The 144179-nt window shown below is 45.2% G+C and overlaps 6 protein-coding genes, 1 long non-coding RNA gene and 2 other non-coding genes across 11 annotated transcripts; 6 read left to right on the forward strand and 3 right to left on the reverse strand.

Annotated features, from left to right (window-relative positions):
* Positions 1–12884: 12884 nt before the first annotated feature.
* LOC135391355 (WD repeat domain phosphoinositide-interacting protein 2-like) lies at positions 12885–40578 on the forward strand. 2 transcript variants are annotated; one of them, XM_064621603.1, is made up of 13 exons: positions 12885–13120; positions 15037–15119; positions 15900–16123; positions 19095–19232; positions 20522–20614; positions 25024–25094; positions 25156–25263; positions 27045–27212; positions 27273–27380; positions 30292–30365; positions 33861–33914; positions 34888–35024; positions 39694–40578. In XM_064621603.1, exons 1-12 carry the CDS (start codon positions 12987–12989, stop codon positions 34998–35000), a joined length of 1368 nt encoding a protein of 455 aa, XP_064477673.1. In that variant the 5' UTR covers positions 12885–12986; the 3' UTR covers positions 35001–35024; positions 39694–40578. The 2 variants fall into 2 exon arrangements, with proteins under 2 accessions (XP_064477673.1, XP_064477674.1); XM_064621604.1 differs by lacking the exon at positions 33861–33914 and having other exon boundaries at positions 12886–13120.
* Positions 40579–46762: 6184 nt separating this feature from the next.
* Positions 46763–49294, reverse strand: LOC135392845 (uncharacterized). The gene is made up of 2 exons (XM_064623536.1): positions 48042–49294; positions 46763–47259 (listed from the first exon to the last, which is right to left on the reverse strand). The coding sequence occupies exons 1-2, from the start codon at positions 49080–49082 to the stop codon at positions 46801–46803; spliced, it is 1500 nt and encodes a 499-aa protein (XP_064479606.1). The 5' UTR covers positions 49083–49294; the 3' UTR covers positions 46763–46800.
* A 255-nt stretch (positions 49295–49549) lies between these two features.
* On the forward strand, positions 49550–95837 carry LOC135391356 (E3 ubiquitin-protein ligase MGRN1-like). Of its 2 annotated transcripts, none has more exons than XM_064621605.1 (15): positions 49550–49925; positions 50016–50134; positions 52113–52201; positions 52267–52428; positions 54417–54534; positions 56254–56323; positions 56387–56544; positions 57830–57961; positions 58023–58148; positions 59969–60047; positions 62305–62377; positions 66737–66971; positions 74054–74207; positions 79754–80013; positions 91774–95837. In XM_064621605.1, exons 1-15 carry the CDS (start codon positions 49838–49840, stop codon positions 91981–91983), a joined length of 2073 nt encoding a protein of 690 aa, XP_064477675.1. In that variant the 5' UTR covers positions 49550–49837; the 3' UTR covers positions 91984–95837. The 2 variants fall into 2 exon arrangements, with proteins under 2 accessions (XP_064477675.1, XP_064477676.1); XM_064621606.1 differs by having other exon boundaries at positions 79754–80079; positions 91774–91875.
* Positions 95838–96173: 336 nt separating this feature from the next.
* LOC135392225 (COMM domain-containing protein 3-like) lies at positions 96174–96740 on the reverse strand. The gene has a single exon (XM_064622947.1). The coding sequence runs from the start codon at positions 96738–96740 to the stop codon at positions 96174–96176; it is 567 nt and encodes a 188-aa protein (XP_064479017.1).
* Positions 96741–102283: 5543 nt separating this feature from the next.
* LOC135391359 (uncharacterized) lies at positions 102284–103624 on the reverse strand. The gene is made up of 3 exons (XR_010421909.1): positions 103560–103624; positions 102932–102992; positions 102284–102547 (listed from the first exon to the last, which is right to left on the reverse strand). It is a non-coding gene; the product is annotated as an uncharacterized LOC135391359 (long non-coding RNA).
* Positions 103625–103993: 369 nt separating this feature from the next.
* LOC135391357 (2-oxoglutarate and iron-dependent oxygenase domain-containing protein 3-like) lies at positions 103994–128178 on the forward strand. The gene is made up of 8 exons (XM_064621608.1): positions 103994–104423; positions 104488–104702; positions 104780–104855; positions 106334–106441; positions 106552–106611; positions 109579–109732; positions 124892–125015; positions 127523–128178. Exons 1-8 carry the CDS (start codon positions 104374–104376, stop codon positions 127660–127662), a joined length of 927 nt encoding a protein of 308 aa, XP_064477678.1. The 5' UTR covers positions 103994–104373; the 3' UTR covers positions 127663–128178.
* On the forward strand, positions 121919–124290 carry LOC135391358 (uncharacterized). The gene is made up of 2 exons (XM_064621609.1): positions 121919–122786; positions 123259–124290. Exons 1-2 carry the CDS (start codon positions 122512–122514, stop codon positions 123824–123826), a joined length of 843 nt encoding a protein of 280 aa, XP_064477679.1. The 5' UTR covers positions 121919–122511; the 3' UTR covers positions 123827–124290.
* Positions 128179–140226: 12048 nt separating the features above from the next.
* On the forward strand, positions 140227–140299 carry Trnaa-agc (transfer RNA alanine (anticodon AGC)). Its single transcript has one exon. It is a non-coding gene; the product is annotated as a tRNA-Ala (tRNA).
* Positions 140300–140558: 259 nt separating this feature from the next.
* Trnaa-agc (transfer RNA alanine (anticodon AGC)) lies at positions 140559–140631 on the forward strand. The gene has a single exon. It is a non-coding gene; the product is annotated as a tRNA-Ala (tRNA).
* The last annotated feature ends 3548 nt before the right edge of the window (positions 140632–144179 follow it).

A 144179-nucleotide genomic window follows, 5' to 3' on the forward strand; every position in this document is an offset into this window, starting at 1 on the left:
TACGCAAAGGCGATAGCGTACGGTGCACTAAAACTCTCTATTGAATTGCAGTCAGCCGTATTCGCCATACCTCTGCCTCAGCTTCCGCTCTTTCCTCAGCTATCCAAGCCAGAAATGCGCCTCTACGAGGTAACATAATAAAATTTCAGGTAAAATTTTCAGTACCCGTCGTTACTTACAACATCATATTTGAACTTTTGCACTGCCTTTTGTTGTTGCAAGTTGCATTATCAAAGTCCGACGCTGCGGTGTGATGCAGAAGGGATATCATGAATGTTGCAGTTGCATATTATAATGCCTATACTTGCTTATAATGAGCTTAAACTTCTGCTACCTCACCATTTGACCCTTTTCGGGTTGGGAACCCTTTAGTGTTTTTACAGAGGGCAATTTTAACAATCTACTTGGAGCTTTAAATTTCTTTAGAAGCGGCAGCTGCTATCCCCTCATTTGGATTCTGTAGTGTTTACAGGGAATAGCTATAACCCCGTACAAGTGTTTATATTTGTTGGAACTGTAATATTTTATTAGCTTCATAGCATGGTCAACGTGCTGGATGATGACAGATGAAACTCAAAGGAACAATAAAATGTTGTCATGTTTACTCAAGGTGTGTGCAAGTTGTTTGCAGTGCTCATACATTATATAGCTTATAAAGTGGAAAGGACAGCACTAAAACGGGGACGGCACGATGGGGAGGGGCTTCTCAGAGATATCCCATTCATGTCTCATGCACATCCCTCGAGGACATCCACAGGATCTCCCTGAAACATTTCTCGGTGTCTCATTTTTTCATTTTTGGGACAAGTTTAGGCTGTGTTTGGAACATCCCCGGGATGTCCGCAACATCCACAATGTGACATCCCAGTAACATCTATCGGACCATTTCGTGTTGTCTGGGACGCCGGTTCCTTGAAGGAGGTGACCGATCTTTTCATTCGGGGTTTCTCACCACGCCAACGCGTCGATCTTCTTACTCGTTCAAAACATCTTTTTCGACAGTAGCCATTTTATAACTATATCCTACAACGCCAGTTACGTCATCCTGTGGCGCACCGTGCACCAGATGGAACATTTCGGGCAACAGCTATTTGGCAGAAAAAGATTGGAGTATCTTCTGGACGCATATAAGCAAGCGATGTCGTCACCCCATGCTTATTTACTCGTGGATCTTCACAACTATACGCACGAGGATCACAGGTTGCATACCAATATCTTTCTGGGTGAACGTCGATATATCTATGCCCCGAAATGAATCTCCGCCCTCACCTCACTTTACTCAAAGTACTCTCCACTCTGCCCCCTCCGCGCCGTCGCGACGTCTTGAGACGTTCTTCCTCGTCCGACATGAAACACCTCTCCGAAATTTGCCTCAATGTATTGAACAGAAAGGTGGCTCTAGCTCCAGACACGTTCGCGCGTTTGAAGAAGCACAAACGCTTCTTACGACGGCTCGCCTACAAAAAGATTCACAAGAATCCGCAACGTTTTAAGTGCTATCTGTCTCAGCAGTGAGGACAGGGCATTCTTTCGACGGTGGTTCCTCTCCTACTTTCCGCCGTGTTGAACCTCTTCGCCAATGGCCAAGAGAATTGAAGTGACCACCTCTTCCATCGGGAACATTCTTTCCTCGAAGGAGAGTGACGACGTCAAAGTGAAACTCATACTGCATGCACTGTATCGCATACTCAAGCAGTACGGATTTGACCTCTACGACAATAAAAACAAGGCGCCCGACGCTAAAAATGACTTTGGCTCTTCGCTCCTCTCTGCAGAGGTGGACGAAGAGGAAGCGGAAAGGGTCGTCTCGGAAATAAAGAAGGTTCTTTCCTAGGATCGCGAGGGTTGTGTCTCCGTGTCGGGCAAGCCCATCAGGCACTCCTCCATTTACGAACTCGTCAATTATTTGTTGCAACGTAAGACGGGAAAGAAACCTTCCTGGTTCCCCAAAGTCTCAAAACTATTGCGCCTGATTTCTCTGCCCAAATCTCGCGAGCCTCAACAGCAGCAGCAGCTGGCCTCCATTGCGTGGACGACTTATGGAGGGATATGAGAAACCAGAGGGTGGTTTGGGGGTGTGGACCGCTATAGAAAAGCGCGTCACATGAGCAAAAAGAAGGCTCTAGCCATTCTCAGAAAGCTGGACGCCTACACGCTACACCATCCGGTGAGAAGAAAGTTTAATAGGAGACACATTATCGCGCTCAAGATCAACGACGTGTGGCAAATGGACCCCGCAGACTTTTCAAAATACAGTCGACCCCCGTTTATCCGGACGGTGCCGTTCCCGGCGAAATCGTCCAGATACCGGGGCATCCGGATAAATGAAACGACCGAATAGAAACGTCCTACAGAGCAAGGTTTAATTAAAACACAGAAATCTCGTCAATGACAGCTGTTACATAGTAGTGTAGGCACTCTATTCCTGCAAACTTTTGCTAATTGCATAGAGTTGAGCCACACTGTTGCGCTGCTCGAAGAATGTCAGTGCGGTCGCAAAGTTTCTCACGTTTCTCAAGTTTCTCACTGGCGTCATCGGCACCGTCTTGCTGCACATCATCGGAGGCAACAGCAGCAATCACACCGTCATCAGTCATAGCTGCACACGCGTCATCATCCTTATCAACGTCAACGTAGTCAGAAACCGCAGCATCATCTACTGCAGTCGCAGTGAGCCTCTGCATCAGGGATCGCAGCTCAGCTATAGGGAAATGTCTTCATCGGCCAATGGGCCGTAAGCAGCAGGCCCTCGGGTTGGAGTTTTCCCCTCTAGAACCGGACAGTTGCTCGAGATATTTCCAAATGACTCGACTGGTCAACATGACCCAACGCACACAAATAGAAAAGGGGGTCATCGTGCACGGTTGTCTCCCCTACGGAGGAATGCAGGTCCCTGACGTGTGACGGGAATAACCCCAAAACAGCGAAAAGGGTGACGAAGCGGGGTCAGCGTCTCCTCTTACTCACGGTAGTCCGGATAACTGAAGCTGGATTACAAGAATTTTCGACTTTCGTTCCCTGGAATTCTTGTCCGAGTCCGGAAGCTGAAGTCCGGATAAACGAGAACAAAATACATGGAGGAAAATCCGTTCCCGTGCCTTTTGTCCGGATACCGCGGGATCCGGATAAATGAAGTCCGGATAAACGGGGGTCGACTGTACAAGAGGTTCAACGGTGGCTACCGCTACATTCTCGTGGCGATCGATTCCCTCTCCCGCTTTCTGCGCGCCCTCCCGCTAAAGACAAAGCGCCCCGCCAAAATGAAAAGGGCCATGATAAGACTTTTTCGGGGAGATAACGCACCTACACGCATCTTTTGCGACAGAGGAGGGGAATTCTACAACAAGACCGTCAAGGAGTACCTATCACGAAAGAAGGTCCACATGTATTCCACCTTCTCTCCCGTAATCAAGGCATCGCAGGCAGAACGGGTCATACGCACTTTACGCGACAGAATATTCCGCTATTTTAGAGTGACCGGAAAATACCACTTCGTTCCCGTGCTTCCCAAGGTAGTGCGCGACTACAACAACACCAAACACAGGACTTTGGGCATCAGCCCGTCCGAAGTCATGCCCGAAAACGAATTGGAGCTGTTCAATAAGATAAATGGGAAGCCTGTCGTACCCTCTGTGAAAAAGAAGCTCAAAGTGGGGGATAAAGTGAGGGTCCTACTACACAGAAAAGGTTTTCATAAGAGCTCAGAAGGGAGTTGGTCGCCTCAGATTTTCACCGTCTCCCGCCTGAAAGACACCTCCCCTCCCGTCGTGCACCCGGATGATTACCGGGGTAAGGAAGTGGACGGATCTTTCTACCCGGAGAAGGTACTCGTCGTAGCCCGAGGCGGCAATCAGCCTTGGCCAGTAACAAAAGTGCTGAGAAGGAAGAAAGTGAACGGTCAGAGCTTCTCCTTGGTTCGCTGGTTCGGTTACCACAAAGAACACGACAGTTGGGTTCTGAGCAGCGATGTGGTCAAGATTGGGAAATGACGTCAGACATCTACGTCCACCTGCTCTCGAACGCCAGCATGGATAAGTTTCCCTCGAATAAACTCAACGCCTTCACGGTAGCTTTCGATTGTCCGCTTAAGCTCTCGAATCGCTATAAAGTCGGTCTGATGGATCTCAGCATAAGCAACGATTTTTTAAATATCGGGTGCGAAAGGCAAGATGCAAAAATCGAAGTTTCTTTCGAGGACACGGTCGAAGCCGGGAAAACTTTTCGTGTCACCTCGGATCTCGAGAGGGATTTGGGAAAGGCCCTCTCGGAATTTAACGTTTCTTTCGCGTACTATACATTGCGATGCGACTTCGTCTTACCCGTGGATGTGAAAGAAACCTCGATTTTCGCGTCTTGCCTTGCCTTGAGCAGAGAGCCGAAACCACCCGTGGTCGGACGGACGGCGCAGAGGGCGCTAGGAGCGCGAGCGCGCGTATGCGTAGCTGCCGCGGCGTCCCAGTCAGTTGCTCGCTGGCTGTCGCGGAGAGCAGACGTGCGCTCGGTTGCTCCGTAGTCCCCGCTCCCGCTCAGTTTCTGTCTGGCTCTCAGATGAAGCAGTCGCAGCGGAAAAAGGTGAGTGATTTGCCGATGTTTGCACGTTGTTTTACCGTGCTCGTGTTAAGCCTTTTCTCGCCATACGCGCATGTTTAGACTTGTTTAGCGGTGTCCTGCACCAAGCCTGTTGACGCAACGTTTACCGTCGTGTGGCTACTGGTTCCCGTCTTGTGTTAACCGCATAGTGTTGTGACGCTGTGGTTAGGCCTTTTCTCCAGCATGCCTAGACTTGTTGAGCAGTGCTGCCATTTTTACGTGTCGCTAGTACGTTGTTCTGTCTTTCTCGCATAGAGCTACGATGCTGGCGCCATCTGGTGTGATGCCTTGGAACTAGGTGGCCAGCTGCCTCTGCAACCGTCGTGCCCCAGTCGCCCGCACCGGCGTGATTTCCTCAAGATGGCGTCGTTGAGTTTCAAATAAATTATTTCCCACTGTCTGCTTCCTTTCTATCTAGTTTTCTTTTTTTTTTCTACAACCCGAGGTTTACGTAGAAAATCCACGTCAAGTATTGCACTGAGTTAGATTTTGCACAATTTAAAAATTTTAAAATTTTAAATTTTTAAAAAATTTAAAAGTAATTTTAAAATAATTTAAAGTAAACGTAAAAAGTGCAATACTTGCCGTGGATTTTCTGTGTAAATCTTGGGTTGTATGATTACTGCTCGCAAGTTCTGTAAGTGTTGCAAGAAATGACCCGAAGGCGTTTGCTCACCTTTGTTCATTACCAGGATTCTTCAGATTTACGCGGCGCCGCGATTGGACGTGCTCCGATATGCGCGCCGCACCTCTACCACAGCCCACATTAACTGTCACGCGACAATGCTTGCATACGACAACATCTTCCTTGCCTGAGAGTTCGAAATCTTGATTTTCGCAAACGCAGTCCCCGAGGCCCTCTTCCTTTTTCTTCCCATCTCGGGTGCCGCGGAAAGACAGGACCACCGTACGTGGAAAGTGGAGTTGTATGTACTGTCGTAACCTCTCCACTAAACAACTAAAGACCGGTGACCGAGATTCTACTTGACGTCACGTCTCTAAAAGGTTCACAAGCGCGGTGGGGCACCTACAATGTCAGAAGAATGAGATTCCGACCAGCGCACCCGATCCGGGACAAAGGGATTGACCCTGGAACACTCAATGTAGCCGCAGGTAATCCATCCATAGCAGATACCAAGAAAAGAAGAGTAATAAAGGAAAGCTTGCTTGGCATGTTGAAGTCTTAAGCTGGACAGCCATTTATCTGTCATGGCTCCTGGAATGTTCCTCTGTATTCGATGTTTTTCGATTAAAACCGAATGAGGGAAAATTTAACCGGCGTTTGTTTTTCGGTGTTTTTCGATTAAAACCGAAAACACGGAACCCTACAAGTTATAATGTGCTCAAGAAATTTACAGGACTGGCTCGTTAACGATATGGGCCTATAATTTTTATATCCTCATTATTGCCAGATTTATAGGTAGGTATCACCTTAGCCTGCTTCCAGTCATGTGGCAGTTCACAATTCGCACAGCGATTTTTCATACATTACAAGAGGAAAGTATGCATGGAATAATATTAGCATACCTCCGCACATTTCTGTGTGTAAGTGTATTGGAGTAGCCAGTTCGACTTCGTCGAAACTCACATCTTCATTTTTCTCTTTATTATGTCACATCACATCACCTCCGCAAAAACTCGTTTGTTATTGAGTCAGGCCCCGAAGATTTTTTTAGTGTTCCCATATATTTGAAAGCAGATTTAAGATAGCTTGTCTCGTAAGATCTATTGCGCTACTCATATTACACGTAACTGGCACAACCAGCTCTTCACAGCGCGGTGTATAAACCGTTTGTAGGAGTTCATTAAAAGTATTCTGCTTCCGTGGGTTCTGAGATGAGCTTACCGTCGTAACATATTTTGTCAACTGACCACTTATACTTCCTTGGGGTTAGACTTCATGACACAAACCAAATTTATTTCGCAGAAATTATGTTCCGCCTCTTACACACACACACACACACATAAATATACGATGATGCAACAACAACAATAAATGAAGGAGAAGTGATGATGCAACAACAGCAACAATAAATTAAATTAAGGAGAAGTGATGACAACATGGGATGTTTCCCCGTGGTAGCCACAGGACCGTACCCCACTTCACAGAGGTTAATGTGAGAGGATGAATTATGGTGAACGCGAAGCGAGGACAGGTCTGAGTTCTGTTTAGAGCCCGTCGAGGAGTCCAGTGGCTTGCATGAAAGCAAAAAGGGAGCGAAGAGCGGGTGTACCTCGAAATAAAGTAATCGAAACTCCGCCGCAAAACAAACTACAGGAATTTAATGTTATTTGACCATAAAATGCACAATCGCGCGCGGGAAACTGCCAACAGCAAACTTCGACTGACCTGGACATAAAAGTACAAACACCGAACTTGACTAACCTAATAACAAACTAACCAACGTGGTGTTCCGTGGTGTCTACCCTGCTAAGCCTAACGGCCCCTAAAATTTGGTTTTCGTTCGCTTACACGAGTTTAGAAGCGATCTCTAGGTCAGCGTCGGAGGGAAAGCTGCTCTGAGTTGCACGGTAAAACTTGTGCTTTTATCTTCTCCCCCATAGTTTTTATTTTTATAATATACATATATATTATTGTTAGTGCCGCGAAGCAACTGTGGCTATGAGCGGCGTACATTTGCGGATAGATGGAGAGAGTACAGCAGGAAGGAGTGGGGGACAGGGGGTTAGTATGGGTCCTGGGCCGACTTCAAGGGGTACTGTGCCGACATTGTTCTGGAAAGTCTTCGGGAAACCCAGGGAAAATCTCAGACAGCACCAGCCGGTGGTAGGATTCGAACACACCACCTCCCAGTCTTCAGCACGACCTTAGCTACCACCAACGAGCGGGCTAGTATAGTCTTCCGATAGCCGGCTATCGAGAGTTTTCTTACTATCGACAGTCGACTATAGTTTTCTTACTATCGATAGTTCGATTCTCATAAGACTATCGATAGTTTTGCATCACTACGTCGTAGTCCAGGGGTCGGGAACCTTTGCAATCGTAAGGGCCACATTTCATCCCCCCTTCCTCGATTTTTCCAGGGGTCGCAGAGCATATTTGAAACCATTTCACCAGCTCCCGTGGCATAGTGCTTAGGATGATCGGTTTCCACGCCGAGACTGGGAGGTGACACGGGTTCGAATCCTGTCACCGGCTGTGGTTGTCTGAGGTTTTCCCTGGGTTTTCCGAATACTTTCCAGACAAATGTAGGCACTGTTCCCCCTGAAGTCGGCCCAGGACGCATACTAACCTCCTGTCCCCCACTCCTTCCTGCTGTCCTCTCTCCATCTGTCCACGTCCGTACGCCGCTCATAGCCACAGTTGCTTCGAGGCGCTAACGCGAAATTAAAAACAAACATTTCGAAGGAAGTCTAAGTTGGCCTGGCGCAATTATTAAGTGGCCGAACAAGCTGACAATTGCTGTAACTATTACATTTTAAGCGTAATGTACTGAAGCTCGCACTTCCATGGCTTGTTGCATTCACAAAGTTATGGTCAACACAGAGCACGCACTTTTGCCTCAGGAATTCGCTTGCCGTGCCGTGCCTTCTGCCAAGTCTTGGATAACCTCTCCTCAGGCCGATAACCAACAACTCCTCGTGAGCACCGGAATTTTTGTCGCGCGCGTGGTTTGCGCTGTGTCGCAACAGCAGCGCAACTGGTCCGCATGCGGCCCGCGGGCTCCCTACCCCTGTCGTGGTCCATTGATTCAATACGCAATCCCAGATTCCTCATTTGGGCGGTGTTTTAAACGACGACGGAAACGAAAATAAGCTGCAAAGCTGTTTACCTCATGCTGCGGTGTGTACCAAAAAAAATGCGGAATTCGATTGAGATATATTCGTTGAAATGCCGCTATAATCGCAATATAAAATTTGGCTGCAGAGCGCTCATAGCCCCTGGTGAGCGCCGCCGCGCCGCCGTAGCAGATGGAAGTGACTCATATTAATTGTTCCTTCTGTTGGAGTTCCTGACGTTCATTTCACGGTTGTTTTACGATCGGACGTTGATTTTCGCGGCAAAAAAAAAAAAAGACAAAATGTACATGCTAGTGAAGTGTTTCCTGACTGTGCTACAGCGTGTTGCCGACCTCCTTTCGGCAACGCAAGGACAGAGTGTTTCTTGGACGAACGACACACTGACAGACAGCACAAACACATCAACTGATGTTAATACAAACACAACCCTACCGAAGCTGGCCCCCAAAATCCTTCCGAAGGAAGACAACCTGATTCCCTCTAGGGGTGAGAGACTTGCTGCTCACATTGCTAGCTGTCTCGCCTTGCGTTCGGAAAGAATATGCTTCACAACCAAAACGCTTTACTCGTTGTTTCCGTGATCATTGGTGCTCGACTTGGTGATATCGAGATGCGTAATTCAGACCCCGTCGATCTCTGGCTTTTTCGATGAGTGTCATATTTCAATTGTTTACGAAAGACGAAAACTTAAATTTCCGCCTAGGCCTACTTGGAGACAGCTGAAACAAGACAAGTGGTGTGCGGAACAGTTTGTTGACGAATACTTCAAAACAAATCCAAAGGTGCTCATTAGCGTTTTATTGTCAGCGAAGTACATCAGACTGAATGAAAAGGAGCGGTCCCTTCAGTATTTTCACGGATATGGAGGACACAAATCATCACCTCCACTTGGCGTTTCGGCGTACGTCTGACTCCCGCTGCGGATTTAAAAAAGAAGAAGAAATAAACGAAGAAGAACAACGGGTACGAACCAACCTCTCAAAGGAGATGTCGCCGATTCGAACATTTTGAGGAGTTGTTAGGAATTCGCCGTGTTTATTCCGTTCACTTAGCAGCCGCCCATGCAGCTGGAGGAACCTGACGTCAAGCGCTCCTCAGTTTCTCTCGCTATCCCAGTAAACCATTTACATCCAGGCAATATCTATGTGATATCTAATTCCGGATATTTGGATATCTGCTGGAGGTTCGTGAGGATTCAACTTACATCTACAGGACGTCCGTGAGATATACATTTTAACCCTCTTTTGTCATTCAGGATATGTCTCCGCAAGGTATTTTAGTGGATATCTGGACACAAATTGGACGTCACAAATACTTCTGACTTAAAATTGCGCTTACTTACTTTTAGTTTAATACATATCTGAGATGACGACGCCTCGCTGATATAAACGGAAAGTACATATTTATTACCAAACATATTACATAAGTTAATTATCACATGTTTGTCATTATGTGCGTGTTTGTTGAAATAAACGCCTCGAACATCAACAACAGCGAAAAAAAATCCAGGAACTGTAGTGTGCCCGCCAGCGTTCGGCCACACTCCGACACACGGTCCACTCAGAGTCACTAGGTCCACTAAGGTCCACCTTTTTGTCCCCTCCACCACGTACGCATTTTTGAAGGGAGGCCAGAGCACAACAGTCTTTGTTGACAAAATGGCCCTAGAGCATATACTGAAATACAAGTTGCTGGGGCACATTCATTGAGTGTGTAGAGGAGGTGGTGCTCCCCTACATGAGTCCTGACCGGTGATGATGGAATGTCCCAGCGGGCAGATGGACATGGCCTCACACTAGGACGGTGCCGGTAGAACTGGCTAGCAGGCGCAGTGGCGCGCGCCAGCAGAGGCACGTCGTTGTCATCGTCGTCCACGAGCCGCCACATCACTCACCCCCTCAGACGCGGGGCGGTGCATGCGGTTGAGGTTCGCGTCGATACCATGAAGAGGAGAATGATGACGGCTCGTAGATGGTGGACGACTGGACACACGGCTTTTGCTTGCGGCTGTTGATGCAGCAGCAGCGGGATGGCGGGAACAAGAGTGCTGCGATTCGGGCGGGTTCCAGTGATGGGATGTGAATGCCGATTGGTTGAATGGTTGGGTGCTTGAGTGTGCGCAGTGGCGCGCGCTAGCAGAGGCACGTATCGTTGTCATCGTCGTCCACGGGCCGCCACAAGTGTATTGGGCCGTGATACATTTGTAACGGTGAGGAGGTGCTTCTTTCCAATTAACCCGTGTCTCTGCATAGTCAAGGCATAACCAATAACGTGTCTCACATTCCTTCCTGTCAAATACTGCGTTTTTATTTTAACCTATTGTCTATAATGCGATTAGCTGTTTAGTGGAGCTGTAAAACTGATCGAATTCCACTGTTGCTTGACGAGCGTTACGCATAGATAAATACTTTCACGGCTAGCAGCGCGCGAACGATAAAAATATATAACGATTTTCCTTGTTCCCCCATATCCAGTTAGCGGTTACGGAAGTTTTTGCTTGCTTTCAGCACAACAAAAATGTGGCTGTCTCTCTCAAACAATGTCTCGTAGTAGTCAAAAATATGCCCATACGTACACCGCACTCACAAAATACTGGTGGCACCAGAATTCTACGTAAAATTTACACTTTCTTCCACCCTTTTCTTGCAATACACGACCTGAGAAAATTCCAGTGCTCTTTGCGCACGCATTGCATTCTGGGCGCTTGCTGAGCGGGGCAACGAAGAATAACGGCCAGTTCTCACTTGGCGATGCCCGACGCGGCGTCGTGAGCGGGCGGCGGAAATAGACGCGCATTTCCGGAGTCGGGAGAGGAGAGACGTCGAGCCAAAAAAACTGCCATGCCGAACTTCTTTCACGACGTCGGCGAGAGCTGCCGAGAACGACAGCTGGCGACCAATTAGGTGACACAGAAAGGTCACGCCCCCTGATTTTTCGTCTGCTTTGGACGACGGAAGGCCACTGTGGTGGGAACATGAAAATTGTGCGCGCTGATGAGGCGGCGGAAATGCGCCTCTACTTCCGTCGCACGCTCACGACGCCGCGTCGGGCGTCGCCAAGTGAGAACTGGCCATAATCCTTCACATTTCGCTTTCGCTGACCTTGACATGGCGTGGACAATGGACCGATAGGGGAGAAATTGGAACAGTTTGGAGGCCATCCGTTTCTTTCGTATTAGTAAACTCCCATAGTTCAAAGCGACGCCAGAACTCTGGGATTTTCTGAACTCGTCTATTGACAAATTTCGCTTCCAGTGTCCTTTAACTGTTGAGCAAACTGTGATTTTTTTAAGCCACCGCTGACGGTGGCGCCGAACAGCGCTGAGAGGCGTCGGCAGACATACGAGAAGTGACATTTTAGGCACACGTGCCCAAACCATACTCAAGCTCCCGCAGGTCACCATAACGAAGGTCGTTCTCCGGTGGCCGGCTCCCTTATAACCGCCTGCGTCATCATGGAAAGGGGAAAAAGTATGCACTTCCTTTCCCCACTATGAAACGTCACTCAAAAAGCGGGACAGCAGGTGAATAGTTGAGAGCGACGGAGGAGCTCGCCCAGCCAACACACCCAGCGCGTGGCCTTCGGAGTGCAACAATTTCGTATCGTATGCGGGATCGCAGAGACGAACGTTTTGATGTGCATGGGTAGCGGACATAAATCAATGTTGACAACGTTATTTCAAAAGTTTAGAAATATGGTTTCACAACCCTTTCAACACCCCTCAAAATGTTTGACGAGCTCCCCCCCCCCCCCCCACTGCCTTTGTGAACGGTGCACACTACAAAGGTGGGGAGGCATTGGTTTTTTAGCTTCAGGCACATGCCGGCAATGATGCGTATAAAGCTCTTACAACGTGCCCGCCCTCACTTTTCTCTCCCTCCCCCCCACCGTTAACTGAAGCGGTTCGCAGTAAATCAAAATTTCGAATGCGATAATGGCCTCGGATGCTCGCATGGGTCTTCCAAGGACGCTACCAAACAAACTGTCGACACAGTTCTCTACGGACTGCACGCTTCCCTGAGCGCCATGCCAGCGCTCAAATTCAATATGTATACCCCTCACCTAATTTTCACTATTTGTAATAATGTGAAATTTTCATGTGATTAACTAAGCGTCTCATGCATTCACTGACGTAGCTGCAGCATATGTACATGCGGTATATTTACACGCGCAAACTAATAGAAAAAAAAATAAAAATGTTAGGGCGCACAGCGCTCTTTACTTTTAGCAGACATTTCGCTGTCGACTAGCAAAGCACATAGAGGGGACCAATGCATATTATCTTTCTTCATGACTTTCGGAGGTCCTTATGCGAACTTGTAATTTATTTATTTCGGAAATTCACGAAATGAAAGTGAGCCAAGTGAAAACTCGTAACGTTTGCTTTGCTATCTCACGGAAAAACGCTGTAACGCAAGATAGCGAAAGGAGGCACTTGCCAACATCACACCACCGGAAGTGACGCATTACGTTCCGTAGCCAATCGACAAGCAACAATGTATGCTCGCGCACAGAAACAGAGACCGAGGATTTCCTGCGTAGCGTAGCCTCAGCCCCTCAGCTCACTTCACTCAGCTGACCGACAAAGGGTCGGGAACGGTGTTGTTTGTTATCGGGAAGATGTATTGCAACTAATGCGGAGTTTGGCAACAAATTTGAACAGCATCAGCAAGGGCGTCAAGTGTGGTGTCAGTGAACTGATGAGTCTCGCCAACGAGGCGGGAGACTCCGCTAGTGGAGTATTTGTAAATTTTAACCAGGATTGCAGGTAAGTGTATCCTTCCTTTTGTTTATACTGTGGACACCTAAACCAGGATCATGAGCAATCTTGATAGATTAATCTCAGTCATCTGCACAAAACATGTAAGAGCGGAGACTGGCGTGAACTATTGGTGTTTATTTTCTTATCTGTCACAACCTTATCGACTGCCTATGCATGTAAAGGGCGCGTCAGCTGAATCGATTACGTGTTATTGCGTAATCTATGTTTGTATCTCCGCTTACAGCGTTTGTTTAATTGGCTTTTTCTTGCTATTATGTCGTGTGGTGACAACGCACAGCTCCAAGGGCGCGCGAATTTCGCTGCCTGGCATAGTTACTGTGTGTCCCGTCTCATCATTGCCTCTTGTGGCCTATGTGTCATCGCCTTCGCTGTCTGACATCAACATAATCATCCATATGGTCGACTTTTTTTTTTTACTAATACCAAGTATTGCGCTCGACCTCTTTCATTGCAGTTATCCTTGGCGAACGCGCAGGGCTAGCAAATAAGGAATGCATCCTTGCGTAATACCATATTGCAGGTGCAATCATAGTTCTGGGCCTGGGGCGGTTTGCTACTTTTCCGAAATGCTTTGCATTAAGCAAGTTAACCGCGAGCAAGTGCGATATGATTATACGTAGAAACGCGAGCATACAACCCGCAACTTTACAGTACGGGCTAGACGCTACATCGCAATTTGAGTGATTTTATAGCTTTTCTTTTTAGATACTATTGTGTCGAGAATTCTGCGTACGAAAGTTCAACGCCCATATTTTCACATATGTTGCAGCGCACTGCGTGTGCTATATGCTAGCGACGCGGTTGAATTTCGCAGAGTTATTTTGATCCGTGGCGAGAAATTATGCCAACCAAAATGAGGCTGAATGAAAGGACTCGCGCGATGAGGGTGCAGTGCAGTGTCGAGCGCGCATCACTCTCTGATCGTCTATGTTGTGAGCTCGAAACATCCATAGAAGACAGTCCCACTGTTGTCCTTAACTTTGTTTGTAATGTTTGGCAACTTTATAAAACTCATTGATACATCCTTCTACCTACTGCCTACATAAATCAATCATCAGTCATTGTTCTAATATACGCAAACTGTGTGTTGTTTACATTTGAAATGATTGCAACACACAGAACATGGAAGTGTACCGTAACCTACACCATGCAAGCATAAAGAAGACACCATCATGACCTTGCAGACTTCATATGTCTGCATGAGATATTTTTAGGCAACTTACGAGGTTAGAAGTGTGCTCTTGACTGACAGTGTAGTTGAAAACATTAGTCCTTTTGAGTTGCATTTGTTTGTCTGATACTACGTGATGTATGTGTGGTATTATCAAAATGGAAACTGCAAATTGTTGCATTGCCTGTCCTTAAAAAAGCCAGAGTTCTAATGATTCATTTGAGCATGCAAGTTTTGTCCCATGTGCTTCAGCAGATTTTTATAGTGAACGTATACCCTTCCTCAGCACCCATTATCCTTTGTGGGAGATTTTCTTTGTAAATGTGTTTTCCTGTCAAATGTTATGTCAGTTACATTGCTACTTGAAACTGAAAGGAATCGTAGTCATGGTAATGAGTCCAGAAAATGAGCAGTTTTGAACTTTTGGTAAGTTTTTTGTGAGACATATAGTGATTGTATTTCTATGTGCATAGCCTGTGAGAGGTGATATCATAAGCACAGATTAAGCAGAGGTTTCTGTTATTATGCTGTTAGACTAGTTGAGAAACCTGCTTCTTTTCAACGAAGAGGTGATAAGCAGTATTCCAGAGTGAACGAACTAGTAATAGCAGTGTGTTGCATAACTATTGGATGATGTAGTAACACAATATTTTGTATGTGTCTTATCGTATTGTCCCTGTGCATGATGCAGACTGTTTTCCAAAATCTGTAATGTGACTTCTGTGCGTAGTTCTTTGGCAGTTGGAACTCGGAATGGATACAAGCTCTTCTCCTTGGCCAACATTGACAAACTTGAGCAGATCTACGAAAATGGTATTGATCTATTGGTCTATTGATTATTAGTATATTACCTATTGGTCTATTGATATTGATCCATTGGTTCACTGTTAGGCACATTCAAGTAGAAAGCCTCATGCAAATAATGAAACTGATATTAAAACATTTCATCAGATGTCAAACACTTGTTCAGCTGCGATGAACATTCAAACAGTGAATCAGGCATAGCAGAATACACATTCTAGTCTTCTCGATCCTTTCATGTGAAGTACTACAGATACATTGCTATGTAATTTGAAATGTTGATGCACAGTGTGCTCAGTGCAAAAGTTCAAGGGTGGAGCTGGTACATTGCAAATAAAGAAAGTAAATTCCTTCTGCTCTCTATCTCAGGTTTCTCTTCATTTCGTCATTGGCATTTGTAATAAGCAAAGGTATTAGCTGAGAATTGAGTGTTTGACGTCTGCACAAATTTTGCAGAGTAACATTTGCAGAAGCTTTTGTCTCTGCATTGATTTCGCTAATTTCTTTGTGGTTGTCTGAGGACAAGGGGAGTAAAAAATAACGTGTTGGACTAACTGGAGGTGCGCCCGTTAATTCCTTCTGACATGTGCCGGCATTTAACTGCTGTAACAGGCAGTAAATGGTATGTGGGCAGCACTGGTGTGTCCTGCATCACTAACGTGTTGGACGCACTACATTACCCTTTGTTACCACACGAGGCACGATATCTTTCTTTCTTTCTCGGTAGCTGTGCGTACAAATATAGAAATAATAGCGGGGCAAGCGATTGTTGACAAATGGCTTCTGTTCCAGAAACTGAAGACATATGTCTGGTGGAACGGCTGTTCTCCTCCAGTCTGGTAGCAGTGGTGAGCTTGTCATCTGCACGCAAGCTCAAGGTGTGCCATTTCAAGAAAGGATCAGAGATATGCAACTACTCATACTCGAACAGCATCCTGGCAGTACGGCTCAATCGGTGCAGGCTTGTCGTCTGCCTCGAGGAGAGCCTCTACATACACAACATCAGGGACATGAAGGTATGAACTTGGAAATAACAATGATGTATTGGCACTGACTGCATATGCACCCTAACTTCATGTGTTCATGATTTATAGTAGACCCCGTAAGAGTTACTGATAATTCAGATACATTTGCTAATTTGTTGTGTGGCATCACAGCATAAGCATGCATTCACGAGATCAGGTAAGTTGCATGGGCTCACAAATGTATAGATAATAATGTGCACCAAAATAATATTCATAATGGAAATAACGTGCTGTGAGACATGCTTTGAGCATGTTGAGTAAGAATTTCCAAAACTGAAGGAGGGGCAAAAGGACAGCACAGCAGCTAGTGCCAACTAAGATTTACCGTGAAAACGTGCAATTATAGAAATCTTTATGGCACATTTCGAAGGTAAAGTTTTCAGTTGTGAATAGCTGCTGTGTCGTCTTCTTCCTCATCTGTGTGTTTTGGTAATCATTGTTCAGCATACTGCAATATTTGGGGACGCGAAAGGCGGGGACATAAGTTACACAGTGGGATAGCATACTGCAATATTTGGGGACACGAAACACGTGTACACTGTGGTACATTGTGTACCTTATGTCCCGGTCTTTTGCGTCCCCCAAATATTGCAGTATGCTATCCCTCCAACTAACCCAACTTTCTGCACTTGTTCAATCATTGTTCAAGATGAACTGTTATCCATTACCTCATTTGCGCACATATAAGTGAAGCGCATTGTGCATTATAGCTAAGCGTTGCAGACAGCAGGTCAGAAGCATGACACCGTGAAAGTTCATTCTAAGCAAGCCCACTTTGCTCAACATGAAGTTCAAAATCTGCCAAGCTTAGACCAGAGTTATACAAGCATGTCTGTCCTATATGTGATCTTATCATCACTGTCACTTTGGCACTTCCCGTGGACTGCCACAACAACCCTCACAGGAACCTCTGTCAAACGACAACTTATCAACTGACAAGCAATCGTCAAAGGGCATGACCTAGGAACAATACTTATCTCCAAGTGTATCCAGGGCTCTTTGATGCAACGCCTTGCTTTGGCCCCCTGCGTGCATCATTTTGCATAGTCAAATGAAAAAGGAAAACTTGATAGACATCAAAAGTAATTTGTTAGAGCATTCCTATCTCCTCTGTAATACTGTTAAAGTACTGTTCTCAGCACGATTCCACCTCGTCATGACGTTGACCACATCTGTGAGGCCGACAACGGCAAGCCCTTTCACCATCACCACCACCACGATTCCACCTTTCAGATGCTTTACCAACTTGGGTGCACAAATGCTTGGGTGCAAATGGTGTACTTTTGGTCCTTTGCTTTTGGTATTTAGTGAACCCGTCCGATAGAAGCACAGCCGGCCCGTGTTGCATAGTAAGAGCCACCAGATGTGCCTTGCACAGGAGGACACGCTGACCAAACAGTGAAGTGAAAACGTTGAATAAGGGGAGAAAAGAAAGTGGTCAACAATACAGTTGCAGTATGTCTGTGCATTTGCAGCTTTCACACATACATACACCTGTTTTTTTTTTTTGTTTGTTGTTTTTTTTGTTCCCGGTGGCTTCCCAGTGGTCGGTGGAAAGTTCTGTCATGCTAGTTCGAGAGATGTTCCCGGAGCTCCATACGTACACGGTGTCGATAGAAAGAGGAGTTATGTCGGCGAATGACGGAATTGATGGATGTTTCTGGTGCAGAACACAATCTCGTGAAACCTGGGGAGTGACACTGCTTCCACTACAGGCCGTTTACAGCTGGTCGTTCAGGGGTCGAGCTTTATTTTTGAAAAAGTATTACAACATTTGGAATTTTTGTAGTACTTGACACAACAGATGGAGCAACATGCTAAGTACAGCTTACATGATTTCTGCTGATAACTTAAACGTATGAGAACTGTTTCTGCACAGGTCTGTTGCATATTTGCTAGAGAGCATTTGCGAAAGAATATCTAAATTTTGACCACTCTGTGACTTGTTCCTTTGAGCTCATGCTGCCCTTGAATTGGTGTGAGCTGTTGATCAATGCTGAGGCTTATAATTTGGTCCTATATTACACAGTAATATACAGGGTGTTCAAAATTAAGCTTTCACTAGCGCTTTATAAATAGGCGAGCAAAAGAAAACTGGTGCTACTTTTTCTGTTCCTTGAGTAAGAAACAGGTGCTACATAATTAGCAGCACCTGTTTCTTACACAAGTAGCGTAAAGTTATCATCCGGTTTCCTGTCATCGCTGTGTTCGCGTAGCGCTCGTGAAAGCTTAATTTTGAACACCCTGTACGTATACAATGTTTCTCTTATAGTTTTTGAGGAACTTTGTAGCCTAGAGATTCCAGATCAGTGCAAAGAAAAGTTTGTGTGTTTCGATGGCTCAGTCTGAGAGTATGCGCATGTGCAACAAAATGTCCAAAATTGCTACTACGAATACTACCGTATTTTCCGGTGTGTAATGCACGCCTTATACAGTAAAAAAGTGCTCTGAAGAGGTCCTGCTCGTTATCTAACGGTGCGCGTTATACATGGAAATATTTTCCTACATAGTTCCTTTTGTGGTCAGTGTCGTACAAATTCTAGCCTCTTCCAGGGTGTGCTGTGAGTTTCTCCCATATCTCTTAGGATCAGTTGACAATGCCGGAAAAAGGGCTCTGGACTTCCTAAAACTTAATGATGCTGCTTAAGGATGCTATTGAGCAGTCAATAATCCTGAATTCATTTCAGAAGGCTGGAGTGATTGAGAAGGGACACGAAACTAAATATGTTTCAAATAAAGCATGTGCATATATTATACACAGTCTTGGTTTATTGTGTATAGTGGTGGCAGTACAGAAGCCTGTATAGCAACATTGGGGTGCGTGTTATACATGGAACTTTTTCAAATGTAGCCCGTTTTTAGGGGTGCGCGTTATACACCAAAATGCGGTATATTCCTCTATTACTTGCCACTCCAGCAGTTCAAGAATCTCAAAAGTTAGATGACAAATTATTTTTTTCAGGTGCTGCACACCATAAGGGACACTCCTCCCAATCCTAGGGGCCTCTGTGCCCTGTCTGTTTCCAATGACAACTGCTACCTCGCTTACCCTGGTTCAAGCACAATAGGGGAAGTGCAAATTTTTGACGCTGCAAACTTGGTGAGCAATCATACTTACTGATATTGTAACTGGACAGCAAAGAAGACCGTACAGGTCTCGCCAAAAGTTTACGGAACATGCGAGCAATGTGTTTTCTCCTTGGTGCGGAAGCGGGCTTGTTCACTCGATCAGGTGGAGGGTAGAGGAGTGCGCCGGCAGCGACACCAATTCATACCACGTTTCGAGCACATTCAAGCGATACTGAAATTACCGTGGTGTGTCGCTTCCAGTGCTCTCGCTCACCCCTCTGAATGAGTAAATGTGCCCATTTCTGCTCCTCGGTAGGGTGTCACACCGAGGAGAAAATACACTGCTCGCATGTTCCGTAAATTTTTAATCCCATTAGTGGCTCATGACGGGCTCAGCTTGTAATGAGTCATCTACCATTTTGTAGTTTGTGACACATACACATATGTATCATGTACATTTCTGTGCCATTTGTGTGGTTTATGATGTGCATTCCTACAGACGTCTCTGTGACGGCAATTTGACGCATCAAAATCGGGTTCCACCCTAAAGAGGCAACCTTAAATTACGGTTGCAAATTCGGATAAGAATTGGGTTAAACCCTAGAACTTCATGCTGTATTAATAAGGCATGATTATTGTCATATTCATAGTTTGAAAATAGAAAATCTGTTTTTGTTTGGTGGCTAGATCCAGCTTATTTTTGCTCTGCCAAGAAGACGTATTATATTTAGGGCCTGACTTTTTCGGGTTTTATTTTTGGCCAAATTCGGGGGGTAAATATCGGGTGATATTTTTCATTTGAAAATTCGGGTGTATTCGGGTTAAATCCCGTTACGGCATATTCTGTCGTCAGGAATTCGGGTGTATTCGGGTGATTTTTTTTTGTTTAATAAAAATTTGTCTTAACATGGAACTAATGTTTAGCAATGTTATCAAACTTTATTTTAATGCACGCTTATGAGTGTGCCACGCGACCTGGATGTTTTCGGGTAGATTCGGGTTAAACCCGAATTTTACAGATTTCGTTCGGGGGGTAAATATCGGGCGGATACGGGTTTAACCCTAAAAAGTCAGGCTGCATTGTCGATAGTAAACGACAGCATTACAGTGGCATGGACAGGCTGTTGTCACGTTTTCCATTTTTGATGGTGCCATAGTGAAGCTGAAGTTCATCTTCTAGGAAGTTCTGTCTTTCCTGTTTGAATTTTCAGAGTCAGAAAAATTGGTTGACGACTGCCCTATTTTCTTTTGGCAATATTTCTTGTAATTGGTTTGTGTACTTTTTACAGAAAGTAACAGTGTGTGATGCTTGCGTTTCAGCAAGCCAAGATGATGATACCTGCACATAACAGCCCTCTGGCAGCACTAGCATTCAACACAAATGGAACACTGATCGCTACTGCATCAGAAAAGGTGAAACTTTCTAAAGTTTGGGTCTGTCCTGCTGCTGTCCCTGTCTGCTTTCAAGCAAGTTGCCAGCTGACCTGTAAGGCCCAATATTAAGGCCCCTGGTTTTCTGCTGCGGCAAATTCAAAGTTCCCTGGCACTGACTTGTGACTTCCGCGATTTTCCACGGCAAGGAATCAACGGCTGCTTCGAATGGGAGACACATTATTTTCTTGGTATAATTTGGGAACAAAAAATATTTTATAAACTTACAGATTCAAAGCACCGTTGTGGCTCTGTATTACATGATATCTTGTGTTCTCCTCTGACAGTGAATGCCGTCTGTCACCTGCAATCACTTTATACCTGCTGAAATGTCTTTCGGCATCTACAGAGTTTATAGGAGTTGACAAATACTTGATCGTAGTAGACACTAAATTCGGTGCAGGCACCCTCGTTCCATTCCAAAACCCAGTCACCGTATTTACTCGCATAATTTGCGCAGTTTTTTTCCCCAGAAAAGTCTGAAATGTTGGTGGTGTGCAAATCGTGCAGGAACATTCGTTATGATATTCAAATGATATTCAAATGTTACGATATTCAAAATTTCAAAATTTTGGTATGCCGGTGATACAGTCAAACTCCTTTACAACGAAACTCAGGGGACAGCAGAAAAAATTCGCAGTAAAGGTATTTTCGTTAAAAAGGATGGCCATTATTGGACCTATAGGGCTCCAGCGGGACCGCAAAAAAATTTGCTGTAGTGGTATTTTCGTTAAAAAGGTGCTCGCTATAAAGGAGTTTGACTGTACTGGCTATTGGTAGAGTCAATTTTGACGTAATCACTGCCGTGTGCGGGCGCGAAAGAAGTACCCAAATACAGCGCGACCACCGACGGTCGAGGGGCAAAAATGCTGGCCCATTACTGCTCACACATATGTCTGTGAAATACATCGAGACTCTGCTGGAAGACGCCGCCAGTCGTACTTGACAACCGAAAGCACGCTATATTTCCCAACTTTGTCGTGGTGTGCTGTAAGGTCTGTCATAGCGTGTTTGTCCAGCATTTCTTTCCGATTTTCGTAGTTCGGGTGACAGTATCCTCCATCGCGTCACTGGGCCATCACCCGAAAGTGTGCACAAATCATAGAAAAGCACCGCAATAACTTCAATAGCACTGATGCCGTTCCGAAAAACAATCGCCACGGTTGCTGAGACGTGCGTGCCAGATATCTGCGCGCGAAAACGCGGGTTCACCAATTAATGGATTTTTTGTCTTCTTGTCATTTTGAGTGCTAAACTAGGGGTGTAGAAATTATGCGAGAAGATGCGTCGAAGGGTCACGTGTACCTTGGAGCAGTTGGGAGCGTGCACAGTACGCGCTTTTATGACGCTTTTTTGTGACGCTTTTTATGACGCGCGCGAGACTATCCGGCCGTGCTACTGAAGTGTGGGGTACGTTTAATGTGCGGGGAACAATAATGTACGAGCATTTCCGTGCTCAAGTTGGGGCACATTCAATACGCGAGTGTGTCCAATATGCGAGTAAATACTGTAGCTTCGCGCTCGCCTCATTTGCCTTATTAAATGCGAAGTAATCATTACAGTGTGACCCCACTAATGTGGACTCTCTTAATTCAAACTTTTGAGTATTTTGAAGTGACACTTAGGTCACATCAGAGTGATGTGTATTTGAATGGGAAAATGCCTAGTACAGTCGAACCTCGTTAATTCGAACTCCACGGGAACCGTACTTTTGTTAGAATAAAGCGGAGTTCGAACTAGCGGGAGGCCCACTGAATAACGGCAGTAAGTGCGGGGTGAGCACAAATCACGACAGACACGTTGCAGCCTGTGAGGCTAAGCCTTGCGAGTGTGCTCTTCGCTTACGTTCCTTGATATTCTATCATGCAGCACAGTTCACATTAAATCCCCAAAGCCATAAAATCGGCATTTATTAACAGAAGAGATAACATACCTTTACATCACGAAGTAATCTGTTATCTGCGTCTGCACGCGCTTCCTGAAACGCGATTCAGTTAACATGGTTTGCAGCTTCTGTAAAACTTCGAGAGCGGCGTCCGCGTTGTCCGCGTTGTCCTCGCTGGAAAAGTAGCGCTGTGTCACGTCTAGTGCCGATGCACTCGGTATCGGCACCCGCTCACTGGTTTGTTCACCCAATTCATCATCACTGTGCGTAGCAGGGTCTTCAGGCTCAGTCCGGTCGGAACGCACAGACTCGATGATTTCAGCGTCAGTCAACGGTCCACACGTGTCCTCGCCTTCGTCCGTGTTGACATAACTTTCTAAGGTAACTCCCTCCGGCACGTTGGAACAAGCTTCACCAAGCAGGCGGTTGTCGTAATCGGAAGAAATCTGTTCCACGCTCGCAGTGTCCTCCAAGGGTACGCCGAAACCGCCCTTTCGAAAGCAATTTGCGATAGTTTCGGGTTCCACGGTCTTCTATGAGCTTGCCAGAATATGGACCGCTCCCAGGAGATCCACGTCATATGGCTTGGCATTATCCAAACACAGAATGATTCTTTCCAGCAGGTGTCTCCTGTGCAGAGTCTTCAAGTTCTGAATAATTCCTAAGTCCATTGGCTGCAAGACGGCTGTTGTGTTTTTTGGAAGGAATGCCAAGCGGATCGCCTTGAGTCCCTTCACGTCACAATGTGCAGAGCAGTTGTCCACGAAAAGAAGAATCTGCCTGGCTTGGGAAGCAAATTTTCTGTCCAACTTGTGTACCCACTCGGTAAAGATTTCGGCCATCATCCATGCACTTTTATTTGCTTCGTAGTCCACAGGATAGGTTCTGACTCCTTTAAAACACCGGGGTTTGCTTGCTCTGCCGATAACAAGCAGCCGACATCGTTCTGTACCCGTTGCGTTTGCACACACCAGAACAGTAACTCTCTCTTTGCTTTTTTTCCCTCCGGCGCAGGCGTCACCTTTGAACGTGATTCTCTTGTTTGGAAGCAATTTGAAATAGAGTGCCGCCTTATCGGCGTTGAATACGTCGTCAAGCGAATTGTTTTCGAGGTGCTTCTTTAGAGGGCCGGACAGCCATTCTTCACACGTGGCTTCGTCGATGTCTGCTCTTTCGCCAGAAAAGCTCTTGAAGGTCAGTCGGTGACGCACCTTAAAACGAGACAGCCAACCTTCTGAAGCACTAAAGTCTTCAATGTCCAACTGCATGGCGAAGTCCCTTGCTTTTGCAGCGATGATGGGCCCGCTGAGCGGAAGGTTTCGGCTTCGGACATTCTTAATCCAAGGAATGACGGCGCTCTCGAGGTCTGGATGGGCCGAAGTTCGCTGGCGCTTTCTGGATGGCTCCATGTTTTCCTTTTCATATGCAGCGAAGATAGTGTCTTTGTTCTTGATATACGTGGACAACATACTTTTCTTGATGCCGAACTTCTTCGCGATTTCGGTCTTAGATATCACGCCGCGTTCCACATCTCGCAGAATTTGTACCTTGGTCTCCAGGTCTTTTGCCGATGAGTAGTTCCCCGTTTTCACCATGGTGCCAGTGACGGTGGCGGAAAGATGCGATGGCAAAGAAATATTCACGTCCACAAAGTCATACAGGAAAGGAAGCGGCTGGCGCGCACTGTGGGCAGAATCCACGGGGTCGACGGTGGTGGCAAGGGGAGGAGGGGAGAACAAAGAAAGAGGGAAGGAGGGAGCCCAAGGAGATTATGCTGATTGCGCGTCCCCTGCCTTTCAGTTCGGCTGCCGTAAGGAGGTCAATGCCTCTGGAACACGTAGAAAAGGGTTGATGCGTCATGGGCAGCGCTTGCGGGTCAGGGTCAGCATTTAGGAGGTAGTGGGAGTTGGAGATGGGGCCGGCCATGTGGGAAAATATCGGTTCGAATTAGCCGTTGTGTCCGTTCACCAGTTCGAATTGTCGGGAGTTTTTTGCCATTGAAATACATAGGTGTTGGACGGGACCTATGTATAAGTTCGAATTATCCGGAATTTCGAATTAAGCGATTTCGAATTAACGAGGTTCGACTGTAATTTGAATGCATGCATTTGCACAATGGTCAATTGAAAGGGGCCAGACTATACTCTGGCCAGGGGCGTGTTGACTAGTTCAGTGTTAAGCGTTAATCTTAGACTATTTGTTATAAAGGCAATACTTGCAGAATGGTTGAACAGCTATTGATTTGCTTGACCAGGTTTAAATCCTACCATGTTTGCTCCCAACGATTAAGGTATTACAGTTGTATATGCTATGTTTAGTGCTATCTCCATAGGTTTTCTGGCTCCATGATGAAGCCAGACTGACTGGGATCACAAGATTATGATGAGAATACACACCTTGTATTCACCCCAAAAAAGTAGTGCAAACAATCGAAAGTATTTTGAGGCATTTGCGTCGTACCTGTAATAATTAATGTCACATGTTCTCTGTACCTTCTTCTCTTTAGGGCACTGTGATCCGTGTGTTCAATGTTTCCGATGGACAGAAGCTCTATGAGTTCCGAAGAGGCATGAAGAGGTTAGTGCACGTAACAGTGGTAGATAGTCGGATATTCACCTCTCACTGGGACTGCTTACAGGTGTGTGAGCATCTGTTCGCTATCATTCAGCTCGGACTCCATGTTCCTCTGTGCTTCAAGCAATACTGAGACTGTGCATATCTTCAAACTGGAGGATCCGAAGGAAATGTGAGCTCTAAAAATTTATGTGCTTGGTCTAGCCTGCTTCCATACCATTTGGTTAGCTAAGCAGCGAAACACTTGCCATCCTCATAGGTTGATGGGAAACATGTTGTGTAAGCCACACTGAGTAAAAATGACTCATTTACTTTACTAATTACCCACTTACTTTTTGTTCTATGTGAGCAACACTGGCAACCAGTACTTCAGTCAAAGGCTAGAGTAGGCACTGTGGTCGTCTGCTCTCCACTTTTTCTTTCAAGGAAATTGTGCCAGGACAATGCACCTGGTAGCTTTTATTTCCATGTTTTGGTGCACACAGTGTATTTATTGTCATCTGGCCTTCCCAGATACCTTCCTTGATATTTCTTTCCATAGTGCAGTGTAAAATCAGTTTTCTTATCAGAGTCGAGGACGATACTATTGATATGACTTTTTAGATTTTTTTAAAAGTAGCTAGATTGTGAGCCTTGTCTTGTGTACTTCATGACCCCTATCCTGCCTCGCAGCTTTTAACAACGTCACTATATAGCAGAGCCTCGTTATATTAAAGTCGACGGGACTGTAAAAAAAGTCTATATAGGCTATTTTTCGATAAAAGTGGAGATGCTTGAAAAACAGTAAATTCAGACCCAGGAAAACATAATGATTCTACTGACGTACAAAAAAACGCAGTCACCTGTAGCCCCGCTGTCGGCGAGGAGCTGCTCTTCAAGTTTCTGAGGGCACGTCATCAGTTCATTTTCACCGCCGCTACACTCCACCTTGTTGCGAATCAAACTCAAATACTCTGTGTGTGTCTGCCGCCATAGGGATTCTGCGAGGTTCCTCTGACTTATCGTGTGAAGTTCCTTAGTCGACGTCCCAACGACTGACGACAGTCTCTACAATTTCAGCGTCCATCGTACGACCGACAACAGGAACGTTTGCATCCACCCGTGCAAAGGTGTCAAAGTCATCTTCCATTTCCTGTCCTACAAACCCTCAGGCGCAAAACAAAACCATCCCCTTACCATCCATCCATCAACAAAAAAGGGAACCACTCACGTGTTAAGGCCACATGACCGATCCCTCTCTCTCGTCCATGTCAATGGACGAGAGATAACCTCGTTTATGTCTCCCGTCTCTCCCATGTCAGTGAACCATCCTCGTACGCCCTACTTTCCCAATCCTCGCTGTACGGACGGAAAATAATGTGCAAGAGTGGTTGCAGCATTCTATCGTCAGGCACATGCAGAGCCATAGCGAGGCGAGTTTTCTCCCGGGGCAGGGTAAACTTGAAGTGCTTCCCCCCCAACTCTCACTGCCGTCAGAAGCTCTGTAAACAAAGAAAAGAAAATGCTCATTCGCATTGCTGAGATCGTAAATTCAAATTCTCTTCATTCTCGCATTATACTGTATAGGCAACCTGCCAGGGCCTGCCATTCGGCACCCGAGGCGACTGGTGTTTAGAGTGTTGACGAGTTGCAAGAACTAGAGTGAGCAGGGATCATGGATGCGCATTCTTTTGAAAGAATCTGAGCTCTCTCCATGTGACGTCCAGCGGTGCCAGGGCTTCTTTGTTCTTGTAGCACGCTGCTGCAAGAGGTTAGCTAGCATGGTGTAACGGGTAGCATCTCTGCCTGGGAATTAGAACTTGTGGGTTCCAATCCCACTGCTGGTTCCTATTCTTCAGCTGCCATTCTTTGAAAGCAAATATGATTGTCGTGCATAGACACCAACCTCAACTCTCTTGAACCTGACGTGCCCGTGCCCCACGTAACTGTCCTGCTTGATGTGCTCTCACATAGGAAGGTGTCGGAAGAGTCTGGGACGTGGATGGGCTATTTTGGCAAGGCCTTAATGCAGAGCGCCTCCTATCTGCCCAGTCAAGTGACTGAAATGTGGAACCAGGGACGTTCCTTCGCGACAGTGCACCTGCCTTTCTCGGGAGTGCGCACCATTTGTGCCCTGGCACAGTAAGGGATCCTACCACTGTCAGAGAAGAATGTGTATCAATGATGGCAACTTTGTTTCAGGATTCAGAAAGTGATGCGAGTACTAGTTGCAACCGTGGACGGCTATCTGTACGTGTATAACTTGGACCCTGTGGAAGGGGCTGACTGTACACTTGTCAAGCAGCACCGGTATGCTGTTTGTCAAAATGATAGAATCTATGTATTCACAGGAGTGACATCCACACGGAATGTTCTAGTGGAAGAAAAAGCAAAAGATCTCCTCAAAGGACTGAAGTTCTGCTGCGTGTCATGCTGAGCGTTTGTACAGCATTGGAATATTGAAACTATTGAATATTGAGCTATTGTGCACATAGCAGACAACACCATCGGGCCTGTCGTCTGCTACGGAATATCCTGTGGCTGTGCCGCCGGATATTCCCCTTGGTTAGAAGAGCATGAAGACATGATGTCGAGAGCTCGTGCTCACGTGCCAGCAGAAAGTGATGATGTTTTGTGCATCTCCCTCTGGAGTATTCTGTGAAATTTCACTCATGTGAATACACAGAATGAGACAATAGGATGGTATACGCGGCACACTATGAGCACTTCTTTGCAGATGTCTCCACTGCTTTTATCGGTGATGTTAATTTCATGCACATAAAAGAAAAAGAGGAAATATCTGTGGACTGTTAGTGTGTGTGAAGTTTCAATTAGTGATGTCATGAACCTGTTAAGGTTCAAAGTTACAAAATTCTAGCTTTGATTTGGAAAATTTGAACAAGTTTGCCTAGTTTCAACTTTGTTGCATGTGCTTGCCTATCTTCTTCCCAGAAACGGAACCACATGTTTCACAACTCGAAAAACTACCACATATTTTGTGTTATGTCTGGATTATGATGGTGTATGTCTTGCTGTATGCCATATGCTTATTTGATCTTGTGCTAGCTAGATGGATTGGAAACCGTCGAAAAACAAACCTGTGATGTGAGCCACCTAGCGAGCTCTGCACTGGCGCAAAGGAAAGGCCCTGCTGCACAAGCAACATTTGTCTGTTACTAAACTGTTCAAGAACAGACACAGATAAATGTTTTAAATTTTCAGAGCTATATCAGTAACATCATTTTTAGCTTTTCACCGGAAAGGCCAGTACTGTGATCCTTTACGAATCTCTGCGAACCTGACGGGAAATTTGAAAGTCTGTTGAACATTGCGAACCAGTGTGGTTCAACTGCTATCCTGAGGTTGTGTAATGTTTGTGATGTCACTAGTTGGAACAAAGATGACACTTGTGATCAGGGTAATGAACTCAACTAGAAACGGAATGAAAAAGGCAAAATATATATATATATTTTTTTCGTTAACAGATTTTAAAAGGGCACTAAATCGTCAAAAAGATTTCTCTTGATGAATTGAAAGATGTCTTTACCTTGAGAGAAATGCAAAAGGAACAGGAATCACCGGTTGTGTCATTTGCAATTTATGAGCAAAAGAAACCGCAATTTATGCTTTCTTTGTCGATTCACACGATGTGCGCAACCAGGTTGCACCATTTGAAATGCCATGCTCTGGTTGCACAACCCGAACTGCAGGAGTTGCACGGCCGATCGAGCAATTGCACGAGCAATTTTTCCTGCAACTCTATGTGCAATCTGTCAATCACATGACTCTTCCCTCCAATCGTGTCCAATCAGATTGACGGGCTGCCATGCGCGATTTCCGTGACGAAACTTCAATGTGTCAGTTGTTTCAGCGGCACTACGTGTGACGATGAAATTATCACTGATCAGTAGAAATTATGGAAGTCGCATCAAATTGAAGTCACAACGGGTGAAAGTCTCAGTGTGATTGGACGAAAATGATGACAATTATGTTTTTTCACGCCATCTGGTGACTACGGTGGTCGCCACAACATTCGGAGTTGCTCGCCGTGGGAAAGAGGCCTATTTGGTGCAACAAGTGCAACCGAGTTGGAGCTAAAAAGTTGCATTGTGTGAATCGACCCTCATTGAGTGTGACAATGTGGAGAGACCCCAGATTTGTCTCCTGAAACCTTCTCACCTCAACCCTCAAACTATGTCCCACAATGATCGTACAAATTGTTTCAGGGAACCAATGAGAGCCCGCTCCACATTGTCAGCCTTCTTGAGATGGAGTGGAAGAGGGAAAGTGTAAATTGTGCTCTGTTTTGGTCATAAATCACGAACAACATAACGGATGGATCCCATTCCTTTTGTGTTTGTGTAAAGGTTACAGCATCTTTAATTCTGTGTGGAGAAGCTTTTGCTCTTGAGTGCCATTTTACTGTGGACCAATATTACTGCTGCCATCTTAAAAATATGCCATAAAATCAATCAATCAATCAATCTTCGAACTGAACGAGACCTGAAAAAAGAAAGAAAATATGGGTACCTGTTCAAATCACAGTTAGGAAACGGTGACAAAATATTAATCAGAATTAACTTTTTATGGCTCATTTGTGAATACATTAGCTGGCTTTCGTGGCTTTGATCTCCCAGTTTTATTAACCCTCCCCAACAATAAGTGCACGAAAGTTTACTATTCTGAAAGACACAGTTGAAAGCAAAAAGAAGTGATATCACAGGTTACAACTTTATTTTCCTGTCATTTGATATTTGGTTACACGCTTATGGTTTAAAAAATTATGCTGGTACTGCTTTCAACTAGCTTTTTTTTTCCCCTGTTACATACCTTTCATCACGCTGATTTCCCACAACATAGAGCCTACATATCCTCTGAAACCATGAATAAACAGTAAAAAAAAGTGATGCTGCCCTTACTTAAAACTGAACTAAACCCATAAAAATTTGGGCTCACTTCTGTGCACTGTGCAACGTGCAAGAGTGGCAGTTCTACTCAGTCTCCAACTGCTTTGCTTTGTACAGGAAAATCTCTATTGGTGCAAGCCCAGTAAGAAATTGTTTACAGTATGTGGCCTACGATCCTTGAGGTTTCTTCTTGTCATAAGATTTCTGTACGACATGCATATCTATGTAGACATGCATTTCAGGGGATGAGTGTAGGCCCAACTTTGCCTTCCACCATTACGGATATGTATTCACCTCTAATGCTTGTCTCCCAGACTAGACGGTCGAGAAGTGGTGCCGGAGACTACAGAGAGCCCACCGCGCAAACAAAGTACAGTGCAGCCTCAAGGTGAGCTCATTTGTTATGACAGAATTTTGTAGTTATACCGTAGGCATGTTTCTTAACTGTCGGTCGGCTGTTGCACAGAATGTTGTGTTTACGTTATGTTTACGTTGTGTTTATGTTTACATGCGAGAAGGTCATTCTTTCTTTTCTGGGATTTTATACCTTTGGAAACTAAAATTATGCGTGGAGCCTGTCCTCAACCTGGATGTTCCTACATGGTGGCTGCTCTTCCTCCCCACCTTGCTTTAGTAGAAGTGCAGCGAGCAGAGATAAATTTGCTACTTATGGTATCATATTGTATGAAAACTCGAACCAGCACTGCAGTAGCATTATTTTCACTTCACTGTGTCATGTCGTGTGTCACTACTAGACTTGTATTAGTCAGTTTTGAAATGTTATAAGGGAACTACAAGCATGGGTGAACTAAGAAAGCTAAGTATATACATATTACCCGAGCAGTTTGTTGCAGTTTGTTGCAGTTTGGAATTTGAAAATGCGATTTTCAACGCCTGGAAAACCCTGGAATTTTTCACAGTCCTTGAAAACCCTTAGCTTTGCATCGTTTTCTTGTTCTCATGGAGCTGCCAGCGTAAATTCCACCTCCCAGAGTCAGAACTATATAGATTCAAAACCACAGGAGCTAGCACTCTTTGCAATTGGGATCAGCATCAAGAAATTAATGGTACCTTCCATTATAATCAGTTTTCCTTTCTGTCCTATGATCTCTAACATTCAGGAGGAGTTAGTCACATTTGTAAACGGATCATTATTCTATGCAGTCCCTGTGTATTCTCTGACGTGATACCTGTAGCCTATAAATATTTCTATGAAATATTGAATAATAGTATTTTACATCCTAGACAAAAATGGCAACTGAACAGTTCTTGAAAAAGACCCTCGAATTTTTGTTCAAAAATTCAGCGGGAGCCATGTGCAAGGTTGCTGTTATCTATCACACATGCAAGGCCTAAAGGGCAAAGATTACTCGAATGGAATGTTGAATTCAACAGTGCACAGGTGCCTGCACATATGGTGTGTTGTGGTCATACTGTCATTGCCGCGGGAGGCTGCTCCTGCTGAAAATGTGTGGAGGGAAATATGTGGGTCCACTTTCAACATGGGGAGTTGCAGTCAACCAGGTTGGGGTGTGCTCAGCTCTTAGTACATGTGCCTCATGCATGCAGTCTCTTCTTCGTGAGCATTTTGGTGAAAGGTTATTCTGTGTACGTTCCTATTATGCTTGAGCTATGGTGGTTGGTGAATGTCACAGAGTGGCACTTGCTTCAACAGATAAGTGCTGACTTTGTTGGCATATATACATATATATATATATACCTTAAAGGGCCCCTCTGGATTTGGAAATATATTTTGATTGCCAGTGCTCCAAAATTGCAATGGTTTGTAACATGGCAGTATCGTTGCATGAAAAAAGGTAGGGCTCCTGGACAGAAATTGTAACGTCAAATCTATAAAAAAACTGTATTGCGTTAGCTTGAGACAATTTCTTTGCTGCTGCTGCTCTATATGTGTCGAGAAGAATCTTCCTTTGTCTGCCAGAACTAAAATTGTCTAGTCCATTAAAGGAACTGTGACACTTTGGTAGTTTATCCTCTCATGTATGCCCTGTACCCCACACCACAATAACGAGCCAGATGGAACAATTCATCTATCCTTGTATCCACACGAGCCACATCCCTGCGGAATATTCTAGTGGAAGGAGAAAACAAAAACTAAAGTTGCTCCTGGGGTGGAAGCTCCGCCACATCTTATGTCGACCATTCCCACTGCGCTAGAATATGAGGAGCGGTGTACTGTGCACATGGCAGGCAACACTACCGGCCCTGTGTCTGCTATGGAATATTTTCTGACTCAGTCACAGGATATTCCGCATGATTGGAACAGGGCGGCAAGACATTGGGCTGAGAGCTCACGCTCACGTGGCTGCAGAAAGCTATAACGTTTCTACCCATCTTCTGCTGGAGTATTCTGAGGAACATCACTCGTATGAATACATGTGGTATGTGGTTCGATGATGAGATGCAAGATGCTGAGCAGCTGCTATGAGCAGTGACTTCAGCAGAGCTAGAGTGTTGATCATTCTCCAAAGCTGTGCTGGCTGCTTAAACACTTTACTGTGATTTCACATCCATGTTAGTATTTGGTATAAACTTGACTGAATACAGGTTTGTGAAAATGCAAACAAGTGTTATATCTACCCAACATATTTTGGGGTGAAAGGTCACAGCACATTAATCGTACTGTTGCTTACAATGCGCAAATTTGTTGAAAATACTTCAGTGGCTACTTATGTGTTGTGGCTACTTGAGAAAAATGTCAGTGATACCCTCAGGCACATTGGAAGATGTTTCTATTTGCATGGAAGTGCGAAAGTAGTCATTAGCGAAAGTAGTTATTGCAGGTGGTTGCATGCAAACGACTGTCGTGAGGCATGCGCGTTTATACTATAATGCAGTGGTTCTCAAACTTTTTTGGCCCGGGGAACCCTTTGGACCTAGCCAGAAGGACGAAGGAACCCCTGTTCCTAAACATCGCAGTACATCAGATATCACGTACATCAGGCCTCCACGAAGAGGTCACGGAGCTTCTCGCTGGCACATTCCAGGCCTACTTCTTTGCCTAGTAAGGGGTCTGTCAACAGGTCAAAGCGCCCATAAACAATGGAAAAGGGGACGTGAACAAACGCCGCAGCTGTGGTGCACGCGCTTCTGGCCTGCCAAGTGAGCTTGGGTGGGGGAATTCAAGTTCTGTGAATGGATAGGGGCCGAGGCAGCAGCCTTCTCGCGGAACCCAGGAAGGCAGCTCGCGGAACCCCTGTGTTCCGTGGAACCCAGTTTGAGAACCACTGCTATAATGCAAAGTTGTGCCTTTAAAGCATATTCATGCTTGAAGCATGTGGGTCTTGATTTCTTCTTCTGATCGTGATGAAATAATGGTCTGGTCAAATACCTTGATAAAGACAACAGCAGGAAACCACAAGACATCAATTAACGGGTTACGGACCTATTCAAAACATATTAGAAAGGGAGCAGCAGCTAGTAGCTAGTGAAACTGCCTAATAGGGTACTGACCATGTGTGGTACAAAAATACAAGTGCACACTACAATACAGTACAGGTGTATCTGTACCTAAGAAAAAAAGAACGTGCCTGCTACTCTGAGGTGTATCACTGCATTTTGAAAAGCACTGTCTCAACACAGAGTAAATATAGTCAAGAGGGCTGTTTGGAAGTCAGCATTATTATTTCCTCACTTTCCAGTCATCACATTTTGTTCTTTTTGTGACCTAAAACTCCTTTTTTTATTTCCTCAACGAAAATGCCATGCTCGTGACCATATTTGAAATTATTCCAACTGTCTAAATTGGAGTGAGATTCTCCAGAGGGGCTCTTGAAAGTTTCCTTCAGTTGGGAAAGAGGAAGCCTGCAATTGTGGGCAAGGGTCATCCTAACCTGTGGTTTGTGTCCTTGGCCTTGCGTAGGAATGTCGACGTACGCGGCGGTAGTGCGAGGTTATGAGGACTCTTCTCCGGCAGGTCTGTAAAGCCCACGGATGGCATTTTACTTCTGTTCTACCCCACTGTGCAGCACAGAGCTCCTACTAACATCAGTCTTGCTGCCGTGAATCACTACCGTAGAGCCCTCCAGAAATGTTGCTCGTGCATTTGCTGCATGGGGAGAAAAGCGTCTGCGTAGGTTTGCAAAACAGGTTTAGGGAACATTGTGGCAATTTTGGGTGGTCAAAACCAAGCAACGACCCTATCCTTTCTGTTCAAAATCCTGCCACTCAGAGGTAGCTGTGAGTCATCTAGCCTGATTGCGCAGGGGTATTAATGCCTTCCAAAATCTTTCCTTTTTCCATGGCTTTGCCTGTACTTCACATTAATGCTTCGAATTTGCTGCGTTGACTTTGACGGCGTTGTGGAGCACCATATTGAGGTGGTGCACAGCTGATTCGGTTCAATTCGATTCATTCTATTCACGGTGTACATAGTGGGACATCAAATTTAGAAGTTACCAAGTAGCAACTTGGGTGCTGGTACAAGCATTTTGTGGTGATTAGGAAGGAGCTGTGGCTCCCTATGCTCTGTTGCTTAGGGTGTGTTTCCACCTTCGAATGTGCACAGGTCACTTGCTTCATATTTTTGTGCTAATGTGGCTGCTGAAACTACTATTGTGTCCCTTATTAATGTCTCTTACTGGCACTACCTACACTTCCATTATCCACCAGCGCTGCCCAGTTACCGAGTGTCTTGAAAGCGGGACCAAAAAAAAAAGGTATCTGACCACCCAAAATCTGCCAATACAGTAGTTTTGTAGAAGCCAGTGTTTAGGTACTTAGAGTGACACAAAGCCGGCTCAGTAATTGCCCTACGGGTACAGCAGTGTTCTCGGTGGTAGAGTGAGAACGTTCTGCTGCCCGAAAGTAGGCAACAGCTTTGTAAGAATTGCTATGGAATGTGGACGTTATAATGTGTAAACGGTTATTTTGAATGTGGGAAAGAGCAGATGCAGCTGGAGTAGCAGTACCTGCTAGCGGGTCTGGCAAGGGAGGAACAGCTACGCAACTTCGTTTGACAGACAATTCGGAGTTTCCACCCATGAGCCACAACCATGACTGAATGCCCTCCCCCATCCCTCGTCAGGTGAGTTGGCTTTCAAACACATTGGGTGCAATGGATTGGCAATATACCATGAAGCCTCACTTTGAAATATGATGCACAGAACGGAAGCTTGTTGGTAGTGTTGCTAAAAACAAGTACAGTGTGCTAGAGCACTGCACAGGCTCTGTCTTACTCGAAAGCCTGAGCCCAGCCTCTTCTGTATTCTTTAAATGTTCTGTCCCGCATTTCGTCGGTTATGGCAAGCACAGCCTCTTGAATCCTCTCCTTAAGGGCCCCGACGGTCTGAACGGGCGTGCGGTACACAATGTGCTCAACATATCACCACAAAAAGAAGTCTCAGACCGTCGAGTCTGGGGACCTTGCGGGCCACGGCATGTTGACGGATCCCCGGCCCATCCAGCGTTGCGGAAAGTTTTCATTCAGCCAGTCTCGCACTTGATGCGAAAAATGTGGTGGTGCACCATCGTGCATAAATACGCATACCTCCTTTTGCATATGGAGTCTTTCCAGTTCGGGTAAGAACTCTTCTTTCAGCATACTGAAGTACGCGTCTCCTGTGACATTCCCCTCAAAAAAGAATGGCCCCGCAATGCCTTCCATCCACATTCCACACCATATAGTCACCTTACCGGACTGCACCGTCCTCTCTCTTGTCCAGTGTAGGTTCTATTTGGACCAATAGCGGCAATTCTGGGAATTCACGATCCCGTTTAGGTGGAACGTCGCTTCACCAGTCATAACGAGGAACTGCAGGTGGGTGGGGTCCGAGCGGATCCGAGCCAGCTCATCATGCAAAACTATATCCGTCTAGTGTGGTCACCGTCCTCAAGACCGTGGACTATTTGGACCTTGTGTGGGTGCTGCTGTGCGTCCTTCAGTATTTGTCGTATGGTACGGCACGGCACGCTGAAAAGTTCAGCAGCAGCTCTTGTTGATATGTGGGGGTTGGACTCGAAGGCGCCTATCACAGCGTTGTCAAGTTCTTCATTACGTTTTGTTTTGTCGTAGTTGTGTCTCATTTTGTTCACGTGTCCTTGTCCTTGAAATCTATCAACCCATCGTAGTATGGTACCCCTCGATGGCGGACGTTTACCGAAGGTCCTTCTGAACTTTCGTTTTACTTTGGTCACGCTGTTCAGGCGTGTGTGCCACAGCACGACCTGGGTACGCTCCTCGGTGGTTAGGCGCGGCATGAGATTTGCCGGCAGTGAGAAATAACAAAAAGGTGTACACGCATGTAAATAATGGATAAATATGAACAATTAAACAAGCAAATAACACTGTGGATATTGAACAATACAAGAGTAATAATATGATAAACAAAAAGAACAGCAGGTCGGAAGCATAAACTATCACAGCAGATGAAGCGAGCCTATGAAGCAGACGACAGTGTCGTCTGCAACGAGGAGCGAACGATATCCAAGATTTTCGACAGTCTGTTTCATTGCGCTTCGGCCGTGATGCAGTGTGCTGGATTTTTTTTTTTTCTTCTTTTTGGTCGTAACAGCTAACAGACAGTGTCTTTGATGTCACCTCATGACATCCGCAACTTCAGTTTCATTTTCGGGCGCAGCGCCACAGCTCACGGTACAGCACGGAACGGAGAGAACTGCTTCTGCGCTAAGCCTAGCGACAGCGGTATACAGCATTCAAAATGCACGGGCTCCGACATTCTTCGAGTCGGATCTCGGAACATGCTCTCTGTATAAATTAAAGCTTGTGCTTTTTGAAAACCTCTGACAGAACTACGATACTGTTATTAGACATGCATTTGATTATTTAACGCTTTTTCGAAATGTGTCCGAAGATCTTTCCGCACCCTGTACATGAACAATGTGCAAGCTAGTCGTGTTTTGGCCTCTCATTGCCCTTCTGCCGTGAAACTCCAAAAGACTATGCACGGTTGAAAGAGACACTGAACCACTCCTCCAAGTTTCTCCTTCCTCTCTTGCACCTCCTCTCACTTGACATGTAGTCAAGGGAGACTCCTTACACTAGGCTTGTACATACACGGCTGACAAAAGGGAGCCTCATGCCAAAAGAGTGAGGACGAAGCTTCTCTCTGTTGCCGGTTGTGTTGAGACAGATGTGCCATGCAGGGAACACTGACATCATGGGTAACGCAACCAGGAATACTAAATTTCTTTTGTATCTTACTTCTGTCGCCTCTCGCCATGGCGCTGTGCCAGGTGTATTACCTTCACTATTTTGTCTGAATTCTATCATGAGATAAGTGTTAGCTCACCGAAGGTAAAAACAGGTAGAAACATCTACTGTGCCAAATAAAGGGACTATTGAAACAATTTTTTTTCTTCTTATTTTACCTACTCTGTGAAATAGAAATGAGAGACCCAGACCAAAGCTAAAAAAGCACCGTCACACTGTTTCTTACAATGCTCAGAGCCACTCTGCAAAATATTTCAATTAAATTTGTAGCAAACTATTCATAATGGAATTTTATAGCCACTGCTATGACATCTCCATTTGGTTTTGTTCTATCAAGCAATCAAGTCACCAATTTGAGATGAAACTTGTTGGTTACTTTATCATATTCATATCTTAAAACAGTCCTCAGTGACTTTTATCTTAGTGTGTTATCAATGTGTGGAAGCTCATAGTTACTTCCCTTCAAACTGAAGCTGGATGTGAACATGATGTTTCTTTTGCTTGTTCAACTCAATGCTAGGGTTTTTTTTATTACATTTGTTTGGATTCCCGGTCAGTGGTATTCGTGAGGTGTATTTGCTGACTCTGCTGCTACAGCGTCCCTAAGAGGAGAAGCTTTAGTATCTCCAAGACCATTACAATATTTCAAGTTTGCCCTTGGCACAACAATTTCACGAGAATGGCAGATGCTACATGACCGTAAGATGACAAAAAAATTACACTCCTTTAAATGATGAGTACAACAAATAAATATGAAACACAATGGCAATGCTCATCTAACATGCAGTTTTATATTATGTGGAGAGAACCCTCTAGTGTGCCATCACTGTCAAACAGAGTGTTCTTTATTCTATACAAATATGCTCAGTATTAAAACTTGTACTACTACATCCAGCTCTCATTTTAGGAAATGCCGTTGAATCATTTTGAACGACTTTAATTTAAAGCAATATATAAGAAACTAGTATTACCAAATGCTTTGTCCGTGTTAACACTGGAAGAAAAGATGTGTCACTGTGGCTTCCAAAATCAGAGATTTTTTTTTTTTATGCTGCCCACTGTAGAACATTTCATGAACAGCAGAGGTCATCTTATCTACTGCCACGCATTGAATAACTGTTCTCTCAATCCATTCTCTGCACCAGGAAGATCTATCCACAGTCTGCATTTAGTTGTAACTGTTGTCATAGAAGCTGTGAACTCGTCAAGCCTCCACAGTGGCTTTTTCTTTTTTTTTTCGTGGCTCTCGCCACAAGCTCCTGTAGGAGGGTCTGCATTCATGCAATCCGAATCTGTTATATGATCCGCTACGGATGCCAGTCGTCTCACCTGGTTTCAATGTCACCCCACAGTCATTATGCAGAGGATTTGGCTTGCAGGGGTAGGCTCATCAGGGGTTACCTCTTTAACAGCCTCATGGATATGGGAGGGCTCAACAGTTTCCTGCTGAGTGGTTAGCAAGGTGACCCCATCACCTGGGGCTTTGTCTTCCTTGAGGCTGACACATTATCAGGACACTAAATACGGGGTGGCACATGCCAAAGAACCCTCAGATGGGCGCAAACTTACTACTGTGCTCAAGACTGTAGTTGTCAGATGACGTAAAACTGCAAATTGCTGCTACACCCATTGTGGCCCACAAACATGCCACTGGCAATTTGAGCTTGGCTTTGTTTTTGGCTTGAGACTATGCAACGTTGCCCAGTGCCATCGGCCGACTTTACACACGTTGTTTTCAACTCCAGTCTGGAACAGTATGGCTGGAGCTCCTAGCTTTCTGCAAATTCGCAAAATTTTGCGGAACCTGCTGTTTCCCTCAGAATCATTAGTTTTTTGCTGAATATTCGACGTCTTACAGAATTATGTGAGGATTTTAATTGATCTGCAGCGTTTTTGTGAGTTAAACCCAATCAGTCGCGACTTCAATGCCCGACATCACTGATAATACTGGCACTTAAATGGCTGAATCTGCCCTGACAAAAGGAAATCTAATGACAGCAACGCCAGCAGGGAGATTGACAGAGTTTAGTCTAGTGCGCAATTGAAAGTTTTGAAAAGGTGGAAAAGAGCGCAGGGTCAGTAGTGATCGTGGGAGAATACTGCACTTTCCTTTTCTTTCTTTTTTTTTTTCTTGTTTTCTTTTGCCCGCGGAATCCCACGGGTTTGTATATCCAGCTTCGCGGAAATGCACCATTTCCACTGCAGAAAGCAAGGGGCTTTAAATGTAGCCATGTGCCACGTGGCTCGTGTGCCAAAAAAAAAAACGATATTATCACTGTGTCTAGCATTTTTAATGAAGTGTATATTTTAAGCCAACATTTGCAGTTTGATAATGCAGGTTCAAAGTTTCTAAGTCGTCGAACATTGCATATTGTTAGCAGGTCACGTTGAGTCCAGAGCAGCAGTAAAGTTTTATTGGTGGCACTGTCCCAGTGCAGTTTACGCAGTGATTTACGAGAATTACTGTTCTGTCATGACCTGAGTGGTCTAAAATCTGTTGCGATTTGATCTACTGTCATTCCAGATGCTGGCTCATGGACACTTCAAACAGTTGCACCCCTTGAGGACTACCTGTGGGTCTGTGCGTCAAGGACCAGAGTGCCGACTACTCGATGTACATAGAAAGTACCATCCGCAAGGACTCTGTTCTTTGTCTGGCACTGCTTCCAGCTTTTATATATTATGTTCTATGACGAGAACCTACGAAAACAAAATCAACATTCTACTGTACTCAAAGTAGAGGTTGAATTAAGACGTTATTTATTTATAGCATCCAAGAAAACTGAAGAAAAAAAAGTTGACATATTTATCCTCCTTTCTTGTTCCGGCATTTATGTTAAGCCATAAATTAAATTATCCGGACTTCAAGTTACAAACTGTTTTCACAGAGCTTTTTCCTTTCGTTGACATCGTTACGAAAGAGCCCTCGGTACTACCGTACAGATAATCGAAGAAATACTGCTGCCCCTCGAATTGTTAAAGTAGACGCTACAATGTGACAGGGACAGTTGCACAGAATAAGGAAGGAAGGGGAAAAAGAAAGATGGCTCTGCAAGCCAATTAGCTGCTGACTTGTATTCGAATTGAAATACCTCTCACACCGCACAGTAATATGCATCTGTTCAGCGAGCTCAACATACGCACGAGCCCAGCTCTGTCCACATTCGCGGTGATGAGCCCCCCCCCCCCCCCCTTAGTGGCACACGTCCTCGTGGCAGTACAGTATGTGTTATAATGTGTATGCGACACGACGGGCTTGATTTTGAGTGACTATATTTTAAAGCACACTTTAAGAGAGATTCATATTGTAAAAAGGAAAAAAAAATGATAAAAACTGAATGAAGAAAGAAATAAAAAGTTTTTTATGTGACACGCTAATTCTCAAGAATAAAATAAAAAAGAAAATGTATGCGGTCTATGAGGTTCGCTTTGTCCCAGAGGTGTCTAGTTTCCTCTCATTGTTGCTGATATAGGGTGTTGTGTGTCACAAAATTCTGTCAAACAATCTAGTTGTCATGGCATTATGGGATCAGTGGCATTAATCTTTAGCAAACTTTTGCTATGGCTTATGCACACTTTGTTCAGTTTTCAGTCACTGAAAATAAAATTTCTGTGAAGTGAATCCTAAAATTTGCCAAGTCGATGTAATATTTCTTACCAGAAACAATGTGTATGTCAGATTTCCCGGATTCCATTATGTACAGCCTATATTCCCTACTGCAATGGCAATAGCTAAAGAAATCCCAATATGCTGTTACTGAAAAGAGGAAAACAACAAAGATTCATTACGTTGACTTGGCAAATTCAGAAGCTCGATCCGCAAAATCCAATTTGTTGGGACTGAAAATTGATCAGAGTGCTTGTAACTTGTGGCAAAATTTTGCTGAATATAAATTCATTCCATTTATTTTACTATTGGGGCTTAAAAATGTTCACTTTAAGCTTAAATTCAGTTCAACCCTTAAAGGAGCACGGAAGGCACTTGGAACATAGATTCTCTTACCGCAGGATACAAACGTATTACCTTCAGGAACCACAATATTTCCTTCGGGAACCACGAATTCCTTTAGTTACAATTAGTTTACAGATTTTTTTGTTTTTAAAATTATGTGTTAGTGCCACTACAGCACTACATGAAGCAACTACAGATATGAACTGATGGAGAGAGGACAGCAGGAAGGAGTGGGGATTAGTACCCATCCCTTGCAGACTTTACGGGGAACTGCCGACATAGTCTGTAAGGTCTGCCGGCACATTCGAACCCGTGTCACCTCCCAGTCTCCGCTTTCCACGCCAAGACTGGGAGGTGACGCGGGTTCGAAAGCACACACTGGCTGTGGTGTCTGAGGTTTTCTCTAGGTTTTCCAGACGAATATGACACAGTTCCCCAAAGTCCGTCTGAGAATGCATACTAACCCCTCTATCCCCCACTTTCTACTGTCCTCTCTCCACCTGTCCACGTCTGTATGCCATTTATAGCCGCAGTTGTTTTGAGGTGCTGACACAGAATTTAAAAAAGAAAAGTTTACACACAGCGGCGGCGATCTCGCCCATGCTGCTCCTGGTGTGTGACGGCATCTACTTCGTGTGCACTTTTTATGGGCTGCCGAGAATCGTCCGCTAGTTAAAGCGACCAGGCCAGACGCGGGTGAGGTGGCGCGAAATGCAACTGCAAAAAGAGCCAGAAGGTGCGCGCCTCGCTATTGGGTGACTCACCTGACGCGGTCACTGGCAGCCAAGAGGGAAGTACCATTCCTGACCCACGTCACTGTAAGTCGTCTTAGTGCTCCAAGATGGCGCGCTGCTGTGCAAATATACATCCCAGGGCTTCTAGTGTGAATTTCTACTCCTCCTAACATATTTGTTTTCGAGTCCTCCTCCTTCGTGCTCCTTTCATTTTCAGATAAACAGGTGTAACAGGTGCGAATATACCCTTCATACACGTTGTCTGGCAAGAAAGTGTTATGTAATACTTAAAAATAGACAGCATGACCTAAAAATTTGCAACCCCCTTCGGTGACACTCATAAGGGTTTTTGCCACAACACTATACGAACAATACTGCAGTTGTGTCATATTTAAGCTAATTTTGTTCATTGAACTTGGAAATTAGCCAACCAATGGCAGGGATTTGAGGTGTGAACCGCCTTGGTTCTTCGTACCTTCCCCCTCCCCCCATCAAATTTCTGAGATTGCCAGTTTCAGCTTGGATGTATTTTTTCTTCATGAATTCAGAAGCCTATTGCTGCAATACGGTATGCTAATTGAAATTGCAGGGCTTTTCGTAAGATTTACTCAGGAATTTGACACCACAAAATCTGTTGCTTGTGAAGCACTCTTGCTAGAACTGTTTACAAAACTGTTGGATCAATCTCAACCACTGCGAAGTGGAAAAGGCAACGCCAACTGAGGACCTCATCACGCAACCTATCATTTTTAGTGACTGGTAGTTGACATCAGGCATGTTGACAGTGGCTTCACTGTAGGGGGTGTGGTCAGCATCAGGTGACACACCGCACTAATACCACCACTTCCTCTCTTTCACTGCGACGTGACACCACCAAGAACAACATGAGCTCTCTGCGAGCGCATGATTTTATTTTTGTCTGGGTGTGGTATGATTGTATTTGTCGAAATCAAATCCAAAATAGTGGAAAGGAATCCATTATTGGGGGTGTGACACAAAAAGATCCCACGTCTGTTGACACGTACCCTAGTGATGCCACTGCATGTTGACAACAAGAGGCGTAGTTGTGGTTTATTTTCTTCTTGCAGAGGAGTCGGGACCTTTGGGAGGAACCAGCAGCTACACAAATGCAAAAACTTCCACCAAACGACCAATTTTAGGATTTTGGGGTGTCAAAATTTGTAGAAACCTTCTGAAAAACCTTGTGATTTGGACTTGATAGTGTTGTAACTGTAGACCTTGTAAATCATGAAGAAAAATGATTACCCTTGCTTGGCCAGTTTTCAAGTTCAATTAACAGAATCAGCTTAATAGACAACTTGCAATACTTGTAGCGCTATCTCTTGTACAGACCACAAGGCATCAAGAAATTTGTCCTTTCGTTCCTTTCACACGATGTTCTGGACAAAGCCATATCTATATATGAGGATTACTCTTTTGCTTAATTTGATTTTGTGTTACATGTGAACTATAACCTTCGGCTTGGCTTTACAACAAATATTTTGTTATTTCTTCAACACAACATGATTGTCGGCGATCATCACTGCCACACGGCATCGCATTCCTCATTTGCATGGGACAACATTATTGCACGGTAATTAATGCAAGTATGTATATATTATGTATGCAAGGTTATGCTGTTCGGCACCTTTTTTTTTCTAGACTTCTCAGAGTAGATCTCAAATGCAGCCACAGGAAATCTGAGCAGACTTGCAAGGAACCTCGCACTGCTGAGTGTCAACACACAGAATAACATGCAAGTCCCACCGAAGTTGCGCATGGACAGCAGAGCTCCAGAGAACGTAACACCCACAGCACACTGTGAGCTTTTGCGCTGCCTGCTGTGATCTATGCAGGTTGCTGATTAATGTACGACATTAATGCAAACTGCCATAGTGCGTGGCAGAAACATTTACGAGTGTCATCCGAGAGGCTACAAACTTTTATGTCATGCATCCTATTTCTAAGGATTAGGTAACAGTCTTGTACCAAACACCAGTGTTGCGGATTTGGCCGCTCAAATCGGAAATTCAATGTATAAAGTGACGTTTTGGGGGGCGATTGGGAGGGGGCAATTTGACGAGTTGCTTCTACTTACAGCCGTATGCTCGCTCTACCACTTCTAGCGTTCGCACGCCCCGTGCGGGCAACGGGCATGCCGAGCGTGCTCCCTCTTAGAGGTTGAAGACGCGCAGCCATTTCGGATCGTTGGGATCGTTGACTGTGGATGTTGTATTTCACGCGCGACCAGCCGCCGTACGATTAGCTGGAAGCTAACACCCGCCGCGTCTTAGAGGGCATGAGTACTTCCCACAGAGCTAGGCAGTCCTGAGCATTGCCCGAGCCCAGAGCTGCGTCGGCCTGCAGTGTGATAGCATTAGATTCCTCCTCACGAAAAAAACTCGTCCTCCGTCATTTAATTCCCCGTTGGCTCAGACGGCTCTCCTCGCCGGCGCGTAGCCGACAGCTAGCCACTCCGCCGCGCGGAATTGCGCAATGCCAGTGGAAGAGGGGCGCAAAGGGAAGCCCAACGAACATACATGTAATGGATGAATGATGGGAGTTGAGTTGAAGGCATCCAGAAAGAAAATAGTAAAACTTTATCGAAAATCAGCCGCACTTTCTGTTGCATTGCCAACACGTAATTCGTTAAGTGCCCTTAAATTTTTGTGTTACACCAAAATAGAAAAAGTGATACTGATCAAAATGTATTGAATCGTAGATGATTGGCTCACTCTGGGAGGGGCGGTGCACAACCCCCATCTCCATCATCACGTATCGTGTTGGTGTTGACTCGGGCTTCACGGGGCATGAACAGTGTGGAGTTGGTAGGTATGGTACAGCTTCCCAAAACCGGATTTTGGATCAGGAACCTCCTCGTCATTTAGCACCGGGCAAACACGCCTGAGTGAAGGAATTCCTATTGCGGGCCTAGGCTCAGCTACGCCTAAAAACACACGGCTGCATCGATTTCTACCACCAGTACTCAAAAGACCACAGGTCGTTGGTTACTATACCCTGAGGGTCACAATTAATGGATCATTAATAAATCGTGGGACATGTTACGAATACTTATACTAAACATGTAGCCCATGGGTCTATTTTAATGCTGACGTTTCGGGGCTTTGTAAAAATTTTCCTTGCGCAGTACAGGCTGTTGTAATCAAGGAAGAAAAGAAAGGGTATGCGAGGAAGAGTGGCACATCTTGCCATGATTGTCCGTGGGTGTAGGAAAGGCTTGCCTTCCCGAAATCACGAAATGATAGGACGTGATATATTTATTGTTCGTTTTCACTTTGTTTTTTCGTGAATGGGTGTACCCATATGCATTCAATATGATGGCGAAGACCAAGAATTTCGCGACATGATTTGGCAAGCTTGAAACGGGTCGTGCTGGAAGACTCACCTAGAGGTCCACGGGAAAGGTGCTGTCCAATCGACAGAATAACGTTAACTGCGTTCAAAGAACTGCACCTGGTGTTCCCTCGGTGCGGTGAGGGGAAGTGATTGGAGCAAAACGGCTACTCCTGTCGCTCTGGGGAGGGGACGCCACTAGATTTCAGACAAGGTCACCAATTCGCATAGAATGCGAAACGGCGCTTCGCTCAATTTCAAATCCATGCATCTTGTGAGGGAGCTTGGCGAAAGCCACGCGCAAATCCGCTGAAAAAGGGGCGATTCAATCAAAATCCAAATCATTAGTGGAAAATGCGATTGAATCCAAATCCAAATCATTAGTGGAAAATGCGATTCAATCCAAATCCAAATCCTGCCCATATTTTTTAGCGCAAATCAAATCGCAAATCAAATCCGCCAGCCCTCCGGTGGATTTGAATCCGGATTTAAATCAAATCCGTGGATTCAAATCCGCAACACTGTAGACGTGTGTGTGTGTGTGTGTGCATCAGTGGCGTAGCCACGGGGGGGCTCGAGCCCCCCCTATCTGCCATGGACCGACCCACACAAATCGTGCAAATCCGAGAACATAATGTGTGTGTGTGTGGGGGGGGGGGGGACCAGTGTGACGATCGCTAAAGTTCTTGCAGTTCATGGCGTCTATCTAAGAAGCACTCTTGAATGGTTTTCAAAGTATGAGCTTTTCAAAATACTTCCAATCTCGTGACACCACCCCATTGGTCATGACAGCCTATACATGTAATCGTATTGTGAACGTCTAAATCAACTATTTTCGTTCTTTTTTACTCCTCAGTTTGCAGTGTGCACAAGTATGTGTGTGTTGTCGACACAGGATCAGCGAAGGGGGGGGGGGGGGGCGAGTTTTCGTATCGAGCCCTACCTTGGAGGTCTGGCTACGCCACTGGTGTGTATACACATTTTTAATGTGTATGGCACTTGGAACACACCAGCAAAGTTTTGAACGGTGATGTTGTAGAATTGTTTATGCTTAGAGCCTGAAGTTTTAGGGTTTTACCCGATTCTTCCCCGAATTTGCACCCCGAATTGAAGGTTGACACTTTAGGGTGAAACCCGATTTTTACCCGGCAAATTGCCTTCACTGGGACGTCTGTAGGAATGCAATAACTTACTTGTTTGGCAGCAAACGCAGTTACATCACCGTTTGTACCAAACCAGTACAGTTCGTCTGTAATAGAGCCCGATTTCTGCCCAAATTTAGTGTAGTGGAAGTTTTTTTCACCCGAATTCGCATGAATTTAGTGCACATGTTTATTTACCCAATTTTTACCCCCAAACTTAGAAATAAATATTTCCCGAAAACTTCAGGCTCTATTTATGCTGTGCTAGTGCTGAAAGTCTGTTTCGCAGATGAACCAGCTCGAACAGGGGCAGATCCTGGTGCAACGACTGTGGGTTTCAAAATTTTGACCAGTGGCACTCTCAGTTTAAAAACTTTGCTGGCACATAGACCACACCACGGTAGCCATCCGGAAACGTGGAACAGAAAATATCTATTTCACCAAGTTATTTAGATTTCCATGATCTCAATTGTATAAAGAGCAGAGCTGTCAAACTTGAGCTGTCCCAACCTCTGCGACAGCAACCACTGTTCCACGTGATCTAGGTCCACAAAGAGCTTCTGAACACCTTCCACAACGCGGCATGCGCGCTCCAGGAGATGGCCAACTTCCTCCTTGTTGGAAAGTAGCAGACGCGGTAGGTGAGCATCAATGATACAGCAGAGCCAGTCGAGAGCCTTCTGCATTGGAACGGAGTCTCCAAGCGAATAAGACTCCAGGAAGGACAACAGGTAACCAATGAGGGCTTTGGCCTCATCTAAGGAGATGCCATGTTGGAGACTGTGTAGGAGGCGGTCGGCAGAATAAGGTGTGTTCAGTGCTGCGTTCATGGCTGACTCGTCCAGCTTGTTGCAGAGTAGGTTACGAACCGTCAGCACCAACTGGTCTTCTGATGGCTCCAGAGCTACCTGGGATGATCAATGGTGAAGGTTATTACACTCTGCAACGGCTTCTGTCTGCATTTACGTGAGAAGTATTGCGCAACGTTATTAAATAAGTCTCAACGCTTTACTCGAAGTTGTCCCAGATACAGTAAACTCTCGTTAAAACGAAGTCAGCGAGATTGGGGAAAAATTTGGTAAAAGCGGACGCGCCACAACAAACAGTAACGGGAGCTTTGGAGTTGCGCTGGAACATTTTAGGAGACTTCCAACAATCATTCAGTCAAGCAAACTCACGTTAGTGTCAAGCACATTGACATCATTTTGATTTATGTGTAGATGGGAAAAGAAAATATAATGAAGAAAGAGGAAATGCTGGGTTTGCCATTACAATCTGCACCTACATTACTCCTAGCTGCCCGTGGTGGTGTTGCTGTACCACCGTACCAGTCTCTCCCCAAAATGTGATTTTTTTACACATGTATATTTACGCACACATGGTGAGACTAAAGGGTGTTACACAATCACGCAGAATTCTGTGCTATTCCGACAGCATCTTTGGCAAATTTATGGAATACGTACTGCCATATCTTGCTGCTTACATAACACCCAATTTTCAGACAATTTTGTTCTGCACCACAGAGGCAGTAGCTGCCGAATGACAATGCCTTTGAGAGCAAAATTTCTTCTACTTTGTTTCATCTCATTCCTTATACACATAAGCTATTTGTCCGAACCAACCTATTGCGGATTAACTCATCTTGTGTAGCGTGATGAACCCAATGTGTATAATATGATCTACAACATACTTTTCCCATATCGAGGCACATTTCCTTTCGTGTGCCTGCTGCATCCAAGCTGTCAGATGCTGTCTCATTGGACCGAGCTGCTCCAAGACCGACGAGTCTGGATAGCTGTGTCGGACCAACAGAGAGCAGAACGCAGGAAAGCAGAAGATCAGGACGCAGCAGAAACACTAGATTTCCAATAAGTGCTGCTTGGCGCACTTTTACCAGCTGACTTGCTTCACATGTCTGCAGTGGCAGAGCCCATATGACCAGTCGATCCTGAGACACTACGAGGATGCGTTGCGCGTCTAATGCAAAAATCTTGGTCCTGGCTGACGGCAAGATGTCTTCGGACAGCTTGCCAATTTCGGAATGGCCGTTCTCTGTGACTACTGCGAGCGTGCCATCTGACAACAATATCAGAGGCTTTCCATCAGACAGGCAGCAAGACAACATCTTACTACTGCATAGCAGCGTAGTCAATGATACACTGAACACTGTGCTCACATCTGCTGAATCAGCTCTCACGAGTTTACACTTTTGCTCGCTTCCTGCATCCGTCACCGTTAGAACAAACGTGGCTTTGTCAGTGGTGTTCAGCTCAACGTGCACAACTTGCTCGCTGGCGTCTACACTCGAGCACGCACCGTTACATGCCGCTGTGAGTGTGAAAAGCGACCCATCTTGGAATACCACGAGAGGCTCATCGTGTGGTCGCGACAGAACGCGGTACGGAGCACAGGCAAGCTGAACGGATTTGCGCTTAACGCTGCTTGTCTCTTCGGGTGAAATGAATGAAATTGTTCTGCGGTACACCGCTATGTACTGCTCCTTTGTGGGGTCGTACACAACGGGACACGTGAACGGTGACGTTAATTTGGTGTGCCAAGTTCGCACCTTGACTGCCCGGTCGTCGTCGATTTCAATCAACGATGCGGACATCGAGTCGTGCGTTACAATCACAGACGTGGCAGTTGGACCAGGTTGGACACACATGTCACCAAACGTGGTGACGTCGTTGGAGACAGTCATCACCGAGAATGGTTCGGATATTTTCGTCATGATTCCGGCTACAGTCAACAGACCTCACAGCGGTTGCGCTCAGAGTCCACGGTTCTGTTCTGTAGAGGATGAGTATACGTTGTTCACTTTATAAAGACATTTTTACACTTCCAACGATGGTTTGGTAATGCCGGGAACATTAGGACATTCACAATTCGCGAAGCATTCGCCAGCGTAACCGACACCGACGGACACCACCACACAAACCACGTTTTTACCTTTGTGGCGCTGCGATCTGCGGTAGCGATGTAGTGAGTGATAATGGCCATTATAAGTTTCCGACTTGCAAAAGCATTAGTCGTGTATATGTCATAAACTATGTCTTAGTAACTATGTGTTTTTATGTCGTGATAAGTGAGAGGAAATTTAATGCAGATGAGCATTAGCAAGAATATCGAAACCAAACAACCAACCTTACCTAAATAGCGCTCACATATGCTGACATCTATCACGAAACCCTGTGACCATCTCTCTGGGGCACTGCTGGCAACGGAAATGTGCTGTTTTGTTGCCAAAGCTTGTTGTTTGCCTGCGTTATGTAGCTTTCCGCTGCTAAGCTCTTGAATATGCCATGTGTGCAGCATGTCAAACCGTGTTGAAGACTCCTGCGCAAGATGGTATAGACGATGTCAACACGAGAGCCAAAACATCGATGCAACAGCAGCTGTTTCAGCTGTCTTCCTTCATGGTGACAGACCGGATTTGTGGATACCTAAACATGCCCGTGTAATGTGTGACTGACAAAATAAACAATAATGGGGGGACTACTAAGTAGACAGAACGTTAGTGTTGAAGAAACGGATTCTGTGAGCAGCAGTGCTTATAGATACCCGCCGAAGTCTGGTAAGCACAACCACAAAATGATGAAAAAAAGGAGGAACAGTTCGTATAATGTTTCGGATTAAATCACTATTTTTTTCTGTGTTCACGTAGGCAACTTCTTCGCCAGTCATTTTATAATGGGAGGCGAGCGCTTCGATACGAATCAGCCTGAAGCGTACCTCTTTGGAGAGAACACGGATCTAAACTTTCTGGGTGGCAAACCAACGCCGGTGAGTAAATTAACATCTGAGACACTAGAATAAACCTGGCTGAAAAGGTATGATGGCCACCTTTTGCTCAGGAATCGTTTCCTCTGAATTCACTTTTCTGTCTTGTTATTCCATCTTACCATCACGATTGTCACGAAAGATAAGAGATACTGCAGGTGCATCTATACACTCCATTTTTCACTTTTGTTTGTTTTAATGATCACACCAAAATTCTCGCATCCTACGTCTGTACATAGAGGTCTGTTGTGGTTGTGACACCAACGAACTGGACCAGCTAAAATTTCAAAAGGTTGTGAGCTGGAGTGATATCTTAAGTTATACATGGACTGTTTTAACCACACTTCCAGAACAGTAAAATATTGTGAAGGTAGGAAAATACTGCTTCTGAGCCAAGAGCCAGCAGACATGGTACTGGTTGACCTCTTGTCAGCTCCGAAAAAGCCGTTCCGTGTGAAGTGGCAGCAGTTCTGGAATATGCAGAAGCAGAATAGGCTGCAAGTGGTGAAACCTAATACACGGAGCCACACACATAGTCTCGAAAACCAGCTACAGGAAGTTTTATGATGCAGATCAAGATTTGGACACACCCACATGACTTGTACATTTTTACTTGGTGCAGCACTGAGTTTCCTCAGTGCGTCTCCTCAGTGCTCAGTCTCTCCATTGTGGTGAGCGACTCTTCTTCCTGCATTTTCTTATCAACCTGACTATTATATGAGATCCATGGTCAAGTACCTTTTGCGTCTTTAGCGTACCCAGCCCTTTTGTCGAGTGTTCCTTTTAAAGACATTGGCTATCCTAATGACTTTACTCTAGTATCTATCCTAATGACTTGTGAAGTGTGTAACAACTCCATATCTACTCTTAAGCCACTATACACAGAGTTTTTTTAGATTGGTCGTACTTGCTCTATAAAGCTTGAACTGCTATTACCCCGTTAAAACTCAAATCGTCATCTTGCTGGAAAATGATATTCCGCTTTCTTTTTAAGAAGCTTCCCAGGCTTTCAGAGCACTTTATGCAAAATACACTTCAGTAATGACGAATTATAAGGACAATGCCCAGAAAAACAGTCTCTGTTATTGGAAATATTGGCATGGCTGGAAACAGCTGGGAGTGTATTCTTGAACTTGGCCACATGTGTGAATGGGGTCATGTGCAGCAGGCTTTCCAAGAGAGCTCAAGTGAGGACCAGTGTGCTTCTCAAGGCGAGCCTTTCCCATGCAACTAGTGAGGTTTCCACGTCTCGACTTGGAAGTGACGTGGGTTCGAATCACCGCACTGGCTGTGCTGTCTGGGGTTTTTCCTGGCGTTTCCAGCAGACTTTCCAGACAAATGTTGGCACAGTTCCCTTGAAGTCGGCCCAGGACTCACACTAACCCCCCCTGTCCCCCACTCCTTCGTCCTGTCCTCTCTCCATCTGTCCACATCTGTACGCCGCTCGTAGCCACAGTTGCTTCGCGGCGCTACCACCGAAGCAAAAAGAAAAAAGAAAACTAATGAGGCATGGTTACTGTGCTGACTAGCTGTCACGATATGAATATCTGCGTTACTTAGAGACCAGATATAATTCCATGCGTAAGAAATGAAATTGTTCCCTCAAATAGTGCACAATTGTTTGCAAATCAAGCTTTATTACCTTTAAACTTACACTTTCGTGAGTAACCGTGCACTTTGCAGTACGAGAAAACACGTGTATAATGTCTCATGGAACTAAGGTTCATCCTTATGTTGCTTTGGCTCGTTAAAGGATTGTGTAAGGGAGGGATTAGCCAAGACTGGCTGGCTTGCTAGGGCGGGAATGTTGGTTAGTGACGAATGCATGTTTACGTCAAAGCACGTTAGAGTGAACAGAAAATTAAGTGGTGTATCGTGAGTTTCAGGGTAAAAGTTGCCTTCTTTTTGTGTGTTTGTGTCGGATGCTTTTTCAGAGGTTCTGAAAAGTTTTGAACTACGATAAGTACTTTTTTTTTCCCAGTTTCCGTACCCTGCTCCACAAGCAAATGAGCCAACGCGACCACTGCGCAGTCTGATCAACATAAGAAAGGAATCTGTGCGCTTCGTCAGGTAATTGTACTGCAATTTCTTAAAATTAACTGATGAACTAATTGCCTTTGCTCTTCCTATTACAGGATTCTGGACACCAAGAAGACCGAGATAGTAAGCAATGAAGTGGAACAGCCTCAAAGGCAGCCCTACTTGTACAACATAGAATTCACCTTCGATTCAGATGTCCGCTGTGCAATCACTATCCATTATTTCTGTTCAGAAGAGATTACACCGACTGGCATCGTGTAAGTTTTCACTAGAAGATACCTTTTAAGAAAGTCCTTCTGTGATGGCCTCGCAATTCCAGTTTCGTAATAGAGCTGCAACTACCATGAAGCTCCAAAAACATGTTTTTTGTTAGTACCACGACCTACTAGATTGTAGCGACCATGTCGTAATCGGCAAACCCAATGAGGAGCCCATCCGCTAGGGGCGCTACTCATCGGCCCGCAAGATCTGCATCATGATTGGACGATGGAAATTTCAATTTTGAATGCGCAGAAGCGGATGCACGATTACTGAAGCAGACGACAGCAACAGTTTCTATGAAAACGCGTAGAACGATGATGATAATCAAATTTACAAGGAAGCTCCTCTTGTGGGACATCCACCGCTTGTACAAAAATTCTAAGGTAAGCTAAAGTATAGAGTACAGTAGAAATTGAGGAAGCAATAACCAGGCCGATGAGTAGCGCCACCACTAGCCTCCAAATGCTGCTCTGGGAAGGGGTCCGTACAACATGGTCGCTATAATCTAGTAGGTCGTGGTTAGAACGCTGGAAGAGAAACTTGAAAAAAAAAGGCAAAAACTGTCATGCTGGTGAAAATTGATACAGTAATAGGAAACTTGAGCCTGAGGGACATGAAAAGGTTGACACAACATAGAGGCTGCAGACGGAGGGTAGTAGATTGCATCGTAAAGGACTCCTTGTACAAGCAGAAGCCATTGAAGTTCTTCTGTGCAAGAAAGCGCTCATACTTCGATATTGTGGGCTTTTTGTTTTTGCTCTGGTGTAGGTTATAGCTAGGGCCTTGTGTTTTAGGGTACAATACGTTTTTTACGCCCAATTCGCACCATCATCCACTTAGGGTAAAACCCGAAAAAAAAACCCCGAAAACTAACTTATCAAAGTGCCAATTCAGCCACTGATATGGGCACTGGAGAACACCAAGGACCGCACATCTGTTCCGTATCTTCTGTTAATCTAAAGTGTGGGAAGCATCCTTTCTCCATTTTCCACCCGATATTGCATGATTTTACCCTGTTTTATGGCTGCTTAAATAAAACTCGATTTTTACCCCCTCCTCCCTATTTTTACCCCTGATTTTCAAAAAAGATAAAACCCGAAAACACAAGGCCCTAGTTATAGCCTGAGATTCTCTTTGATGTTCGTTAGGGAAGCATGAATCTTTATGCAGAATCCAAGTTCTTTAGAGTGCAACTCTGCCAAATTATCCGTGCCTCACAAACAGTTCAATACATTGCACAGTAAACGTTTTCTGGGCCCATTCACATAAAAATTGAGTACTCGTCTCAGACTCATTCTCAGTATCTTTGGCAGCGCTTCTCGCATGAGCAGCGAGCGGGTGTTTAATGCACAGCAAAGGCTATTGAGATTAAGCCTGAGACTCATACTCAGCTTTTATGCAAACAGTCCTTGGCATAGTTCTGGTAAGAGTACTTAGTATAAATAGGCCGATGCAAGTTTCTTCTACGATACATCCAGCAACAGATTTATAGGCGAATTCTATATTGCAGGAACTCACCACTTTTCCGAACGGAATCCCTCAATAGACAACTTGTGTATGCGGTCCAGATTATGTTGCACATTTCACCGTCCTTAGTGTCAAGGGTTTTACCGGCACCAGCACCCCTATAGTTCAAACTCCGCTTTATTCGAACAAGCCTTTTTTCTCATTGGTGTTTGAATTAATGGAATTGCCTCGTACTGATGTACTAATACCGCTGTGGGTTTGCAAGAGTTCATTTGAATATCGTGCTCCTATCAACAAGGAGCTAAGAAGCAGCTAATAATTTATATTGCTAATAAGTCTCTTACATCAGCACAATATTTGCAAAGTGCCAGTTTTGCCCTCTTTGTCTGAAAAAAATGTTCTGTCTGTACAAGCCCAGGTATTATGCCTTCTTAAAGTACCTTGTACGCTTCTAATTGTCAATAATCAATTCTAATTCTAATTGTCAATTGTCTAATTGTGTAATACATGTCTCCAGGTACACACCTCGCAACTCCAGTATGAGCTCTGAGACATATCATTACAAGAGGGGAACCAACCAACAGTTCTCACAGACGTCCCACATCATCGACCCTTCCGGTTACTCGGACGAAGAGGTCTGTGGAAAGTTTATTTATATTCTCTTCTGGAAGCGACAACAAGATGATCAATGGGGAGTTTCATCACCAGGGCGATACTCTACCCCATTGCTGGTGGTGATGCGGGGATTGAAATAATGAGCCCCCTTCTGGAAGCACTGATCATGTAGGGCTTCCAAAACTAGAAGCTGCCCTGTTTTTACTCCTTTGGCAATGAATTGTGATCAGCATTCTATAGTTAGATATGAATGAAAAGTATCGAATAATTTCTCCTTTAGTGCTCTGTACAATAAAGTTATAACTAGGGCCTGAGGTTTTCGGGTTTTACACGATTCTTCTCCGAATTTACCCCTCGAATCGCACATTTAGCGATTAGGGTAAAAACCGACTTCTACCCGAGCTAGGGCCCTTTTGTCACGCGACGCGGAAGCACGGCGCACGACTGCAGTAGTGGAGGACGGAGGGATCACCGACGGAAGGAGGTGACACTGCAACCATGAGGGCGACACGCATGGGACGCACTTTCCCCAGCGTCAAAACATTCTGCGTATGATGTGGCCTTGTACGCAGTCAGGGGCGGTCCCAGCGAAGTACTTTGGGTGGGCGACGTCTGCGAGCCTTTAGCCAGCCGGGATCCATTTGGGTGCGAGGGGGGGGGAGGGGTTCTGGACATGGGCTCAACCTTTTCTCGCACGAAATCCTATCACTGGTAATCCATTTTAGGTATAGTGCCCAGCATAAAGCCTGTTGTACTCTACCTGGATCGCATTCATGTCGACCTAGCTAGCATCCTATGTATCATGTCATCCTAGCTAGGTCCCCTCTGTTGTGTGTTGGGGTCAGCGGGAAGGATTGGTATGCTAGACGATGGGAAGTCTTATGAGTAACAAGTTTGGGGGTACGCCCTCTTTGCTCTCCTTGAGAGTGTCACAGGGAAAGAGACGAAAACTGGACCAAGGTATGCTTTTGGGGGGGGGCGACTGCCCACAATGCCCCCTCCCCGCCTTGGGACCGTCACTGTACGCAGTGCGAAGAAACGCCCGCGGACGACCACCCGAAACGCATGGTACGCTGACAGAGCAAGTGACGTGTGCCGATGTTGCCACGCGTCGACGACAAGCGTTCTTGTGCGAATATCAGTAGTCGACAGATTCTGAGTCTCTGACAAGTCTCTGCGCATGCTTCTGAGGCGCCCGCAGAACTCATATGTGTCGAGAAGTCGCCGCTGTAAAACTAGCTAAAAAAAAGTCGCCGCTGTGTCGTCACTGAAAAACGCTGCCGTGTACGTGGCTTCCGGCAGTTCTGCTCAGCCCCCCCCCTCCCCCCGAATTCAGCATCATATATTTCTCAAAAGCCTCAGACCCTAGTTATAACTTAAACAACAACAACAACAACGATAAAGTTAGAAGAAAATGTGACTTGTACTGCTGTCCACTGAATATGAAAATTTAACCTTCACTAAATGACTGCAACAAAGTTTCTCGTAAAAGGAACAAATGATACATCAGGTTTCTTGGGCTTGAATTCGGTTTAGCTACATGTCATTTTCTGACATTGCCAAGAACATTGCTACTCAATGAGACATGGGACTCAGTATTACTTTATGTCAATTTACAACACTTGGGCTGTCTTGGCTTTTAATTTTTGCCTACCCTCAACAAGTTGCACTTGCATTCCCAGTGAAATGTGCGCGAGCATGTTTTAGTTAACGATGTATCCACGTTTCATATTTTGCAGCTCAACTACCACTATGGTGACGATGACAGCCTACCAATGGTTATACACTGTGTAGCAGAGGAAGGGGACGGTGAGAAACAATTCAGTATTTTGTCGTTTCTAGTGGCTGACTTGCCTTTTCTTTCTCCCACAGAGCCACGTCAGTCGCACGTGTTGGTAGCAGTCATGGAGAAGAACTCGGATGGCACCTATGCCTTAAAACCTTTGAAACAGAAACTCTTTGTAGATGGCCTTTGTTACCTCCTGCAGGAGATCTATGGCATTGAAAACAAAAATATTACCCAAGGGAAGGTACGTTAGGGTGGCTGGACATACACGTATTTTGTGTCTATCTTGTGTAGTCCCATACAAGTCTTACCTAAAGATGGATGTAGATTATTGCGGTGTCGCTGATTGTGTAACTCCTCCCGCTGTCTTTGTTATTTTCGTTGAAGCTGCTCCTGTGATAGTGTCTCCTTCCTTCTCGTTTCTTTCTTGTGTCCGCAGATGAACGCCTCAGTTTTGCCTTCGACATGGGCCTTCTAATGCTACTCATTAAAAAAATGGCATAACACTCCTCAAGAGCTGGGTCTAAATAATTCAAGCAGCTGCGCATTGTGACGCTATCATAGGGTTGCACGTGATAATTTAAAACAGTATTATTTTTGTGTGCTACTGGGAAGTGGACTATTTGAGGGCTCCACTTTGCACTTGTGACCTTGACTGTGTTTGACATTGATATAATAATGATGACGGTACCTGAGAATGACCTAGCAAAAAGAGACAAGTATCCTAGTGTAAAAATCCAAAAATTGATCTGTTGTCCATCTCCATCTGTTCTGCTAGGTTCGAGAAATTGGGTAACTGCACCCAATGTCTCGAACCATCGTTTGCGTCCAAGTGTGATGATGCCTTTCTAGTCAACGAGTGGGAAATCCAACAATCGGGGGAAGATATATTGAAGTGAGGAGCCGTGTATAAGGTACCAATTTGGGCCTGTTGGTCACACATGATAAAATTGCTAAAACCAGTGCTAAAAACACTAAGAACGAAAACAGGACGGACGCACTGCACTTTCAACAAATGTTTAATAATCCATTGCCTTACTCAACACGGCTGTTGAGAGTAAGGCGATGGATTATTAAACATTTGTTAAACATTGATGGATTATTAAACACTGCTGTTGAGTAAGGCGATGGATTATTAAACATTTGTTGAAAGTGCAGTGCGTCCGTCCTGTTTTCGTTCTTAGTGTTTTTAGCACTGGTTTTAGCTGTTTTAGCCGTGTATGTTTTGAACAGACTGTTCTTGTACTGGGTGCTGCATTCAACTAAAATTTATGGGACGAAGTCGCAGCATCATTTTAAATCTGTGGATTACACTCTCATCCCACTAAGGTCATCATTCAAACCTCTAGCTACTTTAACTGTTCCACTGCAGTGGACGGGTGCCGGCTCCTATCTCCAGCTATGTTGCCGTAAACTTTTCACCAGCACTGTACTCACAAACTGCTGTTCACAGCTTCAGAAAAAAAAAATGACGAATTTGAGCAAATGAAGGAAACAAAAATCTCTTGGGGGTTCACATGTTCTTCCAGACTGCTGAAGAGGAAGCAGAAGAGGGTGGAGCGGAATGCGTAATCTGCATGTGCGACGGGCGGGACACCCTTATTTTGCCCTGTCGTCACCTATGCCTTTGTTCTGGGTGCGCTGACTCTCTGCGATACCAGGTAAAGCTTTACAAGTATTACAACATAATGTGATGCAAAGCCCTTGTCTATATCCATACAGGCCAACAATTGTCCTATTTGCCGTGCCCCATTTCGTGCCCTGCTTCAAGTACGTGCTGTTCGAAGGTCGGCTGCAGCAGTAGGAGCTTCATTGCCTGCAGCAGTACCACACCTGGGCGATCATCAGGTCAGTCGGCTTTCCAGGATCTGTGAACAATTACGGTAGAGCTTCTCAGACCATTGCTTCCTGTTCGAGGGTACTAGTGTTCCATTCTTCTTGTGGAATAGGATCTTGCAACAATGTAGATATATATATATACCGGGTGTCTCAGTTAAATCCCCAGGCTAAATAATTCGCGAACCGGAGCACCAATCGAATAACTTTCTTTTTTACAAGTATCTGTCCAATACCGCCTACAAGATGTGCACCGTGTGAATGAGCGGGAGGCGCTCTTATAAAAATTCAAATGAGTTTCGTGAAAAAAGCTAACTTCTAAATCAGGCGCCGTCCGCATTAAAATGGGTACTACCACTTCTGGGACCTTCAGTAGATACCTTTTAGAGAAAAATCTGCAACTGAAGCTGGTCATTTGTTGCAGTAATTAATTGGTTTCGGTTTACATATTTTTGTCGCGGCTGGTCGCGGTGAAGCGCAAAAGGACGCTCTTTCACTCCGATGTCCACCAATGAATTACGTCCTTGCACCAATGAATTACACCAGTGAATTACATCCTTTTGCGATTCACCGCGACCAGCCGCGACAAAAATAAGTAAACCAAAACTTAAAATTAATTACTGCAACAAATGACCCGCTTCGGTGGCAGATTTTTCTCTAAAAGGTGTCCACTGAAGGTCCCAAAAGGGGTAGTACCTATTTTAATGCCGACGGCGCCCTGCTTTAGAAGTTAGCTTTTTTCACAAAACTCATTTGAATTTTTATTTAAATAATGAGCGCCTCCGCTCATTCACGCGGTGCGCGTCTTGTAGCCGGTATTGGACAGATACTTGTAAAAAAGAAAGTTATTCGATTGGTGCACCGGTTCGCGAATTATTTAGCCCGGAGATTTAACTGAGACACCCGGTATTTTATAAATGTGCTGGTAGCTCTGGCCAGTAGCTGTATCACATCTGCCAGTGTCTTTTTAAGGCACTGTGCAATTTTTTTTCTGTGTAATTTTTTTTTTACCTTTCGGGCTCTGGTCACGTGGCGTTCCAGGCAGTTGTGCTCAGCTTTATTTATATGTAAATCACAAGCACATAAAATGAGAGGCAGCATTATTCGAGTATCTACAAAAGTGGCGTGAAGAATTGTAAACTGTGAACTAGAAAATCCACAAAGTGTTTTTCTGGTCATACTAAAGTTCTGAAACTCACAAAAAGGGTTTTATTTGTTGTCCGTTGCTCTGTGGAGTAACCACATATTCATCTTATGAGCAGTATTTTTTCTTTTTGGTATAGAATAGCTATCGGGCATCAACTTCAATTTGGATAGTGGTGCTCAAAACTTCTAAGCATGATTCTAATACATTTTGAGGCAGAACTTGTCTGCATCTTTAAAACACTAACATAATGTAAACATAGAGTACACATGTGGCACAATGTTCTTAAAAGCAGTGTAAGAGTGCTCACATTGTTGTGACTGCAGATCACACACGAACATTATTTCTCATCAGCAGCAAGTTTTTCCGATAAAATATCGCTATCCTTGCACCTCCAGTCACTTAATCGAAGTGTGGGCATAGAGCATGGAGGGCATAAACAAAGCATACTACAGAAATGGAAACTGGGTCAACAATCTCAGTTCTAACCACTTAACACACACTAACTTCCAACAGCCAAGCAACACTGAACTAAGTCCAATTATAGAGGTTTCATTCCAGGGTATGAACATTGGTCCACACGTGATGTTGGTCATGTACAAAACAATTCACATCTAATGGGAGAGATAAAGGTCTTGCACCTACACAAGTACATATAAATTTTGACATATTGTGTCTTCTCTTTCAGGCATGCGTTGACGTGCCTCCAGGCTATGAAGTTGTACCCTTGGTAGAAGCGTTAAATGGTCCAACCTGTCCTGCTCCAAGTAAGAGGGTGTTTACTTCACACCACATAATTTATTTACATAATATTTGATGAAAACATGCCTTTTTGTCTCCAATGTGCAAATAAGTGACAGCGATAGCTGTGTCATCTTCGCACAATGGCGTGCATTGTTTTCAGCACACACAGAAGCAACTGTTTTCACACTTGCTTTCTTCAAAGGGCAACAACGAACCTTTATGATCAGTAATTTATGCTGGTAATGCAAGGCACTGTAACCACGTGGGAATGTTCACACCTGCTCCTATTCGCTGCGCGTGGAGCTTTCTATGTATGCCGCTACTCAGGAGCAGCAGCAGCGTGGTGCACTTCTCACTCTCCCTTTCAGATGGCATGCACCCTTTACATGGCCACCCCATTGTGAGGAGCCTAGTACAATGACGACAAGCGTGCAGCTCATGGTTTATTTCTCTCTCCCTGTGTTGCGATTGACTACTGTACCAGCGAATGGCGGTGCTGCAGGTGGTGTGATGTCATTGGTGACGTCAACTGTACCACATGATGTTGAGACATCATATCATTTATGCTACGCTCGCTGTAATCACCGTCAAGGCTGCGAAACCTTACTGATGCCGTTATCACCGTAAAGAGGAACATAGTAACAGCTGTGGCCAGTGGTACTCTGAAAGGACACACACAAGCTAAAAGCGAACACAGCACTTAAACCTTGCCAATGCCCAGCTGTGTGCTCTGAATGGCGATTATCTCTACGTCATCTCATTCATAAATTCAGTGCACTGAAATTTGAGCACTTCTGAAGGAACCCTCAGTTGGGCAAAATTAACCCATGAACGAGCCGTGTGGCTCGTAACTGATTCGTTATCAGAACATCCCCATTTGTTCTCACTGTGGATGTTTGGGCTTCAGGTGTATCACTGGTACCACAATGCATCATCAGCTCTTATTACTGCAGGGGACATATGGGAATAGTATGGAGAACCTATACAACTATCAAATGAAGATCCATGAAGGTTGTAGATGAGATTTATGTCTAGAGCTGGATGTTTTCGGACAAAACCTGATGTCATAAGAATTGGCAATTTTATCAAGACGTATGGATGACTGTGAAAGTGACCTGTTGTACCTTTTCTGATCACTTGCTTACCAAATGGAGTAACACCACAAGTAGGAACTCGCTTGGCACTATATGCATGCCTTCCCAGATGGGAATTTTGAGAGAAGCTGCTGTGCTGTATTAGTCATTCATAGCTTCCACGACAGGTACTTTTGATGACTACGAAGCACTGCTTTCTCTAATCTCGGATTGTAGTGAGCAATTGAAATTGGAGTTTGGACAGTACATGCATGAAGAAGGCACTCTCAGGTGATGACATTGTAGTGCTGGACAACTTTATCTTCTTCAGTCAGGTATTCAGTGCTTGCTTCTACAGCACTTTCATTAATCTGCCTTCGAAGTGGAAGCTGTGACGTAGAACGAAGTTTCACAAAATTGCGTTACATCCAGAGTCCACAAAGAATGAGCACAGTCTAATGTAGTTGATGTTACCAGTGCCTCAGACTCCAGTGCTCCAGGCCCCAGTGCTCCAGGCCCCAGTGCTCCAGACTGCCCCTTCTTGTTTTATTTTTTCATCTTCCTCTTGCCTTTGTCTCACTTCTCCTTTTCCGCCACTTGGCTGGTACACGGCAGCAGATTGCTACCGCAGAGCCGTAAGACACCTTTCTTTTTTGCAATTTTACCCGTGCTGAGGGAAATAGACTTCCTTTTTTTAATCATGCTTGAGAAAGACATTTCACCCGATTCTACCAGGTCTTCTTGTTCCCAAGGTAATCTTGCACCCCAAATTTTGACTCGAAACAACCCGAAGAGATCCGGCTCTGCTTATATCCGACGTCACCATGACTATGGCCTGTCGGTGTCGTCTTCGTCTCTCGTGTCCTGTTTTCTCTACACTAATGCTTCCAGAAGCTATGACTGCTTTCTGAGACTGGGGGATAACTGTAGTGGCAAATTGATTATATGATCTGTTTGTAACACTCGCAGAGGTAATCAACTGCTGCAGTTGTTTTGGTGCAAACTACTGCAGATATTGCGTTAGATATATGCAGACTTCCAAGATTCGGGGATATTTGCATTTCCATGTTACACAAACTGTGTGAACAGTGTTTCACTATGAAAAATTACAAAGTTCAATTTAAGTTCCAAAAAAGGTATCACAAATGTTCAAAATGAAGGTATGTATGTGTTTAACTGCTTTTGATAGCGACATCTACTTTTGCAGTTCACCTGACTGTGGGCCTTCCACAAGATGCTGGTAGTCCAGACAGCTCTGCAAGAGTCCTTCGCATCAACAGGTTAGCATGAGCTGCATGAGCAGAGAACATCTGGTCTTCTAAAAATGATATGGTTTAATGATGCATGAGAATCTAAGCCGTGTTACTCAGCCTCTTCCTCTATATGCCACAAACCTATATATAGGTGTGCAAATATTGAAATTTTCGAATACGAATTGAATACGAAAATCTGCAAATTTGTCCTTCAAATATCAAATCAAATATCGAATATCACGACATAGCATAAACATAGGGTTCCGTGTTTTTGGTTTTAATTGCGAAACTCCAAAAGACATATGCCGGGTAAATTTCCCCTCATTCGGTTTTAACCGAAAAAAAATCTAATACAGAGGGACATTCCAGGAGCAATAACAGAGATAAACTTCTGCACATGCCCAGCAAGTTGTTGATTAAGATCAGAAAACCAAACATAAATATGATGGTTGTGAAAAATGTTTGTTTACTTTTTTGTTTGCTGTAAAACGCCACCACAGCGAACAATGCCATGTTGAATGAGCGTCGTGCGGAAATTGCATTGTGATTTCTATTCACCGATAACTGTTGGGTAAACCGTGTTCACGCCAGGAAAAACATGGAAAAACACCGATTTCGTGAAGAGCAATAAATACTGAAAAACATACGCCGAATCCGCCCAAAAATAAACATAGAAAATGCGGAACCCTAGATAAATGCTTCCAAGAGTAACAATTAAGCCTTGAAAACAAGCATGATCACTGTTGTGTTCTGTAGGTCTTTAGAAAAAAGCCCCAAATGCTAACAACTAATATGTATTAGGTAATGTATTGGCCTAGCATAGGGCATACATGCCTGTATGCACATGTACAGTAAAATTATTTTTACAATAAAACAATGTGCTCTTCTCATAGGGCAAGCTGAAAATTCTAAAAGCAACTTGAACGTCAAAGATATTTCATTTGTGTTGGCATTGTAAGTGCTGGTGAAACAGACAGAATGGAAGTAAAGGGCAATGACATGTTCAGAATGTGGGATGGTTTATTGATGAGCAGATTTTAGAAGGAAAATGAAGGTGGCAAGTGCTCTCTTCTTGCACTGACATTGCCTTGTGCATCTGTCACATAGGTGAGAAACTGCACTGTTCCGCTGTGCTGTCACACGCGAGACCATCGTTCCGATGCGATTGTTTCCGCGCCGTTCGTGTTCAGCACTTCTTTCATTTCATGGCGAAAATCTACATGCGACCCCAAAACTTTGTCACGCCGAGCGAGTCGCGAGCAAAATTGCTCCATGCGGGTCGGGCTTAAGGCATTATGTGTCGTGTGCTATCATCTCCAACAGCAGTTATGGCGAATTCGGGGGGTCATTTTGTGGCAACATGTTTTGCCAGATCCCGGTTAAAGTGAAGCAATCTTGCATGTTCGCATGGTGCTTACCGAGCGCACGACATTTGCCAGCTGGCACTTTTTTTGCCCAGTCTCAACATGACCGAGCAGCGGGTTGCCCAACTATATCCGGTGTCGTCACATCCGCACTGCAACAGTGGTGAGTGCCCACATTGGCCCGCACGTTGAAATCACGTGGTTTAGCAGACGACAGAACTCGAAGACGGGCGACCGCGATGCCCCTAGCATGATCCAAGTAACTAAAACCACTAGATTCCTAGCACTCATGTTCGAGTGGCAACGGTCAGTCTTGGGTACGTTACTTCTAAAAGGTAACTGGGTTACAGTTACAATTTATCTGCCAAAAATAGTAACTACGTTACAGTTACAGTTACTTTCTCGGTCGAGTAACTAATTACAGGTACAGCTACTGAGAGAAAGTAACTCAGTTACATTATAGCTACTTTTTAAAAAATGACCATGACAGGGTGATACTATTGTTAAAAACGTTCATTTGTCTACATTTTCTGAAGTGCGATAAAAATAGTCTTCCACTAACTACTACCACTAGCTAAATAAGGGTCACTAACTTCACTGATTTCTGTTCGCAAAGCTGGAATACCCTGCTCGGTCGAGAGCCCAAGGCAAGGGGGAACATACTGGTTACGGATAAAAGGGAGGAAGTAGGGGAAGGTAGGGTAAAGAAAAAAAAAGGAACGACCTTTATTCGAGTAACTAGTTACATCTTGCAGTTACATTCACAGAAAGAGTAACTAGTTACGGTTAAAAGCTACTTCCCTGGAAATATAACTAGTTACAGTTAAAAGTTAAAAGTAACTGAGTTACTACCCAAGACTGGCAACGGTAACGTGATCCAGCTCGGCGTCCGACCTAGCAATTTCCGAGCGCTAGGCCGTGTTGCCACGAAATGACCACCCAAATTCGCCATTAGTGCAATTTCAAATGACTTTGCAGCGTTATTATCATCCTATTTGCCCCTTTAAACATACGGTCACATAGTGACCGGAGTTGGAGAAACTATGTTGAAATATCATCACGTCCCACTCTTCAATTATCGCTGTCATCGCACGCGACCATTATTCTATTGTACCGGGCAGATGCTCTGAAAGGTCACTCACACTTTCGTGCGTGATGTGATGCTTCTTTGACCGATATCTCGTTAACGCACAGACTTCCGTTGCCTCAGAGTAAGGAATTTACGCGAGAGAAACCTACGAAAAAATTGTGGTCACAAAGCACTGTGTAACAAAATAAATACGACCACAGAAACTTACGTCCCCATCCGTTGGTATAGTGCATAGGAAATGCACGAAGACGAAAATTTGTGTGGCCGTATTAATTTTTTTACGCGGTGCATGGCAACCACGATGTTTTCGTACGTTTGTCTAGCACAAATTATTTACTGTGTGGTAGCGGAAGCCTGTCTCTCAAGTAGATAAAGCGTCACACGCGAAAATGTGACTGACCTCTTATAGCACCCACCCTGTGTATATCGCTGACTACCACAAATCAAAACAGAAAAGACGTGTTGAAGACGTGCGGTTTTGGCTGTGCGTGCAGTGGCACGGTGAACAGCGGTGTTCCGCTTTTTTTTCAGCAATTTCACCGAACTGTGGGCCTCACACGAATGTTCAGAGTTCGTTGGCAATCCTCAGCCGCGACTGTGCTGACGATGCATGGAGCATACCGTGGTTTTACGTTTGGCTGGGGCGGACTTTAAAATTGCGGCTGCACACAACCGTGTACTGGTTTCGGTTTTGTTTATTTTTTAATTTCATTTCATTTCATTTATTTTGTTTTCCAGCATAAACAGATGAAGTACTGTAACATACCATACGGATCATAGCGTAAGCTAGTACGACCCTAAAAACATATGCATCTTACATGTTTTACACAGCAACCTCTGGCAATAAAAAGCAATACATTTTTTAGTCGTTCCGCAACACTCAAAATACGATTTAGTATAGCATAAACAACACATACCCATACAACAAATCTATAAATGGCTATAACGCACAGTGACGCTGACTTTCTACAAAAAGCACATAGTACAAAGCATTCACATACAGCAAACCTGCAAATGACTACAAGGGAAGGGCCACATTTACATAATCCTACATGTTACGCAATCCTGCTTGTTCATCCTGTCCAGGCTATCTATGTGAAATAGGTATCTCCTAACAGCCAGGTTACTGAACGTGTAGTGACGCATTCGCTGATGAAAGCTTGCGCATCGCTTTGCAGCTGTTCTACTCTACGTGTTCGTCACTGTAACCACAATGTACAAATGCCAGCGTGCAGCTCGCAACAGCTTTGTAATAAGCTTCTATCATGTTCGAAAAAAATCAAATATTCAAACTTGTACAAATATTCAATTCGAAATTTCGAATATTTGCACACCTCTAATGTATATGTATTTAAATTAATTTTGATCTCATCAAATTTGAACATCAAAACTTTGATATAGGGTTTGGCTGTTGAGACCAGCAAAACTGTTAGCTTGCATTTCCAATAAATAATAATAATGATAAAAAGAGAGCTGGATTCTACAGTAAACAGTCTACACCATTCCTGTTTTGGTGGAGTTATGGTATTTGATGAAGTCATACTCGCCATATACAATTGCCAACTAATTTCTTGTACTTCTATGAAGTAGCCACAGCATTGGTCCCACTCAGAAAGACGCCATGCACTGCATCAGCTCGACCGCCGAAAAAGCAATCTGAAATATTGGGCTCAGTTCTACAGTGCATGTAGTTTTCTAGAGATTGTGTTGTCTGAAAAACCAAGCACTCAGGCAAGAAGTCAAAATTTTTGGAGTTCAGAAAATCTGTTCACAACAGTGTTTAAATGAGAACACTCACTTTCGGTGTTTTTTGCTGGATGGCCTCAAATCCTCAGTATGTTGTTACACTGCTTTTTTTCCCACTATTTTAATTTCTTATTTTTATATTTTTATTTTTTCTTCCACTATTTTTATTACAATTTTGTGTTCTAGGCATCGCGCTGGCAGCAACATATCTGTTCTTGGATCACCGCTGGGGGAGGTGCCTTCAAAAGTCGTGGTAGCGCAAGTTGTGTCGTCTTCCGAGCAAGATGGTCCCACAGAGGCAGTTCCACGTGTGGCTGTACACACTGGTGGTGACAGCCGGCGCCTGCGAAGGAGCTCCTCCCGGGGGGCAGCACCTGAGCAGGTGCGACTTTTGACTCAAGGCTCCCACCGAAGCAAGACGGTGAGTGTCAACGAAGTAAATACGTTTCGTGGGGTCAAGACTGAAAAACTTAAGCAGCTTTCTGCTCTGGACTTTCTTGTTACACTAAGTTTATGGAGCACACGAAGATGAATGAGGAGTGCTCATGAAGGTTTGTAGCACTTGACTAGGGAGGGAGGTTGCAACGAAATTATAAAAATAGAGGGTGCGGGAAGATTTTTGGACACATTCGCATAAAGCAGCATGGAACAGACGGAGCCGCTGATGTGTTGAGCCCGGCGACCTGTGGTACAGGGCGCTAAAATGCATGGACTCGTGTTTTCTACACTTTTCACCTCGTATGACATGTTTGCAGTAAAATTTATTATGTGAATTTTCTTAAAAACCTCTGGCAGAAATACAGCGCTTTGCCAGTTTGCATTGTGATGAATCCTAGATACGATTTTTATGACAGTTACAATGTTATGGTTACAGCAGTCAAAAATTTCATATTGAAAAGATTCCTACTCTAAATAAACATTTACTCGAGCAACACTGTTCCGTGTAATCCCATTAATATGAACGCGAAAGGGCCGAGCCCGTAACTCAACTTCAACTTCAGAATTCATCACTTCATAACCCATCATTCAACTTCAACTTCAGAATTCATCACATCATAACCCATCATTCAACTTCAACTTCAGAACCCATCACATCACATCACATCATTCAACTTCAACTTCAGAACCCATCACATCACATCACATCATTCAACTTCAACTTCAGTACCCATCATCGACTTCAACTTCAGAAACCATCACCGACTTCAGAGCCCATCATCAGAATTCAACTTCAGATCCCATCGCGGTTTTGAAGTTGAATTCCCATGATGGGTTCTGAAGTCGGTGATGGATTTTGAAGTTGAAGTTTGTGATGGGGCTTTGAAGTTGAGTTCCTATGATGGGTTCTGAAGTCGGTGATGGATTTTGAAGTTGAAGTTTGAGATGGGGTTTTGAAGTTGAATTCCTATGATGGGTTCTGAAGTCGGTGATGGATTTTGAAGTTGAAGTTTGTAATGGGGTTTTGAAGTTGAATTCCTATGATGGGTGCTGAAGTCGGTGATGGGGTTTTGAAGTTGAACTCCAACAAAGGCCTACGTGGGGTGTGCCCGGCTGCAGGATTACGACGCTAGCGTCCTGCTCGCCTGTGTTTGCGTGGGTTTCCTGGTAGTGGCGGCAAAAGCGTAAGCGAAGGAGGGGTATGCTGTTTAGAGGGTGCGGTCAGCCTGCACTCGGTTGGTCTTGGAAGCAGGGTTTACCAATGAAGGAGGAAAGGGAGGGATGCCACGTTTGATCTCCGCTGTCGCATGTGAACGGCGGAAGGTGTGTTGCTTGCGCGGTAGGGTTGTTGCACAATGTTGCGCCCGTTGTTGACAGATAAGTGAGCGCATAGCACATTGCGCGTTCATGGAGCTTCGGGTGACCGCTGATGGGGTTTCGAAGTTGAATACCAACGAAGGCCTACGTTGGTGTGCCCGGCTGCCCGCTGGAGGATTACGACGTTGGCGTCTTCCTCGCTCCTGTTAGCGTGGAGTTCCTGGTAGTGGCGGCGAAAGCGTAAGCGGAGGAGGGGTATGCTGTTTGGAGGGTGCGGTCGCCTTGCTCTGGGTTGGGCTTGGAAGCAGGGTGCACCAAGAAAGGAGGAAAGGGAGGGATGCAACGTTTGACCTCCGCTGTCGCATGTGAACGGCGGCGGGAGGTATGTTGCTTACGCGGTAGGGTTGTTGCACAATGTTGGGCCTGTTGTTGACAGCTAAGTGAGCGCATAGCACATTGCAGGTTCATGTGGCTTCGTACGACATCCTTGCCTGCCGGCACATTGAACGTTCATGGGACTTCGTACGACCGCCGTGTCTGCCGGTACATTGCACATCCATGTGGCTTCGTACGTCTGGCTTTTCCGCCGTGCCATTTTTCACTCGTGACGTGGGGGTATTAGCTTCGGCATCGGAATACATCGTGGCCTGCCACTGAGTATTACATGAGTTCTTGTGACATGATGCTTACTGACACTGGAAATAGCAGTCATGAACGAATTCAGCGACCTGTGATCACCTTCGCTGGACATATGTTTTTACTCTAATTCTCTCATGCAACACACCACTGCAGTGGTTTATCTGGAATCCCAAACAGGGGGCGTGGTCATTATTACAGCTACGGGATAACAGCTTTACACATATGATTACCGACATGTCATTACAGCTGAAACAGCAAGCCCCCTTTTTTGCAGGGGTATCGCGAAACTTTTTTCTTTGGGGTGGGGTGTCACAGGGATGTAGGAGGGTCTGGATAAATCACTGACACCAAAAACTGAGAATCTGCCCTCGGAAAAGTGTAACCCATTGTATTCTTTTTCCTCTGAGGAGGGTATATACAGACGAACACTAAGTGAATTCTTAACGACCGGAGCATTTGGACACATGTAATACATACAGAATGTGAGACACAAATTGAAGTGAAGACTGCAAGGAGCCCGGAAGACCACCAACTTACAGTCCGTGAAACAGTTTATTTTCTTCTCTCACAATCTGTGAATAAATATGTGTCGACACAGTTTACAACAATTCCCACTCTTACCTGTTTTTATTTGATGTTTGAAACAACCTCTCATCATAATCACTTGACTGTAGTGTTAGTCACTTTTTGAGGTAACTTCGCAAAAGTATCATGAGCAAAGTTAGAAATTTCTATTTCTCTTCACGTCCAAGCAGGCAGAACGCACAACGCGGGCTCCTTTCTTTTTATTTTGCTGCTGAAAAATCTGATGACAGTGACCCCGCCTCTTGCACGTGCGCGGCGCCAGCAGCCTGTCTGCTCCGCCTTGTTGCAGCGCGATGTACTGGATGTACGCAAACGCAATTCCGACGTGCTTCTGAGTTAGGTCGTAGCAGAGCGTTCGTTTGGAGTTCGTGGAGTGCATTTGTTAACGGGGAAGGTGATAAGGCCACTGGCAAGGTTCTATGAAATGTGCGCGGAAAATGGGAACTCGCAGAACTTGGAATTCCAATTCTCACTTTGTGCCCAATTGACAAGGTATATTCGGAACTCCGCTCCCAACTTAATTTCGGCATGGTAGCAAGAACTTCCATTTCTCACTTAATTTCATTTTGAGAACTTGAAGGTTGTAACTTCATTACATATTTAGCTTAATGACGTACCTCGTAACTAGCAACTTTTGGGTGGTAATTATCTTCCCCACCTCTGCTGAAATGTACTTTATTGGCGATGAATACATAAGAAATAGCAGCTGCGTGCTCTGATGGAACACTTGTGTCCGATGGATGCTACATGCATGCGGAACACATAATTCCCCAAAACATGACCTATGAACCTCAGATAAATAAGATACCTGTAGTGACCTCTGTGTATTACATTTAAAATAAAAGGCGTCCACAAAAACAATGCCAGCCTGATCTTGTCCTATTTGGATACCAATCACACAAAGGAAAAATAAGCAATCTAGGAAGACAGAAAATAAGCCTAATAAAACACACTTCGTCAGCAGGACAGCAATCTACTGTCGTCTAGTAAAACGCGCGTACGCGACCGAAGGCGGAGGCTCAAATCCAAACCCATCCAATATACATATATACGCACATTATAGCTGTAGGCGAGCAAATGAGTCAAACACAACAACCGCAACGTGCAGACCGCGCGACCGCAGAACGCAAAATCGCATCTCGATCTAATCTACCGCTCACATTTGCAACATACAGTTGCCTCCGGCTACATGACATTGCCCTCCGCGCCCCACTACGCGAGAGAGTAACGCGTTCCAAACACTTTCCTTCCCTGCGACCGCCGATACACAACGAGGGTGGGGGGGGGGAGGAAGTCCGCCAGGCATCTGCAGTGTCAGGTCCATACGCCCACACCAGACACGAAACGCGAAGCGTTTATGTTCGCTCGGTGCACTCCAATACATATTTGCACTTCACCCCACACGCGTTCGCACAAGTAACAGTCACGACACGTGAACGTCAGACGTCGACTAAACATTGTCGGCTTCAAAACCTATTATGAGGACTTCGAAACCTATCCACCATCTTCAAAATCCATCGCGCAGATTTCGACTTCAAAACCCATCCCACTGACTTCCCCTTAAAAACCATCGCGCTGACTTCAAAACCCAACACACGGACTTCGACTTCCAAACACACACACGCTGACTTCAACTTCAAAACCAATCACGCTGACTTCAGCTTCAAATCCCACCACACTGACTTCAATTTCAAAACCCATCATGCGGACTTCAACTTCAAATCCCACCACACTGACTTCAACTTCAAAACCCATCACGCTGACTTCAACTTCAAATCCCATCACGCGGACTTCAACTTCAAATCCCATCATAGCCCTTCATTCAACTTCAACTTCAACTTCACATCACATCATAGTCCTTGATTCAACTTCAACTTCAACTTCACATCACATCATGCCCTTCATTCAACATCACATCATTCTCTATGAGGTGATGGTGAATGAAGTCGGTGAAGGCCATCATGAATGAATTCGCCGACCTATGGATGTGGGTTCGAGTCCTACAGCTGGCTAACCTTTTCAGTGATGTCCTTCTTTCATCATTAATTTCTTAGGCACTTGAGGCTTTGTATGTATTTGTCCCTTCTATGTGTTCCAGCCTCAGAACATCAATTCCCTTCATGTCACAAACATGTCCAAGCTCATTATCCAGAAACTTCTTCACGAACTCTGTTGGACGCGCACTCGTTTCTAGTACGCACGTCTGGGACCGTTTAAATCTCCTGACCACGGTTTCGTGCTCGTGTACTTGTTGTTCTCCCGCTTCTGTCTCTTGGCCTTGGCTTCGACATTTCTAACTTTCAGATATTCTCGGCGGCATCTCAGTGCAACCGCTCTGCGTTTTCTTGCTGTTGGGCCATGTTGACTTCGTGTAGCCAAATCGCGTTGAGCAGCTTGTTGGCTCGATGTGTGACACCCTTTGCCTGCTGTGCTAGTCAGTGGCACGCCGGATAAAATTTTACGGGCCACAACGACGGGACTTTGACATATGCTTCCTCATACAGCTATCACTGTACAATATCTTAGCGTTGAAAATAATCTGTCATATGCATTTGTATTTGTTGCCCATGACTCTATCGATATTGTTAGCAGCAGACTCACAAGCTTTGGTGTGGCGTCTGCGTTTTGTTCATGAGAAACAGTGTGCAGTCATATCCAAGATATATTGACTGTCATCCATGTCGTTTTGTTGGCTGCGCAGTCCACAGGAAGGGTCCTGTTGAGAAAACTGCGAGGGTGACTTGCTTTGCTCTCCGCAAGTAAGGGGCATTGTCCTGTGCCAGTCGCATTTTTGTGCTTCATTACGGCGATTCATTCCTTGCTCCTGTTCCTTCCAGCACAATATCGCCTTATCACTTTAGGGCCTGACTTTTTCGGGTTTTATTTTTGGCCAAATTCGGAGGGTAAATATCGGGTGATATTTTTCATTTGAAAATTTGGGTGTATTCGGGTTAAATCTCGTTACGGCATATTCTGTCGTCAGGAATTCAGGTATATTCGAGTGATGTTTTTTTTTGTTTAGTAAAAATTTGTCTTAACATGGACCTAATGTTTAGCAATGTTATAAAAATTTTAATGCATGCTTATGAGTGTGCCACGCGACCCGGATGTTTTCAGGTAGATTCGGGTTAAACGCAAATTTTACAGATTTCGTTCGGGGGGTAAATATCGGGCGGATATGGGTTTCACCCTAAAAAGTCGGGCCCTACTAATAGTGTGTTCGAATTGGGGTGTTTTCCTCATTCAAACACACATGACTTTGACAGGAACCAAGCATCACTTTGAATGGTCCGCAAGTTCAAGTTAAGAGAGTTTGGATAACGGCATCACTCTGTGATTAATTGCACGAGCCCCATCAAGCGCGACACTGCAGCTTTTTACTTGGTCCCCCCGCACTGTGTACCAAACTGATGCAGAATAAAAATGACACAGATTGTATTTGTTGCCAAGAGCTCTCACAAACAGAACACTTCATGTTCTCTCTGTACTCCTTGGATGACTGTTGAATTACACTAGCCATTTACTGGCATACAAGATCTAATACCGTTGTCATTTTGATCAACTTTTTGGTATTTCTCTCTATGGAAATTATGCTGTGCATGCAATCCATCTGAACCCAATTTTCCTCCTAACCTCTCTACGTTCTTACAATCCCTTCTCATTCATTTTTGGCGGCAAGGTATTATGGTTCCTTTATCAGCCTCCTTTCTTTCCTTTGTTTTTGACACAGTAGAACCCTGTTAAGGTGTACCTGGCAGTGACGCGGAAGAAGTACGCACAAAGCAGCACTACACCATAACAGAAAATTGCACATACTCACCCACCTGCCGGTTGATGGATGGGAAGCACTACTTGAGAGGCATTTACAAAAGCTGCACAGTCCTGACCCTTTATTTCACGCTGATTGGCAGAAATCTGTTATTTTCGCTTACTAACACACTGGTGCCGCATGCTTTCACTACACGCTTTCCCGTGGCTTCCTCCTTTTCTCTGTTTATGAATGGCACACCTTCATTTGCTTTAGGGGGGAGGGAGAGGAAGAAATTCAAGGAGGACCTTACGTTCTTGCAGTTCCTGAGTGACCTCGCCCGCCCTCGCCCTTCTCCCATGACCTCGCATATTGAAAGAGGGAATGGTCGGCAGTACTGAAGGGACATGTGATAACTGGCCACATGCTTGACACCATGACTCACAGTCTCAACCTGTACACAACTAAAATGGTGACCGATACGGCAGGACAGTGTGAAAACAGTATGGATTAACTGACATGTACGCGGAAAAAAAAGAAAAAATTGCGGCTTGAGCAGTTATTGAATACATTAGGTTTAATGGCACCCCCATCGGGGACTCAGCTTGAGTACTTTCGAAGCGGAACTACGGCTTACGCGGGAACATTTTAACGAGGTTTTACTGTAATAACTTTCCATCTTTTATACCTTGATTTCTTTACTGGACATTTCTTATATCTGTTGTTCCTGCATACGTGTGGCATTGAAGTGACCAAATGTGATGCTGGATATGCAGAGCCATGACACAGACTTGGCGGAAACACGCTCACTTCTAGAAGAAGGTGGAGTGACTCAGGCACAGCGTCCGGCACCACCCCGGAGTAGCTCCGTCTCCACGCCTCACTCCCTGCACTTATGCGAAGGTCCTGATACAGAGAACAAAGCCACAGGTGAGGCACACGTAAACAGCCCCTTACAAAGATTAGTGACACTGTCAAAAGGTAAGAAACGTTGAGTTGATTTATTTAGAGAGAGAGAGAGAGACATGTTTTATTCATCATGATTGCGTGCATTGTTACTCTATGAAGGTGGAGGCTATACAGGGATGTGTTCTCTACACTGCTAAAGCAGAACTTCACCACATAACATGCACCTAGGAAAAAATCATCATGAATGGCATCCTTCTCTCCCCAGATTTGTTGACTGCGGGAGACATATCCCTTTTTGTGTCACTTATGTGGTTATGCTAATTCGTGCGAAAAGTACGCTTTCTACAAATCAGGAGTGATACTGGTATCATTTTGTGCAGTGGTTCGCCTTCAGTGTGTTATGAGGTGAAGTTATGCTTTAAGGGTGAGGTGAATGCATAAGAAATATTAGCGAACATTAGTACAGAAATAGAGGGAAAAAGCAATTGCTACATTGCAACAACAGTACAATCCACTTAGTGTTGAAAGCTGGACTGATTGGTATACATTGAGAAAACAGATCAGCAAAAACACACTGGACAGCACAGGACAAGCTCAAACTAACAACTAGAGCTGGGTGAATATTCGAAATTTTGAATACAAATCGAATAGTTTACTTTATTCAAACAGCATTTGCAGCGAATTTTGTCATTGAATTTGAATTGACATTTTTTTACTTGAGGCTTTAAGGTTTTGTGTGTTTGTCCTTCCTTCTGTGTTCCAGCCTCAGAACACCAAGTTCCATTGTGTTAAACAAGGAGCATGCCATGTCTGAAGCAGACAAATTTTTCATAGCGAATGAGAGCACTTTTAATGTTGCCCGCCCGTTGCTCGAGCCTGCAAGCCTCCTGCCACGGCAGCAGTTTTATAAATTGAATTGCACTGTAACAAAACATTGTTCAGCCGAAATATTCTACGTGAACGATTTCTACACAGTGCTTGACAAACTAAAAACGGCTTTCAGCCAATCAAATCTCCTTTCCATGCTTGTTTAATCACTAATATGTAGGGACAGGACACAGACAACACATTTGCTTGGTTCACCAGTCACACTGGAATAAAGGCCGATGAGCTCACTGACCAGTCAGGGGCTCAGTTAGTACTGTTTTGCGTACCAATTAGATGAAATAATCGAAGTTGTTGAAAGGGCACTGGGGATTCAAACCAGTGGTGTCTTTCTGTCAACTGCCTGTTAAGGAATAAGCTGCCGGCTTTCAACAAACATAACAAAATACAGTTAACGTTTCGGGTCCCATTCGGGTCCCATCATCAGAATGACGCTGTCCTGGTCGTCACCGGATATTTACGTAGAAGAGGAGCGTAGCATTCTGGGAGGGGGCCTGGTTGTCGATTGATAGCTTCTTTTGTTTTCTTTATGTGCCATGACTCCAGCTGTCTCCTCACCCCCCATTTGTTCTTTTTCGACAGAATGCATGGGTTGTCAAGGTCTAACACGTGTCCTGTTTTGCGCGCGTGTTCACACAGTTCTGTTGGGTTTGTTGCTGATTTCTCGATATCTTTCTTGTGTTCCTTCATTCTTGTTCGTGTCTTCCTTCCTGTTTCTCCGATGTACATGGCAGGGCAATCTTGACAAGATACCTTGTATACAACGCCTCGTTCTTCTTCCGGTGGTGTTCTGTCCTTGGGGTGGCTTAGTACGTTCCTCAGTGTTGTCGTGGGCTTAAATGCAGTTTTAATGTTCACCTGGGAGAGCACCCGTCTAATTGGTTCTGACACACCCTTCAGGTAGGGGATGGTAACGTACATGGGTCTTTCTTGACTACTTTCCGCCTGTTCCGGGCGTGTATTCATCATTCGGTGGTATGTATCACAGATAAATTGCTCGGGGTATGCCCTTCTTCGTAGATCCACTTTGGCCTTTGTTATTTCTTCATGTCTTGTCTGATGATCTGAAGGGATCTTCATGGCACGTGAAAGCAGGGAACGAACAACCGATCGCTTGTGTTCAAGAGGGTGCCCCGAACCATAATGCAGGACCTGACCTGTGTCGCACGGTTTTCTGTAAACCGAGGTCTTCAAGTTTCCGCACGGGTCTCTTTGCACGAGGACATCCAAAAAGGCGATGTTTTTCTCTTTCTCCTCCTCGCACGTGAACTGGATGTTAGGATGAATGCTGTTCAGCTTGTCAAAGAATGTGTTGGTGAAATTCTTCTTAATAATCACAAATGTGTCGTCAACATAACGTCTGTAAAAGGTGATGAATTGTCCTGCGTCCTCTAAGGCCTTGTCTTCAACAAACTCCATGACTAAGTTGGCAATGGTCGTTGAAATTGGGCTGCCCATGGGGCATCCGTCGGTTTGTTTAAAGAACCTGTTCTTGAATTGGAAGATTCAGAGCTACGTCAATGGGCACGTTTGTAAACAGGGAGATGACATCAAAAGACATCATGACGTCGCCATCGTCTATGCGGATGTCACGGATGAGCTCACAAAATTTCGCAGAGTTCTTCACCGACCGGTCGTTCTTGTACATTAAAGGTGCCAACAGTTCAGCCAGGAATTTAGACACGTTATAGGACGGTGCACCTATGAAGGACACAATGGGGCGCAGAGGACAATTGTTCTTGTGAACTTTCGGTAGGCCATATATCTTCGGTGTCGCTCCGTCGGAGGTGAAAAGTTTCCAGTACAGACTGTCCGTAATTAGTTTCTTAGTTCTGAGTTTCCTGAGCGCGGCAACAATCTTTCTCTCAGATGCAGCTGTTGGGTCACCCGATAGTTCGCTGAAATGGGAGCGGTCTTGAAGGATGGACTCCATCTTGCTGTCGTAATCGTCACGATTCAGTATCACAGTCGCTTTGCCTTTATCGGCGGGCAAAATAACAATTGTTTCGTCGTTGCGAAGGTCTTTTAGAGCATTCTGTTCAGCTTTTGTGATGTTTTTAGGCGGAAGGTTTGCGTTCTGTAGTATTCCGATTACTTTGTTCCTCGCCGCTATGGCTGCTGTTTTATCTTTGACTTGCCGCAGTCTGTCTTCTACTTCCGACACAGTCTCGCTAACAGGTATGCTTCGGGGAATGATGGCGTAGTTCATACCTTTAGTTAGCACGGAGGTGTGGTGCATTATGGTTCGGGGCACCCTCTTGAACACAAGCGATCGGTTGTTCGTTCCCTGCTTTCACGTGCCATGAAGATCCCTTCAGATCATCAGACAACACATGAAGAAATAACAAAGGCCAAAGCGGATCTACGAAGAAGGGCATACCCCGAGCAATTTATCTGTGATACATACCACCGAATGATGAATACACGCCCGGAACAGGCGGAAAGTAGTCAAGAAAGACCCATGTACGTTACCATCCCCTACCTGAAGGGTGTGTCAGAACCAATTAGACGGGTGCTCTCCCAGGTGAACATTAAAACTGCATTTAAGCCCACGACAACACTGAGGAATGTACTAAGCCACCCCAAGGACAGAACACCACCGGAAGAAGAACGAGGCGTTGTATACAAGGTATCTTGTCAAGATTGCCCTGCCATGTACATCGGAGAAACAGGAAGGAAGACACGAACAAGAATGAAGGAACACAAGAAAGATATCGAGAAATCAGCAACAAACCCAACAGAACTGTGTGAACACGCGCGCAAAACAGGACACGTGTTAGACCTTGACAACCCATGCATTCTGTCGAAAAAGAACAAATGGGGGGTGAGGAGACAGCTGGAGTCATGGCACATAAAGAAAACAAAAGAAGCTATCAATCGACAACCAGGCCCCCTCCCAGAATGCTACGCTCCTCTTCTACGTAAATACCCGGTGACGACCAGGACAGCGTCATTCTGATGATGGGACCCGAATGGGACCCGAAACGTTAACTGTATTTTGTTATGTTTGTTGAAAGCCGGTGCGGTTCTAACTAGTAAAGATGTCTACTCCCGGCAATTGGACTATATTCAAATAAGCTGCCTATGTTATGTTGTCAGGAATAAGCTGCTATGTTATGTGCCTCTTATGTTAAAAAATGCTATGTTTGAAGTAAGAGATGACATTGTCTGGTGTCCATCTGTAGCTTTTATATTTTTTCTGAAATGGTAATTATTAGAGCCTGAAGTTTTAGGGTTTAACCCTATTCTTCTCCGAAGTTGCACCCCGAATGGAAGGTTGCTTCTTTGGGGTGAAACCTGATCTTTACCCAGCAAATTGGCCTTACTGGGACATCTGGAGGAATGTACACTAACTTGTTTGGCAGCAAATGCAGTTACATCACCATTTGTACCAATCCAGTGCAGTTACTTTGACTAACTAAGCCCGATTTCTCCCCAGTTTTAGTGTACTAGAAGTTTTTTCACCCAAATTTGCATGAATTTAGATCACATGTTCATTTACCCAATTTTTACCACCCGAATTTTGAAAATAATATTTCCCAAAAACTTCAGGCTCTAGTAATTATTCATTTGCAGCAGAGTTGCAAGGATATTCGTTTACATGTTTCGTTACATAACTTCTGTATTATGATGAAGGAACGAAAGACCGAGAGACACGGGACACGAAGACAAGCACAAGAGTTCTCAAGCACAAGCACAAGAGTTCTATCCTTCCTGCAATAAGTTGAAATATCTTGACCTTACATTTGTGTCTCATTTTGGTCTATGTTGGCAATATGGTAACGATGCTAACAAACCCATCCTCCCATGTTCTAGTTCACATTCCAAGTTAGTTAAGTTTGGGATCATTTCAAGTCTTCTAAATGCTGCTTCTTCAAAAAGTTGTTTTCATTGTGTTTCATCAAGTATCTCACGGCAGGTTAACAGACTTGTTCAAGCAGGTTATGACATGCAGTTGATTACTTCCAGGGCTCTTATTCTCCTACCCAAGCTTCATCTTAAGCCAAACATCATCAATGAGAATGCCAATTCATCTTCCGACAAATTAGTTGTCATACCGTATTATCATTCTGTCTCCCATAACATTTTATCTGTTGCGAGGAATTTTGGGTTGAAAGTGGTTTTTTCTAATGCCTTCAGGTTGAGTAGACTGACTCCATTCAATGTCGTGCCAAAAGGTTGCCCTGTAAAGCATGAGTCTGCGATTGTACCATGCACACGTGCTGTTGTTTATTCTATTCCCTTAAGTTGTGGTTTTTGTTATGTGGGGCAGACTGGATGTTGTTTAAATGACTGCCTTCGAGAACACCAGCTCAACTTAAAAAAGAGCCATATCTCCAGCGAGCTAGTTGAGCATCTTCGGCAATGCAGCAATTGTGAGCCCATTTTCAGCGAAACCGTGGTTGTGTCTAGGGAAAGGGATAAGTGGAAAAGACTTTTGAAAGAGACGGTGGCGATAACGCAACGTTTGAACAGTGTAAATAGGCCATCCTTTATCCCTCTCCCTCCCCTCCGGGAGTTGTTAGGTGTTTAGGAGGTTTGGTGTTATTAAATCATTACTGTGTCTGAGAACTCTTGTGCTTGTCTTCGTGTCCCGTGTCTCTCGGTTTTTCGTTCCTTCATCATCATGCACCAGTTAGTCTGCGCCCTATCTCTTTTATCGATTAACTTCTGTATTGTAGATACTTCACCAGGTGGAGAAGAATCTGATTACTACACTCCAGAAGATCCGGCTACTGCTGTGCATTTTCTTGTGGATCGTGCTACGGACACGAGCCTCGATACACCTCAGGCTGAAGTTGCTGTGGTTCAACCTGGTTCTCCTTCTGATGTGCCCCATGTAGTAAGGAAAGCCTTTGCTGAACGACAGTCTCCCCTCACGTTGAGACACGATAACTCATCCATAGAACTGCTTGAAGTCAAGTCCCCGCCCCCTACGGAGGTATGCCATATCCACAATACATGCAATGCATACAACGATGCAGTGATCAAGCTTAACATTTAAAGGGTATGATCCAACTCAATTTCTGACATATGTGGCTTTGTGTGTGTGTGTGTGTTAGATACGCACAAGGTTTTGTGTGCCAGCAAATGTCAACACCGACAGCAGCACAATGCCTAAGGCCCTCTGTTTTCTGCTGCGGCAAATTCAAAATTTCGCGGCACTGACTCGTAAATTCTGCAATTTTCCGCTGCAAGCAGTCCACAGCTGCTTGAAATGGGAGACATTTTCTTTTCTTGGATAATGTGGGAACAAAAAATATGTTATAAAATTACAGATTCAAAGCACTGTTGTGGCTCAGCATTACATACATGATATCATGTGTTCTCATCAGATGCGGTCTGTCGCCTGAAATCATTTTATACCTGCTGAAAGATCTTTCAGCATCTACAGAGTTCATAAGAACTTTATAGGAAGGAGTTTACAATACATGCCCTGGCGAAGGAAGTAACATTTTTAGTACACCGCCTTTTGTTCTTGGGCTGTAGCCATTATTTAAAAGTCTTACCTTCTTGAAGGCAACCTCCCAGATATCAAATCAAAACCCCCACTGCTACTGCTAAACTGCATACGGGAGGGACACTGCTCATTCCTCAAGTGAAGTATACACAATAAACTTGGGCTAATGTTATCCTGAGCTCAACTACAATCTGTCTATTTTGTCCTGCAGCATAAACAATTTCATAAAGCTGGCTTCAATTTTGTAGGGGCGGCTTCACCTCATGCAGGGAAGCCTCAGGTGAAGCCCACTTTCGGGAGGTGTCGTTCGTATTCGGCGAATTGTCAAATTATCCGGAAACCCGAATATTGGGTATTTCGATTCGCGAATCATATACGTCCAGTGATTGATATTTGATTCGAATTTTGAGAACTCTAATATCCACACACCCTTAAAAAATAAAGGATTCCGTGAAACTCTGTGCCAAACGAAGGATTCCACGATTAATTCCGAATTCCGCGAAATTTCGCGGAATCACGGAATCGCGGAAAACGAAGGGCCTTAACAATGCCTAACACTTTCACACGCTCTTCACAGTAGCTCATCGTGGGCACGTGCAGATTTTTGTAGTTTCAATTCGACGTTGTCATTACATGGGCAAGAGCGGGGCAGGAGAAATGAAAATTGGGCCATTTGTTCAGTTACAAAATCAAACTATTTCAAAATCTTGAGTAAAAGCTCATTAATTCACACCTCATTAATTCTCAGTTCTGGATAATTCGAACAAGTCATCATGGCCTCCCCATGCTCCCATATACATCAATGTATAAGGTAGCCCGTTAATTCAGACTCAAACCGGCTTCGCTACAAATAATTCGAACTACACGCCTGCAACCGTGCGCTGCTGCTGGCAGCTTTCCAGAGTTTGAACTGAGCGCCACAATCGAAAGCCTGGTTTTCCTTGGCTTTTCCTGGCTACTGCCACCTCTCTGTGGCTTGACGAAGCGCCAAGCGTGGGCCCTCTCCTACTTTCTCCCAATCGGCAGACGCCACTAAATTCCATCTTCTCCTCTCCCCTTCTTTCGGTGAGGCGGACGGCCATCCGTCTTTTTCTACATCTTGCCCGCGTTGCTGTCATCGTTTCACGTGCACAGTGTCAGCTATTAGTTTACGAGGAAAGTACCGGTTGAGGGCAATCAAGGAGAAGTTAGAAATCCTCTGTTAAGTTGACGCTGGCATCCTGAACAAGAATGAGATTGAGTGCACGCGGGAACAGGTCACTCCAGCAATGATTGCGAACTGTTTTTGCCACTGTGGATTTGTTGCCCAAAGTTGGGCAAGTGTGGATAACGACATCCTACAGGCTACAGGAGTTTGAACCCAAGGCAGAAGAGGTAGTTTCTGCAGCCGTGTGTGAGGTGCTCCAAGTTGTTAGCTTCGCAGACTACATTGACTCAGACAGCTCCGCAGCGGTTTGTAGGACTTTAACGGAGGAGGAGATAATTGCGCAGATCTCTGTTGGAGACAAATCTACAGAAGATGGACCTGCGGATAGTGATGCGGATGAGGAAAGGGAGGAGGCGCCAGTGCGGCTGTTAACCTTTTTAGCAGACGCTCATAGAACCCACGGTCAAATAATTTTTTTAATTCATTTATGAAGCTTGAACAAGTTATAAAAGGGTAAAACTGCAAGCGCCAGGTCGCTGCAACACTCCATTTAGAAATTGCCACAAATTTGTGGAAATTGTGCAAATGTATACAAATTGGTTGTCAGTGAGCTCAATGGGTCTCAAGTACCCTGATAGACTGGTAATCAATGGCACCAACCCTTAGAAGCAGCTAATAACAGCATGGAGTACCCACCGAAGCTATGTAATTTTCACTCACTGCATTACCACGGGACGGGCACTTCGACAATTTTGTAGAGGTCGGAAGTGCGTGCTAGCAGAGAGCCCTTTAAAAGGAGGGAGACAGTTTTTTTTTTTTTCTGTACGTGTTAAAAGGACCATATTATCACCAAAACAAGTGTGGATGCATTGCCTGATCCCTGTCTGCGGAAATGTCCTGCACAAAGACGCCCGTTTTCCGAAGCACCGTAACTTTTCGCGCGCGATCGTCGTCTTTCTTTTTAGATGCCACCCGGGCACCTATCGTCACGATACTTAGTTAAACAACAGAATGTCATTTCAGAAGCGGAATGTAGGTGTCAGCCAGGGTTGGGCAGTAATACTCATATTTTGTATTATAATACTACATAATACATAATACTTTGATTATGAGGTATTATAATACATAATACTAATACTTGTGTGTATTACACGAGTAATACTAGTAATACATTGATACAGAGCTTGCGGAGAAAAATGGAAATGAAAAGAAGAAATATATACAATTTGTGCATTACTTATCGAGACAGTCATTCTCCACTCACGTTTTATTTGATGTGCTTACATTTTTAGCATGTTCTCAAAGGGGTAGTCCTCTATATGCCCTTCCTTTCTTAATTTGATGCAATAGCGCTGATCAACTCGACCACAAGGAACAGCTTGCTCTCATTGTGGCATAGGCTTGATTTCGTTCAGTCTGGATGATAAAATGTGGGCGGTTCAAAAGTGTGTGACTGACCATAGTGCAACCGCATACAGAAGTGGCTGGACTGTACACACCCTTTCATACGATAAAGCACCTGAAATGGGATTGCTCATCCTTACGGATGCTGAACTGGAAGGAATGCAAGGAAGCCTCCAGTATAACCTCTGGCCCCGAGGTCACACCCTTTGTAATAATTTTGGGGCAGGGAAATAATAGGGGCCTTGTTTTTGTCCGAATGCTTGTGGGACACGAAAAAATACTGATAAGGTGCACTGGTGACACTCAGCAGGTCGGACATATGGCCTCTGGGAAAGCATTACACCTTCAAAAGTTTAGAGGTGTGCGAATATTAAAATTTTCAAATACGAATACAGTAGAACCTCTTTATAGTGAAGTTAGTTGGACCACTAAAAAACTTCACTATATTAGTATCTTGACTACATCAGTAGTTCATGGCTGGGGGTTCCAACACATTGGGACCGCAGGTTTGCTTCGCTATAACCACGACCATCTCTATAATACACGACCATAACACTCGCACCTAGCCCCAGCGCCACTGATGTAGTTTTGCCAAGCGGCCGCTGCGCGTTTGTGGCGTTGAATACGGGACCCTCGGCAGACGACGCATGCTATGCGGATACCATTGCTGCCGTCATTCGCGTTTGGTTTTTGCTATTTTTCACGCGGTGGACAGTGTTTGTCTCCAGTGCATGGTTTGTGCATGGTGCAGATGTGATGGTGTACTGCACCGTCCCGCTTTGCAAGCCGAAGAAAGCAGTGTCGAACACAAGTATTTCATTCCACGAGTTCCGCTCAAATGCTGCCTTACGGGAGAAGTGGCTCGAAATATATCGCGCCGTCTTGACACAAGCAACTTCATTGCGAATTGCGATTGTTTCATTTCGTATAGGGTGCACTTTATGGATGGCAGTGTGTACCATAAATAGTTTTATCTAATATAGCTGAGTACCTTTTGCTCATCTCTCTCTGAAAAAAAAAAACGAATAATGAACCGTGGCCTCCGACCAGGGGGGGACATAAATGCATTTTTTTAGTATTTAAATATAAATACAAAATACTTTGTTGAAAGGAGTGTTTAAGTACTCTTCATAAATACTTTTCGAAAGGAGTATTTAAATATAAAATATACAGTATTTAAATGATGTAACTAGTACAATAAATACTGTGATGAAGATGTCATCTGGAATTACAGAAATAATGATGAACATAACAACAAGTCTGCAATGAAAAATAGCATTTATTTGTTAGATTATCACGGTAGTTTTAATATTAGAAGTTTTTGACTGCATCAGTTAGGATTCGTATGCCCGGCCGTACAATCAGATTCGCAAAGGAGAACAGCATCTTCACTGGTGCCGATGAGCAAAGGCTTGTATTAAATTTGATGAAGATGCTTCGTACAACAAAGTAATCAGCCGCGACCATTGCCTGCAACAACAGCGAAAAACTCTCCATCTAAAATCGTTTTTCGCCTGCGTGCTAGCTCGAACTCTGCGTGTTCTGGGCATTTCAAGGCCGAAGACTTTAGCATCGGCGCAAAGCGTAAAATTCTCAGACGTGGCACCGTGGCTACGGTACCTACGTTTAGTGATCATGAAGTTTACACAGCCTTGCATCTCCCAGGAGTGCAAAACGAACACAAAAAGGGCACCAAAAGGTAGCGTCGCAGAAAAGCCACCATCAAGAAAAATTCTCAGAGTGGCTTCTATCCGAACAGCATAATAAAGGTTAGCAGAGCATTGTAATGGCAGACCGCAAAAGACGAAAAAAAAAGTGTAAAAGTAAAATAAAAAGGGACCAATAAGTAGAAAAACAAAACAAGCAACTGCTGGTTTAAAACTGAAGTGCTTGCTTATACAACAAATTCTGTTGGATGTCGTAACAGGTGTCAGTCATCTCTTTGCCAGGAACAGTTTCTTCTTACGGTCGCATTCATCCATTTTCTGTAACTGCCCTGTATGTTAACACGGAAGGCCTCTCACGTGAAACGTAAAGTCTGAACGCGCTTGCGTCTGACAATCATAAACGCATGATAACTGGCCCAACACACAAGGTGCTGCTGCAAGTTTATGTGTACGATGTACGGCACATAGTGCGCGAGTTTCACAGTTTTACATGCCACCTACGCTTCAGAGCACAGCCTATTTCTGAGTATTTAGTTTCAGAACTCTTAGCTCTACATGAACAGAGAACCTGCGACAATACACAAACATGTACGCACGAAGAATTAACCACAAGGACCACTCATATTGCACACAGCTGAGCTACAACAGGCACTCTTCTGGGTCCCGCAAGTGGCGCCCCTGGCGGGCGCTCCGCGCATAAATACGGCACTTCCGCTCCTCGAGGCGCGGACGGAAGTCCCATAGGCGAACGGGCGAGCGTTATGGTCGTGTATTATAGAGATGGTCGTGGCTATAACCATATATTCACTATATCCGGGTTGACTATATAGGGGTCCTACTGAATCTACAAAATTGTCCTTCGAATATCGAATATCACGTCATAGGATAATGGCTTCTAAGAGTTAATTAAGTTACTTAAGCCCCGAAAACAAGCATCGTCACAGTTGTGTTCTGCTGATCCTTAGAAAAATGTCCCAAATGCTAATGAGGAATATGTATTAATGTATTGGCTTAGCATAGGGCATACATGCTTATATGCACATGTACAGTAAAATTATTTTTACAATGAAAAAGTTTGCTGTTCTCATCAGGCAAGCTGAAAACCGAAAGAAAAAACTCATTTAAAAAATCTTTCATGAACAGTGAACACCTGTGTTGGCATTGTAAAGTGCTGGTGAAACAGACAGAATGGAAGTAAAGAGAAATGACATGTTCAGAGTGTGGGATGATTTAGTGATGAGCACCTCAGAAGGAAAATGATGGTGGCAAGTAATCTCTTCTTGCATTGACAATGCCTTCCCCATTTGTCGTGAAAGCGAGAAACTGCACGGTTTCAGTGCTCTCACGCGTGACATCACACGTGAAACCATCGTTACTGACGGTAATGCATAGTTTGGAACAGCCTCATGCATTACAGCGCAGTAAAACTGCGATCCTCGACGATGTTGTATGGCTGTATCACGCGTGATTGTTTCCGCGACGTCCGTGTTCAGCGCTCCTTTCATTTCACGGCGGAAATCTGCGCGCGGGCCTCAAACTTTGTCGCGGCGACGGCGACGCGCGTGAGTCGCGAGCAAAATTGCTCCATGAAGGTCGTGCTTAAGGCTATATATGCGTCTTGCTATCATCTGTAACAACGCAGTTTCAAATGACTGCAGCGTTACTGTCATCCTAGTTAGCGCTTTCATACGGTCGCAGAGCGCCGGAGTAGGGGAAACTATGTCGAAATATCAACATGTCCCACTCCTCGATTATCGCCGTCGTCGCACGCGACCATGATTCTATCATATATCGCTGACAACCACAAATCGAAACCGAAAAAAAAGACGCATTCGAGGCACATGTTTTGGCTGTGCATGCAATGGGACGCTGAACAGCGATGTTCAGCTCAACGTCAACTAAATTTCGATGTTTAACCGTAATTTCACCGAACTCTAGGCCTCATACGAATGTTCAGAGTTCGCTAACAATCCACTAAAGCCGTGACAGTGCTGACGATGTATGAAACATACCGTGGTCTCGGGTTTCGTTGGGGCAGACTCTAAAATGGCTGCCGCACACAACTGGGTACTAGATTCGGTTTCGGTTCAACGTACAAATTCCAGTGCGTAGCCTGCAACAGCTTCGGAATAAGCTGCTGTGATATGCGCAAAAAAATCGAATATTCGAACTTTTACAAATATTCAAAAACTTGGAATACGAATACGTATAGAGTATTGCAAATATTCTATTCGTATTCGAAATTTCAAATATTCGCACACCTCTAATTATAATACATGTAATACCTCAATTTTGTGTATAGTAATTAGGGCCTGACATTTTAGGGTTATACCCGAATACACCCAATATTTACCCCCCGATTCAAATAAGGAAAAACAGGGTTTAACCCGATATTTTCCCCGAAAACTGCTAGATCAGGGGGATCCAAAGTCATCATAACTAACGCAGAACTTTGGAAACAGTGTTGTAAATGCATAAGCATGCTCATACAGACTGTCAAAACAGAGGCCCTGCTGCCTCTTACATGCACGGACCCTGTGTCTACTGATGTGCCGTTTGTAATATGCCGAGTAAACTGATGATTTAAACCAGATTCTACCCGATTCAACCAGAATTGGGTTGAATGAGGTGCAGTTCAACCCGATTACACCCGAATTATTGAAGCAAAATATAACCCGATATTTACCCCCCCCCCCCCCCCGATTTTGCTGAAAAATAAAACCCGAAAAAATCAGGCCCTAATTATAATACAGATAGAAATACATTTGGAAAATGAGTATTATTATACATAATACAAATGCTGAAAAGTATTATAGTAATAGTATTATAATACAAAGTATTACTATTACTGCCCACTCCTGGTGTCAGAATGCTTCAATGACTCTCCTCCTCAGAGAACAACGCTTTTGAACATGCTCAACAAAATTGTTGTGCGGTCGGTTAAAGGGGAGGTCATGCCTGCACTGCGTGTCTCCTGCCTTTTCTTCAGCTTCAGAGGAAGGACAAGACGAAGCACTATGGCACATCCGTGCACTTGAACAAAGCTTGACTGTGCTTAGATTTAACAGTCAAAGGCAAATCAATAACTGATTTCTTTCACAAATAAATTTTATGACTGTTCCTTGTGCACTTGTAGCGTCGCGCGTGTGTTTCTTTGTCTCTCATTAGTTCGAATGTCGTTTAATTCAAACTCTTTTGACATCTCCGTTGCACTTGAATTAACGAGCTTTTACTGTATCACTTTGAAAAGCTCCGAAAAATACAGTCACCAACTGATTTTTTGGACTTCTAGGAGCCACGAACGCAGTCTGAATTATTAGCCAGTCCGAATTTTTACTGAATGGCATAAATCAGTTTATTTCAAAAGCCTTCACGAGTGACTTAAAGGGACTATGAAATTTCCCGAACCCCCATACTTTTTTTCGATGGAAACCGTTCTTCCCGCAGAGAAACTAATATGCCACAAATTTTTCCGGGCGAAATTGCTCCACTCTGCGAGGAGCGCGCGCTGGAAATGTCTCTTCCGCGTTCCTCCTCTCCCGCGCATATTTCCCTGCCGATGGTGTAACTGTACGGACCGCTCTTCGGTTCCCTGTTACGTCACCGGTGTTGCACAATGGCAAGTAATGCCGCGAGCTCGCGCTGTGGCTGCCGCCACTGCCAAAATCTGCCGATCGCGCGAAAGCTGCTGGCATGGAGATTTCCACTCCCGATGAACGCATACGCGGGATCCTACGGCGCATGCTCCTGGCGGGATTCCTCAGCTCGGCAACACGTCACGATGACGTGTTGCTGAGCCGGCCGTGGTCGCGTCAAGTTACCCGTTGTGTCTCCGCTCGGCAGCTCATCACGGCGCGGCGCCAGCTGTCCTCCCTTCGCTGCTCCGTTTAAATTCGCTCCCGAGAAATCCGCTCGCGCGACGAAAGTAAAATTTCGGTTCTAGACTCAGAAAAATGTCTTCTTTCGAACGAAACGAAGAAAAAAATCGTTTCATAGTCCCTTTAAAAATAAGTACGTATCTATATGTGTCTGCTATGCAGTGCGAACACGCAACAATGTATTGTTGTGAATTTCAATGAGTGTAGCACAATCCTTGTATACGTTCATCAATGGGTGCGTGAAGTAGGCACCCCTCTTTTGCTGCTCTCAAATCAGGAATATGAGACACCCCGAGCGGCCACTAAACAGCGAAAATCAACTTTGCAGCGCTACCTTGTACAGTAGAATCTCGATGATACGATTCTGTCGGGGTCGCGGAAAATATTCGTATCATCTGAAAGTTGTGTGATCAGAAATGAAGTATGTGAGCACACGAAAGTGCAGGAAATGCATACTCCCTTTGCATTTTCTCTGTAGTCGCAACCAGAGAAGTTATCTTGAGGTTTTTAGCATTATCTTTCCTGCAATGTCGACCAGTAGACGTGCACAGAAACACGCAGTTTACTCGGAGATAAATGAAAGGTGTCGTAGCCGAGCCACGAAACGTCATCGTCTCCGGCGCCAACACGGGAGGCGGTGTCTCGCTAGTTTGTCTCGTCCACCACGGCCAGGGCATCGCTGTCTGAAAGCCCCAGTTGTGCTGTGTCTACAATCTTGTGTTGGCAAGGCGAAAGCAGTGAAAGACTGTCGTTTGCGGTGCCCACAACTGATTTGCTCGCGTGGTGTTGCCGCTCCGCCTGTCATCGGGAGCGCCACATTGTTTCCGGCACAAGCACGAGAGATGCGCGCAGCATCTCGCCTGTTGGTATCATCCTCCACAGCTTTGTGTTCGCGGGATTATTTTCACAGGCCTAAGTTCAACGAGGAATTGGGCAGCGCATGTGTGCATGCATGCGTTTGACGTAGGCGTGTGGGCGCATCATAGGGCAACGACATCTTTAGCCTCCTCGTCTTGTTTGTATCATCCGCGAAAGCAAGATAACGTGTCCGTATCATCTGAACTGTAATACAGTAGCCGACAGATTTTTCGGACACCGATTACTCGGACTCCCATGGGGAACGGTGACCTTCGCCATAGGATTAATACATTTTGCGACTCTTTTTCCGAATAAGTCGAGGTCTGAGTGCTCGATTTTGCATTACCAAAACGCTCGCAGAGAAGCACCAATATACCACTATTTTTCGGCACTATGGTGGTCAACCGTCATTTTGGATTGTGCATCGATCGGATTGGAATCCTAGGCGAGACTGCTCTAAAACTTCAACAGTACCTCTAGGTAATGCCACGGCGGCTCCACGGCTTTCGGTGTCAAGGCATCAGCACTTTCAGGAGTATGAACATCAGGACACTCTCCGTAGTTTCAGTTTGTGCACTCTGTACGCTGTCGCTGTTCATCAGCTTTGGATGGTGTGGTAATGTCTTGTTCAGTAAATTGGACAGCCGGAAAGTGAGTCACGATGAACCTATGACGCTCATGCAAATGCGAGTGGATAGTGTGACACCCAGGCGCCAGATACCGCAGGGCACTTATTATAGACTTCTTTGGTGCAGCTGTGGTGAAATATGTGCGGTTAAATTTAGTGACCGTCTGGTTTTTCAAACTGCTGCATTATTCGGACGGCTTTCAGGTCACCGTCAAGCCCGGAAAGTCAGTCTGCTACTGTACTTGGGAAGAATGGGCATTCTGGCTGGGAACGGAAAATAATTTGTATCATCCCGAAATTCGTATCATCAAGATTCTGCTGTAGCAGCGAATTAAATGGAAAAAAATTAGAATTTGTAACAGATGCTGAGGAGCTGTTTACTGTGAAGATGACTGCATGGTGTGAAGATTTCACGTTTCACGTGAGCAGCCACCGACATCCCTGTGGAGGTTGTCCACTAATTGGAAACCACGATAACAGTCATAAAAATATTAAAGTTTCCATAAATGTGAGCATTGGGTAACATAGTGAATCCATATTTTGCTTCAGAGCCCACACTTCAAAAGCCGTCCTGCCGGCGCTCAACAGGAAATACGTCACGGAAAAATCTCAAGCGCTCAGGCACTTGTCGTCTGCTTCCATGCACCCCATTGAAACGGGAGTGCAAAAAACGACACGGAGTCTCTCACTCCTGGGTGCACGGGTGGCGCTTGTGTCGCATTAAGTGAGTGGAATCTGAAACACTCTCGCCCTAGGGCAGCTCCAGGGCGTCCACTTAACGCACCCATTGTATGTAGTCACCACTTGTCCAGCCACCCTGTCTTAGCCACCGTGTCCACATTGGGTTTGCCACTGTGGACAGGGATGCATCAACAACATCCTCGTCAGTGCCATCATTTTCACCATTCACCTTTTTTTACGTTGTTGGTGCCAAAGATGACGTTGATACTAACGCTACAGAGGCGTCAAGTGGCAATGTCACATTAGTCTCGATCATCGATGAATTTGTGTCTTTGCCTCTACTAAACGCGTGTATCGCAGTAGCACCATCGATATCCTCACTCGAAGTTGAGGTTGCCATTGAAGTGCTTCCGACACTCAAACATACTCTATTCGAAGACACACGTTTTGAAATATAAGCAACAAGCTCTCGCAACGTGTCTGAGGTGGAGTGGAGCGTTCAGTTTCAGTCACGCGCAGATAAGCTCCGCCTTCCCACACATGCGCTTCCACGCGTGCATCATGTTGGGAAGTGGCTCTCGTTTTGTAGCGCAGTATGAAATATCGGGCATGAGAGGTCATTACTCTCCTGTATTTCTGGCTGGAGACCGGACGGTAGTTCCAAAAACCATGCAGGTTTGAAGCGAGATGAGTACGAATAATCGAGCATGTGTTCCGAGGAACAGTCCAAATTATTGGACATGGAAATACATTTGTTCTATGGGGCGTGTGACAGTGCCAACATTTTTGTCTGAAAATTGCAAAGTCCCAAATTTTGGAGCACCGACCGACTGTAATTAGTGAAGTCAAAGTGTGACACTTTAAGTTTCACTACTGACTATGACTGACTTATATGACTACTTACAACATGTTGCCCAATAGCTGCTGCATGTGGTGCGAGGCTGAATGCAATGTATGTTGGTTTCCTGTGTTTTCTAGGTTACAAAGCCATTGCAGGTTCTGTCACCCGTGCGTTCAACTGCAGTTATGGTGGGACACGTTGAGACTAGCGTCTCTCTACCAGGAACGCCAGCGAGTCACACCAGCAATCGGAGCAGCGGAGATAGCTGTAGCAGTGCATCCAGCACACGGATGCTTCTGGCATGTGCAAGAGGATCTGTGGTAGCTCAGGAGGGCCCAACCACATAGCTCATGCTGTGCTTTATTTCGAGGCTACCATTACCTGCTTTGCATAACATAACCATGGGTGCTTAACAGAGAGTGCAGGGACAGAATGCCGACTTCGGGCCTGCGCTCAGACAGCGGGAACGCGCAAAAGTTTCTGTGTCTGCTGCTGCATTGTGCTGGTTACCGGGGCGACGGAGTTGAAACCCGTGCGCATGGATCCGTGAAGATCGCTGATGCAGTCCGGTGCGTTAAACGCAAAGCATTTCTCATGCAAGTAAGATTATATGTTAATGATGAACATGTAATCTTAATTGTAGGTGGCATGCTTTGTGCAACATTTCATTACATCTGGTCCGTCACTTTAGAGAGGGGGCAAAATCGGGGTACGACATATACAGTGCAACCCTGTTAACTCCAACTCGAAGGGAGCTGAAGATTTGTTTGAATAAAGCACAGTTCAAATTAAAGGGAGTCCCTTTGAACGAGGGTCTGATACGTCGGCAGCGCAAACTAGCTGCATCGGAGATACGTCATCGCTTGCTAGGCCTTGCTGCTCGTTGACGGTCACGCAATCCCAGGAATACAACAGGCTCATTCGTATTCTGGAACATTTATTTATAGGTAGTGTCCCGCGTTTTTGGCATCTGCTGAAAAATGCATAGAAACACTCGCCGAATATTTTTTGGAAACTCGGCATGTTCCAAGCATCTCGCGCTACATGCCGAAAATGCTGGTACCCGGTTGCGCACCGGAGCTTAACATTTTAGTTTTTCCTTCACCTCGTTTCCAGGTGGAATGTGCAGAATGCCGCCCTGCTGAGCAGCTGGCCCAGGGAAAAACCTTCCTCTATAACACTTTGATCGGTGGGGTCAAGAGGGTTTCAAGCAACACGCGTGGAACCCTCCAACAGAGGGAACGAAACTCTTTGCATTCTCAATGTCCTCCTACCAGGCTGCCCTCCTTCGTTAGTCCTTCTCCCTAGTGATTATAGCTGCTGATTTTTCTTCATCTATTTTTGGCGCAAACAAAAAAACAAATTTGACAAGACATATAAGTGCCAAAAAGCACCCGCCAAATTTCCCCAGGAATAAGTGCCGAAAATGCGGGACCCCATTTATAGGCAAGCATTAAAATATAGGGGACCGAAAATAGTCTCTTACACACATGTGCATTCTTTTTTTTTGCCTACAAGTCCATCAACGCTTGTTGAACCCAGCCCAGTTGCGGTCTCTGCAAATCCAGTCCGAGAAAATATCGACTGTCGACCACGCCTTTTTGCTTGCTGTGTAGTCAACAGGAGTGACATTGATCCCCTTAAAGCATGGTACTAATGGTACTAGCTTTGATGACTCACGAACAACAGGCATTGTACCTTGCTTCTCGAGTTTACGTGTGCCATTACGTTGCTTCATTCCTTGCTCCTACTTCCTCTGGCACAAGTATTGGCCATATAAGTACTAATAAGGAAACTTAACAATTAATAAGTACACGTGCCCCTGATGCTGCCGGACGAGAGCATTGTCCAATGCGCCTGGCCCATCTCATTCAAATAAAACGTTGTGCACAGTCACACGTTTGAATCACCGGGCGTTTTCCCCCTTTCAAAAACCGTACACGACTGTGACAGGGCCCAAGTGTCAGCGTAAAACATCCAGAAGTCAAAATTAGGTGGGTTTGAATTAACAGGATTGCACTGTGCAAGTATGCGCTTGCTTTTGGTGAGTGGATAGGATGCCTTGAACAGGTCACACAACATGACAAAGGAAAGAGAAAGTCCAAGAAGTGTTGAAGTAAGCAGTCATGTTGCAAGAAATATCTCCATTCTTACATTTCTTAGGATGCATTTTTTCCCTTTGTTGTTGTTGCAAAAAAACTATATGCAAAAAAAAAGAAAGCGAGAGCGAGAGTAAGGTATTGTGCTCATCATCATTGCACCCTTAGCACTATTTTATTCTTTATTTTTGCCATGCGAGACCGCGTTTTTAGGTTCACTATAATAATTTACAGGATAATTATTGCATTGTAGATGTGTGGATTCATGGAGAGTGGAAGAGGTGTGTTTTAGCCAAGCTGGGTTGAATCATGCAAAGGAAATTTCTAGTTTGCAAACTTTGTGAGCTCTATTCCCATTCAGTTTGCCATATGGTATTAATTTTATTAATAAAGATGTTAATGTAAGTTTTAAATTTAAAATTCTTTCATTCCATGCCCCAAAGCCAACATGAAAGATACAAATTAAAACATTGATTGGAACTTGATGCCGTGCCTCATAATGCTGCTTGAAACGTACTGAAAAAGAACAGAAAGGAAAAAAGATGAACAGTACATGGGCCAAGGCAGGTAACTTTTGAGTTTTTTTTTAGTTTTTTCAATGGGTGTTGCATATCTGTGCACTGTAGAGAAACACTTTTTTCTTTTTTTCGTATGGAAAATGCTTTTAGGGGTTAGTTCTGAAGCTCACGTTGCCTCAGAGTTCACACTGAATAAATTTCTGCATGTAGAGCTGGCAGTATCAGTGAGTACAGTTCTGAGTTACGCTCAAAGAACCCTGCATATGCATATCGTTACTTCCGTTCTATAGAAAGAATTGCCAGTCATTGCAAGTCATATACAAGAGAAGTCCTGGTATACTGGAAGGAAAGGTCACATGATAATACTTCTGTAAATACAGGGAGAACGTGAGCTGTTATGAGTAATAACAACACTGCACACTTTTGTTGGCATATGATGCAACTTTACACATTTTATATATCTGTCTGCAAAGTCTCACTGTGGCTGTTGCAACAAGTCTTTGTTACAGAACAATGTCGAATTTTTATTTCTCAAATTTGGGAAAACATAAAGCAAGAAGGCTAGTTGCAGTTGTAACTCTACATATTTAGGTGCTAGGCACTGCACTGGATCGTAGTTTTAGTGTTTAATTTTATCGTTTTATGTTTGGGATTTTTGTTTTGCGTGTGTATGCTGGCCACATTTTACCACTTCTCAGTTCAACTTAATGTAAATTGCAGATGCTGAACAAACAATTAAGACAAACACAGAATTTAAGTCTCACCGATGCCCAAGCAATTATCCGAAATACGGCTGTTAACGAAAAGTCTGTGAGTGACAAATTGTCAACAGGAGTGCTATATCGGCAAAGCATACCTGCGTACTGCATCAGGGACTCTTCATTGGTTCATGAATACGGACATAATTTAAACAGAGTTTCCTTGGACTATACAGAGAGTTGTGATCGAAGGCCAGACAGAACAAACATGTTTGGTGTACAGGTAAGTTACTGAACCAGCAGCCTAGTGCAAAATGATCTTGAATACGTTAAAATCTGTCGCACCATTATTTTCGTGTAGTGCTTTGGGGTTGGCCTACACGGGCAGCATTCGAAATACTGTGGGAAAATAATTTGACAAATTTCTGCAGAACCTGGGATTCAACAGTTTTGCCACAACTTGGAGCACTGAGTTTTTTTTTACCCATTGCCATCTCATTTCTGTCTGGCCTCCAAGGCCACATACTAACATTTGTAGGAACCTGAGCTTAGATATCGAGTTTTGTCCATACAGGCAGTTTTATGGATGCCGCAGTGATGGATGAAGTGGGGAGGATGGGACTGGGTATTTATGGTACATATAGCTCTCCATCACACAAAAGGGTCATTGGTTCTACCACTTTGTGGAGAGGGGGTGAAAATCAGTCATGTACAACATCATCTCTAGAACCTTGTGGAAGAAAAAAAAAAGTGATACAACCAACTCTCTAAAGATGCTCAAGGCGACACATTGTGATGCAGGCCTCCAATGTGTGGGTGCACTTTGGCATCTCTTGTATTTTGAGATGGATAGGAAAATATAGCAAAATAAAAAGGTTACACCCTCTTGAAATGCCTGCTCACTTGGTTTCCTGGCCTTTATGGGTGTGGATTGGCTATGCCACGTAAACTAATGAAGGACTCGCCCTGATCACACAGCATCTCGTAACCCAGCCCTATTTGTGGGAGTCCAGTTGAGACATAAAGGCTGATCCTTTCCTGGCACACACACCTCGAAATACTGGGTCTTATGGTAGGCAGGTCGCCCCGCTTTCACCAGTGAAAAAAGAGGGGGAAAAGTGGCGACCATACGAGCAACATTTTTACGATTCATGCGAACAGTGCTGTTTTCAGTGCTTTTTGTTACATATAATACATCCATCGCACGTAAATGTCTCAATCTTCAGGCAACGTCGCCTTGCACTTTCCCCTGAACACACTTCACAGCATCTCTGAGCGTGTGAACCAAGTCCTGCATTTGCGCCAGGTTACATTCAAACGACGTGGCGTCATTTCCAAGGTTAACTCGGAAAACGGGTTCATCTAAACGAGTCAAATGTCCATGCTTCACGCGGTAATCCATTGCCCAGTCAACGCCCACTAAGTGAGGAGGTCGTCCAGTGCTTAGCTCACTGAGTCTCATACGAATCGCGTGTTTATGTTTCTTGTAATTTTCGAGAATAACATTGACGCGGTCGCCAGGCATCTTGCACTCTTCCAGCTGGAGCCGTAACAAGGACTCATCAAAGTCTCTCTTTGCGCTCTCAACGATTAGCGCTAGGAGACCAGCCCCAGCCTCCTTCACAGCATCTTGCAGGTCGCCGCGACCGTCGAAGGCATGTCCTTCAAAATCGCGCGATACAGCCACTTGGAAAATCATGGTCACAAGCTGCGCATACTCGCTGTCACCTATTTCAGCTTTGTTTCCAGCTTTAGTCACACCTCGCGTAAGGGACGCAGACAACTCCATGTTTCCACTGCTTTTCAACAACAGCTGAAAACCAAACCGACCAAACGGCCAAACCACCGAAGTAGCCAAGCAGCGGCCAAGCCAGGGGCGCGAAGCTGTAGTATAAATCTATTGTAGCTGAAAACTCACGTGACCTCCGGAGCTGGACCAATGACTGAGGACTAGCCACCCTATTTTTTTCTTTTTTGATTATGACGTAAATGACGTGTCATCCGTTTCTCTCTCACTACTTTCCTCCTCTCTGCTCTGTTTCCCGTCTTTTGTTGTTCCTTTTTTTTCTTCCATGCACTGTTTTTTTGGTTCGCGTTTGTTGGAATGCAGTGGGAGTTACAGGAATACGATGAAGCCTTGGTTGTTTTTGTCACATTAAGTATTTTATTGTGCGACATACGGTTATGCAAGCAAGATGTACACAGGATGACATTAACATTGCTCCAGAATTTGCTTGAAGAAGCCTGATAATGTCGGACTGCCTCTGGCACAAGGACTGCTACTAGGAACTGGATCTCAGTGGCTGCAAGATGAAAACAATTGGTATCAGATATACGGTTATGCATGCGAAAGTTGCAATGTAAATAGAAAGAATAACGGTGCTATTGAACGGGAAAAATAAGAACGGTGGTAGGGTTGTGAGAAGCTCGCAGTCATGGGGAGTGATGAGCGACCTTAGTACGAAAAATACCTTTTATTGCGCTACTTCACCATTATATATTCAGATCGATTAGCCTGACAATCTTGGCTTTGGCGCTACGTACAGAACAGCTACTAAGTCAACGCGTCTGACGAAACTTGTCGAGCGAAATCACCAAGAATCAGACTTACAGTAGCGTCATACCTTTATACAGTACGACGTGAACGGGTATTTAATCATAACATTTAGATAATATTATTTCACGAAAAGAAATAGAGTCTACCATCGTATCTGCAAAGCTACGCTGTCTGTCTCGGTCACCGCGTATTCCGGTAACTGTTAAGCAACTTATTCACAATACACGAAGTGAATGCGGTGTTGTGAGGCAACAAGCAACGACAAATGACTTACCTCTCGGCAGTCGTTGACCAGGTGTCGGGTACGAGGCGTTCGGACGCTCGAATAGTTTCTACACCAAGAAGCAGAGCACAAATGTTGCGCAGGCATCTTCCCTGGCAGCTGTGACTGTTCGAGGACGCTCACATGATCCAGCTTGCGTTTTTAAACAGGAAAAATCACAACTCATAGTCCAACACAACCGCTACACAACGCAAGCCGTCCGAAACGGACGCCGGCGACTCCGTGGACGCCGGTTCCAACCGGCACAGCCGCCGCTGTCGCCTGTTCGAGCGCTCGCGAACAAGTTTGAAAACAGCCAATCATCGCTCAGAAAACGAATTCATCCTCATGGGAACGAATCAGTAATCACTAGCCACCGGATGTCTCCATGACGTTCAATTTGTGACGTTTTCTGACGTCCGATGACGTGAAACGCATGAAGCGCCTCACTTTATCCCGCAAAGGAACTGGCGAGTTTCGGGCCCTTGGCCAAGCCAAGCCAAGCGCCAGAAGAAGACTCGTAGAGCCCTGCGCGGATGAGATTTTTGGCACCGCGTCCGACCCGCATCCGCACACACGTTATCCGCATCCGATCCGCAAAACTCCGCCCGTTTCGAAGGACACGTAAATGTTATAATGTTGGTATAATTTCGGATGCCTCCATGCTAGCTGTCACGGAAGGACTCACGACGACAAGCAAAGGTGCCCCTTTCTTTCAACAAACGCGATATGGAGAGATTTCTGGAACGCGTGGAACGCTACCTCGCCGGTGCTCGCGTGGTTCGAGATGCCAGAATGCCTCCTCTCCCGTCTTGGCCGTGCATGATCAAAGGTGCACGCGCTCGCTGTCGGCGCACAATACAAATAAATTGCTGGTCGAAAAGTTACAGCACGCGGTATATCCGCATCCGATCCGCTGCTTTCACATCCGCATCCGATCCGCACACCGCAGGAAGTGCTAAATTTTCATCCGAATCCGCAAGTATCTTGCGGATATCCGCTTCCATCCGCGGATGGTGCAGGGCTCTAACTCGTAGTGGTGGGTATAGTGGCACGTGGCACCCATGTCGACCAGACCATGCACCAGGCACGCTCTAAAATGACCCCCCGAAATAAACCATAAAATATATATAACCAAAATTCTCTGCAGAGAATATGTTGTACTGTAACTCAGACAAAACCTGGCTAAGAGATGACATATATTTTGATAACTTGCGAATGATAAAAGTCGTAGAATGCGAAACATGGTGCTGCAGTGCAAATGGTTGTGGGTAAAGTATGCGACGAAAGTATAGAATCGTCAATGAAAAGATAGCAAGCGAGCTGGTGAAGTTGATGCATAATGTAGAACCCAGAAGTCTCAAACCACGGAGTCTTACTCCGTGTCTCAAACACAGCTGTGACTGATACTTCGTGTTGTGTCCACTGATCTCTATGTATAAAGGCTGGATCGCGCATGGGAGAGGGGCTCGTGGGGGAGAGGCGTGCCTTCGGGCCGCCATGTTGGGAGGCCCTAAAGCGCAGTGTGCGCCCATAGAAAACAATGGGAGGCAACGGAGGTTGTGAGTATTTATTGCGCTGCAGGCGTTGATCGTTGCTTGTCATCACACAATTTTGTAAGGTGCCAGTATACTGATGTATCCTAACAGTGTTTCACAGGTGTCCTGCCGTTCGATTCTTAATTACGTTATGTTCTGCATTCCGAAACTAGACCGTCACAGCAGTGCAGCGCTGGGTATTGTACTACAGTATACGTTTCCCATCCAATATTTCAACAAGAAACGATGTGAAGTTAACAACAACCATGTATATAATATCCCGTACTGCGTTCTGGACAAAAATTGTTCCATAACGGTCCGGGAAAAGATATACTCGCATGGCAGAAAGAGATCGTTCTGTAGAATCACAGCCGTTGTTTTAGCCGTGTATGCGTTTAGTATGATTTATATCAAGCATCGCCTTGGAAAGAGTCTTTTAGTAAACGACAGCGGTGCTCTGCCTTGCAAATATGGACACACCGAAGCAGCCCAAATAATTACTTCACGCAATTAGATCACACTCGTTACGACAGTTAATCAGGTAGTGATGTAAGCTTAATCAATTAAGTTACTTAGAAAGGGGTAACACCTCCTTGAGACACAGGCCTTATCTCTTTTTGAAGTACAGCCCTTCTATGTTTGTTTGCTTCTTCCTTTATTTGTTCTGATTATTTGCAGGCGTGGTTGTGCCAAACTGAATGTCCTTCTCCAGCACTCACATGCTTTTGTTGAATACAACTGCAGCGTGAGAAAAGCTGCTTGGGGACGGGGTCCTGCTATCCAGTGCTGACTTTGTCATGCTTGTTATGTGGAGCATGTTCCAAAAAATGCAGCTCCACATATGGTCTTCAAACTGCAACAGGACTATTTGGAGCTTGAAACAGTTGTGATTTTGTCATTTTGGCCCTCGTGTACCCAGTCTGTGAAACGCAAACAAAAAAAGTCTAACACGATATGCTTTTGTAATGAAGATCACTGATGATGAGTAAAGAGAATATACGAGTTCAAGTTTATTCAATATTTTATATCATTCGTTATATTATTCAACATTTTATGTCAAGTTTATTCAAGTTCAAGATTTATTTCTTGCACTTATGCGTTTCAGGATACAATGAACGTGCAGGGAGGTCTTAAAAGACTACATTTATTGTTTTGTGACCTTGCTACAATGGCAATATATATTTTAGGAATGACAGTGGTCGGGTACGCTCTCTCAATTTTAGGTTGGAATGAGCAATGAATAGCAACTTCCCTCCCGATATTTTCTCATATATGCTAAATTTTAAATTTAATGTGATTGAATATGTAATAATATAATAATAATATATAAGAATATAATATGTGATAAATGAATGTGATCAACAGTAGATGTAAACATGAGTAGCCAGAGAAGTGCATTCTCAATAAATAATTTTCTTATAGCGTATATGTGCATGCCTATTAACTGAAACAATTATCACAGTTCCCTGACAAGTTTTAATTTTAAAGGTGGCTGTAAAAATACTCTAATTATCGCCCCATCTCAGTACTTAATGCTTTAAATATAATACTAGAAAAAATATTATCCTCCAGGCTCTCTAGCTTTCTTGAAAAAAATAAAGTAATTAGTCCCACCCAGCATGGTTTTCGTAGCTCACGCTCGACTGCAACCGCTGTTCTGTCTATTACGGAAGCTATAAACAACTGCCTTAACAAGGGAGACATTTGTGTAGCCATCTTCCTAGATATAAGAAAGGCATTTGACACAGTACGTCATGATGTCTTGTTAGGTAAGATGTCCAAGTATGGAATTAGAGGCCACTCACTTGAACTTTTTACTAGCTACCTCAGTAACAGAACCCAAATTGTATCTGTCCACGAGTGCTGCTCGCCTCCTCTTCCCGTGCATATGGGAGTCCCACAGGGTTCCGCTCTGGGCCCAATATTTTTTCTTCTTTATGTAAATGATTTTAGTGAGGCCATCCACTCTAATAGTATCATGTACGCTGACGACACCGTGTTACTTTTTACTGGCCCTACAATTGGTGTCATTCATGATAAGATTGCTAGTCTAATTCCCCAGCTCTTGGAATGGCTTAAAGTGAATTCTCTGTCACTAAATCTTTTGAAAACAAAATATATGGTATTTAGGCCATATCGTAAGACTGTTTCATTAACCGATTTTAATATAGTTATTGCCGGAACAACAGTTGAATGTGTCGACACCATTAAATACCTTGGGGTAATTTTGGACTCCCACTTGCACTGGAAGCTACATATAGAAAATGTATGCACTAAATTATCAAGAGCAAATGGAGCACTGTTCAGAGTACGTCGACTGTTCCCAACTGCTGTCCTGAAAAGTCTGTATTTTGTGCTCATCCAATGTCATTTGCTGTACTGCGTAGAATCATGGGGGCACACGCATCAATCTTATCTTAAACCGGTTGAGGTCTTGCAGAATAGAGCAGTTCGCATTATATCCAATACATATAACAGACAATCTTATTCATGCATATATAAGACGTTACACATTTTACCTTTCACTTTACTACGCTTTGAGCAAACTGTGTTAATGGTTAATTTTTGCATACTAAATAAGGGAATAATTGATGGTATCAAGTTAGTTTCAGTTAATCGCACAAGCCGTACTGTATTGGAACATCACTTTATTGTACAGTGTTTCTCAAACATATATGGTAAGCGCCTTCTCCAACACCAAGGGGTCATAAAGTGGAACTCCTTGCCCCTTGATGTCGTTGTAGCCAAACACTTCAAATTAGCCGTCCGGAGGTTTCTGTTCGAGTCTTGTTGAATATCGTTATAGTGATGTCAGTAAGAAGGATTGATGATATATATTTATATTTTTGTTATTGTGTAATCTTAGCGCTTGTATAAATGTGTGTTTCCTCAGCCAATCTCTTTCTTAATGTAACTGCCGCGTTTGAATAACTAAACGTTGTAAACTATTATCGAATCGCACTAGCTTGTAGCTATGATCCGACTGATATATAGTGCCTTACCATGTATATTACGATGTTGTCAGTTTAATAAAAAAAAAAAATTCTGAGAGTGTACTGTAGAGGCTGCTTAGATCTACAACAGTTCATACAAGGTATTATATACTGTGAATGCCTTTAAAAATCCCATGTGACACATATGCCTTTACTTTCTGGAGGTGCTGTGGCAGTCAAGGTTTGTGGGCATTACGCAGGTTCTGCACCCATTTCTTGAGTATGTCGAGGCAGCTGTGAAGTAACCTGCATTGATGAGTATTATTCCAATTTTTATGGTGCATCGACAACAAAGGAAATAATACATCAGAAGATTGGTTTGGGTGCAACGAGTTAAAAATGAATATGTTGTTTAATAAATGCATTGGACAAATGTTAAAACATCAGTTTGAAACATAGTTTACAATCCCTGTATCTTCTAAAAATTAAAAAGATTACAAACTCTTCTAAAAAGAATTATAATATCTAATTACTATATCGCTGGGTGAAGGAGCCTAAAGTCTGAGGTGTGTTTCTGATGTGAACATGTAAGAAAACATGCAAAAGTGAGAGAGGCTAACCACAGTGCGTGCACTGAGGTTGTTCCTTCCTGTAAAGTAGAAACCAGTGGATGAGGAACGTGATACTTACCTGTACACCCAGCCGTATCACACTGCACAGATTATTCACTGGGTAGCCCTCATGACGAAACCTGTATTGAGAGACCACTTTTGCCTTAAAAACTGCTACAAATAGCACGACACGCTGCAAATTATTGCTATCGTAACAAGCTGACGATACAGCTCAGACATAAGGCGTTATTCAAGTCGCGCCACACCACCGTTACGTAGGATTCTTTGTCACAAATCAAACCAAGGCACAAAACAATACCAATACATGAAAAAAGGTGACAATCGTGGTCTCATTATGACGTAATACCGAACTTGTGCGCGAAGGTAATTCAAAGAAATGAATGTGGCACTTGCTTCCGCAGAGAACACCGTGTATCATGCTAGCAATGCATGCAAAAGAGCGCTCGAGTGCTTGCACATATATTGATGACAACACTACCCGTGTAGTGTAACGTGTTCTCCCAAGCATATTATGCACTCAAACTGTATTTGCCGCCGGGTAAAATGCAAGTGTGCTCGATTGAACGTCGGAAGAGCGATCAAGCAACCTGCATCCAGTGCTCGTTTTGGGCAAAAAAACACTTCATAATGGTCAACTAAACATACACAATGGACGCCTATTTATTCCTTGATGAAGAGTGACTCACCTGTATAAATTTAGGCCTTGTATCCTTGCCAGTACGGTTGGTACGACCGTAATCGCAAGAAGTTGCCATGATCGCTGCGGCGACTGTTGTGGGTACAGTAAGATGGCGGCCGGTTTCTTCACGCTCGCGCTCCCAATCCGCGATCCAGCCTTTTACAATCGAGATCAGTGGTTGTGTCTGTCCCTTCGTGTTCCCTAATGTATTGATACGTGTTGTGTTGTTCTTGCTTCTGTGTTCCAGGCTCAGAACATCAATTTCCATATTTTCCAAAGTACTCAACGTATCAAGACGGGCTTGTTGGTACAGGTCCATGATGAAGATTCACAAGGCCGGTCAGGAAGAAATGGTGAACTGACCACTCCCATTTCCCCTTTCCTTACAGTAAACTGCTAGTTGTTACTCACCCCATGGTTTCCAAAGTATTCGCCAAGGTATATGGGTATATGTAATGTATTCGCTTCGAGTTTTGTTTCAGCCTACAAGTCAAGTCAATCCAAGGCGAGTAAATCCGAGCGCCGAGCCACATTTTTCCCTGAGGCATGCGTGTTTGCTTCACGCTGCATAAAACGAATGGGCAGCTTACGTCTGACATTTAGCACGGTCTTCACATTTCTACGTGACGTCGTAAAACGTTAGCAATTTTATAACAGTGGCAAGGTTTAGCAGCAGGTACTTGTAACGCGTGCTTGTTTGACGTTTTGTGTGCATGTATCGTGTGCTTGTGGATGTTGATGCGAAATAAAGTACCAGCGGCTTTAACAGTGGAAGAACGGCGTCGCTAGAGAAACTTCTTATTCAACGTGGCGGTCCGAGAATGAACGCGAAGCGAAGAAAAGGGCCATCAAAAGCAGAGGAGAGAAAAGGGTAGGAAAAAAAAAAAAAACTCTACAACCGCGCATGTATGTACTATCGTTGCTGAACTTTGCAGAAGTGAGCATCCTGCGAAGGCCCCACTTAACTTACGACGAAGGGTAACAGCACGAGTTCTGTTATCTCTTGCACTGATTGCGGTGCTGTACCTGTCAGCAGTTTGGAGGAGTAACGTTTCCACCACATTTGCGAGCTTTAGCGAAAACTTGACTGTGAAGTTCCAGGCTGTTACGTGCTCAAATGACTACATCAATGAGAGTCACCTGTTCCCTGGTACATAACTTTTTTCTTGACACTCCCTTTTCTCTTCCTTGGCGTGTGAAAAGGTAGCTTTGTCGTTTATTTTGCAGAGTGCGTTCCAAGGAGGTGCGGACGAGTGGCTTCAGACAGTGTGGTTACCCCTGAAGAGGTCACAAAATTGCGGCAGTAAGGAGTGCGGTGTAGCACATGTTGCATGAGTACATAACTGACAATTGTCCTGAGCGATAATGTAACTGCAACGTGTTTGTGCCTAAGTTCTCCGCAGTTGCGTTCAGTTACAAAAGGCATGTTTTGTGGATGTAGTGCATAAATTTTTCAGCGTTTATGAGATGGAATTCTTTTCCGCCATTTATGTTACACATTTAAAAATATCGCAAGAACAATTGCACGATGACAAAAGATACTACTTGATATTTCAAAGTTAAGCACTACCTCAGCCCATGGGTGCTGCCAGGATTTTTTTCAGACGGGGAGCAAGGCAGAATGTGTGGCGTGGTGGTTTTCATGGTACGGATTTGCATCTAGTTGTGTGCGTCAACAGTGCCTGCAACTACATTGTCTTGGCTCAACTGGCAGTCTTGGCGCATTGTCTTGGCAATAGGGCCCCATGCCCTGCCGGAACTAAGGACACAGGAAGATTACTCTGTCCTGTCAACTTCCTCTGTCCGTGACTGTGAAGTACAACAAGGAGATCAGACAAATGACCTTGTCTCGGGTATTACTTCACAGTCATGCACCATCAGCTTGTCAGCGCCATTTTGCTTCTGTCCTCTGTTCGTGTTCCATTAGGGCTTAATTTTGAAGTATGAAGAAGAATTGCTGCATGTTACATTACATTTATTGTATAATTCAAACTTATTATCATTAATTATCATTGCATGAAGAGATCATGCACCATGATTAAAAAAATTTGTAAATGAATTGCAGGTCCATAATTACCTAAGAACTAGGTAATTATGGTATAAGGGTATACTAACTAATAATTACTAAAAGGATAATCACTAAAGGGCACATAAAATCCAAATTAGGAAAGCTCCTTCTGGAATGGGAGTGTGCCATTATTTAGGATGGCATATTTACTGGTAAAAGTCTTGCAACATACATACGGCTCTAATCCTGAGGCACTTCCCTGCATATTGCAACATACAGGGCAGTTATACTTGTAGCTTGAAATAACACAAAAAGAGAGATAGAGAGATATATATATACACAAAAGCTGCTTTTAAAACATTTGATGTGAATTCTGTATTCTGCCTCCTGGCTAGCTTTGTAATAAAAATATCTTAAACTTCAGCAATAGTAATTTTTATGTTGGTGAGTTACACACGCTGATTCGCCATATTTTGATCACATTATTCTTCCGAGTTCGTTGAAATTTGGTTTGATGCGGAAATTGGTTATGATTATTGATTATGGTTGATTGGTTATGATTGTTGTTTAATAAAAACAGGAAAACAGAATGTGTATGAGTAAATACAAATCATTTGGTTTTGTATCTTTATCACGCAGACATTGTAACCAATTCTTAAAATTGTGCAAAATTTATGAACTCGCATGTATTGCAGCAAGATATGGGGTAGAAAATTTTTTAAGAGAACTAGCATGCTTGTAGCTTTTACACTATCTTCTTTTCTTCTCCGTAGGATAGTACAAAACGGTATGGCCCTGAGCCGATCCAGCGGTGGTGCATCCATCCTGGATCTACACTCTGGTTCTGTCTCTCATGGCGAGGGGTTTGTTAATATCTATAAGTAAGTATTTAAGTGATAATACTGATATACTTGTGGCTTGTTGCCAAATGATTTCTTTAAATTTCTTTATAGTTTGTTAAAATGCTCTAAGGTGCATTGATACATTTCAGGTTTGCTAAGAAAAAAGGTGTGCAATACCCATTTAACGAAGAGGATTTTCAACTTTATAGGTACAGTTTTTTCTCGTATCTACCAGTCAGTGAGGACATCATATTGCCCACAACTCTTGACATGTGCACATCATACACCCACGTTAGGTTCATGAAGCAGCTTTACTTTGTTCATCACAAACATTGAGAAGGGGCATTAGACCCTTAAAGCCGCTAAGCCTGAGGTGTACCAATGTCGGCAATGATGAGTTGGAACAGCCTGAACCAGAGCTGCCTCACTTTGTCTAGCTTGTCAGCAATGCTTGTCCACTGATTTTGGGTTGCTCATGTTAGCACTGGTTTGACACCTTCCTTTGAGTTCTATCATAGAAAAGCTGGCTTCTTGTTAAGTTTCAGTGTTTTAAATAGAAATTCAAGTGAATTCCTTTGCGTTTCAACATTTGCGAAGCCACATCTCATCCATGCTTCGAGGGAAAGCTGCTCTCGGGGACAGTCTTTTCCTTTCTTTGTTTGGTCTATACTGTCAAACTTCTTTCCAATGAACGCCTTTTTAACGAAAATACCACTACAATGAATTTTTTTCGTGGTTCTGTCAGAGCCACATAGGGCATGGCAGACAACCTCTTTAATGAAGTGACCTTTACCACGAATTTCTTTGGTGGTTGCCTGAGTTTCGTTGTAAAGGAGTTCAACTGTATAACTCAACAAACCATGCAATCTATACCTTGTTGGAACAAGAAATAAAATATTAATGCTCCCTGTACTTGATGAAGCACCTGAATTTTTGCAACCAAAAATTTGTCCCTTGCAGTCAGATATTCAATACAATTCAGCAGCAACATTTGAGATGATCGAGAGAGGACATTCATCATTGAAGACCAGAACTGTGGCAAAGCCAGAGCCGGTTGCGTCACTACAACAATCCTCATGTTAACAGCGCTCTAAGCATGCAGCCAGCAACGTGGCAGTTATAACAGATCATCAGTATCACAGATTTAACTGTTCTATGCACTTTCAGTGGTACAGTAGAACCTCGCTAATTTGAAATCCTGATTAATCCGAAGCACTTGTACCTCACGACCCGCTTAATTTGTAAGATTTTCCGTGGGACTGCCTTGGAGCCTCGCAGCGCCTGCGGCCAATCAGCTGGCATTCCCTTCTCGCCTTCGCTTGTTTCCCGCTATGAGCTGCAGAAGGTCCGCCCCTCATGCCACTGTCACTTTCTGTTATCGTAAAACAATGCTGCAATGGTGTGATGTAGCACCCTGCCGAATACAAGACTCTCACAACAAAAGAAAAGTTGTTCATCACCGACTCTGCAAAGGATGCAACGTGCTCAAAAATGCACCTGGTATGTGAGTTTGGCGTTTCATGAGTGGTTGTAGCTAGAGGGTAGAGGTTGTGGCACTGTACGGGCCTAAGTTTCAGGCCCGGACCAGGCCTATAACGTCTTTTATAGATTTCCAGCCGGGGCCCAGCCCGTACCCGACTGTTTTCATGCTGAGGCCCGGTCCCAGCCCGCCTCTGCTGTATGTGTTCTCGAGGCCCGGAGATGCATTTCTATTTACTAAAGAGCACAGCGCAGCGAGGAGAAGGACGCAGCTAATTGGTGGAGAGTGAGGGGGTCCACTTGAAAGGAGCGGCTGTGTTTCAAGCCGCTCTGTGCTTGCTTGCTTGGGAAGGCAGCGTGCAGCGGCGCGTGGGTGGCATGTGTGTACCTTGCAGTTCAAGAGAGACTTATCTCCGCTCTATTGTGCGTGCACAGGTGTTAGTTCCCCTTTCTCGAACTCTCATGCGAACAAAATAAGTCGGAACACCTAACCTAACTGACCCTTGTGCTGGACTCTCATGCGAACGAAATATGTCAGAACACTTATGCGGCTGCTCCTCTCTGGCTTGGGTCAAGTGAAGGACGCTCCTCCTGTTGCCCAAATCGCCCAACTCCTTTCATCTTGTCGGCAAACATCTCAGCGCGCACGCCACACCAATCGTCCCCAAATATGTGTCAGTTCACATGTGAAATCCAGACCCATTACACGAAATAAGCATGATCACATATAAAAAAGTGATAGTTCTCAGATGAGAATACCATAATATCCCGTACCCAATGAAAAAAAAAAAAAAAAAGTGACACGAAAATTCAGTTGTCCAGTCTCGTGAAATATGTTCGCGTACATGCCCGACCATGGCAGGCATTGTCAAGCCCGTACCCGGCTCGCATAAAAAATGCAAAGCCCGGCCCGCGAGCCCTGCCGGGCTCAGGCTTTCGGGGCTGAAGCCCGGGCCCGTGTAGTGCTCTAATTGTGGCAGCAAGCTACAGTGTGGGTCTTTGCTAGAACTGATAACTGTGAAGAATGTTTCACATCTCCTGAAGAGTGCGGTAGACGGGAAGGCAGTGAGTAATCCTGTGCTGCAACTGTTATGGAGGACGTACTTAAAACAAACTGCAGTATGGCTGACCATGCTATAGGTGGTGGTGATGAACCACTCGTGTCGGCGTCTTCAGAGGCCTTAGTTTTGATTAATGTTGTTCGCAACTCTGTGGAAGTGAATGATACGTGCCGCGACCCGTGGTCCTGACCTATGCCGCCTGGAATGCACGGTTACTTCCTACTCCAGTTACCGTGCGCAGCAGACATGCATGATTTTCTGCACCCTTAGTGCTCTTGCAGCAGTCTACATGCACAATAAAGGTAGTCAACATCTCTGGATTCGCTGAATTTGGCAACCCACTTAATTGGAATTATTTTTGCCCTCCATGCAACTTCAAATTAACGAGGTGTCACTGTACCGTATGCTATACAGTGCTTCTCATATTCTTTATTTCTACCCATAGATTACTTATGCAGCCATATGCTACTGTAGAATATAGACTTCAGATGCACGAGTAGCGATAGAATAAAAGTAAATTAAGCATTGCCAACTTTGCTCTAAAACTGGGAATCTCTCTACTTTTCTTCATTACAGCACATGGCACAATACATGATAGTAATACTAGCCTCTATTTTCACTGTCGTTACGATGCAGGCAAGTGAAGGATAAAGTACACACACTGGTATCTCATCAGTTCGCTGTGCCTCCAAAGCACCTGTACCTCACTCACCCGACATTCTTCTCAGAAATGACAGACCGTGAGGCTCGCACTGTTCATGACAACTACTGGCAAATCCATGTTGACAAGGTTGGTCGCTTTCGTCTCTTACCTCACACAACCATCAAGAAGCTTTAAAGGGGCATTTAGCAGCCTGCTGCACGTTTTCTAGTTATCATGCTCTAGAAGAGAACGCAGGTCACAATATCCAAATACAGGTGAACCATATGCAGGGTGCATCACGTAAGACTTATTTTATTAAATTCACTATTTGTTTTACTTTCTGAAAAGCTGTTGAACATATATCTATTCCCGATGGATCCTACAAGTGGCGGTGGTGTATCAGTAATTATGCTGCTGTTAATTAGCATTCATAATTAATCTTCATAATTAGCGAAAATAGGTTGACCGCGCAATTGCAAAGTTGGTGAGCACAACCCTGAGGAGTGTAGTCGACTAGAATCGAAACCACAGTGCTTTTCTGAGCCCTAGTAAAAAATAGGGGAAAATTCCATATTTTCGAGTGCTCTGCTGTCCCATTTTCTATCGCTCTCTCGCTGTCACACCCTCTGTCAACTGACATCAGGTTGTTCCTCAAGGCATGGAGCCCCCCAACTTCCAAGCATACTGGTCGATACTATTATTTTTGTTTTGTTAAAACCTGGTAGAATTTATCAAGCTGCGTAATCAGTGATTTTATTTGTGTTATCTGCATGGTTTTTGAAGTTCTGGATTGTCAGTTTTATTGCGCGACATTTAGCAGATGATATCACCGAACTGTGTCAAACCAGATAGTGGTGAGAACAAAATCAAAGGTGATAATGTAGGCATCACTATTCCCCCTCACACTCACCCCTGGGGACAAAGCAGGCTGTTCCATGCTTTGAGGAACAGCCTAATGTCAGTTAAGAAAGGGTGACACCGAGATGGGGTGGAGAGAATGGTGCCGTAGGACCTGCGCAACGCTTGAATACCTATTTTGTATTTTCACATATTTTTTACTAGGGCACAGAAAAACACTGCAGTTTCTATATTGTTACGGGTAGACTTTTCAGGGGTGTGCTTTACAACTTTGCAAATATCCTATTTTCACAAATTATGAAGATTAATTCTGAAAGTGCTGTGGTAATTACTGATACACCACCATCTTTGAGCAGGCCCCATCGGGAATAGATACTTTTGTCAAAGAAAAATATATCACGGATTTAATAAAATTCTGGTCAGTCTTACATGATGCACCCTGTATAATAAAATTGAAAATAACCATACTTCGTTCGTTAAATAGCACGATTGATTAAATCAAACTTGTCGAGAAAAAATGTGCAGTCTATTGTAGCGTACGTTGTTTTGTCATAAGACAGGCTTAAAAATAGGAACGGCACTCTTATCCCTGCATATCACGCAAGTTTTTGAGCACAAATGTCATCGCTGTATTAGCAATGCAATTCAGTAGCATAGAAAAAAGTTTTTCCTGAATCATTCCTTCTGATTCAAGCACAGAACGTTTGTAACTCGAAGATAGCAGCATCGCTTTTCTTTTTGCCCTTGGACATGGCACCGATTATCACAAGTTTCTCGCCAACTAACAAAGCCTGAAGCTTTCGGACTGCACTAATCCAGTCGCTTTTGCTATGGAAGCCACGCTATCGCTCCCGTGTCACTTTCATGTTTCGATCTATTCTCTGTGGTCCTTTGCAGGGTTGCCAACATGCTGACGCAAAATACAACCATCTCACTGCCAAAAATGACCAAAAATAACCATATGTTATAGATAGTAGCCACCAAAGTAGCACTCATGTCATGAACGCAAGCATTGTTTTGGAAACACTATGTGACGCAGGAACAAAGCACAGTGGAAAGGTAGAAACAAACAATAACGGCAGAATATGTACACCATAAATCAAAACTCAACTTTTCGTGCCAAGAGGGTCCCTGGCCGTGATTTATCTGGAAACCCACAACACCCCCTAATTGTTTGGTGACACCTCCCTAAGTTTTTTAACTGTACACCCCCTACAAGGGGGGGTCTTGGTATTTCCGCATATTCTCATACAGTTTCTCAAACTTGTTCCTGTGGCGGTGAAGGCTTGGAACACCTTCTCTTCCCCGATACTTCAACTTCAACTTTACATATCGCCGAAAAATAGCAAAGTAGGCTACCAAAATATTACAGAGCAACAGGGACAAGGTAGTACTATCCTTTTTGGCAAAAAGTAACCAGAGTTCGCAACCCTGGCTGATTGCCCGATCGGCCGATTGTGCCATCCCACATGACAGTGCATTGAATCTGGGTAATGGCTCTGACTGTTATATAACCTGTGGATGGAACCTAACCTTCCAACCTGTGGATGGAAGACTGGTTGCACGCATGTAGAGTTGCCTGCCGTATTATCTCAGCAAGCCACTATGCATGATTTATTTATTTATTTATTTAACCACATGAGTGATGGGAAACAGGTACAAAAGGTCACATAATGTGACTTGACAGGGCATCTGCTCTCCATGCATGCAGCAGCAGCTAACAGCCACGAAATAAATAAACAAAAACAGAAAAAGAAAGACATAACAAAATCAATATCAACATAGGGAAAAGATATTCACATCACATAGGACCAAATATTACATCTCAACCAGTCAATGAAATAAGACAATTTTTAGGAAGGGAGGAATGAAACATAAAAGTATTCTTCAACGGAAATACGCTATTCAACAAGGTTAGAAGTGTATGCTGATGTCTTTGTTCGCCATATGTTGCCCCTACATTTTGAGACAAACCAGCTGCATTGCCGATGAGAAGGGTAGTTGTAGGCAGATAATGGTAGGTTGGGTATTTCAAGGAAGGCTGCAGAGTTTTCTATAGTTGCTGTTGTACATGCCAAGGGCAGCCTATGTTGATACACATGACCAATGATGAAGATGCATCCCCGCAGATTTTCTGCTAAATCTTGGGAGATATACAATTTCACTGAAGCAAAGCTGGCATAGTGGTTAGGGTGGCCGCTTTCCACGGCCTGGGAGGTGGCACGGGTTCGAATCCTGTCACCGGCTGTGCTGTCTGAGGTTTTCCCTGGGTTTTCCGAATACTTTCCTGACGAATGTCAGCGCAGTTCCCCTTAAAGTCGGCCCAGGACGCATACTAACCCATCTGTCCATCACTACATCCTGCTGTCCTCTCTCCATCTGTCCACGTCTGTACGCCGCTCATAGCCACAGTTGCTTCGCGGTGCTAACACGGAATTTAAAAAAAACTATAAAGCAACACTTAGGCAAAATCTCCAGTAGGAGTTAGTGACGCGGCAGAGTTGTACGACGTGACAAAGAGGGTAGGCGATCCTAGAGTTGGTTGTGGACCGGGTACAAGTACGATTTTCGACACGGCGGCAGCAGACGACAGTGACATTTGGGCCTATCAGGACATCAGAACTAAAGTCCCGAGCTTTCTGCGGCGGAAAATTAAATTTTCCGTGAAGTGTGACTTACAAATCCGCGGGCAACAGAAAACAATAGAAAAATGAAGTTTCATCATTCTCCTAGGATCACGCAAATGCGCAGAGTATAAGTGAATCTCAGTTTACCATAAGGGATACAGCTCGTTGTCTATGGAACTGCCGAACGTCGGTGGTGCACAATGGCGCATTTATGAATGCGAAAGCTATAGAAAAATCTTTAACCTACAATGGGCCAACTAACCAAGACTAACCCAGTTTGATGTAAACTGACAGTCCAAGAAGTGTGAGGTGAAGCCAACTTGCAGAATGGTGGCACCAAGTGAAGGAATGCTCATACTTATGTAATATGCTGAATATTTCACACACACACACACACACACACAAATACAATTCTGCGGGAAATGTTCCGTTCCGCGAAGCGTGGCAAATTCCGTGAAATTTCACGGAAATCTTGGGGCTGTAATCAGAACTTTTGCCCACTGTTTCGCTTTGCTGTGACGGTGTTGTGATCAGTGTGGGGTCATCTGTGCAAGGCTCGTAAAGTATTCATGCCATGAATTAGTGGTATTTACAGTCCATTCTCGCGAAACGGTAGCAGTGTTCTGGTCTGCAATATATTACATCATATTCACTGCCATAATGTAGGTCCTCAGGTTTTGACCGCCCATGCAGTCGCATCATATACATTTGGTGCTTCAAAGTTATCGTGCTGCGTGAGCATTATTTGTACCAAATCCAAGGGGACAACTACGTGTTTAACGAGTGCTCACATACTTGGATAATCATGTGGCCTCTATCCTGTTCACCTCCTCTCACGCATAATGATGTTGTATTCCTGGAAACCGAAACTGAACCCGTTGCAAGTCCACACTGTAGGGCCACGTGCAGTGGAGTAATTGGGGTCGATGCTGAGCTGCTGGCGGGCTTAGCGGCCACCATCGTCAGCTTACATCATTATCAAAATAAAGTTGTTGTTAGTGACCCAGATGTGCGCTGACAGTTGTCCTTCCTGTGCTCTCGGCGTGCGTGGTTCCAGCATATCTTGGACTTCAATATCCAGCATATCTTGCACTGCGATATCTGCTGATATAACCCAAAGTACGTGCTCATTTCAGGAATAAAAATATATGGCGTTAAAAAATCTGCTGTTCTACGTTTGCGAGAATACCTGTTACATACTCCCTTGCAAAGCGACGTTCCTCAGCAAGAAAGGTGTTCACAAGCGACCCCATCGACCTTGTGAGAAGGGTTGAACACGTTGCCCGCGTTCGTGTCAGGGTCGTGAGCTCTCAATATAGCTTACAGTCACTATATTGTGACTGTAGCGTGCATTGCGCGTGGCAGTGGAATTGAAGCCAATGGAGGCAGTGCTGCTGTCAGCATGCTTTACTTACCTACCAAACACATCTGGCGCCTGTGCCTTGCACGAGCGTTAGAGATTCAGTTGGGCACTTGCCAGCCTTCCGAACGGTTGTCGTTCTGTAGTGTCACAGCACCGGAAGCACAGCACCGGAATCTGTACCACCTACGAGGGGTGTTGAAGTCACACCGGGACAATTCGCTGTTCGATGTGCGCGCTCACCTCGTTGTCGGCCATCTGGTCCAGCACGTGTCTTCTGTTTTGCACAAGCTTTGGACCACCGCGTGGTGAACGCGGAGGCCTGTCGCGTGTGAAAATGGCGAAAAAGAAGTAGCGCGAGCCATTTGTACACTCAAGAGACAGATATAGTCCCGGTTTGACTTGAACACCCATCGTAGCCTAATTAAATGTATTTTATTTGGAGTAAAATTCTGCAAAGCACCATGATCAGTGCAGTGTTCTTGGACAGAAGCGCCGCTGAAGACAGAAGAGAAGGAAAGGAACAAAGGGCGCACACTTGATAGAGTATAGAGGCCATTTCCTTTGTGGCTGAAGATGAAGAAGAGTATATGATTTCGGAATGTATGGTTTCGGATTATGAAAGGTGGCTGTTGGATGACTGCGGTCTGGCACTGTCGTTGCTCATATTCGGAACCCAAATGGGGCGAAGATACTACAAAAACTGGCGACAAGGATTCTTACTTGAGTGACCACAGGACCTGCGCGCAAGCAAGAAACTCACGGCAGAAGCGAAGAAAGCTCAACGCGACGCTGGCGAGAAGAACAACTGACACACCCTACGGGGCTAACATTCAAGTAAGTCACATGGAGGCTCTTCTACCAGCATTTCCGTAGCTCGATCCGCACTCAGGCGCGTCGTTGTTAGCACAGCGCTGGTTGAAGTGGCACACCCGCTTCGAAAACTTTCTCTTGGCTGCAAACATCATAGACGCGCCACTCGCAACCGCGCCATGTTGCTCCATATTACGCAGGGTAAGAGGTGTACGATATCTATCGAACGCTGCAAAACACGGGATCAGACTGTGGCACAGCTGCCGCACGCCTGAAGGACCACTTCGCCCCAAGAAGAACGCCGTGTACGAGCGCCACGTGTTCCATCAAGCACGGGAAGACGCAGAAGAAAAAGCGCTGGATCTATTCCATGTACGACTGAGAAGACCTGATGCGACGTGCGAATTTCCAGATATTGATAAAGAGCTCATGTCACAAATTATCGAGTAAACAAAGTCTCACAAACTGCGTCGTCTGCACTCCGCGATCCTGATATCAAGCTGGAGCAGCTTATAGGGATCAGCCGCAGCATAGAGGTCGCCGAAATCCAAGCCGCAACCATCGAAAATCCCTCAAAAACATACTTCGTACAGTAGGTAGAAGCCAAGAAAACACGGAGTGGTGATGCACCCCATAAAGCAGGTGACCACGTTATATGCTCCCTAGGCTCTTTGCAAGAAACAAATCTCAGCTAATAAGCTCTCAGTTGTGACAGTAAATATCAACGAAACGCCACTAGAATTCCTTCTGGACACTGGTGCAGGTGTCGACGTTGTCGGCAAACAGACCTGGCGTGAGCACCTTCGAACACCGCTGGAAACAACGAAGACACGATAGGCCCTCTATGGTGTCACCCGAGATATTCCAGTTGGGGGGACATTCACAGCATTGATCAGCGTCCAGGGGATGAGCGTTCAAGCACCGGTGTACGTCGTGAGAGGGCCACAGGTACCTCTGATGAGCTACAAAACAGCCACAGAGTTAAAGCTTATTAACACTGTGCAAACGGTAGCCGTAGAGGCTGGGCCGGTGCGAGGGGTGTGCGGGGCCTGTTTCACACGATTAAGTGCATACCTGGATATTAAAAAAAAAAGTAATCTCTGGTTGAGGGCTTCGTGCGCGGGGCCTAAGGCGGTCGCCTTACCCTAGCTCCTCCTATCGCCGGCGCTCTCTGAAGTGGACGTGGTACCAGCGAAGGGGAGTTGAGGATGGATCTCTGCTTGCTGGGGAAGACGAACGGTCGTGAGAGTGGAAATGACGGCTGTGGGAACGCGGCGGCGAGGGAGTGCGGGAGTGCTTGAGGCCAGGATCGTCCGAGATTGCGAGAGTGCCGCCACACATTCACACGGAGATCGGATATGTCCTGCGAGAGCGTCTCGTGTTGGGAGTTCAGTGGATCCTAAGGCGTGCTGTCAACATGGTGACGGGGTGGACAACGTGAAGTGTCGGCAGACGAGGCAGTGGTAGGGCCGACGACCTCCATGACCTTGTCTGTCTGCTGCGCAAGGTCTTGAAGAGGCAAGCCAGAGGCGGGGGCCAACATAACCTGAGCTTACTGTGGTAGCTGCTGAAGGAAGAGCTCCCGGAGAACATTGCCGTCGAATGCGTGCGCGCGATCGGGCGATCGCCAAGTAAAGTTTCCATGAATCGGAGCAGCTGGGTGGGGCGGCAGTCGCCCAGTTCTTCAGCCGTAAGCATTAGTTGTAGACGCTTACACTGGGACATGGTGGTCCACTCAACGATGGCAGACTTGAGCCTTGCGTAGGGATCTTGGGCGGGATCTTGGCGGGACTGGAGGACGTCAGACTCCTCCATGCCGATGTCGGAGGCCAGCGTGGCGACGATGTGCCGATACATCGTTAGTTGGGAAGATATGCCGGCCAGCTAGAATTGTCTCCGCTTGAATGAACCAGATGCTCGGGTTGCGCGGCCAGAAGGGTGGAAGACGAATGGCAACATGACCCAAGGAGTGCGCTGGTTGATGCGGGGGCAGGGGCTCGGAAGGAGTGGTGCTTGCCTGGGCCGTCGCAACGCCGAGTATCATTGACTCCAAGGCTACTTGTTGGGTCACCAATGAGACGTGACAAGCAAGGGCGGTTGACAATACATTTATTGTCAGCGCCTTGAAGAACTGGAAGCACGTTCATGGCGCGATGTTCGTGTTGAAGCATCAGGCTCGCTCTATGTGACGTTGCGAGCGGAGCTGTTTGTCGTCGTCGCGTGTGTACGGGACCGGCTACTACAAACGTTTGTGAGTATACCTGGCTGGAGGCAAGCTCACTGTGAAGACAGACCACCTATCACTCGTGTCTATCCTCAAGAACCCAAATGCGAAGCTTTCCGCGAGATTAGAACGTCTGAGCCTGAGACTACATCAGTACCTCTTCGACACTCAGCACAACCCTGGAAAAGAAAATCCCGCAGGTTATTTGTCCAGACATCCACCACCGCCCGAATTGAGAGACCTTCGTACAAATGAAAATGTTAATCACAGCTCGTCGGACAAGACAGAAAATCCCGCGACCATATGTGGAAACACAAGAAGTCGAAGCACTTCCTGCAGGTCAAGGATGAGCTAACGGTCACCCTGGGAACATCTTCCTAATTGGAACGAGGCTAGTAATTCCAGAAGGTTATCAAGCACAAGCTGTACACCGAGCGCACCAGGGCCATCAAGGCATGGTGAAAACAAAACAACTGATCAGGGCGAAAATCTGGTTCCCGGGAATCGACAAAAAGGTGGAAGCGGCAATGAAGAACTGTGAAGCATGCCATAGAACCGTTGAAGAGAGGAAAACTTCACTGTTGGTGATGGAACCTTCATCTGATGGACCCTGACAATCAGTAGCAGACTTTGCCGGTCCCTTGCCAGGGCAAAAATGCTTGCTGGTAGTCATAGACGCGTATTCACGGTTTCCCGTGGTCTCAATATTGCATCACTGAATGCGAGAACTGTGGCAGCAAAGCTCAGCGACGTTTTCGCAGTACATGGGATGCCATATGTTCTGAAGACTGACAACGGCCCCCTGACATTCCCAAGCGTCAGTGGTATACATCGCCTCCGTACACCACTGCTGTAGCTACAAAGAAATGGCGTAGTTGAGAGGTTCATAAAGAATTCGAAAAAGACCGTGAACCGCCTGTGTCAAATGGAGTAACTAGAAGGAATAACTTAATGTGAATCTTCTGAACTACAGGGCAACGCCAGGCTCCACGACTGTCATCACTCCAGCAGAGCTTCTGTTCGTCAGAAAAATACAGGTAAGGCTGCCCCAAATGCCGTTGTCGCCGTTGTCCCGCGAATAAGCATACGTGTCTCGACCGTACAACGTAACGGTGGTCCACAAGGAGGTTGTCAGGAATGCTTAATTGCTCAAGCGCATCCTCAATGCCCGCATCAGGACTCCGGAGACTGGGACGCGGTTGGGGACCTGATAGAAACACCATATGAACAAGACATTCCAGAAGATGGGTCCGGCCTGACCCACTGCGCTATAGACACCCAAAGTCCAACACCGCCGGAGACCAGGCGGAACCCGGCGCGTGAAACTTCCGGAAGACTGCTAGGCTATCTTGTCACGGCCAGTTCTGATGCATCTGAACAAGAACTGAATCCATACAACTTCGGTGGCCACGAAATCCAGCCATTTCTAGTGGGAGCACTTCCTGTCTTTCTAGCCATCGGTCGAGACGTGACCAATCAAATTCAGGATAGCATGGTCAAAACCTGGTGGTAGTGCCGAAATAGCTCGCCCTGTTCGGCCTCACAGAAGCGGAGAATGTCACGACTACCTCTGGGGGGGGGGGGGGGGTAGTGTGTCCGAGGTCGACTTCTAAGGGAACTGTGTCGACATATGTCTGAGGGCAACCCCAGACAGCACAGCTGGCACCAGGATTCGAGCCAGGGTACCTCCTTTTCTCAACGTGGCATGGCCAGCGCGCTAACCACTGAGCCTCGAGTGCTAAAAAAAAAGCGAGAGAAAAGCAACTCTCCATCATACAGCGTGTTAAACTTCCATGGCAAAACGGCGCTGTTCGTGGCTCTCCAGATCCTAGGTTGGGAACACGGTATACTGTAACAGTGCACGGGCTGTCATTTTTGGGACATATTCCCGCGGCCTGGCTCTGACGGACGTACAGCTCAGCTCCGAGTACCTAAAAACAGAAAATACAATAGCTGGAGGGCTCCACTTGGCACTGGTTGGAATACTGAGCAGGTAAAAGACGCAGCGCTTACGAAGTGATCTCGGATGATAGTCCTAACTGGTGTACAGTGCGTGTGCAGATAAGGTGTGCCCACATTTGCGCTCGTAACATGTTGCCTGCTTACCGGACGACACAACGACGCACGTATGCGATCAAGACAAAACGAAAAAAAAAAGTAATAGAATGAAATAGCAAGTGGGAACCAGACTCTGCATAAGAAAAGAGACAGCCACGCAAACTTTGCTCTCCGTGCATTTCCCCACATAGATGCTGATTTGTGTTATTTCGGTTTCTGTACCGTTAGCTTCCTTTAGCGGTGCCCGCACACAACTCTCTGGAGACTGAAAAAGCACAATTCTCGTGTCGGACCCTACTCCTGAGGACGGGAGTAAGTACGACAGTAAAGCAGAAATAGTAGACCAGTCTTGGAGTGTTAAGTTGGTGTTTCACGTCAGCGGAGGTGCTGGTTAGTTTGGTCTGCCATGGCATAAGCCACGCAGCTGGTGACTTCTGAGTAGCCTCTCTGATCGGCATCGCGTACTCTCGTCACCAGGACTGGGGTACGACATGGGAATTCTGGCTTGCTCCTTCCGAGACTGCCATATTGACATCGCCTATTCGAAATGCAAGAGCAAGCTTTGCGTTGCTATTGTAGTTTATTACGCGGAGTTTTGTTACCACGATCTTTTGTTGGTTTTTGTCGCAATAAATGCGTCGTCGATTACCACAGGATGCTCGACCGGTTTCGGGGATTCCACTGGATTGCTAAGAAACCAAGCCAAGAAACATACAACCTGGGGAAGTCTTCAATGTTTCCACCTCTCTATCGACTGGCGGCTCAAAGTACCACTGTCCCTGAAGCCGTCGTGCTAACGAAAGAGCGTAGGCGCCGTGGTAAATTTATTTAATTGTCCATGCTTTGGCATGCAGTTATGTTCAATTCTTGATCTTCGGATCTTGATTTGACTTGAGCTCCATATTATCATGACGGTATCATAGAAGACGACGACACAGAGTCCTTTGTATTCCCCATACCGTAAACATGGGGCTTACTTCAGTTTTCGCCAAATTAGTGGAGTAGGCTATCTTTGGTCACCTCCTGCGATTCGCAGATGAGCACAATTGGTTCTCCCCCGTTAGAATTGGTCTCTGCCCGCGTTGCTCTCTCCGAACATTTCGCACTCATCACCCTGGACGTGTCGAAAGCCTTCGACTCAGTTGAATCTGCCCTTCTCCCCCGTTCTCTGGCTTTTCTGCCCGTTCCCCCCTATATCTTCTCCTGACTGTCATCCTTCCTAACTCACCGGTTTTTTTTTTTCTGCAGTGACGGTAAATCCACATCTGGGGCATCAGCAGAACCGAGGTGTCCCCCAGGGCTGCATTTTGCCCTCACTCTCATTCCACTGCACCCTGATGTTTTGGTAATTGTACATGCTGACGACATCATCTTTTTGGCCTCTTCCCCATCTGACCTCGCGCTACCAACTACAGTCGCTTCTTCAGCACCCTCTTTGTCCACTTATTCTTGGCTACGATCGCTTCATCTTGTCAACAATGCCAAATGTACCGTCCCGTTTTTCAGCCCTTCTTACATCTGTTTTGACCTTGTGATTGGCAACTCTGTTCTGCCCCGCGTCTTTAAACTCAGGTATCTACGCTTATGGTATGACGGATCCCGCTCTATGTCAGCCCATGTCGACCACCTCACTACCCGGGCCTCCCGCGCCTTAGGCTTCATTGCTTCATTCAGCAGCAGGCGGTCAGGTCTTCGCCGACCTGCTCTCCTGCAGTATGTGAGTCCCATACTTGAATTCGGCTGCATTCTCTTTTCCGGCCGCTCGCAGTCCCACTTTCGCCGTCTCCTGCTACTTGAGCACAAGGCTCTCTGCCTTTGTTTGGGGACTTTTTGCACCCCCATTCCTGTCTTGTACGTGAAAGTCGTATTATCCCTCTTTCGAGCAGATTCCAACTTTTAACCGTGCGCTCTTTCCTCTCTTGTCTCTATAGTCCCCAGCTTATTCGTCTCGCTCTTTCAAAATTTTCTGCATCGCGACTTTTTGCAACCTGCCTTGGAATTCCCGCATGCATCCTCAGCTTTGGTTTACCGAGCATCTCTTCCTTCAGTTTGCATCCCTCGTACATCTTGTTCACCCGCACTGGCATCGGGATCATCTTCCCGCGCTTGAACGTCTGCGAAAGCATTCGCACCCCTAATTATATTCCGGTTTACTTTGTGGACCTGGCTATTCTTTTTGCTCTTCGGGCTGCTTCCCCGAACCACGCACGAGTCTATATCTTTTCCGACTGCCTGTCATTAATCACGAGTGCTTGGAGTCAAACGATGCCTCCCTTGAGTTCCGGTTCCTTTCCTATTTCCGTCCCCGTTCCATTCTCCAAAATGAGACACTCCCCATAATGAGGCTGCAGACGACCTTGCAAGGGCGGCTCTCTCCTCTACCTAGCTCGCTGTCTTTCCTTCTCTCCCCAAAATTCTTTATCTCGTGTATAAGCACTTTGATTTCCTCCTCAGGTCTTCTTCGGCTGGTGAGCTTCTTTCTCGTCCTCAGAGGTCTCACCTATAGCCTTGCCCTGGCCCTACCTGCTGTGCAGCTTGCACCGGATGGAGTCCCTCCTAATGTTCTTCCGTTGCGGCGTCCCTCCCCTAAACTTTCTTTTCCGAATCTTCGTACTCCTCCCCGTTTGTCTGCGTTGTGTGCATCCTCTCGACGATTGACCACTTCTTCCTCTCGTGTCATCGTTACGTATCCCCCACGGAACGAACACCTTCATCACCATTCCTTTTCGTGCTCATAGCATCCCCATCAGTTCTGTCTTTATTCTGTCATTCTGTCACACCTCCATAGCCGCTTTCCTCCCTCCATTCTTTACTGCATCATTTCGTTTCCTCTTCATCTCAATGTTTCTCACCTACACGAACCTACTCATCTCCGTGGTCAATTCCCATTGGGCTATGCGCCACTCTTAAAGAAGAAGAAGAACAAGAATCTCTGCGAATCTCCCTTTGTGGATCACTGCCGCACTGTGAAGAGGAAGAAGGAACAATGTCGAACCTTGCCGCGACGCTGCCTTTTCTCCCGTTCCTGTTGGTGCAACTGGAAAGCTGGAGCGGCGAGATTAGCGTGTTAGATGCCCGAGCAAACAGCCACTACCACGAGGGCTACGCCTTTACCCTATGGAAGCTGCCGTCGGCCGTGGAATGTAGAGACCCCAGGCGGCAGGCAGTCGCTCTCCGTGAGACCACTTCGCCCTTTTGGCCCATGCCACTACGGTTCAAGCAGCTCAGAAGCGGGTTCTACTGCTTCACAGCCATCAAACGGTACGGACAACCCCCGGGTACATCGCCACAACGTTTAGTGCTTTGCGGGAGTGTGATTGGATCGTTCCACCGCGGGGATATAATAATAATAATAACGCTTTTTTATCACGTGCTTAAGAGCAGCCTCGAGAGCCTTTGTGTTGGCAGGTTGGTTGTGTTCATATGGGGTGAGGCACACTTGTAGGTTGTGCGCGTGCGTGGAAGAAGTGCGAAAAGCTGGGTGCGAATAGTCGGACAAGTATTTTTTCCGCTTGCTTACTTTTTAGAGGGTCTTGTACCCAGATAGCTTTTGTGAGAAGAGCGTGGGCTAAATATTCTTGCTCTGAGCCGTACTAGATCTCTTTTAGCTTAGCCCTCTTCTCATTGCGCACTGTGCTCTCGCAGTAACGCGTAAGCTTATTCATCGGGAGGTCTATAAGGTGACCAGACGTTCCACTCTAACCTAGTGACTTCTTCCTCCTGCACTGCGCAGAAACTGCTACCGCGAATGCCACAATGTCACCTCCGCGGTCACCCAACTTCAGGGCACCAACCCTCCTCCACGTTGCTGCGACGCTCGCGACGTCCACTTCACATGGACTTCGAGCGACAGCGTCTTAGACGTGACAGTCACCACCACACGAGAGAGCGTCGCCTGTCGCCTGTTCCTGGTCACCATTTGGCCGGTGCCTCTGTGGTCTGACGTCTGTTACGATCAGCTCAACAAACGTCGCCATATCACGCATCAGGCCGCAGCAAACTCGACCACAAGCTTCTTTAAGCTGAACAAGAACGAAGCTTTCTGTGTCACTATCATACCTGGATGTTTTGACTGTCATCTACAATGTCCCATGCTTGCCTCCGAGAAGGTTACCATCGGAGCGGAGTTCAACTACATAGCTCCTGCTGAAGGTGAACGTGTCGCTGAAAACGATACATTGGAACCCATTATTCGATTCGTTTTTATTGGAAGCATCTTATTGTTGGCTATGTGGACGGTAGTCATTGTAAGAATCGTAACAACGAGGACAGTGTCAACAAGGGGCCAGTTTGATGTGTAATGTGTCGTCCACGTTCATTGCCCAATTCTTATTTTTGCTGTTGCATATTTCGTAGTGTTTGTTCCAGGATATTCGAAGTCATAAAAGGTACTTTTTAATGTTGAATGCACTTCACAATGCTGTACCCGCGTGTCCGGATCAGCGTCTGGATCCCAAGGTGTTTTTATCTGCAGCCAATGGATATAAGTATTCTCGCGTATACTGCTCTCCTGACACATGCAAGTGTGTGTTGGGGAGGTCGCCCTAGTTTCACTGCTGAGGCTGTGAGGGCGACTGGCGCTAACAGAACTACGCGTGGTCGTCAAGGGGAAGGGCAAAGGGAACTGTGGTGTAGTGGCGTCAGTGGTATTAATATTGTACTGCACGCGCTTCATCTTGTTAGCATTTTCTCTCTCTTTCTGCTTGAGGATTGTGAAGCTGTATGTCCTGTTCATCTACACTGGCAACGAGGATTGGATGACATTGTTGAGCGCGTTCTTGCTGTGGACTATTGCATCTTTGGGGTATTGGGCTTGTAAAGGTATTTTGTAGCCTGTCATCGGTATTTCATGGAACAAGTCAGATGCTACGTTGTTGGGGATTTTGTCCGTTCGCCCAATCTTCCGTTCAACGGGTAGCATCTCACAATGAGGAGTCACCTGTGAGGTCTTTAAAGGCGTCAGATTTCTTTAAAGGCGTCAAGCAGTATGGCATTTCAGTAGTGTAATAAGTTATATATCTAACGAGACTATTTTCGTGATCGTGACTCTCGACGCGTTCAGAATAATCGAAGGACAGCGGTGGTGGACAGATATATGGGAGTCATTTCCTATCAGTGTAACTAGCTTTGTTGGCAGACGTCAAGGAGCAGGCCAGGAACGGCCTGCTGCTGCATCACACAGTTGAAGTATTTAGTTGTTTCGTTGTGTGTCTTGGTTCAAACGCAACGTAAGTATACTGAAACAGAGCGAACCCATATTTTACCCGAATAAGCGTGACGATAAGCGGTCTGACGACCCCTTGACTACGACACGAGATTCCCACGGCTCCCCTTCGTTGACTGTAAGACGTATGTTACCATTGCAGGAGACGTACGGGTCGTTTCACTACACTTCGCTGGTGTACCTGTCCGACTATGGCCAGGACTTTGAGGGGGGTCGCCTCATCTTCGTTTCTGACGCTGGAAACGCCACGGTGGAACCTAAGAAAGGCAAGTCGCTTCGCGCTGCGCTTCTCTTATCATTCGCTGCCCATTTTTAAAGCACGTTTACGTCAAGGCAGAGAAACATGCCTTTTATGGATATATATTTTGAGTACAGAATCATGTTTGCTGGCATAGCGTTTCCCTTCTTGCTTTTTTTAGATTGCTGTCGTTGTTGTGCTCAGTTATGTTTACATCGATGCTGGAATATGCGCACAGTTCTTATTCTTGCATTTATATGTCCCTCCTTCCACGGCGAGTCAATCGCCAGAAGTGTTACAAATAAATAATAAATAAACATGCCCTCATTTTGGTGCTAAATGTGCTAAATATTCCGCCTTTCCTTGAAGGCTGTTCCATTCTTCATAAAACTGTTCTCTAAAATTCACTTCTTTTAGAAGTGAATTTTCTAGACCCCTGTGTTCTACCCTGAGCTAGTGAACACTCCAAACACGTCTACCATTTAATATTAACAATCAGGATCACATGATGATGATGATTAACACTACATCTTCTTCTGTTACCTCTCTGACCAAAAAGGGGCAGCGCTGAGAGCTTGGGGGAAGAGGTTTTACGACACATTTATGCAGTGGTTCGTCACACTTATACAGAAAACCGTCCCGATTCTTTCCAAACTGAATTCGGGACCGAGCTTTTCTTCGGCAACTGGAGTTTCGTGATTCGGTCGGATCTGGCTTCCCAACTCGGGGGGGGGGGGGGGTATGTTTATTAAAGACAAAGAAAGGGCAAAAGGGCAGACAGGCCAAGGCCGTCTTGCTATCCCCAAAAGAGAAAAACAGAAAAAAAAAGAAAGAGAAAAAAAAGCAGAAAAGGAAAAGAGAAAGTGGCAGGGGACGATGGGGTGGCTCAAAGGCTCTCAAGGTGGGGTGGCTGATGGGGTGACTCAAGGCTCAAAGGCTGCTGAGCAGCCCAGTGTCCTTCAGGTAACACAGGAGGGCTTGGGTGACTGCCCACTGTCTGGAGTGCCGGACAGGTCCCAGCAGCGTCGCCAGGGAAAGTTCCCTGTGGCCTAGGGAAGTGAGATTTGTGGCGAGGACGGCTCGGGGGCCGGCGTACCGCTTGCAGTGCAACAATAGATGGCGTATGTCGGCGACAGCAACACAGCAGGGACACATCGGGGACGTCCGTCTCTCCACCTTAGAGAGGAGCAGCGGGGTCATGGCAACATCGAGGCGTAGGCGATGGAGGATCGACTCCTCCTGTCGCGACAGCCGCTGGGAGAGGAATTCTAGTAACGCGAAGAAGTAGCAAGCATCCAATGGCTATTCAGCCGGAAGGAGAATCATAGCAACAAAGACGTGACAAACGGGCCGACTGTTTCCGCGTCTGCGATTTCTCCTCCGATATGAATGCGGGGATTACGTATCTCATTGATCTGGCAAGTTGAAAGGTTATGTGCCGAAAGGTCAGAAGTCTTCTGCCGAACTTCGGCTTCCAGTTCGGTTGCACGCGGTGATGCACCGGAAAAAGTTCATCCCGGAATTCGCTTTGGACAGAATTCGGCTAGTTTTTCGTGCCGTGTGGTCTAGCCTTTAGGGTAAAGTGTTCTTCTGTTCTTCCATTACTTTACCCACAGTGGATGAAGAGCATGTTACGAACACGTAGCTGTGCGCGTGAGACGACAGCATGTAAGGGCTTGAATTGCGAATCATATATCTTTTTATTACTGAGACTTTAATTCCGCAATTGCAGTCCTCGCGCTGAGAGAGAAGTTCGTAGGCGGTACATCAGTCAGATTACAGAGAAGGTGCAGTGGTGCAGACCATGATGGGCATAAATTCAATATCCATTCTCCATAAAGGCAAAGTCAGCTTGAAGCTGCTGTTGCATCATTCTTAAGGCAGAGCAATTATAAGAACAAAAAAAAGATAAAAAAACGAGGAAATGTTGCTGCTTGTTCCGCCAATTGATGGAAAATATAAAAAATGTTGCAGCAGCTCCTTCAGTATGTGATTCTGATGTGGTGCCTGCAATGGCGTAATCGTCAGCAACCAGGATTCCTCTCCGTTGTCTGCTCTGCCTTGCACTGCCTAAAACTGTGAAATTTGGTATTTCATAATATTTGCACCCGCTACTCGAACACAATATTCCTATCCTACACGCATTTTCAGACGAAATCGTGGACATCACGTTGTGTTCCCAACTATTACTATTATTCCTAAACTGGTTCTTCATTTTCAAAGTAGGTCCTGTCACGTGTCAAAGTCGCCATGCAAATCTAACCAGAACGATATTACGTCTTCCTGGGACACTCAGACTCAAATCCACTGAAAACCTTATGTAATGAGTGTGGCTATTCAGTTCTTATACTTCAACTTCGCTTCAACCCTACGCTTGGTAAAGCCGTGGCAGTAAAAAGACAGAACTGCGCTTCCACCCTCAATGGGTCGAGGGAAAGTAGGACGGGAAGAACTTAGGCGCTTCTACTTCACTTCAACTTTTTCTTCTTGTATTTGTCTGGATGCCTGAGTGCAATGTGCCTGTGACTTGCGCAGGACGCATCGTGTCTTTCACCTCTGGCTCGGAAAATCCGCACCACGTAGAGAAGGTTATGAGAGGGGTTCGCTATGCTCTGACGGTCTCCTTCAGCTGCGATCCTGCTAAGGCCATCGAAGACCCTCGGCCAGCCGCCTAGGCCGCGTAGCCATCAATATCATCACCTCTGCATGGTGCGAGTGCTGAACACGGTCATTGTGCAAGTCATGCGTGCGTGGCGCTGTTCCGTCTAATGTTTTCTCACCTTGCCGAGAATCAGATCAGCCTCTGACACAGAACGAAATTGAAAGTGGTTCTTCGATATAATGGTAGACAAATGATGATGATAGGTCCGAAGTGGACCCAGAAATGCCAACAATAATAAAGCTAACAGAGGTAATATGAGTATAACACACTGACGACTACACAACCACATGGTACATACAAGACTAGTGCACGGTGGTGGGGAGGAAAAACGACACCAGAACGAAATCTCTAAGTGCATATTCCACAGTGTCTCATCTATGATAACTAATGTTCATCCTATTCCTTATTATTCATTTCCTGCCTATAGTGTCACAGGCAAACACAGGTGCCGGAACACCTGTTACGGGTCCAGTGCAATTTAATACCTGATTTTGTGCACGTCATTTCAATAAATCCTTACTATACCCTACGTTGTTTGAGCTTTTTTATTGCAATGTCATTATGGTCACTATGTTTCGCCTTAGTCGAAAATATTCAGCGCATTGCAGACAAGTGGCATATGCTCTGCGGTTTGCGCTGCTGTGGCCTCCTGCTGTAGATTACTTTTTTTTTAAATATTTTGAGGTGAGGGGGTGACTGGGTGGGTAACGTTATCTTAATCATGAGGTGTGTTGCGCAAGAAGTGGACAGGACGAGACACATCTATCAATTGTGAGTGGCAGATGTGAAGCCACTAAGGCATGTGTACAAAGGTAAACAGCAGAAGTTCGAGGGCTGCTCGTAGTGTGCTGGTGGCTTGTATTTTGATGTTGGCAACAGCAGTGATTGCCACAGCATGAAGCCCATAAGCGTAAGCTAAAACTGTACAGGTACTTGTGAGTAGAAACAAAGGCTCTACCCTACAGACACGTACGTGAGTAAGAAATAAAACATGATCAGGTGGTGAGAACTGAACGTTTCTTAAGAGAGTGTTTTGGGGGAGGCTGTTGAACATGGATAGCGAAGACAAGTCCATGATGGCCAGGGATCTTAGGATAGCGTTTGTTCAGACAATACGGATTTTGAGTTTGGTCACGAAATAACACGGATTCGGCATTTCGAAACAGTAATTCACTAACTTTACTTTTTTGTGGGTACTGAAAGACGTGAAATCCGTTTCTCGTCAAAGATATGGCAGCTGACGAAACGTCAGCGAGTTCCGGTGGCGGGACATAAACCTGCCCCTCTCTGATTGCCGGTCAGGTGTGCTACCAACGCCCACATCGCGCGCTCGTCAGCATACCAGGACCTCATTCTTGAAGACATTCACCCTGGCCCATTCTCTCTTGCATTTTCTCGAATGCACGCTTACATTCAAACACAGACCAGCAAACCAAGGCAGGAGTCATTCTCGTGATTTCGGACAACACTACCTGGAAGGACAGCCTGATCGCCTAAAATAACGTGACTTAGCAATCAAGGATCTGCCAATCACGACCACAATTTCGGCAGCGATATGGTGACGAGCCGCCATCAGCCTGTGTTTGAAACCGTCTGCGGCGGTTAGCTGACGTCCTGACTTCATCCGTGTACGAACGACGTTCCCCAGGATGATCCAACAGAAGATGCCAAAAACGTCATAGGTTTCTGGTATCCTGTCAGCGCGAGCGCTGAACGTCGTGTCTTCCCATGCACTGCTAACCTTCGGGAATACCCTGCGACACAGCCACGAGCTATTCTGTAGCAGACGGCAGGAAAAGACGCTGAGAGTGTCGTCTGCGATAACTGCGCAATATGCACCACTCCCGATATTCTGGCACCGTGCGAATGCTCAACATAAGACGCGGCGGAACTTCCGCCCGGTGAGCAGTTGGGTGTGCATCGAAATGAAGTGATCGAAATGCCCGTTGCAAAATAATCTACCGTAAATAAACGTTCTATCTACAGAATGCACCGTCGCGCGCGGGAAACTGGCAACGACGAGCTTAGAGTAACCTAGACATAAAAATGCGAGCACCGAACTTGGATTAACCTAATAATAAACTAACCAACATGCTGTCCCGTCCCGTCCGCCCTGCTAAGCCTAACGGCCGCTAGAATATAGCTCGTTCGCTAAAAAAGACTTGGTTAGACCCCGTAGATGCGAATGGTTAGATAGTGATGTCGTGTTTTGAACACGGCATATCATCTTAAAGGAGCAATGAGGTGACATTTAACGTCGCTCAAAATGCTGCCTCATCTGTCAAGCTGTCCACCAGGAGTCGCCATGCAAAATAATTTCGCTCTGCGGTGCGTTATAGTTGTGCAATCGAATTTACGAAAGACAGTCGGAGAAAGCAGCCGCAGACGGCCGACACGATTCTCCCGTGACGTATGCACGTCGGCGTGGCGACTGTTGTACTAATTCAAGGGCTGATTTCCCTAATGTGGAACCTCTCGGGGTCGCGAACGAAGAGCAAGGAGACAAACTACGCAGAAGCAATCGTGTTTCTAATGTACCTCATGGTGTATATGATGAATATACAGGGTGTCCCAGAAAACGTGTCATTGAATTTTAATAAAAAACCTGCCCCACCTAGAGTCATGCGGTCAACGGCATTTGTTCTTGCTAGGTTTTTGCCACTTCCTGATGTGAATGTCATGTAACGTAAGTTTAATGATGTAAATTTTTGCGAACTGAAGTCGGAAGGTCACTTTTTTACCCCAACAATGTGAAGAGCGTGTCTAATTTACTCAAGTTCGTGATAATTGACAGGAATATTTAGGAGCTATCCCATCGGAAAAAGATAGCCGAACATCATGCTCTACGGAGCTCCCACAGGATAGCGCGCAACGAATTTTTCAGCGCAGTCGTTGTCAGTCCGACGAAAGGAGGTTGGAAACCCAGCCCACCCCGGCATCGCAGAAAGAGGTAACACAGGTATGGCTTATCGCATCCGACTTTCGCTGGGAACACTTTCCCTCTCCCAATTTCAGGAACTCTTTTTCTACTATCACTCTGTGGGCCGGGTTTGGAACCTCCTTTCGTCGGACTGAGAGCGATTGCGCCCAAAAAGCCATCGCGCGTTATGGTCCGGTGCTCCGAAAAGCATGATGATCGGCTATTTTTTCCGATGGGATAGCTCGTGAATATCAATGTCAATTATTATGAATCTGACTAAATTCGGCAAGCTCTTAATATTCGTTTGGCCTCCGAGTTCAGTTCGCAAATATTTATATAATTAAACTTACAATACATGACAGTCACATCAGGAGGTGACAAAAACCTAATAAGAACAAATGCCGTTGACCGCATGGTTCTAGGTGGCGTAGTTTTTTTTTATTATTATTAGAATTCAATGACACGTTTTGGGACACTCTGTATGCCGCAGCCACCTGCGTTTGTCTGTTCAAACGTGTAGGTGAAACGTATAAAAATATGGTTATTACACGGAGCACTTATTTCCTGTCTCGCAAGATCCTAGTTTGCTAACAAAGGTAGGCCACATTTATTTCTCTGACCTCTTTCCCTCACCGTCTGTGTCACTGTAACACGGTGGCGTAGCCAAGGGGGGGGGGGTTTGAGGGGTTCAAACCGCCACCCGAAATCGTACCTTTCGTAGTGCATTTGGGGGAGGGAAAACAAGGGTGAAATCTTCTCCCCCATGTAATGTTCCCGCAGAAGCCGCCCCGAAAGATTTTTCTGGCTACGTTATTGCTGTTACATCGTGTTTCTGGCTGAGTCCCATATTCCTTTTAACTCATCACTACGCACATAGACTATTGTTAGAGCATATTATCTGAACTTGTGTTCCAGTTCTTGCAATATTCAGGGTGTTTCACCTAAAAAATTCTAAATGGCGGCGTACTCGCCGGAGGATTGTGGGACTTTTGGAAATTATCTTCTGGAAGTTTTTCCCACCATTCAGGAAGGCTTTGGACAATTTTTAATTGTAGGAAATTTATTTTTGTCAATTGGACATTGAAAACTGCAGAGCGAACCTCACGTTTTTTACAGAAGTATGAAGTCCTCCACGAATAACGGCAGGTCCAATAAAAATTATGTGCAGTGTTGCAACAAAAATAGTCGAAAAAAGTAGTAAAAGTCATACTTTAGCCCCGCTTGCGTGATTTTCAAAACGAAGCGCGAGCGATTTGTGCGTCTACACTGTTAAAATAGAACTTCACCACATAGCACGCTCCTAGCCAACTACCATTCCGAATGATATCATTCTGTGTCATGATTCGTTCAAAACAGGGGGAGGAGCCTATCTGAGACATGCATAATGTGTCTCAGATAGGCGCCTCCACGACCTACTTAATAAGAGAGCGACCAGTTCACTTGACCCCCGTCCCAGCGCCGGCTTTTTTGTTTCACATGTTTGCCGCAGGAGCATTGGTGGCGCTAGCGACATTCCCTACTTCAGTGGGGTTGTAATGCGTATGCGGTAGCTTTCTTCGCATCCGCGTCAGCTATTTGTTCCCTTTTTTTCGACAAACATGTCGTAATCTTTACGCACCAAGCCGTCACGAAGACCGTCAGTTCACATGGGCATGGTTTATTCCGTAGTGCCCTGTTTGCAAGGCAAGATGCCCCCTCGCGCGAAAAGCGAAAAGGTGTGCTGACATCTGAGATATTTCTCTAAAAGCTTACAGTTCAACTGCGGTGACTTTTATGTTACCCCTTAAAATATTGTTAACATTATTTCCTTTTCGTTTTGAGCAAGTAGAAAAGATTTTCAACAACAATTCACTTTGGAGACGACGAGTCAGATCCACTTGTACAGTGATATGGCACCAACTTTAAATTCATTTTGAATTTAAATAACGGCTTATAGAAGCGTATCACCACAGGAAGAGCAGCAGGAACTGCTGTTAGCCTATGGTCCAGGGTTGCGAGATCTGATGAATATAGTGACGATACTTCCTGTCTCGGTTCAAATGTTAATTGGTGTTGGTGAAACCGGACCTTAGTCCATCACTCAAGGACTGAAACCGAAGCGAAACTCGATTCGGTTACGGTTCAGTGTCAGAACTCTGAAAGCTGTTTCGGCGACAGTTACGTGGTTCGCCGTTTTAATGCTTGCGGTTACCGGTAACCAAACCGTTGAACCGGTACTTTTTCGGTTTTCTCTAGGATGTACCCGCAGGCCGCGTGGATGTCGCAAAATGAGCTACAAGTGCACACGGATAAAAATGAACATATAAGTCGCAGGAAATTTTATTCGAAAAGCTTAGCCGGCTCTTTGCATGGCTAACCTTTCCTTTTTTATATATATAAACAACCCCCCTCCCCCATTAGCAGGACTACACTGCAAGTATAGCGAAAACGTCTTGAACTGTTTCCCCTTAACTTTGAGGAGAAGTGTAGCCATTATATGACGAAGAGATCTAGTTCAACAGAAGCACGTTCAACACCACTTATCAGAGTTGTAAAGCAATACAAATATCGCATCCAAAGTTGATCGCGTTCACGCTTGAACAGATTCTTATGATCCGGTAACTGAAATCACATGATTCGGTTCAGGATACGGTTTCAGTTAATTGCGAATGGTGAATTGCAGATATGGATCTGGAAGAAATTGGGTTCCAAGCGATCATCGGTTCCGTCCCGGTTTCAGTCCATGCGCGCACTTCCACGTGACAGAGCATGATTGATTCCGGTGCTGGATCACCAATGAACTGATTGGGTCTTTACAGCGATACCTGTATAGGGGTGGGGGTGATAGGGGGGAAAGGGCCAACTTCTAAGGGAACTGTGCCGACATATATCTGAAAGCGTCTGACGAAAACCCAGGAAAAAATCCAGATAGCACAGCCGGCTCCGGGACTCGAACCCGGGTACCTCCCAGGCTCGACCAGGTATGGGGAAACTTGTTTTGCAAGGACGGCGTGGTATCAAATCAAGTACCTCGTGCTGTGTACCAATACGAGATGCGCTCGTGTCACGCACTGCATATGCTAATGCCATACCAAACCATAGCACGAGAAAATAAAACAAAATAAACAGTATCCCTGTGAAGTATGCCCCGACAAAACGAGTACAGCAGTCGATATTGTACATTACAAACCAATATACACGTCGAAAAGATATATACACGATTCAATACGAACACCCTGTCGTCACATGTCCCAATGCGGCGTCCCGCTGTTTTAGGGAATGTGGGCAGCGCGCCAAGCGGACGTTTCACCGGTGAGGGGAGGAAAGGGCGAGGAGGCTCAGCGGACAGCCGCCCCATAGGGATTTGGGAAAGGGACCTGGTCGTTCTGTTATTAAGTAGGTCGTGGGCGCCTCCTCCCATTTTCAGCAAATAAGGAGACAGAATGATATTGGGAATGATGGTTGGCTGGGAGCGTGCTATGTGGTGAAGTTCTGTTTTAACAGTGTAGAGGAGGAAGTGTCCCCGCCTTCATTCGTTTTGCCTTCTTTGTGATAAGATGGTTGCTTTGTTTTCATTTTGATACTTCAGAGATACTTTGGGGCACTTGCGCTGAGCTACTGTCTACTCAGCTTGCTTTCGCCATCGTGGCTTGTGTCTCGTGTACCATCGGCCTTCGTCTTCGATCAACGGCCGTGTGATTGCCGTCACGTGTTTCAAGTCTGCGATAGCACGGTACTTTCACCAGTGTTTTTTGCTATCAACGCTGTTGATGAACTTCGTGAAAGCCCTACTGGTGGAACACCTGCTTATCACATCGAGCAACAGTACGTCACTCAACAGCGATATTCCGTACAAAAGAAGATAGGTCGCTACTTCTCGTCAGTGGGCCCGGAGGGAGAGCTGCAATGCAGTCACTAACGGCTCGTCCTCATGTTTTTCAGGTTGGTACCTGTTACCCTCTCTTTTCCAAAAGAAGCAATAATGTTATGCTGCTTCTCTTTCCGAGCCCACGGACTTGTTTTGCAATTGCCTGTGACTGCTTTTCTGTTGTTAGAATGCTCTTACTGTGTGCGGGAGACGTTGAGGCAAATCCCGACCCCTTGACAAAAGAACAAGAAGCTCAATTTAGTGCAATGATGGGCTTACTCGAAAAACTTAACGCCGGTCAGGAATCGTTGCTCAAAGAAGTAAAAGCCATCCAGAAAGATCAAAAAGAATTTCGAGCTTCTTTAATTAACCTTACTACGCGCGTTGGTAAAATAGAGTCCAATGTAGCCTCAATGCAAGGTAACTTATCGGAAGTTATCAGCACACAGGGTATGCTCTCAGCCATCCCATCGGACATGGCTTCGCTTAGATCACGCATTGATAACCTTGAGAGCAGGTCCAGAAGGGACAACCTGGTGTTCTATGGTATTGAAGATGCTAGTAATGAAACATGGACCGAATCAGAGGAAAAAATTAGAAAGCTGTGCCAAGATAGACTGGGTGTTGTGGTCTCAGCTGAGCATGTCGATAGAGCCCATCGCCTAGGATGTTTTCAAGAGGCAAGGACACGTCCAATAATCGTGAAGTTTGCGAACTTCAAGGTTAAGGACACCATTTTAAGAAACTCTTATAAGCTAAAGGACACTAGTAAAGCAGTGTCTGAGGATTTCACTCCCGCTGTTCGTACTGCCAGAAAGAACCTGATTGCCTTCGGACACTCACAGGACCAAACTTTTCGCCTCCGTTTCAATAAGCTGCTGGTTGGTAGCAAGTGTTACTATATGTACGACGAGGAAACACAGCTTGTTCGAGAGGTCCCAAATATCGAACCACGGAGCTTGCTATCTCGGGAAACAAACCCAGTTTCAGCCGCAACCACTAGCGATTAGCAATCACTGAATGTCACTAGTTCCTTGTCTCATCACTATAGTTTGTCACTTATCTTTTCAAATATTAGAAGCATTGTACCCAAGCGTGAAGACCTGTTATCTCTTATAGGAACAACTGAAGCTGCTGTTGTTGTTCTGACCGAGACATGGTTAACACCTAACGTGCATGATGCTGAAATACTGCCGGGTTTTAGAGTATATCGTTATGACCGCGTTGAAAGGCGTGGTGGTGGTGTGTTGCTTGGCATCAAAAATGAAATACCATCTCGCCCCATTGAAGTCCCTGGGAACATTGAGATGGTATGGTCTTTACTTGGTCACTCCCACAACAAGATCCTTATTGGAGTTTGTTACCGCCCACCTGATGATGTTTGTCTTGTCGCTGAGCTTCATAAAGCCCTTGCCTTTGTGAAAAGCAGTTTTCCATCTCACAAAATAATGCTTTTCGGTGACTTCAATTTCCCCGATATTGACTGGAATGACGTCTATAAGCCAAAAGCCTCCGTGGTTTTGTCTTCCGATTTCTGTGATCTATGCGTGTTATTTGGTCTGCAACAGTTGGTCACCGCGCCTACGCGAATTTCTGGAACCTGTCAGAGCATCCTTGATTTAGTGCTTACCACATCGCCAGAGCTATTTTCTCCAGTAGTGATTTTTGATGGCCTCAGCGACCACAGATTCATACACACCTCCATAAAAGTACCCTATACTGAACGTAAGAATATTAAATTCGATATAGTGGACTACAACAAAGGGAATTATGACGCCATAAACAGAGAGCTAGGTACGTTTTTCGATGAGTTTGTCTGCCTGTCTCCGATGCGATCTGTTGAGGATAATTGGTGTGCTTTCAAAGCTGCTCTTAGCAATCTAACTGAGAAGTACATACCCAAAATTACAATACGGTCATCCCAGAATGCTCCCTGGTACGACCGCTCATTGAATCGCTTGGCCAACAAAAAGAAGCGGGCGTACCGCAAAGCGAATACCCGCAAAAGTGACTCTGCCTGGGAAACGTACAGGGTAGCCGCAAAAGAGTATACCCTTGCCGTTAAAAATGCGAAGCGCACGTTTTTCAGCGTGACCTTACCTTCTCTCCTAAACAGTAACCCTAGAAAATTCTGGAAAATTATCAACCCAAGTACTGACTCCCATATACAATTAAGAGGTAGCTCTGGTGACGTGTTGCCCTTAGAGCATAGTGCCGCATTATTAAACAATTATTTTTCTTCTGTGTTTGTTACTGAGAGAACTTTTGATGCCTCAGGTTTACACATGCTAGACACTGTTATCATGCCCAGTATCACCATTGACCATCTTGGTGTTGCCAAGCTTATCGACTGTACCCGTTCTTCATCATCACCCGGTTTGGACAACATTAGCCCCAAAGTACTCAAGAATACGTCACCAACATCTAGTCGGATTTTGTCTCTCATCTTCAATCAGTCCCTTCTAACCGGTCAGTTTCCGAACGATTGGCGCGTCGCCAAGGTTATCCCTATATTCAAAAGTGGTGATACCTTCACCCCCTCGAACTACAGGCCTATCTCGTTAACTAGCATTCCCTGTAAGTTGATGGAACATATCATATACTCGAACGTCGCCCGGCATCTCACTTCAATTAACTACTTCTACGAGTTCCAACATGGATTTAGGAAGGGCTACTCATGCGAGACGCAGCTAGTTGAGTTCATACATGACATCCAACGTTGTCTCAATTCAAGGGAACGCATGGACGTCATCTTCCTTGACTTTTCAAAAGCATTCGACACTGTGCCTCATTTAAGTCTCTTGGCTAAGCTCTTAACACTAAACCTCGACCCCTTTGTTTTCTCCTGGATAAGAGCCTTCTTGACAGACCGGAAACAGGCCGTTTTCACTAACAACACTCTATCGAACTTCACTTCCGTAACATCAGGTGTACCTCAGGGATCCGTTCTTGGCCCTTTATTGTTTCTTATTTATATAAATGACTTACCCCAGTGTCTCAGTAGTACTGTTCGACTTTTTGCGGATGACTGTGTTTTATATAGGAAGGTGGCGTCCAGTGCAGACCATGATCATCTTCAGGGGGATCTGCTCGCGGTGTCCCGTTGGTGTAACACTTGGTCTATGTCTCTCAACATCACTAAGTGCAAGGTCATGTCCTTCTCACGTTCCTCTTCACATGTCTCTTCATCTTATCAGCTACAGGGCTCCCAGCTGTTATGCGTTCCCACGTATAAATACCTAGGCCTTCACTTAGATTCAACAATGCGTTGGTCCCTGCATATTGATAAGATTGTGTCTGAGGCAAACAGGACCCTGGGATATCTTCGCCGCCATCTTGCACTTGCTCCGCCTCACATCAAACTCCTATCTTATCGAGCATTCGTATTACCCAAATTAGAATACGCCTCTGCTGTTTGGGTTCCACACCAGGAATATTTGATACATGCCCTGGAATCAGTTCAGAACAGGGCCGCACGCTTCATCACCTCCAATTATTCATCGGATTGTAGCGTCTCGGGACTAAAAGAAGACCTTGGCATGGACCATCTCACATTCAGACGAAAGGTCTCCCGTCTGTGTCTTTTCCATAAGCTATTCTATAACAGAAACACTCGTGATCGTCTTCTCCCCCCTGCGGAATACATCTCTTCACGTCACGACCACGCTCACAAGATTAGAACCCCACAATGTCATACTAATTCTTTCATGTACTCCTTCATTCCTAAAACAATTCGGGACTGGAATCACCTGCCAGAGTCGATCGTTTTTATGCAAGACCCCGCCCACTTTAAGGCTGCCATCACCCAACACTACAAAACATAGCCTACATCTCATGATCGCTCCAGCGTCACTTTCCGCCACCTCTTTTCTTTTATTTTCTCACCTAGACGGTCTTTTCCTTTTGCATTCATCCAATGTCATTTCTAGTGAGCACTGCGAATCTATTGTTTTATATTGGTTGTACATCTGTTGCAATATTTTTGCTATTTGTCTGTTTGTTTTTGTTTTTTTTTTTACATGCTTTGTTTCCTTGTCTTTCTCCTTGCCCCTCCGTTGTGTAATACCCCCTTGGGGGTCCTCAACGTATGTAAATAAATAAATAAATAGACGGTTGTCACTAGCATCAAGGTCAAAGCAGGAGAAAGAAAGGTAAAACAAGAGGCGAGAAACACTTCGTTCTCTCCCGGCATCTTAAGTGCGCTCTTTTTTTGCGACAATTGAGCAGGCGGGGTTAAAGCGTAATTTTTACTAATTTTTTCGACTATTTCTGTTGCGATAATGTGCATAGTTTTTGTTGGGTCCGTGGTTATCCGTAGAGGACTTCATATTTCTGTTTAAAAAAAAAAGGTTTTGCCTTTAGGTTTGCCATATTCAAAAATACTTTTGTCGAATTTCTATTGCAGTAGACTGAAATTGCTGAATTGAACTCTGAAATTTGTCTAGCCAACATATCGTTTTTTTTTGTTTTTTTTTTACGGAATCAGGAAACCCGTGGCGAACTTCGTCGAATACACCGTGTGATATGTGATATGGTGGGAGAGTGATTCTTTCGCTTTTTAATACGTTTCATATCAACATACAAGTGGAATCTCAGCAGGAAGTGCACGATGTAGACTGCTTGCACATGATGATGAGATCTGTCTGCTTTCTTGATGTAGGCAGCTCCATTATATTTGCAGTCATTGTGTTAAATTTTTTATTAGCTGACTTAAAAAAATCGGTAATCAATCCCAATGATCTTTCCAATGTAGATGTGCAGACATTTTGTGACGCATAATTTCCTGTTCCTCCCCTTATGTGATCGTGCGGTGGCACCGCCGTCAGCGCCAATAGCGTCCAGCGCGCGACTAATTCTTATTAGTTCTGGCCAGGTTTGTCCGCTTGGTCCGCTGCTGTGCTGTCTAGGATTTTTCCTGGGTTTTCCTCAGACGCTTTGAGACATATATCGGCACAGTTCCCTTAGAAGTCGGCCCAGGACGCACATTCCCCGCGGGCGTCAGTCGTGACGTTGCCTACATCTGTGAGGCCGACAACGGTGAGCCCTTTCACCATCACCACCACCACCACCACCACTTGCTGCTGTGAACAGTCGTTTCGTGTCCTTCCTTGCACGATCGCCACAATCTCTCCCATTCCTCCAAGAATTATTGCTTGGGCCTTTTTTCAAAACAGCTTCGATCGTCCTCCCATGAGATATGATGACGTGTGCAAGGCAACTAAACATCTTTCCCGCAGAAAAAGCGAGACCGAAAATGATGTTTTCTTAAAAGAGCTGCTGTTTGTCCCGTTTGCGTGGTGCTTCTGCACTTAATTGATGTAGTGCTTCACTCTAGCTTGTCCAGAACTAGTTGCGTCGATCCCGTCGTATGAATGTGTGTATGAGTGAGCAAAAATGTAAGAGTGAAAGGAGGATGAGAGAGAGCTTGGCTGGTTTGTCCCTTCAGATGACGCACCCTGGAAGGCGCTGAGAAGGCGTGTTAGCTTAGCTCACTTGGTAGAGCCCTGGACCGGCAATCCAGAAGATGTGGGTTCGAGTCCTACAGCTAGCTAACCTCTTCAGTGACTTTCATCTTTCATCGTTAATTTCTTAAGCAAATTGAGGCTTTATATGTATTTGTCCCTTCTATGTTGTTCCAGCCTCAGAACATCAGTTCTTTCATGTTCAACAGTTGCCGCTTGCGTCGATCCCGTCATATAAATGTGTGTATGAGTGAGCAAAAATGTAAGAGTGAAAGGAGGATGAGTGAGAGAGAGTGGCTGGTTTGCCCCTTCAGATGGGACGCACCCTGGAAGGCGCTGAGAAGGCGTGTTAGCTTAGCTCAATTGGTAGAGCCCTGGACCAGCAATCCAGAAGATGTGGGTTCGAGTCCTACAGCTAGCTAAGCTTTTCAGTGACTTTCATCTTTCATCGTTAATTTCTTAGGCAAATTGAGGCTTTGTATGTATTTGTCCCTTCTATGTTGTTCCAGCCTCAGAACATCAGTTCTTTCATGTTCAACAGTTGCCGCTTGCGTCGATCCCGTCATATAAATGTGTGTATGAGTGAGCAAAAATGTAAGAGTGAAAGGAGGATGAGTGAGAGAGAGTGGCTGGTTTGCCCCTTCAGATGGGACGCACCCTGGAAGGCGCTGAGAAGGCGTGTTAGCTTAGCTCAATTGGTAGAGCCCTGGACCAGCAATCCAGAAGATGTGGGTTCGAGTCCTACAGCTAGCTAAGCTTTTCAGTGACTTTCATCTTTCATCGTTAATTTCTTAGGCAAATTGATGCTTTGTATGTATTTGTCCCTTCTATGCTGTTCCAGGCTCAGAACATCAGTTCTTTCATGTTCAACAATACTTAGTTTACAGAATTGAAAGAGCGACACAGAAAATTTGCAAACGCCCACGGAAGGTGTTGCGATTTTCAGCGGCAGCTGTTAGTGACGCTGACGGAACATTTTGCATTGTCTCTAAATGTCATAACACTTTTCGTTGAGGTCTGCTAATTTTTTGTAAAGTGTCTGTGATACGTTTGCAGTAAGGTTAGTGATTGCTGGAAGAGAACTCCGAGACAATAAGGAAGAGACGTACACAAGAAAACGTCTCTTCGTACGCCTTTCGTTGTCTCGGAGTTCCCTTACATGACCTACAACCAACTAACTTGCATCTTATCTCTCCTTCAAGGTTATTAAAGCTGATCCCTTCATGCTGTATTGATTTCCGCCATGCGTGAGGGCATGATCGAAGTGCCGGATCTGCATAAACGGCATTCGCAGTGAGATCAGGTGATCACTAACCGGTCGAGCTCCGGCAAATCGGCAGGCGGATAGACATAGCCTTGGCATGTTGCAAGTGCCTCAACCTTGCCAGCGCGCAGTGAACATAGAGACGTCGCGGAAACGTGAAACGTGATCAGGTCGGTGTAGGAGCTAGCAGTAGTAGCTCTCTAATACCTAGTTCACACTTGGTGATGCGAAGTCACCGCGCGAATGGTCACTTCGAGAGACGTTGGCCAAGAGGACATTTTTTGTTTTCTCACTATATGGAGAGCTTGCTGCTATGTCTCGCGGTTGACTGGACTTCGGTAATATTTCCCTGGTCTGCTGTCCGTTTAAAATGAGTTCTGTGGTTCTTGCATGTAATCCCCTCATATCAACACTTCTGCAGCTTATCACGTTCAAGTCTTGATTGTAGTCATGGTACAAGCGTCAGGGAATCAAGGTAACGTGAAAAATGCGCTTTTGGGACATTGGTGTCCCTGTGATGTCACACTGCTCACTCTCGTATGCTTACTTATCGCGGCTAGGGTTGCCACTTTTTCTGACGGCAAATATCGAGCACAAATGCAAACTGCAACCGAACTGAAACTGAACCTCAAATTCCTACAGCGGGGATTTGTTGCGCTTTCTATTTCGCTGCAACGCATACAGCGAAATAACATGCGAAGTGGAATGCACTCATGAGCAGGGTGTCGAACCGCAAAAAATACGGGTTCGGTTCGGGTTCGGGTTCGCGTTGTTTTGATTTCGTTCTGGTTCAGTTCCGGTTCGGCCAGGCCAGAAATCGAACCGGTTCGCAAACCGGTTCGCAGCCCCGAACCGGTTCGCGAACCGGTTCAACGCTTCCGTTATATATGTTCCATAAAACTGCTTTTATCAGGAAATGCGTGGCTAATAGCATACTGCTGTTGTCTGCATTGACGTCTCTAGCGGTGAGGTAGCTCTTTAGCGAGAGAAATGAGAAATGGATGAACACTTATTGCAACTAGAGTTCACGCTGTTGAAGCGGTGTAGTCCTGCTACTTTCTGTTCCCAAAATATCTTTTTTCACACGCACAGTGCCAGCAAGATACACTTAAAGGAAGCCTAATAAGATGGACAGCGTAACATAGACGACAGTACTTGCCGGCACACTGCCTTCGCAGCGTGAATCGATCTGAAACCGTACTGAAGCATGTCGAAAATAAGCCTGCAAGCCTTACTTTGTCCGAGCTCACAGCAGTGTACTTGTTAATTCACAACACAACGGCAATGTGTCACGACGACACAACTGCGCTACCAATAAGCAGAACCACATTTACTTTTCAAAGCACGACCAATCAAACAGGCACCGTTCTGCGTACGCTCCTTCTCCAGTCGTCATGTTTCTGACTTGTTTAATTTGTGCTGCTCACGTGTAAAGGGAAATCTTGGGCGCTTATTTGATCACATATTCGTCCTGTAGAGCTATATAATTGGCCTACTCCATTCGTGTTTTATTCGTCCACGTGGCACCTGGTCTCTGAAGAGTAGACGCCGCACCGCGTGCGTGGGGCGCCAGCCGCGGCACTCACAAGGACAACTGCGCTTCAACATGTTAAAAAGACGCTGAAAGTATACTTACTATACGTCGTCGTCTGACTGCTAGGTGAACATTTCTGAAATTTATGATATAGGCGCGTGATGATGATACCAATGTGTCTTCGTTCGGGGATAGAGAGGAACTCTTATGCTGACTTCTTTTATGTCCGAACCGTTTTGTTGCGAACCGGTTACCGCTATTATTTTTTACGGTTCTGCTCCGGTTCGGGTTCAACAGTGTCATGAAAATTTCGGTTCGGGTTCGGGTTCGGTTCCGGCAAAAATAACGGTTCGGGTACCGTTTTCGGTTCGGGTTCGGGTTCGGTTCGACACCCTGCTCATGAGACTCGTTGGTTATTAGGCCCAGTCGGATTCATTTGTCCTAGTGCTGTGTGGACTATCTTTAGTGCTGTTACCGGTGGGCCTTGCCACGCCACCCTTTATTTTTTGCCCTGTCTTGGATTGGGTGAAACTGATTGTGAGGGACCGTATCAAACTCTTGAGACTTTAATGCTGAGCGATGCTTAAATGCGATGGGTATGGAGGGTTCTATACGAGAGGTTTACTACAGTATCTTCATGTCGCTCAACGTAGTATTAATTGCTCATATTAGCTATCGCTCAATCTTTGGCGATGATGACGCAAACGAAAAACTCAAGTCATAAGGATCTTACTCTGACTTCGCCAATTTCGAACATTTGATCTCCGGATTACAGCTTCACCCAGACACCGAACACAAGCCTTGTATTAGCGAATGGTTCGGGAGAAATCCGGGCAGGTGGCAACCCTAATCACGGCACCGGTTCAGTAGGGAGGTTTAGAAGGATTGGAAGATTGGATTAGAGGGGATGTAGCAGGCCCGCTTGCATGAACGTTGAGGCTATTCCTCAGTGCTGCCGTAGGTAGCTTCGTCAGTGCTAAAAGAAATAGGAACGTCGAGGGCAGTAAAGCACTACCGAAGCTACCGAGGACAGCACTGAAGAATAGCCTCTACGTTCGTGCAAGCGGAGTCAGATTGGAAGGTCTTTACGATAGCCGTTCTGAAAACATGGTACGTCAAGCACCTGATACTTTTGAAGTGGCTGGCATCACGTTGCTGATGTTGGACTTGAAAGCTTCCTTTTTGTCCCCGCAGGGGAGCATCAGCGTACGCTGATGTATGGTGAGTGGCGTCACCACGTACCCCAGCCCCCAGTCATAAGGTGCTATTTACCATGCCGAGGGGATGCAAGGGGAAGGGTATAGAAGCCTTGAACGGGTGGCGATCGGGGCCTTGGTCAAGCTCCGGCCGGCGGGTTGTCGAAACTCCGGGACCTTCCCACATGTATGAATGTGAACTGTGGGCGACCAATAGGAACATTCATTTTCTTAAACCTCGCATGGTTAAATACTCAAACTCCCTTCCGATCGGGGTCGGTAAGCGTCCCCGGACCAAAGTTTTCAT

This window comes from Ornithodoros turicata, chromosome 4, assembly GCF_037126465.1.
Source record: "Ornithodoros turicata isolate Travis chromosome 4, ASM3712646v1, whole genome shotgun sequence".
In the NCBI taxonomy this organism is placed as follows: domain Eukaryota; kingdom Metazoa; phylum Arthropoda; class Arachnida; order Ixodida; family Argasidae; genus Ornithodoros; species Ornithodoros turicata.

Bases quoted from the DNA above. Each gene is read 5' to 3' on its own strand.
- LOC135392225 (XM_064622947.1), bottom strand. From the start codon at position 96,740: ATGGAGTTGTCTGCGTCCCTTACGCGAGGTGTGACTAAAGCTGGAAAC.
- LOC135391357 (XM_064621608.1), top strand. From the start codon at position 104,374: ATGAACGCGAAGCGAAGAAAAGGGCCATCAAAAGCAGAGGAGAGAAAA. The intron at 104,424-104,487 runs GTAGGAAAAAAA...TGAACTTTGCAG, and splicing joins AAAGCAGAGGAGAGAAAAGG to AAGTGAGCATCCTGCGAAGG. The intron at 106,442-106,551 runs GTAAGTATTTAA...GATACATTTCAG, and splicing joins GGGTTTGTTAATATCTATAA to GTTTGCTAAGAAAAAAGGTG.
- LOC135391355 (XM_064621603.1), top strand. From the start codon at position 12,987: ATGCGGAGTTTGGCAACAAATTTGAACAGCATCAGCAAGGGCGTCAAG. The intron at 27,381-30,291 runs GTATGCTGTTTG...CTTGTCTCCCAG, and splicing joins ACACTTGTCAAGCAGCACCG to ACTAGACGGTCGAGAAGTGG. The intron at 33,915-34,887 runs GTCTGTAAAGCC...GGGAAAGAGCAG, and splicing joins TGAGGACTCTTCTCCGGCAG to ATGCAGCTGGAGTAGCAGTA.
- LOC135391358 (XM_064621609.1), top strand. From the start codon at position 122,512: ATGTCGAACCTTGCCGCGACGCTGCCTTTTCTCCCGTTCCTGTTGGTG. The intron at 122,787-123,258 runs GTACGGACAACC...TGCACTGCGCAG, and splicing joins TGCTTCACAGCCATCAAACG to AAACTGCTACCGCGAATGCC.
- LOC135392845 (XM_064623536.1), bottom strand. From the start codon at position 49,082: ATGACGAAAATATCCGAACCATTCTCGGTGATGACTGTCTCCAACGAC. The intron at 47,260-48,041 runs GTATGTTGTAGA...TGATCATCCCAG, and splicing joins TGTGCCTCGATATGGGAAAA to GTAGCTCTGGAGCCATCAGA.
- LOC135391356 (XM_064621605.1), top strand. From the start codon at position 49,838: ATGGGGGGACTACTAAGTAGACAGAACGTTAGTGTTGAAGAAACGGAT. The intron at 50,135-52,112 runs GTGAGTAAATTA...TTTTTTTCCCAG, and splicing joins TGGGTGGCAAACCAACGCCG to TTTCCGTACCCTGCTCCACA. The intron at 56,324-56,386 runs GTGAGAAACAAT...TTTCTCCCACAG, and splicing joins TGTAGCAGAGGAAGGGGACG to AGCCACGTCAGTCGCACGTG.